This window comes from Leucopleurus acutus (genome assembly GCF_964270905.1).
Source record: "Leucopleurus acutus genome assembly, chromosome: 8".
Lineage (NCBI taxonomy): Eukaryota > Metazoa > Chordata > Mammalia > Artiodactyla > Delphinidae > Leucopleurus > Leucopleurus acutus.
This window is the reverse complement of record NC_139151.1, coordinates 25,245,341-25,389,519: the sequence shown is the minus strand read 5'-3', so window position 1 is coordinate 25,389,519 and position 144,179 is coordinate 25,245,341. Positions and strand designations below refer to the sequence as shown.

At 39.9% G+C, this 144,179-nt stretch overlaps 1 protein-coding gene and 1 pseudogene across 2 annotated transcripts; one reads left to right on the top strand and one right to left on the bottom strand.

The window, feature by feature from the left end:
- Positions 1 to 50,257: 50,257 nt before the first annotated feature.
- On the bottom strand, positions 50,258 to 98,888 carry SLC35F2 (solute carrier family 35 member F2; the record flags this gene model as incomplete). The annotated part of the gene is made up of 8 exons (XM_082844217.1): positions 98,764 to 98,888; positions 69,477 to 69,652; positions 67,178 to 67,305; positions 56,871 to 57,030; positions 55,850 to 56,006; positions 55,253 to 55,305; positions 54,050 to 54,204; positions 50,258 to 50,443 (listed from the first exon to the last, which is right to left on the bottom strand). Exons 1-8 carry the CDS (start codon positions 98,871 to 98,873, stop codon positions 50,258 to 50,260), a joined length of 1,125 nt encoding a protein of 374 aa, XP_082700343.1. The 5' UTR covers positions 98,874 to 98,888.
- Positions 98,889 to 123,587: 24,699 nt separating this feature from the next.
- LOC309964920 (PHD finger protein 20-like) lies at positions 123,588 to 125,483 on the top strand (annotated as a pseudogene). Its single transcript has 3 exons — positions 123,588 to 123,946; positions 124,023 to 124,768; positions 124,801 to 125,483. The product of its transcript is annotated as a PHD finger protein 20-like (transcript).
- The last annotated feature ends 18,696 nt before the right edge of the window (positions 125,484 to 144,179 follow it).

The window sequence follows — 144,179 nt, the reverse complement described above, 5'->3', positions numbered from 1 at the left end:
TCATTAATCATTAGAGAAATGCAAATCAAAACTACAAGATATCATCTCATACGAGTCAGAATGGCCATCATCAAAAAAATCTAGAAACAATAAATGCTGGAGAGGGTGTGGAGAAAAGGGAACCCTCTTGCTCTGTTGGTGGGAATGTAAATTGATACAGCCACCATGGAGAACAGTATGGAGGTTCCTTAAAAAACTAAAAATAGAACTACCATATGGCCCAGCAATCCTACTACTGGGCATATAACCTGAGAAAATCATAATTAAAAAAGAGTCATGTACCAAAATGTTCATTGCAGCTCTATTTACAATAGCCAGGACATGGAACCAACCTAAGTGTCCATCAACAGATGAATGGATAAAGAAGATGTGGCACATATATACAATGGAATATTACTCAGCCATAAAAAGAAACGAAATTGAGTTATTTGTAGTGAGGTGGTTAGACCTAGAGTCTGTCATACAGTGAAGTAAGTCAGAAAGAGAAAAACAAATACCATATGCTAACACATACATATGGAATCTAAAAAAAAAAAAAAAAGGTTCTGAAGAACTAGCGGCAGGACAGGAATAAAGACGCAGACGTAGAGAATGAACTTGAGGACATGGGGAGGGGGAAGGGTAAGCTGGGATGAAGTGAGAGAGTGGCATGGACTTATATATACTACCAGATGTAAAATAGATAGCTAGTGGGAAGAAGCAGCATAGCACAGGGAGATCAGCTCGATGCTTTGTGACTATCTAGAGGGGTGGGAGAGGAAGGGTGGGAGAGATGCACAAGAGGGATGGGATATGGGGATATATGTATACATATAGCTGATTCACTTTGTTTTACAGCAGAAACAAACACAACATTGTAAAGCAATTATACTCCAATAAAGATGTTGAAATAAAAAGATGCTTAAAAAAATGCTGTAATTTTTCACCAACTTACATGAGAGACCATAGTGATGTTTACAAGACGTGTAGTAACTTGAACTACTGAGGATTTCTTGATCTAAGAATAGTACATTCTAGGCTTCCTACCACTGACCAAGTCTGACGGTTGTTTATTAGGTTGGCACATGATATGCTTAAAGGGATGATTTTCTCTGCTGTTGAAGTTGAGGAAAAAACGATGTAATTTGTTGCAGATTTTTTTGGAGAAAACTTAAAAATTTAGAAATGTAAAAGTAACTTAAATGTTCCTACCACACAAAAGTAACAAATCTTAATATCTTTTGTTACTCAATTAGGTTATTTGGACCCCCAATTGGGCCCTGTTCCAGCCGAGGCCTCTGCCTTGGCAGGGAAAATTCTTTTACTGTTTGGGTTTAGGTAGCCAAAAACTGAAGCTGAGATGAAAGCAGCACAAGCTTTGTTCAATTGTCAGAGAATGGAGAAGTGGGAACTTAGTTCACAAATCAACTTCACACTCGGGGGATGATTAATGCAAGAAAGGGAGGCATATGCATTGGTTTTCTGGGAATACGTGGGGTTCTACCTGGACCTGGAGTGCCACCTCTTTTCTGCCCTTGTATGGTCTTTGGAATCTGGGTCAGAAGCCAGTCAAACCATCATGGTGTGGACAGGCTGAGATCTTAATCTGATTGGTTGGGGAGTCAACATCATCAACCTTCTAGTTACAGCTGCTCTGCGGTCTACATGCTTGTGGTCAGCATACAGTTAATTTCTTCCACCTGGTGGGGGTTTCAGTATCTGCAAAGCAGCTCAAAGGAGATAGCTCAGGATATTATCTATAGCCCTTGAGGAGGAACTAAAGGTCCTTGACTTTGTTTAATGGCTAAACTATTATTATTTTGTTTTGCTTGAATGTTTTCCTTTATTTCTGTATTTTCTCATTTTTCTGCTTAAATGTATTTTTTGTAAGTTGGAGGCCGCAAGCCACAACTACTGAAGCCCGCATGCCTAGAGCCTGTGCTCTGCAACAAAAGAAGCCACTGCAATGAGAAGCCCGCACACAACAACAAAGAGTAGGCCCCGCTCACCACAAGCAGAGAAAGCCCATGTGCAGCAATGAAGACCCAAGGCAGCCAAAAATAAATAAACAAATTTATATTAAAAAACAGCTGCTATGATTTTGATGTATAATCCTAGTTTTGTAATTAACCTTTTTAGTTTATCATCCCAATTATGCTAGCCTGAATAAGTAGGTTTCCCTTTTTCTTCTCTGAAACAGTTCGTGTAAAATAGATACCTTTCTTCTTGTTAAGTTTGCAACAACTGGTCCATTAAACTCTATGGGCCTGGTGAACTTTCTGGAGTGTCAGGTGAAATATCTGACTACTGATTTCATGATTTTTCATGGTTATAGATCCTACTTAATATGCTTTCTATTTCTTCTTAAATCAATTCTGGCAATTTATTATATTAATAGAAAATTGTCCATAATCTGTTTATAATTTTATTAGTATCACTTATCATTGTATTCTCCTAGATTTTTTCAATTTCTCTCTGATCTATTGTTATGCAACCCCCCTTTAGAACTTTTTTTAAAAAAGTAGAAGAAATAATATAACAAACCCTAAGTTTTAACAGTTATATTTTGCCAATCTTGTTATATTTATTATTATCTTCCTCACTTTCCCTTATTTTCTCTCCTTTTTCTTTCCTTATTTCTTCTAGAATATTTTAATGGAAATCCTGGAAATCGTGATCATTTCATATGCATGTTTAATTGATAACACTGGGTTTTTTTTTCACAGCCACCACATCATTATCATACCTAACAAAGTTAAAAATAATTCCAGAATTTTTTCTTGTTTCTGGTTGAATTATTGTCATTGTTTCTAGGTCTTTTTGTTCCTAGTGTTATTTAGTTTTGCTTTTTTCCCACTTCTTAATGCATCTTGCTGTTTTATTACTCTGTTTGCTATTTAATTAAATTCTCATTTAACATTTAACATCTCATGGAACATCCTCATTCCCTTAAATTTTCATCAATAATATTATAATACATAATGAAACTCTACCTGAACTTCTCAAAGAGTTAGAAGAGTCCTGATATAATATAATGATGGAATGCCAGATGAATCATTCAATGGGAGTATATATATATATATATATATATATATATTTCCTACTGACCTTCTTATAATTCCTAGAAAATAATAAAAACAAAGTAAAACTAAGATAAACAGAAAAAAACATTAGACAAGAAAGGAGATAATACAAAATATTCAATCTACCATCACTTTTCTAAAGCTGATAAATCTTCATCTGTACTAATTATTAAAAGACGTTAGAGAAATTTCTATTTTCAATGAAGCCTGCCCCTGAACTTACCACAGAAAGGAAGATCTTGCTGATAAAGGCCAGTACTTCCTTTCATGAGTATATAACATGGTTATATGGTCTGGCTGTCATATTTTTTTAACTACTTATAGAATAAATCTTCACAAGGAGTTTGGTTGCAGCAAAATATAATTACTAGCCAGAACTATTTCCACCCAAACTTTTAATGAAATGCATAGCTCTCTTCTCTCTTTAAGAATAAAACAGAGATAAAATACTTTTTATTATTCATTACAACTAGCATTATTTTATTTAAATAAAATTAACTTTTCTGATTATAAAAGTAATACATGCATATTGTGGGAAAAGAGAGAAATGATAGGAGGAAAAAATTAAGTAGAAAATAGCAACATTGGGACTTCCCTGGTAGCACAGTTGTTAAGAATCTGCCTGCCAATGCAGGGGACATGGGTTCGAGCCCTGGTCCAGGAAGATCTCACATGCTGTGGAGCAACTAGGCCTGTGCACCACAACTACTGAGCCCGCATGCCACAACTACTGAAGCCTGTGTGCCTTGAGCCCATGCTCTGCAACAAGAGAAGCCACTGTAATGAGAAGCCCGCACACTGCAAAGAAGAGTAACCCCCACTCTCTGCAACTAGAGGAAAGCCTGTGCACAGCAAAAAAGACCCAACACGGCTATAAATAAGTAAATAAATAAATAAATTTATTTTTAAAAAAGAAAATAGCAACATTAACCACTCTCAATATTTTGTTTTTCATAACTGAGAGCATAATATCACATACTCAGAACAAATGAACAGAGGCATGTTACAGGAGAAGATCTGAATAAGCAGTAGTCATCTGTGGAGTCTCTGTGGAGGGGTTGATCAGGAGGGAATTTTTTATTTCTTGCTTTAATCATTTATAAACAATTTTTATGTTTTACTAAGAAAAAAATTAAATTCAGTAATAAAACCATATTGTGAGGACTAAATGGAAAAAAGTCTATTCTCTTTATATATAACCTTATTTAAAACGTTCTTATATTCTTATATTTTCTGTCCTAAATTCACATAGAATTGTAGAAGCTATGAGTTGAGAGATTATTGTGTCTAATCTTCTTCCATAGATGAGGAAATTAAGGTAAAGAGAAGTTAAATAACTTGACAGCAAGGTCATATCTCTAATCCCTTTGACCTACATGTTACAGGTTATCATTAATTTACTTTGAATAGTTTAAATGCATGTGCATTTTACTGATCCACTTTGACACTAGTCTGGATATGGCATAAGCAGTATTCTCAGTCATTAAGAGCTTTTCCCAGCAGACTAATCCAAAGTAATTCCCCCTTGTTATTCTCTTTCATAGCATTCTGTTCTTTCCCTTTACAGCACTGACTACAAATTTTAATTCTATATTTACTTGTGCTTATTTATTGTTTTTCTCCCCTACCAGACTCTAAACTCCTCAAAGACTAGCCTTAACATTCATTCTATTTTCCATAATAAACCTAGTGCCTAACACAGAATCTGGTATGTAATGGGTGTTCAATAACATAGTCAGAAGGTCATGAAGTCATTTACTGTGGTTTCTCTTTGCTGACTGTCTTTTCATGAGCACCCAAGTTATCTTCAAGTTAATGAGTGCTTGTTAAGTTCTAGAATTTAGACAATGTAAAAAGCATATCATATATGTATATGTACTTTAATCTCATAAATTAGTTATATTATCATCTCTATCATACAGATGAAAAAGACTGAGGCTGAGAGAGGTTAGGTAAATGTCAAAAGGTCAAAAACCAAGCAAGTAACAGACACAGGTTCAATCTCATGTTTGATTCCAGGGTGTAAGTTCTGAACCCTTGTGCTACCTGCTTACTAATTTCCTGGCTTCAGTTGATGTTCAAGATACAGTAATATAAATAGCATATCTTTACCTCACTTTAAAATTTTTCTGGGCTTCTGGGTTAAGACAGAAAGATTGAACATATGCATATAATTTTGCTCCCTCTCAAAACCCTACTAAAATGAAGAGAGATTTGTTTAAGGCATAAAGCCATAAGGACCATGAGAATAAAGGAGGAGAAAGCAGCAAGTAAATTTTGGAAGCTGTACTGAAAAAGGACAGCTGTAACTGATTTAGCAAAACTAAAAAAAATGAATCCTAAACTGGTAGTAGGGAAAGCCAAGAGTCAGTCTGATTTATACTGTACAGATTGGTGGCAGTGGGGATGAAGAGAGGGGTGGTTGAAATAAAGATAACTAGTTCAGAGCTTTTCAAGAAATTGCTAGGTCCCAAGATCCCTCCCCCCCTCCAACCTTGACACAGCCAACAACTGCTCTTCCCCCACCTGAGCAGACTGCAGTTTCATTCCCTGGAGAGAGTCTCTGGACTGGGAAACCTCAGGCACAATTAAAAACAGAAGTATCCTACTGAAAGGGTGGATTTAAATAAACATATATCTGGATGGTGAACCCATCTCCCACCCCAGCCCTCTTCCCCTCCTCAGGTTCCAGAAGAGTGGAATCTTCACATGAAGCTCTGGGCAAAAGATTGGAAGAGCCTTCTCTGAGGAATCTGAGTAGCCCAAGGGGAAAGGATACTGACATTGGAATTCCCCCAGTGAAAGGTCCCTAACAGCTCACCTTACATAGAAGTGCACAGTCAACAAGCTTCAGTCATGTACTCAGAGAGTCTTAGCAGTTTTTAGTCCTACATATTTAAAGATTATCAGAAAATGTGGAAGTTAAAGTCCAATACAAACAGAAGAAATGCAATCTGAAGGAAACAGAAATTGTACTGGGAGAAGAAAATATTCAAAGAAGAAATTGGATTGGTTTCCATCTTCTCATCAGCAATATTGAAAGATAGAAGTTTTCCAATTACTTCAAAATTCTGAAGAAAAACTATATACAACTCAGAATTCTATCCCCAGTCAACTATCAATCAAGTGAAAAGGTAAAATAAAGATGTTTTCAGGGGAATTCTCTGGCAGTCCAGTCGTTAGGACTCCACGCTTTCACTGCTGAGGGCCCAGGTTCAATCCCTGGTTGGGGAACCAAGATCCCACAAGCTGCCTGGTGCTGCCAAAAAAAAGAAAGATGTTTTCAGACATGCTCGGTTTCAAGCAATTTACCTCCCATAAATTCAGCCCCAGATAATGTACTCCACCAAAATGAGGGGGTTATCCATAAAAAAAAAGACATGGGATCCAAAAAAACAGGAGAGGCTAAGGAAATACCAAGATAGTCATGAATGGACAGCTCAAAGTGACACCTGTGTACCTGGAATGAGGGACAATCAGTTCACCCTGGAGTGTGTCAGATGGCCATGAGAGATGCCTTCAGGAAAATGCAAACCACTAGGAAACTTGATGCATCTGAACATCTTGAAGGGAGTTTTAGAGAATCAAAGTTTGGGGTTTAATAAATGGTAAGTTTTAGAAAAGCAAGCAAACAAAAAAATGACAAGTTTTATCCCCAAGAAAAATTTCACTATTGTGCAGAAAATGAAAAGTAGTCAAAGTTTATTACATGACTCAACTATAAATGGCATTCTCATAACCTTAGTGTACTGAATATTAAGCTAAATAAAATTAAAATATAACTTTATTGGGACATGGGGGGAGAGTACTGAAGAGTAGTAAGTTCTTTCTACCACAGTAAGAAGTCAATATAATGCTTAAGATTTGAAAACTCAAGGAATAATACAAACACATTATTTTAAAATAAGTAAACATAAAATGAATCAGCAAAAGAGGAAGATCATTGCCTCCAGGGGAAGAACTAGGGTGCAGGACTGCTGTTGTGTGTTGTAAAGCTTTTAGTCACTCTACACTATTGCATATACAACTTAAAAAACTAAAATCAACAATGCGTTTTTTTTGTTTGTTTGTTTGTTTTTATTTTTGCTGCACGCGGGCCTCTCACTGTTGTGGCCTCTCCTGTTGCGGAGCACAGGCTCCAGACGCGCAGGCTCAGCGGCCATGGCTCACTGGCCCAGCCGCTCCGTGGCATGTGGGGTCTTCCTGGACCAGGACACAAACCCGGGTCCCCTGCATTGGCAAGCGGACTCTCAACCACTGCGCTACCAGGGAAGCCACAACAAAGTGTTTTTAAATGTAGATAAATGTTCTTAAATAGTAAAATTGATTCATGACCTACCTCCCCCACCCCCCTCTTTCCCTCTCAAATTATGAACCTTATGGCTGCCCATACAGTCAAATCACCTGGACAAGAGGGCTTGTCTATATCAAGTTGAATTACTCTGGTAAATTAGTACAACACTTTTTGACAATAAAGAAGATAATTTCCTTTCTAGCTCTCTGTATAAATAGGTCCAAACCCTGCTGCAAATGGAAATTCCAGTTTCATCATGAAACAACGTCCTTAATGGTTTATCTTTCACCCCATGTAACCCTGTATTTCTTTTTACTGATTGTTTCCATAAAAGCTCTGTGTAATGGTGTGCTTTGATTTATGAAACTTCTTCTAGGCTTTATTTCATTTACATTTTTTCTTACTTTGTTATTCTATTTGGCATATGCTTGTGTTAATATTTCACCCATGCAAGGGTGTTCAGCCAAAGATAGTCCTCAGTCAGATTGTGGCCTGAGACAGATGGTGAGGCCCAATCGGTGCCTTGGAGAACTGAGATTACATTTCCAGGGTGTTCTCATGTAACAGCTTTGATCAAAACACTGAGAAATATAAACCCTCACACCCTCCTCAGCACAAAAACAGCCAAGACCTTGTTGTCTTGGATCAAAGAAAAGCAATTTCCCTGTAAGATTTCATATGCAGTAAATACCTACATTTGCATGAGAGCTGCAGAGACACAGGATGGCATGGGTCAGACAGAAAGGAGACCTCTGCAGGGGGTGGGAAAGGGGGCATGTTTTCCGATGTGCCTGTTATACCCTCCATACCTACAAGAGTGCTTGGCACATAGTAAGGGCTCAATAAATACTTGTTGAATAAATATGCTGATGCTCTGTCTGGCATGTCCTTTGCTTTTCTCAGATTGACACATTCCTGCTCATCCTTAACATCCAGTTTACCTATCTCTTGTACAACTTTGTTTGACCCAATCAAACTCTTTTCTCTATATGCATTTGCATTTTGAACAGATTTCTGTTGCTTGTTCTTATATGCAGAACTGCAGTTATTTGATTGCCTATCTACCCCCCCACAAGACTTCTAATTCCTTGAGAGCTTAAAGCTTTGTCTTATTTATCTTTGTATCTATGCTGCCTAGCACGGTGCCTGAATATTTATTTATTCATTCATTCAACAGAATTGGAGCGCCTACTATGTTCCAGGCACTAGAATGGGTTCTGGGGATAAAGCAGTGAACAAGACATGGACCTTCCATGCCCCCAGGCTTACATTCTATTAATGGTTGAAGACAATTCGTATCAGGGTGATAAGTGCAATGATGAAGGTCATGAGTGTGTTATGGGAGAACACGGGAAGGGCATCACGCTCAAAATTTGAGAGATCAGGAAAAGCCTACAAGAGGAAGCTTCCCAGAAAAACAAAGAATACCTGAAGAATAAATAGAAGTTAGCTAGGAAGGGTGGAAATCAATGCTTCAGGAAGTATAGCAAGTTTGGGGAATGGAAGAAAGGAGAAAGGAACAGAGAAAAATAAGAAAGGAAAGAAGAGAGAAAGGAAGAAACAGATGAAAGAAATGAAGGGAGGAATGGAAGAAGTGATGAAGGGAGAAAGGGAAGGGATACCGTATTATCTCATTTGCTTTGTAATATTTTTTGTTCCAACGGTGGTCACCTGCTACCCGTCTCATTTGGGAGATCTGTCTTTATCCCCAGTCACAGAATAACAGGCTAGTTTAGACGGGAAAAGGGCTTTCAATACCTAGTTCTATCCCTCTTATTCTACAAATATGAAAACTGAGACCTATAGAAGTTAGTAATAGCAATATTCTGCTTTTATCTCTTATCTTACAAAGCATTTTCACCCCTATCCAGTTTGAGCTCAATAGCCCTGTAAAGCAGCATCATTCTTTTAACATATCAGGAAACTGAGATTCAAGTGGAATTAGTGGTACAGCTGAAAGCAAAGTCTCCTGGTGTCATATCCAGTGCTCATTCCATCACACCTCAGTTCCTCTACCAAAGTCACATGGTCAGGAACAGAGACAGCAGTAGACTTGACTCCTTATCCAAAACTCCTTCCAGAAGGCAAAAGTGTCCTGACACCTGATGTGGACTGACCGCTGCTAATTATCACAGCATATCCCAATTACAAGAACACTTGTGCTGAGTGACTCATTCCCCAGTAGCCATGCAGACACTGGAATGATGGGGGTTTATTTGCTATACTCACAGATGTATGTACAAGGATGTTCACTGAATAATTCTGTGCCCTCAAAATTTTTAAAAAGCAAATTTCAGAATATTATATACTATGCTAACATTTCTATAAATTAAAATAATTACATAATATTGAGTACATATGTATAAGCAAAAGTGTAAAAGTATGGACTGAATAAATACCAAATTCATGATAATGGTTTCCTTTAGGAAAGAAAAGGAATAAGATAAGAGAGGTAACATAGGGACTTCAGTTTTATTGTGATTTTTTTCTTCTTAAAAATTTTTTTTAAATCTGAATCCAAAACTTAAAAATATTTTATAATTCTTTGTTCATTTCTGCATCAAATGTATTTTTCAAAGCATTTTAATAAGCCTGAAATTTCACATGTAAGTTTCAAATACTTTTCCTTCCACTCCAGACAATGCTCCCAGTTTCCTCGTCTGTTAAAGGAAGAAAAGGTAGATTAGATTACTTCTAAGATCCCTTTCAGCCTTGATACTCGAGCTTCCTTCAAAATCTCAAGGCTTTGAAGAGATTACAGATGAATGACCTTTTGTCTGAGTAAATTCTGGAAAGGGGCTAGGAATATACTGTCAGCTATTTCAAGGGAAGTAAGCCCTGAAACATTTTTGTTTTAAACTATGAAAGCTTTTTTTCTTTTCACAGTAGCCTTAGCCCAGAGGCATTCCCCAGTTAGTGTCTTAGCTATTTATATTCTGGGAACCCTGTCTAAATTAAGCTTCCACACAAGGTTTATGTATGATAAGGTCTGGCTATTCTGTTTCTCTCCCGCCATCTCAAGCCAAAAGCCTTGTCATGAAACTTTATTATCACTAATTCTTGTATAAAACACTAGGCTTAAAGGTTTGGTGACCATATATTGACCACAAAAGGAGAACTTGTGATCTGACACAGGTTTGATGATGGGACAGAATATTTGCAATCAGGATGGTCCAGCAAATCCTCAGTCTCATGGGAGACTGAAGGAACCAGTTAATAGGTTGGATGGGAAGACTAGCAGAACCAAGGATTTTATACATAATCACGCTGTCCTTCAAGAGCACACAAACCCTTCCAAAGTAATACGAGGGAGAAGTTTCAACCAAGAGAGAATACATCAGCAAAAGGACTGATGATGAGTATTTAATATATTTCATTGTAGAGTTAAGAATAAAACAAGGGTTAATAAATGGATAGAAGAATAGTATGTGAACAAAATAGAAGCAAGGCAACCAAGATAATGGGAGTAGATGAGATAAAAGGGAAAATAGAAAGATTTTGACTCTGAGAAGAAAAGATACCATTTTAAATTGAAAGTATATTATTAGTTTTAAAAAGAGGAACTAAGTGTACTAGAAAATATTTTAAAACGAAGATAGGAACTTCCCTGTGTGGTCCAGTGGTTAAGAATCTGCCTTCCAATGCAGGGGATGTGGGTTCGATCCCTGGTCAGGGAGCTAGGATCCCACATGCCATGGAGCAAGAAAGCCCTCACACTTTAGAGCCCACGTGCCACAACTAGAGAAAAGCTCATGCACTGCAACGAAGAGCCCACACACCACAATGAAAAATCTCGCATGCTGCAAAAAAGATCCCACCTGCCGCAACTAAGACCTAACGTAGCCAAATAAATAAAATTTAAAAAAAAAAGGATAACCATTACATGCACACCCATGTTCACTGCAGCGTTATTTGCAACAGTCAAGACATGGAAATAACCTAAGTGTCCATCAATGGATGAATGGATAAAGAAGATATGGTATATACATGCAATGGAATACTACTTGTTCATAAAAAAGGAAGGAAATGTTGCCATTTGCAGCAACATGGATGGACCTTAATGACAATATGCTAAGTGAAACAAGTCAGACAAAGAAAGACAAATATTATCTCACTCATGTGTGGAATCTTAAAACAAACAAACTCATATTACAGAGAAAACAGACTGTTGGTTGCCAGAGGTAGGGGATGAAGGGTGGGTAAAATGGGTGAAGCAGGTCAAAATGTACAAAATTCCATTTGTAAAATAAATAAGTCATGGGGTGTAATGTACACCATGGTGACTCTAGTTAATAATACTGTATTGAATATTTGAAAGTTGCTAAAAGAGTAAATCTTAAAAGTTCTCATCAGAAGAAAAAAATTGTAACTTTGTGATGATGAATATTAACTAGACTTATTATGGTGATCATTTCATAATATTTATAAATATTGAATCCTTATGTTGTACACTTGAATCTAATATGTTATATGTCAATTTCAAAAAAGAAACAAAAATCACTATTACAACTAATAATACAAATTTTCCCAAATACCAAAAGAAATGTTTTCAAATAGTAAAGAAACATAGTAAGTATAATACATACAATAATTTTAGCATTGAATAAACGGCAGAGTTAAAAAGGAATGATTTCCAGGAAATATTATTAAGTGAAAAAAGCAAAACACTAAAGAGTATGCATATTATGCTACCTTTTGTGTTAGAAGAGGGAGATTAAAAAAAAACACAATTGTTTGCAAAAAGAAATACAGGAAAAATAACCAAAAAACAATGAAATTGATTACAGATCTTCCTTGATTTACATCACAATTATCCCATCATAAATTGCAGTTAACACACCTAACCTACCAAACAACATAGCTTAGCCTCACCTACTTTAAACATGCTCAGAACACTTACATTAGCCTACAGTTTGGCAAAATCATCTAACACAAAATGATATTCAATAAAGTTTGAATATCTCATATAATTTATTGAATACTGTACTGAAAGTGAAAAACGATAATTGTTAAGTGTATCAGTTGTTTCCCCTTGTGATCACAGGGCTGACTGTGAGCTGCAGCTCACTGTCACTGCCCAGAATCATGAGAGTTCATACTGCATATCACTACCTGGAAAAAGATCAAAATTCAAAATTTGAAGTATAGTTTCTACTGAATGCATACTGATTTCACACCATTAAAAAGTCTTAAATGGAAAGGTTGTAAGTTGGGGACATACAAAGAGTGGAGAGAAATGAGGAGGAATGGATAGGAAGGGGACTGATGCTTCTCTGATGCTAATCTTCTACATATTCAAATAATGAAATTAAATCAACAAGAACTGGGGAGACCTAAAACCAGATGTGAACAGAAACAAGTGAACTCAATTGCATTTCAAATGAATGAGAGAACATGGAAAGCAGATTTCAAACTCTATTTTTAGTAGGTTTGTTTTTCATAGGGATATGGATGCAAGAATTCTGAATCTTATATTTATTGTAGGATTGAGTAAGAGAGTAAATGTTAGTATGTTTGAGGAAGCCAGAGTTCTCACTGTGTAAGAAAAGAGGTACAATTACAGATGGGGGAAAGAGGGGAATATCCCTGTGGTGCTGAATTGTTATAAGCATGAACTCATGATTTCTAAAACATGCCTGTAACACTAAACATCCCTAATGCCCAGATCTTTGTTTATAGTAGCAGTGGTATCACCAAGTTTCAGGGAAAGGTGGATGTTGAAAATGTGGCTTGTTGCCGTCCAGAGTAGGCTGCCCCGAAATGTGCCTCAATGGCATATTGATTATTTTGAATAATACTTAAATGGTCAACACAAGAGGGACACTCTGACCCTCCTTTCTGTTTCCCTAAAAGCAGGAGATAAATCTTTCATGTAACAGGTGCACTCCCAGCTGCTGGATGTAGAAGGACACCCTAATCACCAAAGACAGGGAATTAGGGCCAAGAAGCCTATATAAACAAACTTGTTACTTCTCTAGTTTACTACTCCAAGCCCAAACTCTGTTTAGATTCTTCACTGATTGGGCACCCAAAACCTAAGTTTCTTTCCTGGCAATTCCTCACAAACTTATTGTTTCTTTGCCTATAAAGTATAAAAGCTGCCTGCTTTGGCCACTTCTTAGGTCCCATTTCTATAGCACCTCCATGTGCATCAATTAAAATGTGTTTCTTTTTCTCCTATTAATCTGTATTGTGTCAATTTTATTATTAGTCCAGCCACAAGAACTCAAGAAGGGTAGAGGGGAAAATTTCTCCCTCCCCAACAGGCTTATGATATGCAAAAAAATTTAACGGGGATCTACATTTCACATTATTAATGTAAATTCCAGAATGTGTTACATATGTGAAAGGTAAATCCGTAAAGCAAATAAGAGAAAAATTAACAAAATATTTTACAAACTTAGTGAAGGATTTTTTAAACAAGAACTAGAAATCAGGGACTTCCCTGGTGGTGCAGTGGTTAAGAATCTGCCTGCCAATGCAGGGGACACGGGTTCCATCCCTAGTCCAAAAAGATCCCACATGCCACAGAGCAACTAAGCCCGTGTGCCACAACTACTGAGTCTGAGCTCTAGAGCCTGTGAGCCACAACTACTGAGCCCACGCACCACAACTACTGAAGCCCGCGTGCCTAGAGTCCATACTCTGCAAAAGGAGAAGCCACCGCAATGAGAAGCCCGCACATTGCAACAAAGAGTAGCCCCCACTCACCACAACTAGAGAAAGTCCATGTGCAGCAACAAAGACCCAACACTGCCAAAAAAATAAAAATAAATAAAAAAAAGAGCTAGAAAGCAAAAACCATAAGGAGTAAAGTTGATGAGATTTGACTATATCAAATAAAGGATTTCTGTTCAACAAAGCATACCATACCGTGCAGTGGTATGGTGACAGATTAGAAAATGTTTGCAACATATAAAACCAATAAGGAATTAATTTCTAGGTTATACCAGGAACACCTGAAAACATATAGGAAAAGGAAAAGACATCCATTTTTTTACGGTAAGTAACATAAATAAATAATCTGATTCACAAAATGGAAAAAACAAATGACTAGCAAATATATGCCCCTCAAGACAAGGTCTTTTTCTTCCTTCAACACACAAGATTTTCTAGTTCTGGCCATTGAGTCCCTGCACCAGTCATTGCCTCAGTCTTTAATGCTTTTCTCCTAAAACTTCCTATGACTGACTCCTTCTTGCTCTTCAGATTTTAGTTTAAATGTTATCTTTTCAGAGAGGTCTTTCTGAAACCAAGAGGGGCCCTGTGAGGCTCCTGGGCATGGAGGCCTTTTTGTCCCCCATTTCTTGTAGGCAAGACTCCAGCCTCTGTGACCTTCCCTGAGTTCCAAAGGGCAGATTCAAATGGTTGCTAATGAAGGGAGGAGCAGTGAGGAAACCACCTGAGGCAAGATTAAAGGGACAAGAGAAGCTCATCAAGATTAGGAGACCCACCACCCGAGACCCTAATCTTGTCAGCAACCCTACCCTTTTGAAATTTTGCAGAAGAAAGAAGAATGCAAGACTGTCACTGCCTTGATCCTTTTCACTTACCCCTGACCACAAGTCCCAACCGTAAGACCTCTCCTTATTCCCCAGGGATGGGGTCACAGTTCTTGAGGCGCTAGCCTACTGGGTTCCCTCTTTGCCTGGCAAAGAAATAAAGCCACTCTTTCTTTCTCCTCCATAACTGCCTCCATATTTCTGTCTGACATCGGTGCACAGAGAGCCAAGATTTTGGCATCAAATTTTCAGGGCTTGTCTGGGATAGACTCATAGGCAGGCAGCCTCATAGGGCCCCTTGGCTTGATCGGACCCTCAGGGATTTCTCCCCACACCAACCTCCTCAGGAAGAGCAGAGGGTTGGAGGATTTCTCTGAGGTCAGACTGCCAGGGTTCCCCTGCCATAGGGCCGCTCCCCTATCACACCCAGCTTGCCTTCTTGGTTGTGGAACTCCAAGGCTGCAGTGGAGAATGGGGGAGAGGTTGCCCTAGCAGCTGCTGAGGCTTTCTTTGCCTTGAGGACACCTTCCTTTTCCCTTTCCCACATCAGCCCAGGCTTCTACTCCGAGAAGGCATTAACTCTTGAAGGATCAGAAAGAGGGCATTTGGTACATTGTGACACACCTGCCAGCAATTTGGTTAAGTCCCACGGAGTGCACACCGGGATTTTTTGACTTTGTCCGTTTGGGGAAATTCAGTTCCAATTTGGAGAATTATCCCTGTGAAGGGAAATTCTGTTTGTAAGGTGTCAATTTGGACAAAGGTCACAGGTCTAGTGGGACTGGGAAGTCATGTTTGGGGCATTTTTGCCATTTGGCTTTTGATTTCTGGGCCTCTCTTTGCCTTTTGTTTTGAGTGTGGCTTCCGGCTGGTGAGGTTTGGTTTGGTTTGGTTGGAGTGCACAGACATCTTTTACTAATTGCTTAAGCTAGAATGGGAAGCACTTCCTCTAAAGTTCCACCTGAGAGTCCCTTGGGAAAAATTTTGAATGACTGGTTGACCTATAGCTATGATTCAGTGACAAAAAGAAAAATGGCCTGAAAATGGGTCTCTTACAATTAGCTCCTGACATTCTAAATGATCTCCTTCTAACTTTTCCCAACTCTTAAGGGGAAAACAAGTTTCCCCTCTACTCCTGAAAGTTTCTGTACTCCTTCAGATACTTCTGATCAAACTAAGACACCATCTCCCCAGAGGGACTATCCCTGCTGGGACAACATTTTATCAGCCAGTCTGCCCCTGTTATCAGGGCCAATTTAAGCACTAGGTGGTCTACATTTTAGCTATGAAACAATGACCATGGAGAAAGAAAGGATTTTTGACAGTGTGGCCACAATATTCTTTAGACTCTGGCGAAAATTGGTTAAGATAAAAACTTTTTTTGGAAATTGCAAAATCAGTTCTTTTTGCATGTACAATTAGAGAAAAGTAGCTTGTTAAAATACTTTTTTTCAGAATTCTGACCCTGAGGGAACAAGTCCTACTTGGAGAACTTACTTTTCTCTCCCTGTGCCTTGAGACCATGGCTCTCAGGAACACTTATCTAATCTAGATGATTTCCAATTCCTGAGACTGAGAAGAAAAAGGAGGGGGGGTGCGGGGAGAAGCCTTTAAAATTTTTTTTCTTATTCCAACTGTTATTTATAAACTAGTGAGTTTTATATTGTGATATCTGATTCATGACTAAGTTTGGAAAATGAAGCTATGAGATCTCTCGTTGTGTCTGTCTCAGTGTGTGTCTTTGTCTTTGGATATTACTGCTGAGGTTAATTTGTAAAGCACTCTAATTGGCTTAAAGAAAAATAAGCACTTACAAATCAAACAATTCTAAATAGAAGAGAAATTAAGCTAAATGAATTTCAGGTTCACGTGAACTGGGAAATATTAGTATTAAATTAGTACATGGTAATAATGTTTAAGTCTGTTGATCTAATTTATATAGACATATAATACTTTCATTGCACCTAGGTTTACTGTAAGTTAAATAAGACCTTATTATATCTGTTGCAAATTTGTCAGCAAGGAAAGTAACTCCATGTGAAGAAACTTTTAAGAAAAGAAAATACAAATGAGATAAGAGCTTTTAGATAAACTCTATTAAGAATAAATATGCTTTAGGACTAAAATAGTCTCTCCAGATTCTGGTAACTTAAAATTCTAGAGCTGTGCTAAATTAAGTGATGGAAGCTTATTGAATAGCTAGCTCATTCCCAAATAAAATAAGATACTGAAACATTAATTACTGAACATTGGCTTCCTTTTACAGAGAAACAAAAGGTATTTAGGACTATTAATGATGTTTGGTGCCACGTTCTCTAAAGAAAGCAAATGTTTTTAGAAAATATCACTGGTATTTATGTTCACCAGTCTACAGAATGCTAATGTAAAGGACAGTTTATAATTGCTTACTTCATAGTTTTCACAAGAAATTACAGTTTTAAGAGCTAAGGATTCTAATTTAAACATGTAATTAAAGCTAATAGAAATAATAAAGGAAGCATTTCAGTATAGAGTAGGAAAGTAGGATGTATGTTTTCAGTAAAGAAGCCATGAGGAATGGAATTGCATTTTATTAAGGGAAAAAGAAGCAGGTCTGACTTATAGCTGGCTGTTTCTGAATGGGAAATAAAGTGATGGATACAGAAATGATAAAAAGATTTGTGGAAAGTGGACCCCAAGAAAAGAGTTTTGCGCATGGTCAGGATTGACTAAAATTAAAATAAATTTAATTGAGTAATATGAATTTTAAAAATAAGTGGGTACAGTGCTTCCCTGGTGGTGCAGTGGTTGAGAGTCCGCCTGCCGATGCGGGGGACATAGGTTCGTGTCCCGGTCTGGGAGGATCCCACATACTGCGGAGCGGCTGGGCCCGTGAGCCATGGCCGCTGAGCCTGCGCGTCCAGAGCCTGTGCTCCGCGACGGGAGAGGCCACAACAGTGAGAGGCCCGCGTACAGCAAAAATAAAAAAATAAAATAAGTGGGTACAAAAGTTGAATTTGGTTTTTCTCTCTTAAGAGGACAAGATTTCTTAATATGTTGAACTGCCTTTGATAACAGATTTCAAATTTCATTATCCCTTAAGTGATCTGTTCTGTATTTGCCTTTGAAATCTTTTGTTACTTTGGCTAAGTGAATAGCTATTGTTTCACAGTGACCTGTGATTCTATCTGGTTGAGTGTTCTAAACCCTTTTTGACTTTTTTTTTTGGACAAAACTTCCTAAATCAAAATAAAGTCCTTTGACCTCTAGCTAACTTTGGGATGCTTCAAAGGGTCCCTGAAACATCCCAAAGAGAGATATTAAACTAATTAGGTTCATTTGGTATGTTAAAAGTACAGGGGAAGTATTGTCAAATGAGTAATAAATCTTCGGGTTTATTGTATGGTAAATGTCTACTAATATATATATTTTAGAAATTATATGGAATTCCTAAAGATCTGACATGTCCTGGTAAAATATTATCAGTCATAATTCAATCTTAAAGTGTTGTATGTCACAGTAGTAACCAAGTTACTTTGTCAATTGTATTGTAATCATATTTTAAACATGCCTTCTTAAATCTTTTGTCATTATACACTTATGGTTTTATTCTGATGCCTTTGCAAAAACGCTTTCTCTTCAAGAAGATTTAGAGAAAAGACTTTTGGATAAATACAAGTTTTTGACTTTCAGACCATAATGCTGAACTGGGTAAGAAATTGAAGAATATTAATGAAAAACCTGATGGCTTCATAAAGCTGTTAACAAAAAGGATTAGTTACATAGAACTGAGTGAACTGGTGAATATGGTTATAATTTTTATAGCTTCTATCTGAAAAATTACTAGTTTGAATCTGTGTTTTCCAGGTGCAAGGAAAACCTTCCCTTCAAACTAATTATGACTTATAGTAATTTGGTAAATTTTACCTTCGTAAACAAAATTGAAACCTTTATCTTTTCTCTCTATCTGCTCCCTCCAGACATTGGAAACTCTTAGGTTCCCAACAGCTTTATCAGATAAATTAGGAAGGCTACCTCACTAACAGGTGCAGAAATCTCAAGGTATTTTGGGAACCTTGAAAAGGAAGGAATTCACCTAGATCTGTTAGGTGAAATCTGTGATAAGCCTTGGCGTGACTTTCCTAGCCCTGAGAAGTCTTTTAAAAGTCCAGTCAGAGACTCCTTATAAAAGTTCAGTAAGTAAAAAGTCTATATAATCAATTACAGTTATATAAATCATCAGGCCAAATTTATTGATACCAGACTTATTTTGCAAACAAATTAGTCTTAATTTGGTTACATTTGGTAGAAAAGAGGGTAATTTTAGAGAGAAAAAGATTATGTTTCAGTGAATATTAAATTCCACCTTTGTTAATGGAGGTCTGTACTTACTAAGTCTCCCTCCCAGATAGTTCCTTGCTGTTATGTTATATTAATGTAAAGTTTAATTATTAAAAGGACACTGTTTGTCTCTGAAGCTCTTCTTAGTAATCTGTCTTTGCATGAAGATCAGATGCCCCACAACCAGTAACCAGGGATTATGCATACTGGAAAAGATATAATTTAAACGACTATCCCCAATCCAGATGGAAGGACCCATATCAGGTACTCTTAACTAGCTCATGCATAGTAAAACTGAAGGGAATTGCCTGTAGGATTAATTTTCACTCACAAAGGGCCCCTGCACCAGACTGGCCTCTAGAGAGGGTGGCTGACCTCAAAATCATCTTAAAACAATGCTCAAACAAAGGAGAAACAACACTCATACCAGGACGAAAAGAAGACAACATCAGAAGTAGATAGCTTACCCAAGATGCTGGACCTGACTTGTATGATCATTTACAATGTTTTCTTGACTTCTTGGACCCTTGCATATGAATCAAATGTTTTCCTATCATGGGCACAATCCTATGCTAATTTTTTTTTAAAAAAACTAATCCAATTGTTGGATTTGTGACCAATTACCTGTGTCTAGTAATTCTGGGTTACCTTGGTGGATTTCTCCACTCCAAGGCTCTAATTGGTTGGCTCATAGGAAATTTATTTTAAAAGAAAAATTATAGTCATGTTCAGGCCACTATTGATATTACTAGGTGGAATCCCCTCACCTAGCAAGTTAATAATGCCTGCTCTGACTCTGGCCATAAATATGAATTTTCCTCTACTACTCAAGTTCAGAGCAACAAGCAAAATTTCAGCCAAAGAATAAACTTCCTACAATTATGGGATGGATTTATGTAGTTAACAGCTAACTATGGTAATTTAAGTTTAAAGTCACCTCTATGTTGGGAACTATTAAATCATACTAAGGATAATCAGTCTAGTAACATTAGGATATTAAGCTCGGTGCCTTATGGACAGTGCCAATACATAATTTCCCTTAGAGATAAGGATTGGTACAGAACAGACTAAGTCAGATGACCTGGGATATACTGGGCCTAATGGAAGTTCTTGGCTTAACTCTTACTTATGACTTTACTATGTTATTTGCAGTTTGTCTGTTTTACAAAATTGTTGTTTCTTACATTACCAAATGTGTGACTGAGCCTCTGATGAAATGATGTGTAGTTCCATATGAGATCAATGATTGTAATAGTGTAACTCTACATATGGGAAGAAGCAAGAAGAGGGAATATTTTCCTGGACCATAAGAGATTAGTAAGGCAGGTGGTCCAGAGACTTTTGCTGCAAGAAAGGCTTAGTCCAATAATAGCACATCGAGTGGCCTGTCAGTGAAATCTTCACCAAACCTGGAAATGAGCATTTCTAGCACTGTGGGATGAAATGGTCATGAAATGCCCCCCAAACCATGGTCAAATTTATGACCTTGAGGGGCCCTGCCAACTGAAAATTGGCACTTGCCATCTGCCTCTGCAAGGATTAAGTCAATGTCCACTGTGGTCACTGACCTTCAACACCCCCTGAAAGGAATTCAGGGTGGAGATCAGGAATGAGGCATTCTGTGCTCTGAGAAAACCTGGCATAACAGGACTTTAAATAGTTAATGTTTTCAGGAGATTTTATGATCCAAAATTCTAGTATCTTCTCATATCTAGAAAAGCAGTGAAATCATTAACAGTGACATCTGCTTTAACATTGAGGAGGGGACTGCATTTGAAAGTCAAAGTGGAGTAACTATGGTAAAACTAGATGACCACTGTGGATGTGATTTCAAATGCATTCATTCCAATTTTTTTGCAAACTTGAATTTTCTGAACTATATCAGACTCCACAAAGATTTTAAAATTCCCCCATTCTCTTCAACTGATCAAGGTTGAATAGAGGCCTTTCCAGCCAGAACTGGAAAAAGCATTGGAAGTTACAAAAACCCTTCTTAAGGACATTATTAAGAAAACTCTCACAAAGCTATGCAAAAAAACTCATCTAAAATGGGACAAGGTCTTGCCAGTTATGGCAAGCTCTTGTTCAACAGATTGGTCAATTGTTAATCGCTATGCATGAGTTTGTGTTCCACAGGTCTCCCCCTCACCTGAAAGCTCCCTTGCATGCCCTCAAAGCAGAAGACCAGGTGCTGACCAGCCAAACCTGCCTACAGCCAGCAATCAGACTCCTGGGAAGCAGACATCTCACCCTTTGGGAAACTTTAAGTATTTGTTCTGACAAGCAGAATGAAAGTTCTGTTTTCTTATCCTTTCTCATACTTTATTCATACACTGATTCTTTCAATAATTCTAACTGCTAGATATGTGGTCAACTTCCTATTTCCATGTCTTCAGGATTGCCTTGATGGATTTTCCCCATACAGGGAATGATTTGGAAACAACTGGCTTCAGACTTATTCTCCTAAATTCCTAAGAAAATGAAATCTATTCTGTCTACTAAAGTTGACACTTCTCTTACTTCTAACTGGATCTATTGCACCAAAGTGGCAGAACAAGGGATTGAAATCTTAATCATATAAGACTCGGATCCAGGACTTGGAGCTCAAATGTTTCTAATTCGGTATCTATTCCCCAAAATTTAGGCAGGACTATGCCCCATCTCAGCAGGAAGTAGTTAGAGCAGTTGTCGCCCTGTTCCCTGACAGATTTGGGGAAAGAGAAAACCGAAGTAGGGATTAAACCCCCCTAAAACCAAGTTCTTCTGCTGAGTTTATGATTAACATCTCTATCCAAAACGATTGTTCCCTTTCTCATCCAACATATGTTCTCCTCAAGATTGAGGAGTATCAAAGAAAAGGGGAGAGTGAAACTGAGCAGAGCCCTGTGGGGCTCCTGGGCATGGAGGCCTTTTTGTCCCGCATTTCTTGTAGGTAAGACTCCAGCCTTCATGACCTTCCCTGAGTTCCAAAGGGCAGATTCAAACAGTTGCTAATGAAGGGAGGAGCAGCAGGGAGGAAACCACCTGAGGCAAGATTAAAGGGACAAGAGAAGCTCATCAAGATTAGGAGACCCACCACCTGAGACCCTGCACACACCCTAATCTTGTCAGCAACCCTACCCTTTTGAAACTTTGCAGAAGAAAGAAGGATGCAAGACTGTCACTGCCTTGATCCTTTTCACTTACCCCTGACCACAAGCCCCAACTATAAAACCTCTCCCTATTCTCCAGGGAGGGGGGCAGAGTTCTTGAGGCGCTAGACTACTTGCGTTCCCTCTTTGCCTGGCAAAGAAATAAAGCCACTCTTTCTTTCTCCTCCATAACTCTGACTCCATATTTCTGTTTGGCATTGGTGCACAGAGAGCCAAGATTTGGGCATCATTTCCATTCTGCTCCACTTACCATAGCCATCCCACTACTTGCCCCATCATTCTTTATTACACCAACCTGTTTTATTTTCATCATATATTTATTATTCAGTGGCATATTCTTCTTTATCTATATGTTAATTCCTCTCTCTAACTTGATAGTAAGACCCATGGACTAGGAAATTTGTCTGTCTTGTTCAACCTTGTGCCAATGTTTAGCACATAGTTGGTGTTCAATTAATATTTGTTGAGTTAATAAATATATTAATATATGAAAAATGTAATGCAATCCCTGTTGCTGCTTAATGAGTTTTCCAGACAAGAATGTTCAGTCATAATTAAATGACTAATTAATGGAATCTTGCCAAGTAGTGTCAAGCATCAGATGGAGAACTGGACAGGATGACCATTTAATAGGATCCTTCTAAAAATAATATATTATGAGTCAAAGGAACACAGTTCCCTTGGATACCTTGTTTTGACCACAGTGGCTAGAGCTCATTATTTTAGTCCAATGGATTAAGCCAATTGAAATTCAATCTTCTTTAGGACTGTGCACATTCTAAACACCATCAGGCAGAGGGGCCCTGATGTGAATTCCATCAACAAGAGGTGGTATTTGTGTGGAATATTCCACCAGGCAGAAATACTCTACTCATGAATCTTTGTGACTCAACATCACAGACAGTTGCTTCCCACTTTAAATCCTGGGGAGTGACAGTCACCACACGATAATGGAAAACCCCTACATTTTGCTAACCAGATCCCATGTGAAAAAATCCAGTCGTTTCTTATGATCATATCTCATGAGGAAGCAAGATCTCATGGTACCACATCTGCCATTTCAGTTAAGGCACGGAGACCCTGATTTAACAAATTGTTGAATTTATCTCAACAGAGTAATTACATGCTTGGAAAATCTGTCATAGGGCTTCTCAACATGCCATGTGATTTCTAATGATCCATTTTTGTAATCTTCACTTGCCCAGTATAACATGAGCTTCATCCCTGTGGATTTGCAGGGATGTCTATTTATGAGGTTTGGTTTGGTTTGGTTTGGTTTGACCTTAGGTGAAGAGTTAAATTAAATATAATCCTAATTCTTAACACATTATCATCATCAGTCCAGGCAAAACACCTCTCTTGCTCTATTTAATCTCTTTTTTTTTTTTTTTTTTTTTTTTTTGCGGTACGCGGACCTCTCACTGCTGTGGCCTCTCCCGTTGCGGAGCACAGCCTCCAGATGCGCAGGCTCAGCGGCCATGGCTCACGGGCCTAGCCGCTCCACGGCATGTGGGATCTTCCCGGACCGGGGCACGAACCCGTGTCCCCTGCATCGGCAGGCGGACTCTCAACCACTGTGCCACCAGGGAAGACCTCTATTTAATCTCTTTACTTTTTGCCTTCATTTCTGACCCCACAAAGTCACTAACTATAATGTATTTTATATAATATTCTGAACTAGGCATATATCCTCATGAAATTTGTGGTGTTGTATGTTTATGTACTTTTAATATAATTTCAATCTGTTTCTTCTACCACTTCAACACCATGTTTAAGATATATCTATTTCTGCATGAATATCTAATTCAAAGCTTCTATTTCAGTCTGTACTCACTTATTTTAATTACCCATGCTTTTGTGCAAATGTTACTGCTATTGTCAACAGAATCTTATATTCTACATTATTTTCGAGTTTGTTATTACTGGCCTGGAGAAACAGTGTTGATTTTTTTATAAGTTGACCTTGTAACCGATAATTTTGTCAAATATTATTAGTTCTAATATATTTCCATGTTGAAGAGGCCAACCAAAAAATTAATCAGTAGTCAATCTAAGAAAGAAATGGAAAATTTTATTTGAACCAACCTGATTATAAACTGAGAGACAGTCTTTCAGAAATCTCTGAGGACTGCTCTGCCCATTAGAGGTCAAATTACAGTTATATACATATTTGCGACAAAAGGTTATACATCAAAATTATTGACAGTTTATACAATTCATATCTGCACATACAAAGTGACCCTTATAAGCTTAAGAAGAAATGTTATCTCCTAAGGAGGTCTGGTTAATGCAGATATACAATACACACTAAAGGGGAGGAAGGAGGCCCAAAAAAGCAGAGAAAAGTTTTATTTAAATTTTTCTTGTCTTGCCATAAAATATGGATTTTATTTCATCAGATAGATTGGTTTTATCTCTTTCTTTTCAGTCCTTATGTCTCTTGTGCCTTTTTCTTGTTTTAGCACTTTTATGTTAAAACACAGTAGTGAACAAGGCTATTCGTTGCAGTGAAAGCCTGGAAAGAATCCAAATATCTATCAATAAGGAACTATTTGGATAAACGATAGCACACCCACACAATTTTATACAGTATACAACTATAAAAGGAAATGAGGAAGACCTCTTATTTTGGTATGGAATAATCTCTGAGATATATTGTTGAATGAAATAATAAGGTTCAGAACAGAGTATATAGAAACACTCTGTTTCTTTTATCTAAGGAATAGAGAAGAGATAGATACAAATGAGAGAGAGAATTTGCTCCTATAAATTGTTAAAAATGATTAAAGAAGACAATTTAGGTGATAGAAACTTTGAAACTTCAGAAAGTGGGCAGTCTTCATTCCCAAAAGTCCAGAGAACTACGAAATAGAGTAGGAGGCAGGAAGATTTTATAGGATAAAGAATAAGGAGCAAGACAAATAAAAATAGAAAATGAATTAAGAACAAGGAAATAAGAATAGAGCCCAAAGATGGCTTGGCATTTGGGGATTGGCTGACTAGACTGGGCCTCTGGTCGACTGGTGCATTTACAGGGATGTGAAAGTTACGTAAGTTTCGATTTGCTGATGTGTATTCGCCACCCTGGGCAGGAACGACACTATTTTGGTCCTAGAAGTTTATTTCAACCAAACACTCCAGGATTTGGTACAACCTAGAGTAGAGCCAGAGACTTAACTCTACGCTTCTAAGAGAATTTCTTGACCTGACATCCCAGCTCAGTAATTATGTCTGTATTCATTCTGGCTAGTGCCATATCTACTGAACCCAGTTTTCAACTATTATATTTTCATACTCAATATTAAAAAGCAAAATTCAACAGAGTAAATCTGAAGATCTAATTAAGCGATTCATGAATTTAGGCAGCATCCCATCTAGCAACTAAAAGGGCACTAGCAACTAGAAGTAGTTGTACAAATGGAAGGTTTTTGTAGGAAGAAGGGTGGGGCAAGGGACCTATTAGCAAAAGAAAAGAAAGGATTATTTTTAGGCCAGGACATTTTCTTTTTTGTGGGGAGGGAATTTGGCAAGGGTTTTACCCTGCAGATGCCTCGTCTCCCTCTGGGGGATGGAGAGGACCCATGTAGCAGATTACTTCATTGGTGCTGACCAGAAAATTCCAGACTGGTTGGTTAAGATTACATTCCTGGTGAAGGTTGAAACTGCAATTAGGTCAGGTATTAAATCTAGGCTTTAAAACAAGTGGTGCCATTTGGGGCCTGTGGTTTTTCTCTTTAACACCGGGATATCTACTTGGGTCTTCTTGGTTGCTTTCTGTCCCTGCTCAATATTACCAATATCATCTTCTATTTCTTTGAAGAGATTTATTAAGCTTAAATTAAAAGCCTTACTCCAGTTCCCTGGAGGTTCAGTGGTTAGGACTAGGCGCTTTCACTACCATGGCCCAGGTTCAATTTCTTGTCAGGGAACAAAGATCCCACAAGCCGCGAGGCACTGCCAAAAATTAAATAAATAAAGCCTTAGTCCATGTTTTACATCAATTCTGTTTCCTCTAGCAAAGGTCATTTGGGTGGTATTCTTTCTCTCAAACAGACTGGACTCCCATTATCTCGATATTTTTGCCTCTGAGTTCATTTTCCCCTGGTGATATACCCAAAGTGAGGAGCTGTGGCCCAGACTCTTGTTTGTACTAACCCTGGGGAGTTGGGGGAAGAAGGTATTCCACTTTTTGTACCTTCACCAGGTGACCCTGAGCTAACCTCTAGGTTGTTGGAGAGGCTACATAAATCTCTCAAAAATCTCCCCGAAAGATCTTTTTTCTCTCTGCATTGTAATTGTCCAATCCTGGAGGTGTGATATTGTGATTTATAATAAGAAATACATATTTGGTCTTCATCCTACTTGGCACAAAGCTCTTAAAATTCTTGGAATGTCCTAAACCAGAAGAGTGATAAAAGTGAAAGGAATGTGTTTTGTTATTCATAACAAGCCCCTTTCAGCCACCTCTGAGTTTATCTTAATGTGATGACTCTTCTGGTTATCAGAAGAACCAACCAGTGATTAGAGGGATTCAGCCCCATCCCTTGACCTCTAGGGAAGGGAGATGGTATGGAGATTGAGTTCATTCACCAATGGTAAATGATTTAATCATTCATGACTACATAATGAAGCCTCCCCCAAAACTATAACCAAAGTTCAGAGAGCTTTTGGGTTGGAGAACACGTCGAAGTGCTGGGAAGGCCACCCTGAGTAGGCAATGAAATCTCCATGTCTCTTCCTACAAAACCTTGCCTCATGCACCTCTTCCATCTGACAGTTGTATCCTTGTATAACAAACCAGTAATCCAGTACATAAACTCTTTTCCTGAGTTCTGTGAGCCATTCTAACAAATTATTGAACCTGAGAAGGCTGCCACTGTTGAAGGAACCCCTAATTCATAGCTGGTCAGTCAAAAGTACAGGTGACAATCTGGGGCTTGTGATTGGCATCTGAAGGGGGATGAGGAAAGTCTTGAGGGACTAAGCCCTTTAACTTGTAGGATCTGATGTTAACTCTAGGGTAGATAGGGTCATAAGTAAAGCAGCACGAGTATAATAGTAGAGAAAAACGGTGTCGTTTGTTCTTTTAGGAGGAGATGGGAGGGAGTAGGGAACAAACAGATGCTCAATAATCTGACTGCATCATTGTCATCTGCTCCACACTACGGCCAATCACCCTGCTGACTCTTCAAGTCCTGGACTAGAGCTGCTACATTTTTGTTCTACATTACAACAGAGCCGTCAGTGATCCACTGTGGGCAATGGATAAAAGAGCATAACTCAAAATTTCCCTCCCCTGTCTTACTGGAGCCTGGTCTTCTACCCCATGTTGAGCTTTCCTTCCCATACCAGGTCATAATCACTTTGTATTCCCCCAAGTGTTTCTCATGGACTTCTCATGGATTTTGCTCCAGTACTTCAAATCCTAGTGCTTTTCTCTCATTTCTGTGATATGACTATGGTTCAGTTAGAAAAAGAGCCAACAGTCCTGTTAATTCAGTATCATGTCTAGAACCAAAAGTAGCTTTTGTTCCTTATCAGCACTAGTTGAAGTCTCATTTGACCTTTGATTTTTGAAACTTTATACCTTATAATCCTGTTTCTTCCATCTACTAGCAATTTGATCATGAGCAAATCAACTCTCTACAATCTCTGATTTCTTTGTCCCATCTCATGTAAAATAACATGCCAAATCTTCTGTAAAATGTGTTGTACAAAGTAAATAGAGAGTAATTTAGAAGCAGCATAGTGTTAGCCTTTGCTGCTTAACAAACTATCCCAAATCTTAGGGGTTTAAGACAACCTGTTAAAAAAAAATTCAACTGAATAAATTTAAAAGATCTTACTGGCTGTATTCAGTGATTCATGAATCAGGCAGCTCTGAGAAGCTGTACAAAATGAAAGACTTCTTTATTCAGAAGGAAGCAGGAACAAGGTAGTTATACTAGGCAAAAAACATATTGGTTATGGTGATGTCACTTTCCTTTAGGGGATCAGGCAATTCCTGATTAACTGGTTTAAGATTCTATTTCTGGAAGAGCTGAAAATATGTCTCAGTTGGTGACGTGAGGCTTAACATAAGTGACTCCATTTGGGGCCTGTTGTCTTGCTTTTAACAAACCACAATTTATTTAGCTCATGATTTTGTGGGTTGGCAATTTGGGCTGGGCTCAGCTGGGTGGTTCTGGGAATTGGCTAGAATAAGGAGTATGGGGAATTAAACTGCTGGGAATTAAAAAGGTACTGCCAGACCCAGCAGCTCTGTGGAACAGCATGGGCCTATCCTAGAAAACACAGACATGTTTGTCTGGGCCAGCAAGTAAGAGAGAGAGAGAGAGAGAGAGAGAGAGAGAGAGAGAGAGAGAAAACAAAACACCGGGACACATGTTTCTCATCAACCAGCAGGCTAACTCCGGCTTATTCACTTGGCGGCAAGAAAGGTTCTTATAGTGAGAGCGGAAGCATGTGTGGTCTAGGCTTGGAACTGGTACAGTGTTTCTTCTGTTGCATGTGATTGACCGAAGCAAGTCATAAAATCAGTCCAAACTCAAGGGGTAGAGAAGTAGACTCCACCTCATGATGGGAAGAACCATGAAGTCACAGTCCAAGGCCTTGGACGCAGAAAAGCAATCTGCACCCACTCCTGCAATTCACCACAACTGGTTAACACAATCTCTGGAGACTAATTGCTTGGGTTTGAATGCTGGCTCTGTCTCTTAGTGGTTGTGTGACCTTGAACATTACTCGACCTCTCTGTGCCTCAGTTCCCTCATCTGTTAGATGAGGATAATTAGAGCATGTATCTCATAGGGTTATTGTGAATTAAATGAGTCGATGCTTTTAAAGTGCTTAAAGCTGTGCCTGCCACAGGAGGCCTATATGTGCTTCCTTTTGTTTTGTTTTGAAGTTTGTCTTCCCATTGTCTCTCTCTACTTCCTTGCCTGTGCTCATCATGTTTCCTCTTAGACAAGAGATCAATCTCTATCACCCTCCTTCCCCCACATCAAAATTCCACCCATCCCTCAAAGCTCTCCTCAGATACTTCTTTCCCTCAGCTCTCTCCCTTTTTCCTTTTAATTGGCATTACCGCTTGCCCCTCTGCATTCCAACATCACTCTTTGATAGCAGTTGTCACATTCTGCCTTGCATGGATTATATGTTTATTCATCCCCCCAAAATAATGAGCTCCTCCATGTTCCAGGAATGCGATAAAGGGTGATGAACAAGATATACAAATCCCTGGGCTTACTGGACTACAGTAGAGAAGACAATTGTGTATATGTTTGTCTATTCTAGATTATACCTCCTTATGGTGGGGATGAAGTCAAATTCATTTCTTCATCTTTCACATACTCTAGCTACAGTAGGAACTCAAAAGCTGTTAATTGAATCAAAATATATTGAATTGAATTAAATTGACTCAAATGTTATCAAATTGACAATGTTTTATTTGGGTCACTAGTTAACACTCTTTTTGGTTCCTTGTGCCCAGGTAGCAAGCTAGATTGCACTTAATGCTTCAACAGTGTCCCTTCCCAAAACATCTCCTCAAGCTCTCCCTCTTCAGGCGCTGAAATTAAGACAGACATTTTCTCCAGCTAAAACCAAAAGGGTTAGCTTCCAGAGCAAGTGTCACTTGTGGCTCTTCATAGAGTCTGTGTGAAAAAACCCACTTATCTTCCCCTTGTGCTACTTCCTGTAAGATGAAATTTTGTCCATGACTCAGTGCTATAATAGACCGTGTAGTTAGGGCTCTGACTTGGAAAATACCCTTGTGCCCTGAATCACAGAGAATTTTGATGGTACTAAGCTTGTAGGAGCCTCTACTATGGAGTGGTTTGAGAAGTCAGTGTGGTGTAAGATAAAAACAAACTAAATCACAAAATAAATATAAAGAAATTCATAACGTTCTGATTTTTCCTATGACAGCTATTTTTTAATAGAAATTATCAAATTCTTTCAGAATATTTTTTCTCATTTTTTTATGGGTGGGGCTGGGAGGGCCATAAGAAAACATATGGTCTACATATTTAATAGCCCAGAGTGGAGCCAGCTGTTGTTATTACTCATATTCAACAAAACTGAGATGAACAAATAGGGTAAGGGAGGTAAGGGATTTAACAAAGACCACAAGGTCAGTTATTAGCAGAGCTGAAACTCCAGACTTGCTTCTTGCACACTTCCCAATAGAGCATTCTGCACAAATACATGTGTGTGTGTGTGTGTGTGTGTGTGTGTGTGTGTGTGTGTGTGTGTGTCTGGGTGGGGGTTATGTGTTGGGATCAGAAGTAGAAAGTATCTGCAAAAAAACAAAGAAAAAATAAAACAAAAGAAATCCAAGGAAGGCTGGAATTCTGAAGGTCTGGGTTGATCTGTTATCTCCCTGTGGACACAGTTGCTATGGGGAATAAAAATTCCCAGGAGAGTTGGATCAAGATCTCGGAGACTTGGAATCTCAAAGTGAAGCACCATCCAGAGTGCCCTGGGCCAGAGAGGGAGCCAGTTCCTGCCTAACCGTCATGGAGCAAGAATCAGGGTTGCTTTTTGGGGTGGGAGGTGGCAAGAGTGTCAATCCATCTGTCGTGTCTGGTAGCGGGGCTGGGGAGAGAGTGTGAAAGAAATAGCAAGTAGAGAAGATTTTCAGTTTCACAGATGGACGGTAAAAGAAATCAGAATGCAGTCTTACAAATCTTAGAAGCTTGATGTCTGCAGCCCAAGCTGGGGGAATATGGAGCCGCCAAAGTAATAGTCTTAATCAGATTAATGTCCTTTCACCAGTTATTCATTATCAGGATGTCAGGAACAGCATTCAGCTGAACGAAGTCCCGTACGCCTTTTGTTCCTGCTTGTTCCTGCGTACCATCAGTGTTTATTTTCCAAAATTTTCATTTCAACACAGCCACCTAGTGTCCAGTTATCTGATTTACCAGGCCTCAGGTTATCCATTGAAGGAAACACTATTCAATCCTTAGGAAGGTTAATATTCTCTGCCTTAGAAAGATGTCTATGACACCTTGCTGAATGAAAAAAAAGAAAATTTAAATTGTACTATATAGCTATGTACTATATAGTTCCATACATGTAGATTTGTGTGTATATATGTGTGCAAAGTTTAATTATATATGCATAAAAATCTAGAAAAATATTCTCCAAGTTATTGATGGTATCTCTGGTTGGTAGGCTGTGAGGAAATTTTTTGTGATCTCCTTATCTTTACTCTGTCAGTTTTCCATAACAGTAATAGATCATCTGTGTTAATAAGAGGAAAACTTGTTTTAAAAGACCAAATGAGCCTCAGGATGAAAATCCACCCAAAAAATGTTATTTTCTGGAGTTAAATAAATTCAACAGAAATTTACTGAGCATCAACTACACACATTTCATACTTTTGATCTGAAAGTATACCTCTAAAGTCAGATAACATCCTTCTACCTTTTAATAAGTGTTTACTATGTGTTAGGCACCATGCTGAGTTTTTCGCATTCTGAATCTTAATCCTGAAGGTGAAACTACTAAGGTGAGAGTGCTGAGGCTCACAGAGATTAAGTAACTTACCCAAAGTCACAAAAAATATATGAGATTCAGGGCTTCCCTGGTGGCACAGTGGTTGAGAATCTGCCTGCTAATGCAGGGGACACGGGTTCGAGCCCTGGTCTGGGAGGATCCCACATGCCATGGAGCAACTAGGCCCGTAAGCCACAACTACTGAGCCTGCGCATCTGGAGCCTGTGCTCCACAGCAAGAGAGGCCGCGATAGTGAGAGGCCCATGCACCGCGATGAAGAGTGGCCCTCACTTGCCACAACTAGAGAAAGCCCTCACACAGAAATGAAGACCCAACACAGCAATAATTAATTAATTAATTAATAAAACTCCTACCCCCAACATCTTTAAAACAAACAAAGAAAAAAAAACGCATACGCCCTTAAAAAATACATATATGAGATTCAAATCCAGGTGTTTCTCCAAAACCTGAATACTGAACCACCGCACAATTCCATTCCAAGTTTCTAAGGAATTCCCTCACATTATCCAAAAGGGAGGTTTTTTTATTTTGTTTTGTGAATGCTTACTGTCAGGCACCATTCTTTTTTTTTTTAATATTTATTTATTTATTTGGTTGCGCTGGGTCTTATTTGTGGTAGGCGGACTCCTTAGTTGCGGCACATGGGCTCCTTAGTCGTGGCAGGCAAACTCTTAGTTGCCACATGCACGTGGAATCTAGTTCCCAGACCAGGGATTGAACACAGGCCCCCTGCACTGGGAGCACAGAGTCTTAACCACTGCAACACCAGGGAAGTCCCTCAGGCACCATTCTTTAATCCTCATAGAAATCTATGAAATACATATTTTTTAGAGTACAACCACATTCTAAGTAAATAAAAGCCCTTCTTTATATGATAACTTTACCTAAGGTCGCAGAGATAATAAACACAACAAATAGTGTGCTGAGCACTTGCTATATGCCAGGACTTGTTCTAAGAGCTTAAGATGTGTTGACAGTTTAATCCCATGGGGTAATAGGCATGATTATCCTTCTCATTTTGCAGATGAAGAAAAGGCTCAAAGAGGTTAAGTAACTTGCCTACGATTTAAGCCAGTAAATAAGAGAGCTGGGATTTGAACACAGGTCTGAGTAACTACAAAACCCAGGCCCTTCCCTCAATCTGATTCTTCTCTGGGCTCAGGATACTAATCAACACATATTTCAGATAAATAATTTAAAGATGAGGCTGCCATCATCCCCATTTTACAGAAGAGGATCAGGGCCCAGAGACCTGAACAGAATAATTGTCCATGGTCACTCAGCTAGTTGATAAGAATAGAACCAGGATGCCTGACACTCAGCCCTCTTGTACCCCTATACCACTTGACCCCTGGATGCAAGTGTATATTAACCACAAATGGTTGCTGTATGTTTTCTAGTGCTGTGTAACAAACTACCACAAACCTGGGGACTTAAAACAACACAAACTTACTGTCATATGGTTCTGGAGATCAGAAAGCTGAAATGGTCCTCACTGAACTAAAATTAAGGTATGGGCAGGGCTGTGTTCCTTTGTGGAGTCTCTAGTTTTCTTGGCTTTTTCCAGTTTCTAGAATCTACCCACCTTCCTTGTTTCATGGTGCCCCACCATCTTCAAAGTCAGCAATGGCCAGTCAAGTCTTTTTCATGTTGTATCACTCTGATACTGTTTTCATTGTCATGTCTCCTTCTCTGACTCTCCTGCTTCCCTCTCTCACTTATAAGGAGGCCCTGTGATTACACTGGACCCACCCAATAAACCAGGACATTCTCTCCATCTCAAGATCCTTAACTTGATCACATCTGTAAAGTTTCTTTTACTATGTAAGGTCACATATTCACGGGTTCCAAGCATTAGGACTTGGACATCTTTGCGAGGCCATTACTGACCTTTAGGATTTTTACTTATTTAAAATTATAATTAAAAAAATTTATACCTATATCAGTTTGTCTTCATTAAGTTAAGAATGAGTCCTTGAAGGAGGCTGCTATTTGGAGTGTCAAGTTCTCCTCTCACAAAAAGCAGACAAAAATTTCCTTACTTGTTTGGCAGGAGGCTCCTAACCCTCTAGGAGAATTCTAAGATTGGAAAGTCCTATCCCACACCCACACTTCTGGACTGTATGCTGTTTACCACCATACCAGGGTCCACAGGGAACTGTCTGTGTCATCCTTGTTATGCAGCACTTCCTTCACAACCCACTACGATTTCCCCTTCTGAGAAGTACCAAGACAGGTCACAGCTGGAAGGTGGAAGGTAGAACCCAGGTGGGTCATATAGAATAGGAGCAATGCAAGATGAGATAGATTTAAATAGAAGGAATCAATGGCCATAAAAAGACTATTGGAGAGAGACCTTCGAGATGGTGGAGGAGTAAGATGTGGAGATCACCTTCCTCCCCACAAATACATCAGGAAAACATCTACATGTGGAACAACTCCTACAGAACACCTACTGAATGCTGACAGAAAACCTCAGACTTCCCAAAAAGCAAAAAACTCCCCACGTACCTGGGTAGGGCAAAAGAAAAAACAGAGACAAAAGAATAGTGTTGGGACCTGCCCCTCTGGGAGGGAGCTGTGAAGAAGGAGAAGTCTCCACACACTAGAAAACCCCTTCACTGGTGGATATGGGGGGCAGGTGGGGTGGTGGTGAGGAAGTTTCAGAGCCATGGAGGAGAGCGCAGCAACAGGGGTGCAGAGGGCAAAGTGGAGAGATTCCCGCACAGAGGATCAGTGCTGACCAGCACTCACCAGCCTGAGAGGCTTGTCTGCTCACCTGCTGGGGTGGGTGGGAGCTGAGAGCTGAGGCTCAGGCTTCGGAGTTCAGATCCCAGGGAGAGGACTGGGGTTGGCTGCGTGAACACAGCCTTCAGGGGGCTAGTGTGCCACAGCTAGCCGGGAGGGAGTCCGGGAAAATGTCTAGAACTGCCTAAGAGGTAAGAGACCATTGTTTCAGGGTGCACAAGGAGAATGGATTCAGACCACCACCTAAACAAGCTTCAGAGATGGTCACAAGCTGTGGCTATAAGCACAGACACCAGAGACGGGCATGAAACACTAAGGCTGCTGCTGCAGCCACCAAGAAGGCTGTGTGCAAGCACAGGTCACTATCCACACCTCCCCCTCCAGGAGCCTGTATAGCCTGCCACTGCCAGGGTCCCATGATCCAGGGACAACTTTCCCAGAAGAACACACAGCATGCCTCAGGCTATTGCAATATTGCATTGGTTTCTGCCCCTGCAGGCTTGCCCCACATTCCATACCCCTCCCTCTCCCCAGCCTGAGTGAGCCAGAGCCCCCTAATCAGCTTCTCCTTTAACCCCATCCTGTCTGGGTGGGAAAAGATGCCCTCAGGTGACCTACATGCAGAGGTGGGGCCAAATCCAAAGCTGAACCCCAGGAGCTGTGCGAACAAAGAAGAGAAAGGGAAATTTCTCCCAGCAGCCTCAGGAGCAACGGATTAAATCACCACAATCAACTTGATGTACCCTGCATCTGTGGCATACCAAAATAGAGAATGAATCATCCCAAAAGTGAGGCAGTGGACTTTGGGAGCAACTGTAAACTTGGGGTTTGCTTTCTGCATCTAATTTGTTTTGGTTTTAGGTTTATATTAGTTTAGTATTTAGAGTTTATTATCATTGGTAGATTTGTTTATTGATTTGGTTGTTCTCTTCCTTTTTCTTCTTTATATATATATATATATTTTTCCTTTTTCGCTATTTGTGAGTGTGTATGTATATGTTTCTTTGTGTGATTTTGACTGTATAGCTTTGCTTTTACCATTTGTCCAAGGGTTCTGTCTGTTTTTGTTTTTTTTAGTATAGTTTTTAGTGCTTGTTATCATTGGTGGATTTGTTTTTTGGTTTGGTTGCTCTTTTCTTTCTTTTCTTTTTTCATTACTTTTTAATATTTATATTTTTAATAATTTTTATTTTAATAACTTTATTTTATTTTCTTTCTTTCTCTCCCTCCCTCTCTCTCTCTTTCTTTCTTTCTTTGTTTCTTTCTTTCCTTCTTTCCTTGTTTCTTTCTTTTTTTCGGTCTTGGTGCTCCAGTTGGGTGTCAGCCCTGTGCCTCTGAGGTGGGAGAGCCAAGTTCAGGACATTGATCCACCAGAGACCTCCTGGCTCCACATAATATCAAACAGCAAAAGCTCTCCCAGAGATCTCCATCTCAATGCTAAGACCCAGCTCCACTCAACGACCAGCAAGCTACAGTGCTGGACACCCTATGCCAAACAACTAGCAAGACAGGAACACATCACCACCCATTAGCAGAGAGGCTGCCTAAAATCATAATAAGGTCACAGAGACCCCAAAACACACACCCGATGTGATCCTGCCCACCAGAAAGACAAGATCCAGCCCCACCCACCAGACCACAGGCACTAGTCCCCTCCACCAGGAAGCTAAACAACTCAATGAACAACACTTATCCACCAGGGGCAGACACCAAAAACAACAGGAACTATGAACCTGCAGACTGTGAAAAGGAGACCTCAAACACAGTGAGTTAAGCAAAATGAGAAGACAGAAAAACACAGCAGATGATGGAGCAAGGTAAAAACCCACCAGACCTAACAAAGAGGAAATAGACAGTCTACCTGAAAAAGAATTCAAAGTAATGATAGTAAAGATAATCCAAAATCTTGGAAATAGAATGCAGAAAACACAAGAAATGCTTAATAAGGACTTAGAAGAACTAAAGAGCAAACAAAAAATGATGAACAACACAGTAAATGAAATTAAAAATTCTCTAGAAGGAATCAATAGCAGAATAACTGAGGTAGAAGACCGGATAAGTGACCTGGAAGATAAAATAGTGGAAATAACTACCACAGAGCAGAATAAAGAAAAAAGAATGAAAAGAATTGAGGACAGTCTTAGAGACCTTCTGGGACAACATTAAACACACAAACATTCGAATTATCGGGTTCCCAGAAAAAGAAACGTACTGAGAAAATATATTAAGAGATTATAGTTGAAAACTTCCCTAGTATGGGAAAGGAAATAGTCAATCAAGTCCAGGTAGCACAGAGAGTCCCACACAGGATAAATCCAAGGAGAAACATGCCAAGACACATATTAATCAAACTATCAAAAATTAAATACAAAAAAAAAATTAAAAGCAGCAAGAGAAAAACAACAAATAACACACAAGGGAATCTCCAAAAGGTTAACAGCTGATCTTTCAGCAGAAACTCTGCAAGCCAGAAGGGAGTGGCAGGACATATTTAAAGTGATGTAAGGGAAAAACCTACAACCAAGATTACTCTACCCAGCGAAGATCTCATTCAGATTTGACAGAGAAATTAAAACCTTTACAGAAAAGCAAAAGCTGAGAGAATTCAGCACCACCAAACCAGCTTTACAACAAATGTTAAAGGAACTTCTGTAGGCAGGAAACACGAGAGAAGGGAAAGACCTACAATAACAAACCCAAAGCAACTAAGAAAATGGGAATAGGAACATACATATCGATAACTACCTTAAATGTAAATGGATCAAATGCTCCAACCAAAAGACATAGACTGGCTGAATAGCTACAAAAACAAGACCCGGGGCTTCCCTGGTGGCGCAGTGGTTGAGAGTCCGTCTGCCGATGGACTCAGGGGACACAGGTTCATGCCCTGGTCCGGGAAGATACCACATGCCGCAGAGTGGCTGGGCCCGTGAGCCATGGCCACTGAGCCTGCACGTCCGGAGCCTGTGCTCCACAACGGGAGAGGCCACAGCAGGGAGAGGCCCGTGTATCACAAAAAATAATAATAAAAATAAAAACAAGACCTGTATATATGGTGTCTACAAGAGACCCACTTCAGACCTAGGGACACATACAGACAAAGTGAAGGGAGGGGAAAAGATATTCCATGCAAATGGAAACCAAAAGAAAGCTGGAGTAGCAATTCTCATATCAGAAAAAATAGACTTTAAAACAAAGACTATTACAAGAGACAAAGAAGGACACTACATAATGATCAAGAGATCAATCCAAGAAGAAGATATAACAATTGTAAGTATTTATGCATGCAACATAGGAGTACCTCAATACATAAGGCAAATGCTAATAGCCATAAAAGGGGAAATGCACATAACACAATCATATTAGAGGACTTTAACACCCCACTTTCATCAAAGGACAGATCATCAAAAATGAAAATAAATAAGGAAACACAAGCTTTAAATGACACATTTGACAAGATGGACATAACTGATATTCATAGGACATTCCATCCAAAACCAACAGAATACACTTTCTTCTCTAGTGCTCATGGAACATTCTCCAGGACAGTTCATATCTTGGGTCACAAATCAAGCCTCAGTAAATTTAAGAAAAGTGAAATCATATCAAGCATCTTTTTTGACCACAACAATATGAAACTAGGTATCAACTACAAGAAAAAAACTGTAAAAGAACCAAACACATGGAGGCTAACAATACACTACTAAATTACCAAGAGATCACTGAAGAAATCAAAGAGGAAATCAAAAAATACCTAGAAACAAATGACAAAGAAAACACAGAGACCCAAAACCTGTGGGGTGCAGCAAAAGCAGTTCTAAGGGGGAAGTGTATAGCAATACAATCCTACCTCAAGAAACAAGAAAAATCTCAAATAAACAACCTAACATTACACCTTAGGCAATCAGAAGAAAAGAAGAAAACAAACCCCAAAGTTAGCAGAAGGAAAGAAATCATAAAGACCAGATCAGACATAAATGAAAAAGAAATGAAGGAAACAATAGCAAAGATCAATAAAACTAAAAGCTGGTTCTTTGAGAAGTTAAACAAAATTGATAAATCATTAGTCAGACTCATCAAGAAAAAAAGGGAGTAGACTCAAATCAATAGAATTAGAAATGAAAAAAGAGAAGTAACAACTGGCACTGCAGAAATAAAAAGGATCATGAGAGATTACTACAGGCAACTATATGCCAATAAAATGGACAACCTGGAAGAAATGGACAAATTCTTAGAAATGCACAACGTGCTGAGACTGAACCAGGAAGAAATAGAAAATATGAACAGACCAATCACAAGCGCTGAAATTGAAACTGTGATTAAAAATCTTCCAACAAACAAAAGCCCAGGACCAGATGGTTTCACAGGCGAATTCTATCAAACATTTAGAGAAGAGCTAACACCTATCCTTCTCAAACTTTTCCAAAATATAGCAGAGGGAGGAACACTCCCAAACTCATTCTACAAGGCCTCCATCACCATGATATGAAAACCAGACAAAGATGTCACAAAGAAAGAAAACTACGGGCCAATATCACTGATGAACATAGATGCAAAAATCCTCAACAAAATACTAGCAAGCAGAATCCAACAGCACATTAAAAGGATCATACACCATGATCAAGTGGGGTTTATCCCAGGAATGCAAGGATTCTTCAATATATAAGCAAATCAATCGATGTCATACACCATATTAACAAGTTGAAGGATAAAAACTATATGATAATCTCAATAGATGCAGAAAAAGCTTTTGACAAAATTCAACACCCATTTATGGTAAAAACTCTCCAGAAAGTAGTCATAGAGGGAACCTACCTTAACATGATAAAGGCTATATATGACAAACCCACAGCCAACGTTGTTCTCAATGGTGAAAAACTGAAACCATTTCCTCTAAGATCGGGAAGAAGACAAGGTTGCCCACTCTCACCACTATTATTCAACATAGTTTTGAAAGTTTAACCATGGCAATCAGAGAAGAAAAAGAAATAAAAGGAATCCAAATCAGAAAAGAAGAAGTAAAACTGTCACTGTTTGCATCCTAAAAATTTGGTAAAGTAGCAGGATGCAAAATTAGTGCACAGAAATCTCTTGCATACTTATACACTAATGATGAAAAATCTGAAAGAGAAATTAAGGAAACACTCCCATTTACCACTGCAACAAAAAGAATAAAATACATCGGAATAAACCTACCTAAGGAGACAAAAGACTTGTATGCAGAAAACTGTAAGGCACTGATGAAAGAAATTAAAGATGATACAAACAGGTGGAGAGATATACCATATTCTTGGATTGGAAGAATCAACATTGTGAAAATGACTCTACTACCCAAAGCAATTTACAGATTCAATGCAATCCCTATCAAACTACCAATGGCATTTTTCACAGAACAAGAACAAAAAATCTCACAATTTGTATGGAAACACAAAAGACCCGAAATAGCCAAAGCAATCTTGAGAAAGAAAAACAGATCTGGAGGAATCAGGCTCCTGGACTTCAGACTATACTACAAAGCTACAGTAATCAAGACAGTATGGTACTGGCACAAAACCAGAAATATAGATCAATGGAACAGGATAGAAAGAGATTAACCAACGCACATATGGTCACCTTATCTTTGACAAAGGAGGCAAGAATATACAATGGAGAAAAGACGCCTCTTCAATAAGTGTTTTTGGGAAAACTGGGCAGCTACATGTAAAGGAATGAAATTAGAAAACTCCCTAACACCATACACAAAAATAAACTCAAAATGGATTAAAGACCGAAATGTAAGGCCAGACACTATAAAACTTTTAGAGGAAAACATAGGTAGAACACTCTATGACATAAATCACAGCAAGATCCTTTTTGACCCACCTCCTAGAGAAATGAAAACAAAAATAAACAAATTGGACCTAATGAAAGTTAAAAGCTTTTGCACAGCAAAGGAAATCATAAACAAGACGAAGAGACAGCCCTCAGAATGGGAGAAAATATATACAAATGAAGCAACTGGCAAAGAATTAATCTCCAAAATTTACAAGCAGCTCATGCAGCTCAATAACAAAAAAACAAACAACCCAATCCAAAAATGGGCAGAAGACCTAAATAAACATTTCTCCAAAGAAGATATACAGATTGCCAACAAACACATGAAAGAATGCTCAACATCATTAATCATTAGAGAAATACAAATCAAAACTACAATAAGGTACCACCTCACACCAGTCAGAATGGCCATCATCAAAAAATCTAGGAACAATAAATGCTGGAGAGGATGTGGAGAAAGGGGAACCCTCTTGCACTGTTGCTGGGAATGTAAATTGGTACAGCCAATATGGAGAACAGTATGGAGGTTCCTTAAAAAACTACAAATAGAACTGCCATACGACACAGCAATCCCACTACTGGGCATATACCCTGAGAAAACCATTAATTCAAAAAGAGTCATGTACCACAATGTTCATTGCAGCTCTATTTACAATAGCCAGGACATGGAAGCAACCTAAGTGTCCATCACAGATTAATGGATAAAGAAGATGTGGCACATATATACAATGAAATATTACTCAGCCATAAAAAGAAACGAAATTGAGTTATTTGCAGTGAGGTGGATGGACCTAGAGTCTGTCATACAGAGTGAAGTAAGTCAGAAAGAGAAAAACAAATACCGTATGCTAACACATATATATGGAATCTAAAACAAAAACAATCCTTTTGACGAACCTAGGGGCAGGACAGGAATAAAGACGCAGACGTAAACAATGGACTTGAGGACTTGGGGAGGGGAAGGGAAAGCTGGGACGAAGTGAGAGAGTGGCATGGACTTATATATACTACTAAATGTAAAATATATAGCTAGGGGGAAGCAGCCACATAGCACAGGGAGATCAGCTCAGTGCTTTGTGACCACCTACAGGGTTGGGATAGGGATGGTGGGAGGGATACGCAAGAGGGAGGGGATATGGGGATGTATGTATATGTATAGCTGATTCACTTTGTTATAAAGCAGAAACTAACACACCATTGTAAAGCAATTATACTCCAGTAAAGATGTTAAAAAAAAAAAAAGACTATTAGATAACCAGGTAATCAATACTCCCTGGCAAGATGTAGAATATTTCCATTATCCTAGAAAGTTCCTTCATGCCCCTTCCAAAAACCCTTGTGCTGCCTTGAGGCAGCCACCATTCCAATTTCTATTCCCATAAATTAGCTTTTGAACTTCATATAAATGGAATCATACATTATGTACTCTTTTGTTACTGATTTCTTTCACTCATATAATATTTTGTATTCATGTTATTACATTTATCATCAGTGTGTACTTTTTTATTTCTGAGTGGTAGTACATTTGCAAATATACCAAAATGTATAAATCCTTTCTCCTTTTGATGGATCAATTGTTTCCAACATTTTGCTATTATGATTAAAGCTGTAGTAAGCATTCTTGTTAATGGAAGGCCACCGGACTGACAATCTCTGTTATCTCAAAAGGCCCCAGGTAGTAGCACCCCACATTTTAGTTAGCACAGTAGGGAAGTATGTAAGTAATGGGGGAGACCTGGTACATATGTCACTTGAACAGTTGTACCTGAGGTCAGATACTTACAAGAAAACTTCTTGAACTGGTCCTTAGCCTTCTTGAAGGTAGGGAAGTAACAGAAATACAGTAGGACATTCTGAATGGAGGAATGCAGTTGCTTGTGCTATACATTTGATAGGTGAATCATTTGCTGTATTGGTAGGAGATATAGTAATAGAAGAATACTCCCTATACCTGGCGATATTTTCCATTCGCATGTCGGTCTGGAGATCATTGAATATGGACTTGGAGGGCTTTCGACTCCTCCAAAATCAAAAAACAAACTGAGGGTCAATTGCTAAAATCATGGCATTTAGAGTAAATTATCAATGATAAACAATTTGACAAAAGAAAAGTTGGTTGATGGAGTGCATGAAGTGCCACATTGCAAAGGATCTACCATCAGGACAATCTGGAACAGAAATGCAGGATAAGCACTCCAGCCTACCTGGTACAAAAGTTGAATGAAAGCACCCCTCAACCATTTGGAATTGCTGAAGCCCCTGTGTTTTCAGGTAATTCAGGGAATGGGGAGAGCCCCTAAAAAGAGAACTTCTTACTAATAGGATTATGAGTTCTAGAATAATTCGTTAGTAAAATAAATGAGACGTAACTGTGCCCCATTTTATGGAGCAGTTTATATTTGTGACATTAATAATGACAAGTTACTTTGCACTTCCTTTATTTTTAGATCTTCCTCCTTCACTGTCAACTGCAGAAACAGCTGGGTGTCTTAAGATAACAAAGAAGGTAGCGAGATTATGAAACTTGAAATAGCGGAAGTGTATGAAGAGAGTGACTGCAAGCCCAGGTAGGCAGAACCGGCCCCCTCAGAGGACAGTGGGCCCCAAACATTGCCAGAGGGGCAGTACCTCATGTGCTCAACACTTGACGTGCATTCTCTCACCTAATCTTTACATTTTCAGATGAGAAAACAGAGACACACAAATGAAATCACTTGCCTGAGGCTCACTCAGCAACAGGAAGAGCCAGGATTGTACCCAGCTGTGCTCACAATCACTATGCCAGCTGCTTTGTGATCCCAAGGCTGATGGTTTCCTCCAGAAGAGCTCTCTGGTCAGGTTTGCCAATCTATTTGTGAACTCCAATTCACCCAGGAGTTTTTTGGTTTGGTTGCTTTTTGGTTAATGTTTTTTTTAAGCTGTAGATGAAGAACTCCATCTCTCTCAGGGTTTAATATAGCAGCACATTATTCTGGCTGGCATTTCTAATAGTTCCCTGGGTAGCAGGCCTGTGTCTGGGAAGCAGCCAAACACTGAAGCTCAGAACTTATTTTCAAATTCCTAAGGTCTAAAAACGCTCTCTGGCAGGCTTGAATGCTACCAAATCAAGTACTGTCAAATGGTTGTTCTTGAGTGTCAATGCTTAAAGCTCATAATTCTCCATGCACCTAAATAATAATTATTTAATTATATTAGGGGCAAGTCCTTCTTCTACTTCTTCTTTTTGTACTTAACACTTTGTCCAAGCTTCAGCTCAAGTCCATCTCCTCCTCCTAGTAGATGGAGTCCACAGGGTTCTCTCCCTTCTCGGAGCGCTCGTAGCCCTTCCTCTCTTGTCCCACTCAGTTGAAAACACATGAATTATTCCCAACTGCATTATCTATCACTGTTGAAACAGCAAAATTAGTAACGAGGGAAGAAAATTAAGAGGATAACCAAATGGAAAGGTATTGTTTTTAATTGTTATAAATTGGTCCCCAAATAGGCCTGTGGCCTTAGAATGTTCTTTAACCTTCTAAAAGGGACATTTCTCCACCTGCTATGTTAAAAGGTGAGGCAGATGATGAAGTGAAGGGGATAGAAACCATGATGTGCTTCAGTTCAATTTACTGAGCTTAATGGTAGGATAGTCAACTGGAGAAATGTACATGTTAGAAGGTTAAAGAACATTCTAAGGCCACAGGCCTATTTGAGGGCCAAATTGAGTTGTCTGTCTTTGATGCCCCCAGTTACTTTTCTTGAACTCATCCTAGTACCAGGGACCTAGGACTCACACCTTCCCCAGTTTCTTCTCCCTGCCCCCTGCCTCCCTGTTTGGGAGATCTATGTGAGTGTCCTCCCATAATCTAGCCAGCCTTCCTCTAAAGGATTAGCATGTGGTCACTGAACTCCAGGCAATTTGAGAGTTCCCTGCTGTCTGCAAATAGATCTCCCAGACAGTGTCCTTTGGCCTAGCCTAGATTCCTTCTGCACTGCTCTCCACAAGGAGATGTGGACTTGAACCATGTTTCTACATCATGACCAAAGAGTTCTCAGGACTGTGCTTACCTGCCAAATTTAGCTCTCAACTAAGCCAAGTCCCCCTGCTCTGGCATGTCTCACACTTTAGTTATCAGATCAGATATTAAGACTTGACCATCTCCCTCCTATTGAATGCTCTAAATTGATGGGAGACCAAATAAATTTTGTATACCAACTGTATCCAAGTAGTCACTATATACAGGCATATCTTGGAGATATTACGGATTTGATTCCAGTCCTCTGCAATAGAGCAAATATCACAATAAAGCGAGTCACACAATTTTTTCTGGTTTCCCAGTGCATATAAAAGTTACTTGTAGTCAGTTAAGTGTGCAATAGTATCGTGTCTAAGAAAACAATGTATATAGCTTAAATTTAAAATACTTTATTGCTAAAAAGTGCTAAGCATCATCAGAGGCTTCAGCAAGTCTTAATCTGTTTGCTGGTGGAGGGTCTTGCCTCAATGTTAATGGCTGCCAACTGATCAGGGTGGTGCTAAAGTTTGGGGCGGCCATGGCAATTTCTTAATATAAGGCAACAATGAAGTTTGCTGCATCACTTTACTCTTACTTTCATGAATGATTTCTCTGTAGCATGCAATGCTGTTTGATAGCATTTTACCCACAGTAGAACTTGTTTCAAAAAGACCCCTAATAAGAGAGTCAGCCTGTCCTTTGAAGCTTTGAAGCCAGGCAATGATTTCTCTTCTCTAGCTATTGAAAGTCCTAGATGGCATCTTCTTCCAGCAGAAGGCTCTTTCATCTACATTGAAAATCTGTTGTTTAGAGGAGCCACATTCATGAATTATCTTAGCTAATCTTTTGGATAACTTGCTGCAGCTTCTACATCAGCACTTACTGAGTCACCTTGCACTTTCATGTTATGTAGCTGGCTTCTTGTCTTAAACCTCGTGAACCAACCTCTGTCAACTGCAAGCTTTTCTGCTGCAGCTTCCTAACCTGTATCAGCCTTCACAGAATTGAAGAGAGTTAGGGCCTTGCTCTGGATTGGTCTTTGGTTTAGGGGAATGTTGTGACTGGTTTGATCTTCTATCCAGGCCATCAAAATCTTCAGCATATCAGCAATAAGGCTGTTACGCTTTTTTATCATTCATGTGTTCACTGGAGTAGCACATAATTTCCTTCAAGAACTTTTCCTCTGCAGTCACGACTTGGCTGTTTGGCTCAAGAAGCCTAGTTTTTTCAGCTTTCAACATGCCTTCCTCACTAAGCTTAATCATTTCTAGCTTTTGATTTAAAGTGAGAGACATGTGACTCTTCCTTTCACTTGAACACTTAGAGGCCACTGTAGGGTTATTAATAGACCAAATTTCAATATTATTGTGTCTCAGGTAATAGTGAGGCTGAGGGAGAGAGACAGAAGAATGGCTGGTTGGTGGAATAGTCAGAATACTCACAACATTTATCAATTAAATTCACTATCTTATATGGGCACAGTTCATGGCGCCTGAAACAATTACAACAGTAATACCAAAGATCACTGATCACAGATCACCATGACAAATATATAATAACAAAAAATTTGAAATATTGTGAGAATTACCAAAATGTGACACAGAAACATGAAGTAAGCAATTGCTGTTGGAAAAAATGGTGCTAATATACTTGCTCAATACAGGGTTGCCACAAACCTTCAATTTGTAAAAAACCGTGATATCAGCAAAACACAATAAAGCAAAGTACAATAAAATGGGGTATGCCTGTCCACTTAATCCAACAGCTGGACCAGGAAACTGAAGTTCTATAGAAATGCCTCTGGATGTGTGTCAGGGGTGAGGGCAGATTCCCTGAAACTGCTGCAACCAATCTTATCAACAACTGCAATTTCTGGAAAAATAAGATGTCGGGGGGAGTGGTCTACATAGGAGTTGGTGATGGTGGTGATGGTGGTGTGTGTGTCTGTGTGTGTCCCATCATGTAAAGGTACCTGCACTGGACTTTTTATGAAGACCAAGGTGGATAAGGTCCCACATGGGACCACAAGACCAAAGTCAGAATATGAATCTGAAAGAATGTGAAACACTCAGGGAAAAGTGGAAAAGCACTGTCACCAAGCAGAAAGAAGGCAACATCTGAGGTCAAGGAAAGTGGGACTCCAAGCTCCGGCTACTAGCACTGCAAGTCCTCTACATCTCACCTGGTATATAGAGTCTGGCCTCCCCACTGGGCAGGCTGTGAAGAATAGCTCATTGAGTGATGATTATATGGCACCATCTGAATGCTTGTTATGGTAAGTTGGAGCCAATAATTGTTCAAATGGCCCATGTTTTTTATTCATATCATTTCTCTCCCCTTTCCAATTTTCTTCTCCAGAAGTGTCTGCACTTTAAGATTGCTAAAGAGGGCAATATTTAAACCAGGAACAAAGTGTATGAAGAAAGCATTGGGGGAAGAAACTTTGGGACATTAAATCCTACAGGTAAAATTTTGCTATCCTAAAGAGGCTTTACTCCTCTCGATATTCCACATATACATAGACAGACTTCTCAAAACACTCTTTATAAAAATACTATTAAAGAACTGCATGTTCAGCATTACCTAATTTCCTCATAAATCTCTTGCCTTTTAATAAGCTAAGTGGCTATTTGCTGAATTTCCCTGATTTATTGGTATCTTTTGAGGGCTGAGGATATATCCAGATACTAAGTGATTAAATGTGGATGAAAATGGTACATCACCATAATAACGACAGAAAAGAGAATCGTGACTAGGCATACAGAAGACCTCACAGAGATGCATGTCTACAGCTTCTTAAAAGGGCAGGCTCCAGAGCCGCAGAGAAAACTGCACCATCAAGCTAGTTTTTATGGAAAATCTTCCCAGTTCCACTCACTGGAGGTACATTCCACAGGGACTACGGCCCCCTCAGAACTCAGTTTCATGAAGCAGTGGGAACTTCAGGCTGCCAACTAAACTGAAGGGAATCCTGGATCCTGTATTCACTTTAGCCACCAAACGATGTGACCTGCAAAGGATATTTCAACTTTTCTGACACCTGCATTCTTCAACTGTTAATCAAAGGCAATCGCTGCTGAGGACAGTTTTTAAAACAAAACACTTTGATTTAACAGAACGTTATGGAGGCACTACAAAATGAAAGATTATGTCACAGGTCTTTTTTATAATTGTTAAAGCGCCACCTGCTGGAAATACTGATCTTACATACCAATTCTCTGTGAGACATTGGTATCAGAAAGGTGAGAAATGTTAACTACTCATCCACAAAAGAGAACCTAGATTCAAAACGCAAATAACGAAAATGGCGCCAGCAAAGCCCTCTCTTCTTACAGTGTTACCACAGTCCAATTGCACAAGTTATTACCCCTATACAACACTAGGGAATGACCTAGCAACTCTATTATATTATTCAGCAGGATATTTTTTTTAATGGCACGAATATGTACAAAAAATATAGAAAAATCGATATTGCTCTAATAGGCTGAGAAAGAATTTATAGGAGGTTTTCAACTTAAGAACGTGTTGTGTTTCAAAAGCTTGTGTGTCGGGCTTCCCTGGTGGTCACTGGTTAAGGATCCATCTGCCAATGCAGGGGGCACGGGTTCAAGCCCTGGTCTGGGAACCCACATTCCACGGAGCAACTGAGCCTGTGCGCCACAACTACTGAGCCTGCGCTCTAGAGCCCGCGAGCCACAACTACTGAGCCCGTGCATCACAACTACCGAAGCCCACGCACCTAGAGCCCATGCTCCTCAACAAGAGAAGCCACCGCAGTGAGAAGCCTGCGCACCGCAAAGAAGAGTGGCCCCCGCTCGCTGCAACTAGAGGAAAGCCCGCGCGCAGCAACAAAGACCCAATGCAGCCATAAATAAATAAATAAATAAGAAGCTCGTGTGTAAGCCAGATTTTTGAAGACACATCTTCCATGAAAGTGGTATTATGCAGGCTGGTTAAACTGACAGTCTTCACAACTTCCTTAAACCTTGCACAGCCTTGCAGTACTATTACTCAGTTGCTGAATGTCATTCATAGAATTGCTTCTTTGGAACACTATTCTGAGTTTTAATTTGGGATGCCCAGATTGGAACTCCTCTGCCCCTTTCCAAAGGGAGCAAGCAAGGGGAAACACCAGGATTAAGGGTAATGGGTAGAAAGAGAGTAGGGTGGGATAACTTACTCCCTACAGACATGTATCTGCATAAAAGGCCTTACTTTAGATCAATCTCCCCTTAAATGTTCCGAACTGAGACCAAAGACAAAGTTCATTTAATAATCACTCAAGAAGTAAGATGACCAAAGGACTAGAAAGATGATAAAAGGCTGTTGACCTGGAAGAGCTCAACCCGTGGTGAGGAGAGGCAGGTAAACAGCAACACCTCAATTCAATAAGTGCTACGAGGAAGATGTGAACAAGCAAGGGCCCTGGGAACCTAGAGGAGGCGGGGGACCCAGCCCAGATGGCCTAAAAAAGGCTTCATAGTAGAGATGACATTTGAGCTTAGCCTCGACAGACATGTGGGATATTGTCACCTGAGATTCTCTACTTCACCACTATCCCTATATATACCGGTTTATTATTAAGCAAGATATTTTAAGAAATAATCAGTGTATTAATCAAACTGGAAGTCTTCCCCAAAAGGCCAAACATTTTAACATAATCTTTTTCCACTCACTGACAGTTGTTAATGGTAAGGAGTGAAAACCAAATATCAGTTTTAATTGGCTGCAGGAAATGAAAGGTTATTTCACTCAAAAAGGTTTTTTTAAAAACCCATTAAACATTTTTAAATGTTTATTCCAGAAAATGATCTGGGAGCTTACTCTGATTTCCCCTCCATTCTGGCAGAGCCCCAAATAGATAGGTTTGCTTCGCCTTAAGAAGACATGATTCTGAAAAGTTGGATATGAGGAAAGCTTGAATATATTAAGTCATTTAAAATCCACAAGGGGAATTAGGTAATCAAAAAAACCACACAGTAAATATATTTCCATGAAATCAAAATCTTTTAATAATATGAACACTTACCCTCAATTTCTTTATTATATTTTTACCTAAAAAAGTTTACATACAGAGTTTTTGTAAAGTGGCATACTAGTAGTTGATATCATAATGATGCTACATATTAACACTCTGTATTGAAGAAGTATCATAAAAATCTCATGGCACATTATTTGCTAAGAAGTAGCATAATAACAATTGGGAGAAGGTTCCTAGGTTTACTGTACTCTACGGCTTCTATGGTACTCACAGTTGTATCTCAGGATTTCTCAAGTACTGCCCACCCATGTTCCCAACATGTGCAATCAGTCACCAGACCTCATCTAGTGGCCTAAAGGCCACGAGGCTTGTACAAGGACAATAACTGCCTCAGCAGGACAAAACTCAGATGCCTCCAAATGAGGAAACCTACTCCAAAACCAACCTGGGCTGCCCCTCCTCCTGACTACCTAGCCCAGCCTGGACAGCCTGCTTTCAGGCTGTGTCCTGAGGCTGGCTCACACCCAGGTATCTATCCAATCCTGCTTTCCTACTTGTACCTCTAAGACCCCAGTGTGGGCTCCACTCCTTGTCTCCCTGACACTAATAGGTATTGGCCCTCAAACACACAGAAACACAATTCTGGCCTTGGCTTCTGCCCTATTTTGGAATTTCTACTTTTGATACATTATTTTGTATTCCTTTGTAAAATCTAACCACTGGATCCAACCCAACGCTACAGAGTATTCACTCTGAGTCTGATAATTTTCCAAGTATCCCAAGGCAGTAGGCTCTGCTTTATCCAGGTGACAGCTTCCAGCTTCCCAGGAAACCCCAGGTGTACGTGTGTGCCTTCTTCTCCAACTACAAGACTGCAGAGTGGGCCTCCTGGAGGTTCTCCTCAAGCTTCAGTCCCAGGTTGTCGATTCCAATGCTGGTAACTGGTGGCATGCTGCTTTCAAATGGCTCTGCAGTGCGTGTTGGAGTGGAGCAGTACAGAATGAACCCCACCATGATGACGGTGAAAGACAGGATGTAGAGTCCTGAAAACTAGGAGGAAATAATAGGCTATGTGGACAGTGCTCCCTCACATACACATCTTTGCTGCTGCCTTTTGTCAACAGAGCTTTGAGGGTTACCTTCTCATAATTTTTTTTTCTGAAAGTTGCCCAAGGAGATGCTAATGACCAAAACCGTTCTGTGTGTGTGTACTGGTGAATGTGTGAGCTCTGCCCATATCACCCACCACGTCAGCCAACTGGATTCTTGGATCTTTAGGAAATGGACTTTTGCCTTTCTCTGTGATAACCCAGCTGCATCCCACCTCACAACTAGTCCCACTTACTTAGTGGAGAGACTAAAAATTTAGCATGGTACCATGAGAGACCCAGATTCAGACCCTAGGCACAGCTTACAACACTGGTGTGAAACAATAAGAAAACAGAATGGTTTGGAGAAGGAGAAGAGAAAGAAGATGAGAGAGAAGAAAAAGTAAGACACACTCCCAGGCTTCCCTGGTGGTGCAGTGGTTGGGAATCCGCCTGCCAAGGCAGGGGACATGGGTTCGAGCCCTGGTCCAGGAGGATCCCACATGCCACAGAGCAACTACACCCATGTGCCACAACTACTGAGCCTGCACTGTAGAGCCCGTGAGCCACAACTACTGAGCTCGCATACTACAACTACTGAAGCCCACGCTCCTAGAGCCTGTGCTTCGCAACAAGAGAAGCCACTGCAATGAGAAGCCCACACACCGCAATGAAGAGTAGCCCCCACTGGCCGCAACTAGAGAACAGCCTGCACGCAGCAACGAAGATCCAATGCAGCCAAAAATAAATGAATAAAATAAATTAATTTTTTTAAAAAAAGACATACTCCCAAAGGTAGAAGGAAAAAATGAAATGGGTTTTGAAATGAGTATTAAGTAGATTATAGTCATCTCCAGGTGTGGGCTTCTATGGGTCACCATTGGCTTCAACATGTTAATGTTTCATAGATGCTCAATTAGTTCTTAACCTTAAACCGTTAGAACTTTTTAAGGAATGGAATACCTACAGCCCTCCCCAAAGCTGGAAGGCCTCCACTGGATTCAGTGATGATGCAAAGCCAGTGATAATGTCAACCGGAGCAGCAGCCAAACTAATTTCCTCCACAGGTTTCATTCTTGGATCCAATCTCAGCACAGCACCCAGCACATAGCTGGTATTGAATAAATGTTTTTTTGGGGGAAAAATTATTCAGAAAAGATTAAAGGGAGTTAAAGCTATTTAGAGTACCCTAAACTTTTAAAGTCAGTATCATGAAGGTCAATCATGCTCTCCAATAGAATGTTCACTGTTACCTGTGGGAAAACCTAAGTAACTTATTCAAAACATGTCCTGTTTGGTTTGGTGGTTTTAAATGTTTATAAGAAAAAAGTATCTTGTTCCTCTTAAGAAGGCACATGATTAAATGGAGGCACCTTTATTAGAAGAGAGAGACTCTGAGGGAGTGAGATAATAAGTCTCCTGAATCAGAGGCTGTTTTTAAAATTTTACCCTTTGTGTCTGGATCTATACAGGAAATTTCTTGTGGCTAATCTGTTCAGTGAGTATTTACTCAAGATCAATCCAGAGGAGGCAGAGTCTGACACCAATGAATACAGAAATTGTTTAATGTCTTTTTCAACTGTGTTTTAAAATATCAGAGCCTAAGTTATTTTAGATACTATAATTTTTTTTAATTAGTGACATATTGAACTTATGATGCTGTCTTTAAAAATTTCTTCTAAGATCCTAGATATCGTCTTTATGCTCTGAATGATTTCCCACCTCTGTAATTTACTCTGAAGATAACAGCAGACCTCCTCTTTGCTCTACAAGTCTTGAAACAGCCTTTGACCAAAAAGAATAAAATCTGATATGAGTTATGAGTGAGCTGCTAGACATGCAGGGACAAAGAAACATAAAGCAAAAGAACTGCAAGGAACTTATAGTTTGCATGTTCCACTTTTGAGAATAATAGTGTAAGTCATGTGGCCAAAAAAATGACAACACAGGAAGGCTTTTTCTCATTAAAGTTAATACAGTTAAAAAGCAAATATGTACATTAAGGGAGCTTATAATAGGTAGCGACAAGTGTACTTTCACTTTGAAGCTTTTATTTCTTTAACCTTACTTCCTCCTTGGACATTATTTTACTAATGAGGGAAAAGTAAAAGTTAAACTACTAAAGCTACCTCAATATGTTTAGTTAAAAAAAAAAAAAGCACAGGTAAGCAGGGCCACATGTTATACTGCAGAGCTCTCAAGCTTTCTCTGGGTATGGGTAGCCATCAACTGGCCTTGAACTGCAGAATAAAAACACCATGGTCCCCTAGTGGTGGCCATGTGAAATGCAAGAACAGCACCACAGAACAGCTAACTCACTTTTTTTTTTTTAACTCACTTTTAAGGCCCACTTTGTACCCCTTAATGATTGCTATCATAGAAAAAAAAAATCTAGGGCTGTCAGGATCACTTCCCTGATTCACTTTGACATTTGTTACTTTTTAATGATGCCACCAAAAAGCTATAAATACTTCTTCAGTCTTAGTTCAGGAATACCTTAACCAGCAAGTTTGTGAAGATAACAGCTGGTTCCTGTGACATGTAAAAGCAAAAATGGTTTATGCTTCTTAAGCAGAAATTTCTGAGAACACACTGAACTAGGCATTGTGAGTTCCTGGACAATTCCTGGGAACAGTGTAAATCAGTGCCAAGCAATTTCCACCCAGATACAAAATTTTACACGGATAAAGAAATATAGTCGCTATCCCCAGCTAAAACCAAAATTATCAAGCAACAGCCGACATTCTAACTATTTGTTCAAATGACTGTAATAGCAGCCAAGTCAACAAGCTTTATACTATGGAAAGATGGATTTCTTTCTTTTTTTAAAAAATAAATTTATTGGGCTTCCCTGGTGGCGCAGTGGTTGGGAGTCCGCCTGCCGATGCAGGGGATACGGGTTTGTGCCCCGGTCTGGGAGGATCCCACATGCCGCGGAGCGGCTGGGCCCGTGGGCCATGGCCGCTGGGCCTGCGCGTCCGGAGCCTGTGCTCCGCAGCGGGAGAGGCCACAGCGGTGAGAGGCCCGCGTACCGCAAAAAGAAAAATAAATAAATAAATTTATTTATTTATTCTTGGCTGTTTTGGGTTTTCGTTGCTGCACGCGGGCTTTCTCTAGGTGCAGCAAGCGGGGGTTACTCTTCATTGTGGCGCGCAGGCTTCTCATTGCAGTGGCTTCTCTTGTTGCGGAGCACAGGCTCTAGGTGCACGGGCTTCAGTAGTTGTGGCTCACGGGCTCAGTAGTTGTGGCACATGGGCTTAGTTGCTCCGCGGCATATGAGATCTTCCTGGACCAGGGCTCAAACCCGTGTCCCCCGCATTGGCAGGCGGATTCTTAACCACTGCGCCACCAGGGAAGTCCCGGAAAGATGGATTTCTAAGGTAGTAGTTCTCAAAGCAAGACTCTTATAATAACACTAACATGCTATTTGCCTGGAGTGAGAGTGTCCAAAGAAATTCTTGCCAAGAAGGTGAGAAGGTTTCATTTTGGGATCTAAAATCTTAAAGAAACCCATTACTTCTTTTAAACCAAAAAAGTGTTCTGATTTGAACAAGATCTATTTGCTCACCTTATAGCCAAACAGAAAGAGTCCAAAGAAAAGACTGTAGAGGTCAGCTGTCAGGATGCCCAGGTTGACAGAAGTGGCACTAGTGACTTTAATCACCAGTGGCATGAAGCTGTACAGGCAAAACATACATAGGGCAAATGCTACAAACAGCAGGGCTGTGAAAAAAATGGAATATCTAATGTTATAGGAAGAAACCAAAAGTTAAAGGTGCTGTGCTTTTAAAGCTTGACTGATATATAAAACTCCCTGATCCTTTAACATACTATCCACAAAGCCCCTTGTTAACAGCAAGTATTGCAAATGAGACATACAAAGCTCTCAGGAAAAAAATAACAACAAGATATGATGAAGAACTTAAAAAATTCAACAGAGTGTTAGATGATCGAGGCCATAGAATCTTGCTTATGGTGTAAGTCAACAGCTCTTATCACCCCATGTTATCCACCTGCCCAGGGCAGAGAGATGCCAATGATAAAAGGCATCATGGTTGGACATGATTTGTGTGGTTGAATCAAAATAAAGTATTTTTAGGGTATCAAAGATAGTCGTTAGGCCCATTATCTTTTGTTCATCTCATAAGAGCTAGTCATGTGGGTCAGCAACTACTTATAGCAGTTATCTCTGCTTCACAACCACTTCTCCCACCTCACTCAACACACACACACACACACACACACACACACACACAGGCAATCTAAGTTATTTACTTGAATGAAATCATCCAAGCATGGTAAATGAATTTCAATGACACTTCATGTAGTACTTAATTTCTTTCCACGCATCATTAAATAAGGTTCAAATCTTTCCTATCAGATGAGAGTAGCAATGGAACGTGGTGGTGATTACACACCATCAGATTATTCAGGTTAATACTTCACAAATTACATCAAGCAGACAACCTTTACAAGAAGTCTGAGGACTCGAGATACAGATCTAGTTGAAAGTTAGTGTGACCAAAGGTCAGTCTTGTTCAGAATTCCTAGTAAAGAAAGGCTATTCCTGAAGGTAAAGATTAAGGATTAACTTTTATGGGGGGGTACAAGTTCTCAGAGAAAACTCAATGTAAACTACTATAGTTCTCTGTGTACTAAATTACTCTGTGATTTTATATAAAAATGTTTAATAGTATTACTAAAATGAAGTATTTATTTCTTGATGTGTGTCAGGGGAAAGACTAACAAGAATTATTATGTATGTACATACCAATTTTCCAGTCCCAGTGAATGCTGGCAATATCCTTATATTCCACAATCAATCTGTGATTAAAACAAGAGGTCACAGAGAGATCTTTATACTAATTTTTACTATTTTATAAGCAATTAAATTGCTTCAAGCTTTAAGTACTTCACCAAGGTGATTAATTATGTTGACTTTTGAATTTTTCTTAGAGTATAAAAATAACTATCTTTAATTAAAATGACAAAGAATAAAACCCAGAGGAGTCCATAAACACGTTTGACTCCCTTAGAAGCACTCTACAGTAGTCAACTACAGGAGGAAAACATGACACTATGTGTTCCCTTTGAACAGGAAGTTAATATTTTCTAGGAATAATTGAAAAAGAGTCTTCACTGGTAATATAAAGTCTACCACATTATAAGCAGGAATCAAGCATCACACATGTATAAGAAAATGAGGCATAATTCTTGATGTTTCAAAAATCTTCTAATAGATATTTAGCAAGTTACTGATTTCAAATTTGAATTTGGGTCAAATAAACAATGAATATTAGTAGCTGGAAAGTAATCATCTATGACATATTTGCTTATATTGTTTTTAAGGATAAGTTTAGAATCTTACAGCTGTATGCCACTGATAATTGTTCCAAACAAGCCCACCATTCCTAAAAACTCCTGTCTGCTCAGCTTCTTCACGATGTATTCTTCACACACATTAGAAACAGCATAGAGGGAAGCCCCAAGAAGGACCAAGATGTCACCAATCAGTACATCACTACCTATAAGGAGATAAGCCACAAAAAGGAATACATTTGTCACTAGGGAAAACTACAGCTTGCTTCCAGGAAATTATCTGGCTCATATTTATTTAAGTAAGATTTTACAGAAGAAGAAACCCTGATTTTTAGAAGTTTAAAGACTCTTGCTCGTCTCACTTTCTGGCACAATTCTGCTTTCATTTTTCTTATTTTGGATCCTCAGGAGACTAACAGATTGGAAGATGGTGGTGTATACCATAATGTAAGGCCTCAGAAAATGATTCTATGACATGAGAAATTAATGGAAATTATTGATGGGAATTCATTGAAAACTATAGGGAAGGAAGCTAGGTAAGCAAGGTAATTTTCTCAATCAAAGGAGACACTGAAGTCACTTGTATATTGAGTGAAATCATAGACCTTATTTAGATTTTACAGTATCAACTATCTGAACCTTGACATAAAGAATATCAAAATGTTCTCATCCACAGAGTAACTGAAAAAAGAGGTCATTCAGTGAACACAAAGTCTCCTTTTTGATGAAAACAAAACCCAAGAATCTACAGTAGGATTTCCAGTAACTAATCCAAATGCATGGGCCAAAAAAAGATTATTGCAAATATATAAAGAAACTTCTCTCTCATGACACAAAACAAACCATTTAGTGTGACAAAACACAGCAAGGGCTCAGGGCAGGTAGAAACATAAAGACTGCTTTGTGGAAATGGTTATAGTACCAGAAGCAAGCAAATCTAAAAGTAAAATTTTAAAGATAGTTAATCAGGACACGTTCTCTGCCTTTTACTTTATCTTTGCACAATAAAAGTGAGGACATAAGCAAAACTTTTTCTGTGACTAAACCAGAAACAAGTAACACAGTCTCACCTGAATTGTCTTCCCTCCCTGCTACTATGTCTGCACCAACCATAGTTCCTACGCCCAACAGACAGACAGCCACAGCGATGAAGTGGATCACTCTGTATCTTGCATAAAGAATAAACCACGAGAGAGCCATCAACACAGGAATCCCAAAGCAATCCAAAAGCTGCATGGAAGGAGAAACAGATGGCTTAAAACATCTCTCATTAGCTACAAGATGATTAAGTAATAACAGGAGTCAGTGTTTATTGAGCATTTATTATTGCCAGCCCTGTACTAAATGCCTTACCTGGATTAACTCATTTAATCCTCACAACAATTCTATGAGATTATAACTGCAATCTCCGTTTTACACAGGAGGAAAACAAAGGCACAGAAAGGTTAAATGAGTTGCCCAAATTCACATAGTTAAAAGTGGTGGAGGACTTTCCTGGTGGCACAGTGGTTAAGAATCCGCCTGCCAATGCAGGGGACACGGGTTTGAGCCCTGGTCCGGGAAGATCCCAATGCCGTGGAGCAACTAAGCCTGTCCACCACAACTACTGAGCCCGCGTGCCTAGAGCCCGTGCTCTGCAACAAGAGAAGCAACCGCAATGAGAAGCACATGCACCGCAACGAAGAGTAGCCCCCACTCACTGCAACTAGAGAAAGCCCGCGTGTAGCAACAAAGACCCAACACAGCCATAAATAAATAAAAGTGTTGGAGCCAGTTGATGAACCCAGGAATTCTGCCCAACAGCCTATGCAGTTTACCCCTACACTCCCACCTGTGTTTATCTTTAAGTCCAGTAGACATGTGCCCATTCACTCAGTCAACAAATATTTAAGTATGTGATATGTGGGAGACACTGTGAGAGGAGCTGGAATATAGAGGAGAACAAGAGAGACACAGAGAGGAGTATACAGAAGGCTAGACAGACACAGAAGAATCACACAACCAATATATAAATGCAATTGGGCTAAGAGCTACAAAAAAGTACAGGTTATTATGAGAGAGCAAACAGACACCATCTCCTTGACAAAGTGTCCAACCCCACCATATAAGACAGATGCTTGCTCACAGCAAATACTCTTGCTCATCTTCATCATATACTCCTCCAACACCTGTTGGTCCTGCATCCAGAAAATACTTGCTACACCCTTGATATTGCCAGTCTGAAAGGCAGGGGGATTAAGAGTGCCAAAATTATAGTAAATCCAAAATCTTTGTAAGATAAAAGAAAAAGAGATTCCATTCACTGGATTCTTAAAGTCACAAATTTGGTAAAGTGCATTCAAGGATAAAATATATTCCTTTTACTAATAATGTTCCTGATGATGTTTTTTGATTGCTCATCCTGTTCTTTTTTTAAACGTGTCCCTGATTTGCTCTGTATCTGTTTAGTCTTGGAGAAGGCAGGCCCCTAAATCTCCAACAGCCCGTTTGATCCTGTCCACAGTTGTTTACTGATTGCCTTTCACTGCAATGTTAAGTATAGGAATGGGCACCTTGCCTTGTGTTATTTATTCCAGCTGCAGAGCTCCAATCTCTCTCTCTCTCTTTTTTTTTTTTTAGAACTCCAATCTCTTAAGTGCTTTATTGAGCCTGCCTGAATAACAAACCATTAAACGATGCAAATGATAATAGCTTGTCCTGGAAGACACCAACAGAATCCAGCCATAATGAAGTAACAAAGTCTAAACTACATTCCTTTGGAATGTACACATTCCACAAAAAAAGTGGAAAATGTTCCACATTCCTGTGGAAACTACACATTTCCACAAAAAAAGTGGAAAAAGTCACTCTAAAAACTATTACAGGAGACTCCCTATCCTCAAATTGTGTCTTAAAGTCAAACTTAAATCTGCTCTATTTTAAACAATTTTTGGTGGGCAATGAGTAGCCATATAAGGGAGGCACCTACATTTGGTAAGAGCTCCCAAGGCCTCAGGCCCCAGACCTACCATTGACCAGCTGTGTGATCTCTAGCTAGTCACCCTTTGAGTCAAAATCTGAAATCAAGAGGTCAGACTAAATGATCTCACAGGTACCTTCCCACTCTAAAATTCCATGACTTCTAATCTGATATCTATCACATTCAGTCATTTATCTACATTGGATCTTTTCAAAATGTGTTCTTGGTGACAGATGTCTTCTGTTTGATGCTTGTAGCTCTAAGAGCCTCCCTATTTAATTTAATCTTTAAAAATTATTGTACAGTCACAGTAAGCAAGGAACTAAGTAAGAACCTGGAATGAGGAGAAGGCATGGATATAAACATGAATTAGACTTTATTAGAGATACAGTGGAGTATAGAGGAGAAAGTGAAATTGAATTAGGCCTTAGAGAAGGGGCTTTAAAAAGGATTCATTCTAGAAAGAATAGAGCAACATAAGAGAGAGAAGCCGCCTGTGGGTACGGAATGTGTAGATGTGGCAGTGAAGTGAGAAGAGACATGAGTAGAAACCTAGGCCAGCAATGTCAATGGCCACATCAAGAACTACTACATTACTATTTGCAATTACAGAATCTTTGAAGGAATCCTTAAGAAGGAGTTTCAAAGACCATCCAATCTAAACTTCCACCTTTTCAAGGGGAATTCCCTGGTGGTCCAGTGGTTAGGACTCCAAGCTTCCACTGCAGGGGACACAGGTTCGATCCCTGGTCAGGGAACTAAGATCCCACATGTCACGCATGGTGATCAATCAATCAATCAGTAAATAACTTCCACCCTTTCAGATTAACCAGGCCAGAGATTTACTCAAGGAGAGAATCCGCTTGAAGAATTCCAATGAGAGGCACTTTCTACTGCTGCAAGCACCTCTAGTTGTTAGATGTGCTTTTTATAATAGGGCTTGCTAGGACCATAAATACATAACTTTTGACAACCAAATGTTTAGGTTTTTCTAAGAGGCTAAGACGAAAGAAATTGTTTGAGATTAGTTTAAGGCATGACCTTTAGTCACAATAACCCAGCTGTGTTTTGTTTAGCTGTGTTTAGACCTTGTACCAATTCATAACTTCTAATTGTCATTAGTCAGAGATCAAAGTTTCTGCAAATTGTAATCAAGTAATTAAACGGTGTGTGAGATTATGAGGATAGATGTGACTAGAAAAATGCCATTTTCTATATACTTATACTCATTATTCATTACTAAAAGTACACTTAATACTATTTGTGATGAACTGCATCTTCTAGGTAACTCCTGGTTTTAATTTTTGTGAAATTCTGGGTTTTTCACGTGCCTCCTATTATGTCTGTCTTAACAAATATTTCCTATCTTGGCTTTTTAACCCATGCCAGTCGAAACCCAAGAGATTTGCTGAGGAAAATGCTTAGCACAATATTAAAAGGCATTCTGGAAATTTGAGAAGATGGCAGAAGAGTAAGACGCAGAGATCACCTTCCTCCCCACAGATACATCAGAAATACATCTACACGTGGAACTGCTCCTATAGCACACCGACTGAAGGCTGGCAGAAGACCTCAGACCTCCCAAAAGGCAAGAAACTCCCCACGTACCTGGGTAGGGCAAAAGAAAAAAGTAAAAACAGAGACAAAAGAATAGGGACGGGACCTGCACCAGAGGGAGGGAGCTGTGATGGAGGAAAGGTTTCCACGCACTAGAAGCCCCTTCGTGGGTGGAGACTGCGGGTGGCGGAGGGGGAAGCTTCAGAGCCACGGAGGAGAGTGCAGCAACAGGGCTGCAGAGGGCAAAGCGCAGAGACTACCGCACAGAGGATCGGTGCCGACCAACACTCACCAGCCCGAGAGGCTTGTCTGCTCACCCACCGGGGCGGGCGGGGGCTGGGAGCTGAGGCTTGGGCTTCGGTTGGATTGCAGGGAGAGGACTGGGGTTGTCAGCGTGAACACAGCCTGAAGGAGACTACTGCGCCACAGTTAGCCAGGAGGGAGTCCGGGAAAAAGTCTGGAGCTGCCGAAGAGGCAAGAGACTTTTTCTTGCCTCTTTGCTTCCTGGTGCGCAAGGAGAGGGGATTAAGAGGGCTGCTTAAAGGAGCTCCAGAGATGGGCGCGAGCCGCGTCTATCAGCGCGGACCCCAGAGTCGGGCATAAGAAGCTAAGGCTGCTGCTGCCGCCACCAAGAAGCCTGTGTGCGAGCACAGGTCACTATCCACACCTCCCTTCCGGGTAGCCTGCGTAGCCCGCCACTGCCAGGGTCCCGTGATCCAGGGACAACTTCCCCGGGAGAACACACGGCGCGCCTCAGACTGGTGCAACGTTATGCTGGCCTGTGCTGCCGCAGGCTCGCCCCGCATCTGTACCCCTCCCTCTGCCCGGCCCGAGTGAGCCAGAGCCCCCAAATCAGCGGCTCCTTTAACCCCGTCCTGTCTAAGTGAAAAAACAGATGCCCTGAGGCGACCTACATGCAGAGGAGGGGCCAAATCCAAAGCTGAACCCCGGGAGCTGTGCGAACAAAGAAGAGAAAGGGAAATTTCACCCAGCAGCCTCAGAAGCAGCGGATTAAAGCTCCACAATCAACTTGATGAACCCTGCATCTGTGGAATATCTGAATAGACAACGAATCATCCCAAATTGAGGAGGTGGACTTTGGGAGCAAGATATATTATTTTTTCCCCTTTTCCTCTTTTGGTGAGTGTGTATGTGTATGCTTCTGTGTGAGATTTTGTCTGTATAGCTTTGCTTTCACCATTTGTCCTAGGGTTCTGTCCGTCCGTTTTTGTTTTTTTTCTTTTTTTTTTTTTTACTTAAAAATTTTTTTCTTAATTATTTTTTATTTTAGTAACTTTATTTTATTTTATCTTACTTTCTTTTATCCTCTTTCTTTCTTTCTATTTTTTCTCCCTTTTATTCTGAGCTGTGTGGAGGACAGGCTCTTGGTGCTCCAGCCAGGCATCAGGGCTGTGCCTCTGAGGTGGGAGAGCCAAGTTCAGGACACTGGTCCACAAGAGATCTCCCAGCTCCACGTAATATCAAACAGCGAAAATCTCCCAGAGATCTCCATCTCAACACCAACACCCAGCTTCACTCAATGACCAGCAAGCTACAGTGCTGGACACCCTATGCCAAACAACTAGCAAGACAGGAACAGAGCCCCATCCATTAGCAGAGAGGCTGCCTAAAATCATAATAAGCCCACAGACACCCCAAAATACACCACCAGACGTGGACCTGCCCACCAGAAAGACAAGATCCAACCTCATCCACCAGAACACAGGCACTGGTCCCCTCCACCAGGAAACCTACGCAACCCACTGAACCAAACTTAGCCACTGGGGACAGACACCAAAAACAACGGGAACTACGAACCTGCAGCCTGCAAAAAGGAGACCCCAAACACAGTAAGATAAGCAAAATGAAAAGACAGAAAAACACACAGCAGATGAAGGAGCAAGGTAAAAACCCACCAGACCTAACAAATGAAGAGGAAATAGGCAGTCCACCTGAAAAAGAATTCAGAATAATGATAGTAAAGATGATCCTAAAATCTAGGAAATAGACTAGAGAAAATGCAAGAAACATTTAACAAGGGCCTAGAAGAACTAAAGAGGAAACAAGCAATGATGAACAACACAATAAATGAAATTAAAAATACTCTAGAAGGGATCAATAGCAGAATAACTGAGGCAGAACGGATAAGTGAACTGGAAGATAAAATAGTGGAAATAACTACTGCAGAGCAGAATAAAGAAAAAAGAATGAAAAGAACTGCAGACAGTCTCAGAGACCTCTGGGACAACATTAAATGAACCAACATTCGAATTATAGGGGTCCCAGAAGAAGAAGAGTAAAAGAAACGGACTGAGAAAATATTTGAAGAGATTATAGTTGAAAATTTCCCTAATATGGGAAAGGAAATAATCAAGTCCAGGAAGCACAGAGAGTCCCATACAGGATAAATCCAAGGAAGAACATGCCAAGACACATATTAATCAAACTATCAAAAATTAAATACAAAGAAAACATATTAAAAGCAGCAAGAGAAAAGCAACAAATAACACACAAGGGAATCCCCATAAGGTTAACAGCTGATATTTCAGCAGAAACTCTGTGAGCCAGAAGGGAGTGGCAGGACATATTTAAAGTGATAAAGGAGAAAAAGCTACAACCAAGATTACTCTACCCAGCAAGGATCTCATTCAGATTTGATGGAGAAATTAAAACCTTTACAGACAAGCAAAAGCTGAGAGAGTTCAGCACCACCAAACCAGCTTTACAACAACTGCTAAAGGAACGTCTATAGGGAAGAAACACAGGAGAACGAAAAGACCTACAATAACCAACCCAAAAGAATTAAGAAAATGGGAATAGGAACATACATATTGGTAATTACCTTAAATGTAAATGGATTAAATGCTCCCACCAAAAGACACAGATTGGCTGAATGGATACAAAAACAAGACCCTTATATATGCTGTCTACAAGAGACCCACTTCAGACCTAGGGACACATACAGACTGAAAGTGAGGGGATGGAAAAAGATATTCCATGCAAATGGAAACCAAAAGAAAGCTGGAGTAGCAATTCTCATATCAGACAAAATAGACTTTAAAATAAGGACTATTAGAAGAGACAAAGAAGAACACTACATAATGATCAAGGGATCGATCCAAGAAGAAGATATAACAATTGTAAATATTTATGCACCCAATATAGGAGCACCTCAATACATAAGGCAAATACTAGCAGCCATAAAAGGGGAAATCGACAGTAACAGAATCATAGTAGGGGACTTTAACACCCCACTTTCACCAATGGACAGATCATCCAAAATGAAAATAAATACGGAAACACAAGCTATAAATGATACATTAAACAAGATGGACTTAATTAATATTTATAGGACATTCCATCCAAAAACAACAGAATACACCTTTTTCTCAAGTGCTCATGGAACATTCTCCAGGATAGATTATATCTTGGGTCACAAATCTTGCCTTGGTAAATTTAGGAAAATCGAAATCGTATCAAGTATCTTTTCCAACCACAACACTATGAGACTAGATATCAATTACAGGAAAAGATCTGTAAAAAATACAAACACATGGAGGCTAAACAATACACTACTTAATAACGAAGTGATCACTGAAGAAATCAAAGAAGAAATCGAAAAATACCTAGAAACAAATGACAATGAAAACACAACGACCCAAAACCTATGGGATGCAGCAAAAGCAGTTCTAAGAGGGAAGTTTATAGCAATACAATCCTACCTTAAGAAAAAGGAAACATCTCAAATAAACAACCTAACCTTGCACCTAAAGGAATTAGAGAAAGAAGAACAAAAAATCCCCAAAGTTAGAAGAAGGAAAGAAATCATAAAGATCAGATCAGAAATAAATGAAAAAGAAATGAAGGAAACAATAGCAAAGATCAATAAAACTAAAAGCTGGTTCTTTGAGAAGTTAAACAAAATTGATAAACCATTAGCCAGACTCATCAAGAAAAAAAGGGAGAAGACTCAAATCAATAGAATTGGAAATGAAAAAGGAGAAGTAACAAATGACACCGCAGAAATACAAAGGATCATGAGAGATTACTACAAGCAACTCTATGCCAATAAAATGGACAACCTGGAAGAAATGGACAAATTCATAGAAATGCACAACCTGCCGAGACTGAACCAGGAAGAAATAGAAAATATGAACAGACCAATCACAAGCACTGAAATTGAAACTGTGATTAAAAATCGTCCAACAAAAAAAAGTCCAGGACCAGATGGCTTCACAGGCAAATTCTATCAAACATTTAGAGAAGAGCTAACACCTATCCTTCTCAAACTCTTCCAAAATATAGCAGAGGGAGGAACACTCTCAAACTCATTCTACGAGGCCACCATCACCCTGATACCAAAACCAGACAAAGATGTCACAAAGAAAGAAAACTACAGGCCAATATCACTGATGAACATAGATGCAAAAATCCTCAACAAAATACTAGCAAACAGAATCCAACAGCACATTAAAAGGATCATACACCATGATCAAGTGGGGTTTATTCCAGGAATGCAAGGATTCTTCAATATACGCAAATCAATCAACGTGATACACCATATTAACAAATTGAAGGAGAAAAACCATATCATCTCAATAAATGCAGAGAAAGCTTTCGACAAAATTCAACACCCATTTATGATAAAAACCCTGCAGAAAGTAGGCATAGAGGGAACTTTCCTCAACATAATAAAGGTCATATATGACAAACCCACAGCCAACATCGTCCTCAATGGTGAAAAACTGAAAGCATTTCCGCTAAGATCAGGAACAAGACAAGGTTGCCCACTCTCACCACTCTTATTCAACATAGTTTTGGAAGTTTTAGCCACAGCAATCAGAGAAGAAAAAGAAATAAAAGGAATCCAAATCAGAAAAGAAGAAGTGAAGCTGTCACTGTTTGCAGACGACAGGATACTATACACAGAGAATTTTAAAGATGCTACCTGAAAACTACTAGAGCTAATCAATGAATTTGGTAAAGTAGCAGGATACAAAGTTAATGCACAGAAATCTCTGGCATTCTTATACACTAATGATGAAAAATCTGAAAGTGAAATTAAGAAAACACTCCCATTTACCATTGCAACAAAAAGAATAAAATATCTAGGAATAAACCTACCTAAGGAGACAAAAGAGCTGTATGCAGAAAATTATAAGACACTGATGAAAGAAATTAAAGATGATACAAATAGATGGAGAGATATACCATGTTCTTGGATTGGAAGAATCAACATTGTGAAAATGACTCTACTACCCAAAGCAATCTACAGATTCAATGCAATCCCTATCAAACTACCAATGGCATTTTTCATAGAACTAGAACAAAAAATTTCACAATTTGTATGGAAATACAAAAGACTCAAAATAGCCAAAGCAATCTTGAGAACGAAAAACAGATCTGGAGGAATCAGGCTCCTGGACTTCAGACTATACTACAAAGCTACAGTAATCAAGACAGTATGGTACTGGCACAAAACCAGAAATATAGATCAATAGAACAGGATAGAAAGCCTAGAGATTAACCAACGCACATATGGTCACCTTATCTTTGATAAAGGAGGCAAGAATATACAATGGAGAAAAGACAGCCTCTTCAATAAGTGGTGCTGGGAAAACTGGACAGCTAAATTTTTCCATGTTCCTAATATTTGAAGATAAGACCATATCTGTTTTATATAAAAAAGTGATGCATCAGGAATTCCTTGGTAGTCCAGTGGTTAAGACTCCATGCTTACACTGCTGAGGGTGCAGGTTCAATCTCTCCCTGGTCGGGGAACTAAGGTACTGCAAGTCATGCTGTGCAGCCAAAACAAAAAAAAAGTGATGCATCAAAAGTCTTAAATTCAGGAGTTTCCCTGGTGGCACAGTGGTGGAGAGTTCGCCTGCCGATGCAGGGGACATGGGTTCGTGCCCCGGTCCAGGAGGATCCCACATGCCGCAGAGCGGCTGGACCGTGAGCCATGGCCGCTGAGCCTGCATGTCCGGAGCCTGTGCTCCGCAGGGGGAGAGGCCACAGCAATGAGAGGCCCGCGTACCGCAAAAACCTGGTATTGGAATCTATCTTACTTTCATCTCCATTTATAAGATATTTTGTTGTTGGCAATGGGGAGTCAGTGTTATGATACATCACACAGTTTGCCAACATTAAGACAACTCTTTTCTTTTTTTTTGGCTGCATGACACGGCTTGTGGGATCTCAGTTCCTCAACCAGGGATGGAACCAGGCTACAGCAGCGAAAGCCCATAATCCTAACCACTAGGCCACCAGTAAACTCCCTAACATTAAGATAACTTAAACAATCTTCCTCAGCTCCACCAGGTTGAAAAGTACTGCTATGTAGAAACATTTTTCTTTCAATCCAGTGAGAATAAACCTAGAAAAGAAATAGAGATATAAGTTTTACTTTTGGCTACCATCTCTAACCAAGATGTCTAATGGGTTCCTTCTAATTGTTCCTTTGTCTTGAATATCCACTTTACTTGCAAACCTCCAACTTTTCTGTAGCACAATGGTAATATCCACTTTATATGCCATGTTTAAGCAACACATAAAACAGAACTCTTGCCAACATCACAGCATCCATTGCCAACTAAATATTTATGTTTATTTTCATAGCAACTGTTCTATTCTGCTGTAGCATTAGCAGTTTGGGAACTGATTAACTTGTACGCGTTTTCAGTAATTCCAGGAAGCCTTACTCATTAGCATATATGCTCCACTGGAAAACAGATAGCATCCACCTGTGTTTAGGTTTTCTTCAAGTGAACAGGTTCTTAATAAAATTAGGTGAGCACATATGAGCTCAGATTCTTCTCTTAAAGCTATAAAACCCAAACTGGTAAGAGGACTCCTTACCTGGACACTGGTTAGAGTTGTGTACTGGTATGCTCTGACAATCAGGTAATTAGCTTCTACATCTGCTAGTCCAAGCAGGATGTACTTCCACCATTTCTTTTTCAAGATGTTTAAAAGGTTATCACTACCTGGTTGAAAGAAATCTAGATTAGTACATGTACTTAAAATGATTCCTTGCATGTTAATTTAGAGATAAAGAGTCAAAGCAAGGGTTTACTATGTATTTTGAATGTGGACCCTCCTAATTTCCATTACTCATAACCCAAACTCCTGCAACAGCTCAGCAGTCAGATTTTTTTCTAGTATGAGGCCCAAGCTAAGGTGTCATCATAGACCAAGTGTTCAATGAAAACACCAAAGAGAAAGGAAATAAGAAAAAAGTGGTTAAATTCCCTTTCCTACTGCAACAGAAATATAACATCCAGATCCCTAGGAAATGAAATGTTTGCTTATGAATTCATTGGTTATTTAACCTCTGTTCATGAGCTTCTTCAAAGAAAACTCTGCATGTGGTCATTCTTTTGGAAAAGATGTGCTTTCAAGAGAAAATTAAGCCAGTGGTAAGTATGGAAAAAAGATTTAGTGGCCCCACTGAAGAAACACCTTTTATCCCCTAAATTCTATTTATTCAAGTTAACTGTGATTCATTTCTTTGTAGAATCTAGCATCACAGGAGATATAGAGTTGGCACATATACAAGAAGGTTTTATGGGTAAGATAACCTGCAAGGAAATAAAGGTAGTGAGACTCGTAGCCAAATAATTATCATGAAATCCCAATCAGCAGGAACATCCTGAAAACAGTTTGTCTTCCCCAAGATGAGATGGCATGGAACGCACCTAATAACCATCCCTTAGAAGGACTACACTGATATACTTATGAATCACACTGACTTCCTAAAGGCCAATGCTTACATAGAGGAGAAAAGTCTGGGGCTATTAACCATGTACCAGTTCTATTTCCAACTCCTAAAGTTCTTGCCAAATTTGAAGATTTCCCCTTAAGATATCTCTTTACCCCTTCCCACAGCTGGTTTCCATTTTCTTTCAAAATAAGTTATTTATCCTGACACATAGAAATACCATTATGTATTAAGGTTCATATTAAAAGACGATTAGCAAATAGCACACTGGTGATTTTATTATTTGCCTTAAATGTGATGAAAATGGGAGTATTGCACCCAACCTATCAGTCTGGGTTACCCATTGTCTTTACACTCTTGAATTCAATCTTATTTAATTTATTTTATAGTACCATGTTCTTCTTTTGTGGGAAGGATGGCTCTTATCATGACAAGAAGCCCCTAATACAGCATGGTGGTGAGTGCATGGGCTCTGGGGCAGGCTGCCTAGGTTGAAATCTGCCTCCACCTGCATGATTTACAGCAAGTTATCTAAGTACTACATGCCTCAGATTACTCATCTATAAAGTGGAGATAATAATAATACTCACTTGATTTGTTAGGAGGCTTCAATGAGTTAAGCAATTAAAATGATACCTGGCGCAATAATGTTAGCCTAGTTTTTCCCATTTATAAATAGTTAGCTAGAAATGATAATTCTACAATGATTCTAAAACAACTTAACCAGCCAGTGATAAGATGTTAATTCCTTGCCAATTCCTTGTTTTGTTTCTCTCACAACATAGACTTGATCTATCAATACATGCAATTGGTGGTCCATTTAGCATTCTCCACTTAGCTGGAAATACATATTTTGGACAGTGAGGTTCTTGACTTTTTAAGTGTTTCTAATACTGTCGTTTAAATTTATCAACCATGGGGGGAAAAATAGAAGACCTAATTTGTAATGACATTTACACTTTTTTTTTTTTTTTTTTTTTTTTTTGCGGTACGCAGACCTCTCACTGTTGTGGCCTCTCCCGTTGCGGAGCACAGGCTCCGGACATGCAGGCTCAGCGGCCATGGCTCACGGGCCCAGCCGCTCCGCGTTATGTGGGATCTTCCCGGACCGGGGCACGAACCCGTGTCCCCTGCATCGGCAGGCGGACTCTCAACCACTGCGCCACCAGGGAAGCCCTACACTTTTTTTTTTAGACAACTCCTACGTTACAGTTTGGTGCTACTTATTTTAATCAACAATTTCAGAGAATTATACACAAATCTCTAGTCACCAATTTCATAGAATTCAAAGGTGTCATACTTTTCTAATAACTTTAATAAAAACAGCAGTAGTTTCCTGTTCTTGATTTTGCCCCATATTTTATTTTTTGAATGTCAAGAGCCAAAAATTTTTATGAAGATAATTTGTTGAAAAGGTAATTCCAACATTTGACATACCTGATTGAAATGCCAGCATCACTGTATAAATTAGAAACAGCAAGCAATAGTTGATAAAGCTCTGAAGCATGGGGGTATTCACTTTGTATCTTTCCGCCAAATACTGGCTGGTGATGGCTGTCCCACATATACACAAGGACAACATCTGACCCAGGGCAATTGTTTTCAAAATATTCCTAGAAAACAAAGGAGGAAATCAGAGGAACTGGCAAGTAAGTTATATCTTTCACACACACACACACACACACACACACACACACACACACACACACACACACACTTTAGGGCTAAACCAAAAGGAAAATGCTAATAATTCCAGGTGGTTCTTTATTTCATTTTATCGCTTACTTCATATGCACAAAAATTAAAGCGTTGGATTTTGAGAGACTACAGTTTTATTCCTTTTACATTTCTAATTTTCCCCTCATTACCACAAAAATACATATTCCTCCAGTTCACTGATGATTTATTTAGAGATCATTTTGATTACTTTGCTATGTCATATTTTATTTGAATTATGTGTGTATGATTTTTTTTTTTTTTTTTTTTTTTTGCAGTACGCGGGCCTCTCACTGTTGTGGCCTCTCCCGTTGCGAAGCACAGGCTCCGGACGCGCAGGCTCAGCGGCCATGGCTCACGGGCCTAGCCACTCCGCGGCATGTGGGATCTTCCCGGACCGGGGCACGAACCCGTGTCCCCTGCATCGGCAGGCGGACTCTCAACCACTGCGCCACCAGGGAAGCCCTGTGTGTATGATTTTTTAAAGCTCAACTTTAACTCTAGTTTTAAAGTCTTCCTATTCATTGTTTAACATTTTCTCATCCTCTCATTCTCCCAGAGACTTGGTTCCTTCAACTAGAAGCAGAGGCTTTCAATGTTACCTACATGTTAGAATCATGGAGCTTTTAAAAATGCTAATATCCCGGGCTGCACCTGAGACCAATCATATCGTCGCCTCGGGGGGTGGGTCCAGACCTCGGTGGAGTTCAAAGGTCCCCAAGTAATTCCAAATGCAGCCAAGATTGTGAATCACTGTTCCAGAGGCTGGCACTTTGGATCCAGAGAAGAATAAGATCTAGACCCTACCCTTTGGCATTTTAAAAGAGAAGTACCTTAACAGCCAACTACGAAACTGCAGAAAGCAAACTACACAACAATAGTGTACACTGTTACAACAGTAACAGTGGTGTGATTAAGGGGCTGAGAGAGCACACAGGTACTATTGGTTAATTCTGAGTGAGGGAGTTAGCAGGCAGGGAGAAAACTGAGAAAAGTTTTATGAAAGAAGTGATTTTTCAGTTAGGTTTGGAAGTATGTATATAAGAGATATCTAGAGGAAGAAGTAGGGAGAAGGGAACCCAGGAAGAAGTAACTGTAGGACCAAATGTAGAGGCACAAACATGCAATGGTGGGTTCAGGAAATATCGAGTGGCCTATGCCTAAGGCATAAGGTCAATTGCAAAGAGTGGAGGGCAAGAAGCCTGGAAAAGTAAGTAGAGACCAGACTGTAAAAAGGTAGCTCTGGGGCTTCCCTGGTGGCGCAGTGGTTGGGAGTCCGCCTGCCGATGCAGGGGACATGGGTTCATGCCCCGGTCCGGGAGGATCCCACATGCCGCGGAGCGGCTGGGCCCGTGAGCCATGGCCGCTGAGCCTGCGCATCCGGAGCCTGTGCTCCACAATGGGAGAGGCCACAAAAGTGAGAGGCCCGTGTACCGCAAAAAAAAAAAAAAAAAGGTAACTCTGGTTACTATGAGAAGGACTACTGAAGGTTAGAAGGTTAATATAATGATCCATGACTGAACTAAAGCCACATAAATGTGAATGTTAAGTAGAGAATGATGTGAAAGACTCACAGAGCCTAGTGATCCATTAAATCTCAGAAGGAGGTATTGAAAATGATCTCTGGGTTTCTGGACTAGATGACTGGATAGATACAAGGCTGCTGACCAAGACACAGAATACAGGATGAGAAACAGGTTTGGGCAAGGGGAGAGTACTGAGCTTAATTTGAGAACACTAGAAATTGAGGTGGCTGGAAGGTCTAAGAGAAAAACATTAAGAGGTTTGTGACAGGCAGACTCTAAGATCTGCCTGAATCTCTGTTTCTGGGTAGTTTTACTCTGTGTAATCTCTTCCACTTTAACATGGGTTGGATCTTTTACTTGATTCTAACCAATAGAATACAAGAAAATTAATGGGATACCATACTATACAACACAGGGAATATAGCCAATACTTTATAATAACTATAAATAGAGTATAATCTTTAAAAATTGTGAATCACTATATTGTACACCTGTAACTTATATAATATTGTACATCAACTATACTTCAATTAAAAAAAAAAAAACCAGGATACCACTTCCATGGATACACTACCTGAGGTTATAACTTCCATCTTGCTACCCAACTCTATTGATTCTCTTCCTTGCTGGCTCTGATCAAACAAGCTGCTATATATAGACAGGCCCACATGGAAAGGAACTAAGGGTGGCCTCTGGTCAACAACCAGCAAGGAACTGAGACCCTGAGTCCAACAGTCTCCAAGGAAATAAATCTTGCCAAAATCAACATGAGCTTGGAAGCAGATTCCCTCCCCAGTCATGACTTCAGATGAGACTCTAGCCCTGGCCGACACCATGACTGCAGCCTTATGAGAGACTCTGAAGCAGAGGGCAGAGCTAAGCCATGCCCAGATGCCTAATCCATAAAAACTATGATAACAGATGTGTATTGTTTTAAGCCACTAAATTTGAGGTAATTTGTTACACAGTAGCAACAGATAACAAATACAAGGTTGAAACTCTGGACTTCAGAAAGACCATATCTGTTTTACTCTCCACTACATATCCAGTGCTGGCACTTTGTTGTCACTTAATAAATAAATATTTGTCAAGTGAATGTAAATGGATAAAGAAATTACCACATATGCCCAAATATATGGTTACCTCAAATATAAGACACTTCCACACTTATCCAATGAAGTTCAATAGTCAGAGAAAGACAAGAAATTATGAGTGCCATGATACAGAAACTAAGAGTAGAAAAACATTTCAAGAAGGATGAGCTCATCAATACTACAGTGTCAAAAACTGCAGAGAGAAAAGATGTCATCATGGCTAAATAGACACAATTGGACTGGCAAGCTGGATGCTGCTAGATGGCTTGGAAGGAAAGTATTTTGTTAGTGGTAATGACTAAAGTCAGATTCTAGTGGGCTGAGTGAGTAGAATATGAGCAAATTAATGCACCAAACATAAATAGCTCTTTTTTTCTTTTTAATGATGAAAAGGAGAACAGCGATGGGGAAAGAGTTTGAAGTATTCTGCTTATTAGCAGCAGTGTTGAGGACAGGGTTTTTGCTTGTTTGTTTGTTTGTTTAATTATTATCTTGTTAAAGAAGCAGGGAAACTTAAACAAGTTTGGGAGATGAGCAGAAGGCAATATGGGTGAAAACTTGAAAGAAACTTAAAAGAAATTAAAAGAGATGATGAAGACATATAGTTCCTGGAAGGTTCAGGGACCAGGATTGAGAATACTGCAACTTTTATTTAAATGTTCTCTACATAAATACTTCCTTCCAGAGTTGCTCTAAGCAAAATAGAAAATACCCAAATTGCAGAAGACAGAGAATATCTGTTCTAAGAGTTTACAATGTATTTTTTCTTTGGAATATTTGCTTCAGTAATTTGCAACTAATCTCAAACAATCCTAACACAGGCAAAAAGAAAAAGGGGAAATTTGCTGGGTAAGTCAACCCTAAATATATACTTATAGAGCATCTACCATGTGCCAGGCCATGAAGATACAAAACTGGATAGGCACTCTCTGTGCCTCAGAGGCTCAGAGACCATTGGGGATAAGTAGGCATATAAACTAGTAATTAGGGCACAGACAGACAAGTACAAAAATGGGCTACTTACAAGAACCTCAGGGATTCACTAGACAGGCACAGTAAGGAAAGGTATCTCAAGCAGAAGGAATAGCAGGTACAAAGGCACAGAGTTCTAAAACAATATGGCACATTCAGGGATTTCAAGTGGGTTGGTGTAGCTATAACCCAGAGTGTAAGAGAAAAACAAGAGCAGCTGATGATGGAAAAGTCAATAGAATCGAGATCAAGAAGAGATCTAAAATAGGTTCTAAAGTTGGTATCTTATTTTGCTGGTGGTAAGCTCATTGAAATCTTCTGAATAGGAGAGAGTAAAGAGATTAGCAAGGTAGGAATTGAGCATTCCTGGGTCCCTAAATATGTCATAGCACATTATGTCATAACACAGAACACCAAAACCTAACCCTTAATTCCTGCCATGGAAGCCAATTAAAGAGGAAAATTGACAGAGACAATCTACCTAATATAATACCCAGTTTTCTGGATCAGACACCTGTGTAGATAACAATGTAATTAATCAAGATCCCAAAGACAAAAGGAAAAGGCACATTTGGAAAAGAGATTAACTCCATTTTGGACATGCTGGATTTTGTTTAATTATGAGACAGTCAAGAAGAAATGTCCAGTAGACAGTTTGGAGCTGGGAAAAAGGACTGGATTGGAGAAATAAATTTGGGAATCATGATCATAAAAGTGGTAATCGAAGTTGGGATATAAATGAAGTCACTAAAACATATACCTAAAAATTGAAAAGAAAAGAGGGTAAAAAAGAAACTTCCTGGGGGACTTCCCTGGTGGCTCAGTGGTTAAGAATCCTCCTGCCAATGCAGGGGACACTGGTTCAAGTCCTGGTCCGGGAAGATCCCACATGCTGCAGAGCAACTACTGAGCTCGTGTGCCACAACTACTGAAGCCCATGTGCCTAGAGCCCGTGCTCCACAGCAAGAGAAGCCACTGCAGTGAGAAGCCCCACTGCAATGATGAGTAGCCCCCGCTCACCACAACTAGAGAAAGCCCACGTGCAGCAACGAAGACCCAATGCAGCCAATAAATTTAAAAATAAATATATAAAATTATTTTAAAAAATCAATCTGGGAAACAGCAACATTTAAGGGGCAGAGGAGGAAGAGGAATTAGAGATGGGGATGAAGGGGCATGGCCAGAGAGACGCAGGGAGAAAACAAGGAAAAACACTCTGGAAGCAAGAGTAAGTGGCATTTCAAGGAGGAAGCGCTCTACAGTTTGAACTGCAGCAAATTTCTCCTAACTGCTCTTCCTGCTCTACTCTCTCTCTCCACAAATATTGCCAAAATCAACATATCCCCCTTGTGTTCTCCCCAATCTCTTAGCCCTCCTGAGATAAGTACTTTCTAGAACTTGGTATTTAACATTCAATGCATTTCCATATATTTTCATATTTACAGAAGTATCCTTATGCAATGTATACAATTGTTTTGTCTGTTTTAATTTTTTATATAAACAGCATCATACTAAATGTATACTTTTGCAACTTGCTTTTTTGATAAACATTGTTCAAGAGAGTCCTCTATATTGATGTTAGTTCTAGTTAATTCCTTTCCACTACTGTATAGTACTCCACTATGTGATTATATCACACTTTATTTATCCATTCCCTTATTGATTATTAGGTTGTATTCCAATTTATTTTTGCACTTATAAACAATGCCTCTACAAACATTCATATGTGTGTCCCCTGACATACATATCTAAGACTTTTTCTAGGTTTTAGCAAACTATGTGCTAACATATAATCTCCTCCACACTCAGGATGGCCTGATGGGTACCATCTAGACATCTGCTGGAAGCAGTGAACTCAGAGTACTCTACAAATATAATGAGTTTCTATTTGTGTCATGAAGTTTCTATTTGCACTTACAAACAATGCCTCTACAAACATTCATATGTATGTCCCCTGACATACATATCTAAGACTTTTTCTGGGTTTTAGCAAACTATGTGCTAACATATAATCTCCTCCACACTCAGGATGGCCTGATGGGTACCATCTAGACATCTGCTGGAAGCAGTGAACTCAGAGTACTCTACAACTATAATGAGTTTTTATTTGTGTCATGAGTTTCTATTTGTGTCATGAGTTTCTATTTGTGTCATGAAGTTTCTATTTGTGTCATGAAGTTTAAAGAAATCATTTGCTCTGGAGATATATTTAAGAGTAGAATCATTGGTTTTAGGGCATGTCTTCAACTTTACTTGTTTTGCTAAAATGCTCTTCAAAGGGTTATATCACTCCAGTTTACTCTGTTACTTTCAAAAGGAAGGAAATGAAGCAACTTCACCCTTCAACAGGCAAAAATTATATCAGGAAATGGCCAGACCCAAAGACATTTTATTAGGCTACTGAAGGAAATTTTCACCCAGGTGAGCAAGAGGTTAAGGACTTGCTCCCACAGAGTAGTATTCTTGTTTTAAAAATTTATTTATATATGTATTTATTTTTGGCTGCGTTGCGTCTTCATTGCAGTGCGCGAGCTTCTCATTGCTGTGGCTTCTCTTGTTGTGGAGCATGGACTCTAGGCATGCAGGCTTCAGTAGTTGTGGCTTGCAGGCTCTAGAGCACAAGCTCAGTAGTTGTGGCGCACGGGCTTAGTTGCCCCGCGGCATGTGGGATCTTCCCCAACCAGGGCTCCAGCCCGTGTCCCCTGCACTGGCAGGTGGATTCTTAACCACTGCACCACCAGAGAAGCCCCAGAGCAGTGTTCTTTCTAGGGATGTTCTACCTGTCACAGGCTGATGAGGCAAACTGGATCTGTGGGTTGCTACCTCTTTCTCTTATGCTCATTTCTTCCTGAAGGAGGCATAGTTTGCATCAATTCTGGATGTTATGCTGCCCTATCTAGGCATAAGAAATTCACCACTGGGTCCTGTATAGTGTACTGGGAACCTACAGAAGTATAGGCCAAAGCCAAAGAGTGAAAAAGTGCATTCATTTTGTGTCATTGTCCCCAGCCACATACTTCCCTCTGGAATCATGTGTGGAAGGGTACCTGGCCAAGGAAATGTTTCCAATTTTCTGGTATTTCATTGTTTAATGACCTCATTTCTTTAAACTTCTCCTCCTCTCTTCCATGGAACAAAGTCTCAGAATTGCTAGATTTTGTTGCTAATGCCCACTTTTTTAAGTTGAGGAAACTGTGGCCCAGAAGAGGGGTGTGTCTTCCCTAAGATCATCTCAGGAGCAGAGTCTGTGCACAAATTGTCTGACCACTGAACATCTGCTGTGCCCGCTATACAACATGGTCTTAGGATAGTAAGTGAGGTCATCTCTCACGGCTGATATCTTCTTACCTCCTGTACCTCTTTGTCCTCACTCACCTTTCCCCACATTCATCTCTTTACCCTCCTTCACTTCTCCAAGATTTTATAACAGAGCTTATATTAGGAAACACCTTCTTCAAAGGATCCCTGCACCTCACCTTGCAGTCAGGAAATAAAGGGTCTAGCCTAATTTCCCTGCTACCAGTATTAACACTGTTTCTCCGTATGTCAGGAGGGCATTGGATGTCCAAAGTACAGGACACTAAAAAGCTAATCAAGGGGCTGATAACTTTATCAAATTCAGAACATTCTTTGCAGAACATAATGGGCTCAAAAGCAATAATAAATGTGAAATATGTGAGAATAAGAAATGTGGAAGCACTAAGCCCTGTTCACAAATTGAGAAAATTCCTCTAATAAGCTCACATTTACATTAAAAAATAGCACAATTAAGCAAGCTGTCCTCCAACTATAAAGTATAACCATCTTCTAAAAAAAAAAGTCATAAATTGAGTATGGAGATTTAAAGTTACAGGAATGCACTTCTCTTGGCTCCAAATCATAATGACCTCATCTATAATGGAAGAGGAAGAGAGCAAGAATGAGAGCAAGTTAGAAAGACAGAAAGAAAGAGAAACTGAAGGGGGTGGAGGCTGAACAAGGGCGAAAGAAGAGAAAACCACTCAGACTCGTAGAGATACCATAGGCCTCAAAACAATTTTTGTTACTTATGGCTTCCTATTTAAGCATTTGGATTTCACAAGGTCCTAATGCATATGAATTCTGAATTAAACAAAGGGACTCTCTCTACACCTTAATAAAACCTGTTACTCTCTAAAGGAAGCTGACAGAAGCAACATGCATCTAACCATAGGACATATCCTGCCACTGTTTTTCAAACGGAACCTCCACTGAAGTGAACTTCAATGGCAGGATATGATCCAACTCCAAGACATATTTTCCAAGGCAGCTTCATGCTGTGGGAGCCGGGACACCAGAAAGCAGGGCAAACAAGTCATGGATCATCAGGGGTAGGGGTGGGAAAACACGTAGAAAATAAACTAAATAACATCACTTCTGACCACATTACTATCTGGATATATTGTATGAATTTAAGGAATAAAAGAAGAAAAGACTTTAAGGCATTTTATTTCCCCCCTTCTTTCTTCCAGAAAAGCTAAAGTACGTATTTTAACATCCCTTCCATTTCAAAACACATACTCATGCACATGCTTTCCAATGAAACTATAACTTCTTTTATTCATTTAATCAGTCAGTAAACTCTTCAGTCATGTACTTACTAAAGTTTCTTGGGTGCCTAATATGTGCTAATAAGCACAGGGAATTTAGAAGGCCCATGTATTTCATGGTCCCAGGCCCACTTCTCTCCAGAACAGGTCAGCAGGCTCTTGCTGTGTGCCCTGAAAAAATACCATATCCCTCTATCCTAGCACCTACCATGCTGCTTGTGGTTCTTCTTCCTCCAGGACTCTAAGCTCCAGGAGGACAGGGACATTATATTCTCCATGAGTAACACAGTGCCTGGCACAGAATAAGTGCTTCAAGGATATTTGCCATTGTTGAACGTGCTAAGGAGCTTTCTGTCTAGTCGAGGAAACAGACCTCACAACACAGAACCACAATAAAATGGGAAAGTGTCAAAACAGAGTTGTATGCGTGGCCAGGGTAAGGAAAAGTCAAGACTGCCTGGAAAACGTTCACAAAGAATGAGACACTTGATCATAGACCAGAAATGTGAACAATTTCCAGGAAGATTCAGGAATGAAGGATTTTTGCCTAATTCAAACACTAGCTTTACATAAAATATACACAAGACACAATGACAGGACTGATTCATTTATTCAGCTCTTATTCATTTGGAATGTCAGGTTAGATTGATAGTCCTTTACCTGGGGGTACATTTAAAAATAATTGGGAGCTTTAAAACAACACCAGAACTAAGACATCAGCCCAAACGAGTTGAATCACATTCTTAGGAGGTGGCATCCAAATATCAGTCTACTTTAAAAGTCCCCTAGATGCATCTCATACACAATGAAGATGAGAAACCACTGAATTATTTGAAGAAAAAAAAAGTGTCAAATGACTGATACAATGCATTGTTTGAATGCAAATCACACATTTTTGTTCACTTTATGTCTCAAATCCGTGCTGCTAGGTTGTACATTATCATCTAAAGGCAAGATTTAGTATCAAAGCTAAAAGACATCTATGGAGCCATCTCCTTGGGGAGATTTTTAAATCTATCATACCGCCATCTGTAAATACCCGGGATAGAATAATAACTTGAGCACTTCTATAAAAATCCTATTACAGGGGCTTCCCTGGTGGCGCAGTGGTTGAGAATCTGCCTGCTAATGCAGGGGACATGGGTTCAAGCCCTGGTCTGGGAGGATCCCACATGCCGCGGAGCAACTAGGCCCGTGAGCCACAACTACTGAGCCTGCGAGTCTGGAGCCTGTGCTACTCAACAAGAGAGGCCGCGATAGTGAGAGGCCAGCGCACCACGATGAAGAGTGGCCCCCGCTTGCCACAACTGGAGATAGCCCTTGCACAGAAACGAAGACCCAACACAGCAAAAATAAATTAATTAATTAATAAACTCCTACCCCCCAACATAAAAAAAATAAAATCCTATTACAAATCTGGAAAGAATAAATCATCACATTTAGCACATAGATTATCCAGTGTCTATTAGTAGAGTATTTTAAATTAGACTGGAAGGAAGCTAAAATATGATAGTTTTTCTTTATATAGTGAGTAGCAGCCTAGATGACCTGTTATATTCTTTCCTTATCTACATTTCTATGATTCAAAAATTTAGCCATTAGTGTATCATCTAATGCTAATAAGCATAAGTAGCTAGCAGTTTTGAAGAACACACATTCTGATGTAATAAAGGCATATTCAAAACTCAAAGTGGCCAAGCAAGCCAAATTTCAAAGAATAGAAAGAGCAGTAGTATATATTATTACCTCAAAAGGAAGGCAAGTAGGGAAAGGTAATTTTCTTTTTCCCCCGTTGGATTATGCCTTACTCATTGTAGATGCTCAGTAAATATATACAGACTATTCACTGCAGCACTATTTATAATAGTGAAAATCTAAAGAAAAAAACCTGTATGTCTAAAAATATTGTTGCAGGAAAGAAAGTGAGCACAAGAGGATGGTCATGTCCCTGGTCTCAGGCGAGTTCTTGGGACAGCTGCCAAGTGTGGGTTCTTAGCTTCACACAGGAAAGAATTCAAGAGTGAGCCATAGTAAAGTGACAGAAAGTTTATTCAGGGAGATACACCCTCCATAGACAGAGTGTGGACCACCTCAGAAGATGACAGGCACTAGGGTATGCAGTTGTCAGTTTTTATAGGGGTGGATAATTTCATAGGCTAATGAGTGGGAGGATTATTCCAACTATTTTGGGGAAGAGGTGGGGATTTCCATGAATTGGGCCACTGCCCACTTTTTTGCCTTTTATGGTCGGCCTCGGAACTGTCATGGCGCCTGTGGGTGTGTCATTTAGCTTGCTGATGTATTGCAATGAACATATACTGAGGTTCAAGGTCTAGTGGAAGTCAATCACCCACCATCTTGGACCCAGTTCGTTCTAAACGGTTTACGTCGTGTCCTCAATGGCTGTCATCCTTTTAAAGGTTGTGCCCTGCCGCCTTCCTGTCTCAGGGGACTAGCTTAATAAACACAAAGGAATACCGTGCAGCTATAAAAAGCAAAGTAAATATCTCTATACACTCTATAAAATGACGGCCAGGATATACTAAAAAAAGAACCAAATGAGGAGGAAAATGGGTATGGAATGCAAACATTTACCTATATTTGTTAGTATTTTTAAATGAAAACAGGTAACTTTTTACAGTTACCTATAGGTCAGGAGAGAGAGAAAGTAAGAGGTACATTATGTCTGAATATGCCTTGTTTTATAGATTTGTCTTAGGAGCCATGTATTTTACATAATTATAAAACAAAAATTAAATTTTTTTAAAAGCTACATATAAAATTAAAAACAAAATTTTAAATGAACTTAAGGATGTTTTAAGTTGGTGGCAAAACCAAATAGAAAGGAATTATTTCAAGCGACTTTAAAACACACTAATTTGACAGTACATTCCTAATAGAATATACCATAGAAACAATAAGAACTGTAAAATATCTTAAACTTTTTAGAGGTAGTGTTGATATTATTTTGAGACTGTGTGCATACTGTGGAATAAAGCAAACAAGAAATGATATTAATGTATTGATTTTGGGTACAGGAAAAAGGAGATGAAGATGTAAGACTGAAGAGGTTATATTAAAAACCCTATGGTTCTGAACTTTATTAAAAGTTAGAATTAACTCAAAGGGCAATCCCTCCCTTCCTATACAAATTATACCTCAGGGTAATGAGTTAATGACAGGGAGTTTGTAGAAATACTTATATAATAAATAAAAATGGAATGACAGAAATAGAATATCATTTTACAACCCCTAATAAAATAATAATCTAGGCAATAAAACTTGATAGCTCCTAATATAACAACAACAACAATAAAGACAAGCAAACGTTATGCATCTCCTGAAGATAATACACACTATCTATGAAATAGTCTTGCCAAAAATGTAGGACCACAGGGTTTTTAACAGGGGTCCACTGATCAGGTCCATGAAAATATTCTGGGAAATACATGAACTTGGATGGGAAAAAAATACATCACAATACGTTCCCTTCGATTGTGAACGTGGGTAACAAACTGTAGAAGTATTAGCAGTACCTATGACTTTGCTGCCAAAGAATTCACAGATATTTTCATATCATATGACAACTGTTGCTGAAATTTCAAAATATCATCACTACTCCAAAATCATGGTAAAGATCCATTGTGAGGTCTTGTTATTTAACGTGTTTTTTTTTAAAGAAAAGAAGCACATATATTAACATCATAATATGTTTTTAATAGTTTAATACCTAAACAGATGTAATGTGTTTCCACTATAATCCTACATATTTTATTTTCTGCATTTAAAAACAGTATTCTGAGAAGGAAATACTGTACATCCACCAGAAAGATACAATCAGCAAAACTGAGAGTGTGGAAAACTCTCCATGACAAATGAACTGTTTCTTCAAAAATAAACTGCAAGAAAAAAAAGAGCCAAGAAAAGAAAAAGACAACAACAACAAAAAAGAGCCAAGAGGAAGAGGAAACGTATAGAAGAAAAAGATGTAGATATAAAAACCTGTTGAAATGCATGGGTCTTATGTGCATCTTGGTTTAAAAACACTATTTTTAAAATTAAGCTATAATTGGGGAAATCTGAACATGGACAAGATATATGATAGTAAGGAACTATTGTTAATTTTTAGGGGGAATAATGGTACTATGACTACGTTTCTTAAGCCCTTATCTTGCAGAGATCAATACTGAAATATTTATGCATGATATTATATGATGCTTGAGATCTACTTTAGTATAATCCAGAAGGGGTGAAGTGGAGCAGTGCAAATGAAATGAGTTGATAATTATTGGGTGATGAGTGCATCACAGCAGGTAATAGTCTCTATTTTTATTTAAACGTTTCCATATTTTTTAAGCCTAACAGAACCCCCACATTTACCCATGATAAACCCAAACATCACATTTACTTACTTTCAGTTACCAACTAAGCATGGTAACACTCATTTTCTCTTGCTTATCAGAAGTTTTAGTGTCTGATTAGTTAAAAGAGAGAGAAGGAAAAATAAATTCATTATTACTTAACAAATGCAATTTACAGGAGTTTCAATATACATTAATTCCTGGCAGAGAAGTAATGAAAAGGGGTTTATAATGGAGGAAAACCCTAAAGATTGCTGATCTAATAAAATGTCTCACATTATACACTACTTAGTATGTGTTTAGCTCCCCAGGTAGGTTGTAGGCTACTAAAAGGCAGAAACAATGTCCTATTCATCTTTGTTTATCCAGTATGTGAATCAATACGGGCAGGCTGAATTGCTGTAAAGGTAAAAAATGCCAGGAGAGAGGGGCTTCCCTGGTGGTGCAGTGGTTGAGAGTCCGTCTGCCCATGCCGGGGACACGGGTTCATGCCCCGGTCCGCGAGCGTCCCACATGCCGCGGAGCCGCTGAGCCTGCGCGCCCGGAGCCTGTGCCGCAACGGGAGAGGCTACAACAATGAGAGGCCCACGTACCGCAAAAAAAAAAAAAAAAAATCCTTTCTTTCTATGAAAACCTGTAAAGTGAAGGGACCAGAAGAGAACATAACATTAGAAGACTTTTTTGACTCCTCATTTTGAATCCTTGTGCTAATGTTGATTCACAGCTCACCTTTGCTTCTCCCCCAACCTCATTACCTGCGATTCTCAGCTGACAATTCAAGGTTTCCAAACTGCTGACTTAAAGCTCCCTGGACTCGCCAATGGGGCATCCGTCATCATCAAATATTATTTATTTATTACATTCACATAAATGGACCCCATCAGAATACCTAACTTTATGTTTTTTATAGTGCCTCACAATTTACAAAAACTTCTCTCTACTCTCTTTGATTTTTGATCCATTTGACAGTGCTGTGGAGTTACAGACGAAGAAACCAAGACTGAGAGAGGTGAAATGGGTCACCTAACCGATGTTGTTCAAAAGTGGCAGAATTAGGTACAAAATACAAAACCCCAACACTAAGTAGAGTGCTTCTGCTAGCCCACCATGTTCCCTCCTACATGATTCTGTTAAAATAACTTCAAAGTAGAGGATTAATCTCTTCTTTTTTTCCTATAACCAAATGTTTGATGACAATGGATGAGGCTGCAAAAATACAGGTTGGTGCCATCTCTCTATATAAATGCCTGACTTCTTATGTGATCATTGAATATGTCTTCAATATTATATTTCCCCATATTTTTATAATAGATAAAATATTCCATAATAACTGCAGACTGGGTTTGCATAGAATTAAATCAGTTATCATAGAATTATGATTATTTTACATTTTACTTGGAATTTTGTATATAAATATATCCTAACACACACCAAGCAATTTAATAAATACTATGCACACTACTGAAGTATATAACCTTCTGCAATACCTGGCAACTTTCATCATCACAGTATCATCCCACAGCCAATAAAAGAGAAGGCTACCAATATCAAGCCCTCTAGAAAATCAGAGTTAAGCAGAAACACACACACACACACTCATCCTCACATAAATAGAGAAGTGTGGAGAGAGAAAAGCATTTGAGGTATTTGAAGGTAACTGCACCTGTGGAGTAGAAAGCTGCAGCTTGTTCAAGGGAGATGATCTCAGGGATGATCAAATCAAGTTAATAACTGTGTCTTTTTTCAGAAGAGGGGTAGCCTTTGCAGTAGTACACCACTCCTACCTAGAAACTGCTTAGTGGAAATAGTCCACAAGGCAGGCAATTGCAATAACCCATGGTGACCTTTATTACCATCTTCTTAATGGTATCCTTTTCAATTCAGCAAATATTTTTTTAGTTCCTGACAGTATGTCAGGCTCTGGGAATATAGAAAAATAATAGAGAGCCTGCCTTCATGAAATTCACAACACAGCAGTGAAGAAAAACAGTAAAGAAACAATTGGGATGGGACCTAACCTAATTTGAGATTTCATGCAAGGCTTTCCTCATGAAGTAATATTTCATCTGACACAAAGAATGAAGTCAAGTTGCTCAGGTTAACAGAAAGGGAATAGGAACTGCTGTTCTGTTACCTGAAAACTGGGTTCACTTCTTAGTGGGTTTTGAGCTAAAAGACACTGCCAAGCCAAAGAGTGGGAGAAGGAAGGATTTATTACTTGCAGCAAGTAAGAACAACAGGTATCTTTCCCAAAGCAGTGTCTCCCCAACAGCAAAATTGGGGAAGTCTGAAGCTGAGGGTATATGCATATTCATGAAGGGGCTTGAGCAGAGAAGAATTCAGCATAGAATTGGGACAAAGATTGACAGAGTCCAAGCTTTAGTTGACCGAAATCTCGTGGGTCAGAAAAGCTCAACATCATCATTCCTTAGGTTCCAGCTGCACTAGGCAGGGGGTGGGGTTGGGGGGCTCAATTCTGTAAAACAGCCCAAGAATGTGCTTCAGGCTATCTTTACCATTGAAACAGAACTGAGAGCCTTTATAACTGATTTATTCTTTGCCACTGTTACTTCTCTTGCCTAAGAACTCATTTGTTTTTTTGTTCCCTTAAGATCACTAATTACTGAGACCTGTTCAAGGGCATTGTGTCCAGGCTTAGATCACAAAATGGCTTAGGTCTTTCTCTAATGTCAAGAAAGCCATGCCTGGTTCTCTTTCTCCAGGGACCCCCTACCCTATCCGCTTATAGGGTCTCAGCAGAGAGAATGGTATTGTGAATTCTCCTGCATGCCTGGAGCCTAGAGATGCAGCTCATCCAAAGAAATTAGCAGCTACCAAATCTCTTTCAAACCTGTGGTACAACCTGAAAAGAGTACCAATTCTTGGTTGGTTATTTCAAACACTGACCATGTGCAGAAGGTGTGGGTTAGATGAGCTGAGAAAAGGTTTAAAAAAGGTTTCCTTGACATTTTATGAATTATTGCTTACATTTTTACCAGCATCCAGGTGGTATTTGTGCTCTAAAGCTGTTTTTTTTTTATTGGAACTAATTTTAGACTCTATCACCAAATGTAGTAGGCAGAATGATGTCTCCCCAAAACTGTCCATGTCCTAGTACCCTGGAACCTGTGAATAGTTCACCTTACATAGTGTGATATTATGATATAAGAAATACATATTTTAGTCTTGTTTTCTGGCCAGATCTTAAAACCCTTGTAATTTTCTAAATGATAAGAGTGAAAAGCACCTTTTTTTGTTTGTTTGTTTGTCCCCAATTCCTGAAATAGCTGCAGAGTGATAAAGGTGAAACAATCATCTTTTGTTATTCATAACAGGCCTCTTCAACCACACCAGAGTTTATGTTAATAATATGACTTTAAGAAAGCCCCTAAGGATGGAGGACTGGCTGCCAAGGGAACCAGCCAGTGATTAGAGGGCTGGAACTTTCAGCTCCACCCCCAGGGAGGGGAGAGGGGCTGGAGGCTGAGTTAATCACTAATGATCAATGAGTTAATCACTCGTGCCTACATAACGAAGCATTCATAAAAACCCTAACCAAGGTTTTCAGAGATCTTCCAGGTCGGTGAACACACTGGGGTGCTGGGAGGGTGATGTACCTGGAGGGGGCATGGAAGCTCCATGCCCCCTCCTCCATAGCTTGCCCTATGCATTTCTTCTATCTTACTGTTCCTGAGTTGTATCTTTTTATAATAAACTGGTAATCTAACAAGTAAACTTTTCTTGAGTCCTGTGAACCACTCTAGCAAATTATCAAACCCGAGAAGGAGGTTATGGGAACCTCTGATTTATAGCTGGTTGATCAGAAGTACAAGGTGACAACCTGGGACTTGTGAGTGGTGTCTGAAATGGGAGGTTGGGGGACAGGGGCAATCTTTTGGGACTGAGCCCTTAACCTGCGTCATCTGCACTAGCTCCAAATAGTGTCAAACTAAATTGTAGGACACCCAATTTGTGTCTGGAGAGTTGAAGAATCGGTTGATGTGAGAAAACCACGCACCCCCACCCTGACATTTGTTGTCAGAAGTTTTTTTCCTTTTACATGGCAAAAGGGACTTTGCAGATGTGATTATGGTTAAGTACATTGAGATGAGTCCTTAAAAGGAAGAATCTTTCCCATCTGTGGTTGAGGAAGGTATGACTACAGAAGAAAAGTCAGAGAGATGCAAAGTGGCTGGCTTTGAAGATGGGGAAGGGGCCAAAGGCCAAGGAATGCAGGTATCCTCTAGAAACTGAAAAAGGAAAAGAAATCCACTCTCCCTAGAGCCTCCAGAAAAGAACAAAACCCTGCTGACACCTTGCGTTTAGCCCAGTGAGACCTGTGTCAGATTTCTGCCCTAAGGAACTGTAAGATAATAAATCTGTGTTGTTTTCAGTTACTAAATTTGTGGTAATTTGTTATGACAGCACTAGAAAACTAATACACCAAGTCAACTTAGTTGCATATGACACTTAAAATCATACTTGAATCATAATATTATTTAACTATTTACATTAATCTCAATGAATGGCCTTAGTAACAAGATAATCACATCAAGTAAAAAGCCTATTAAGTAACTTCAGACAAAGTTGATCAGGAGCCATCCTGGATTAAAACACTTTCATCATTTGCTGGGAAAACAATGAAACCATGCCATCAAGACAGAAACTACCAAACTAGATTTATTCAAACCAAAAAAAGTAAAAATTGGAAATCCAGTGATTTCCTTACATATTATGTCCTGCATGATTCCTAGGTAGTCAAGAATACAAGGGAAACATTAATACTCACTGTCTATACAATAAAAGGGAGACAAGTGTCAGTCACTGTATTGAGCTTTTACATATATTATCTTACTGGATTTTCATACAAACCTAAAATGTAGGCAAAATTTTGCAAAAGTTCAAAGTTTTTTAACCAAGTTGATATGACAAACAGATAGTAACACTAGATTAAAATCCAAACAAGATTCTAAAGCCTGTGTTCTTTCCATTCCTCTATGCTAAGAAAATCAAATAATTGTGGGAAGAAAGATAGTAAGAAGGGTGCCCAGTTCCAGAATCATGTCCTCTCAACTCCTACGGCATTTGCATTATAACCTTCCTTCCCATTTTCTACATCCTGTCTGTAGTGTTTTATATGCCTGTTGTATTTGTTTTACTAGATTATAAATGCAGAAACTGTCACGGATATTTTTGTGCCTCCCCCTTATATACATATCCACACAATATCTAGTACTGTTATTATTGTTGTTGTTACTATTGTTACCATTACTATTATTACTGTTACCACTGTTATTGTTTACAGTAGTAATAACAATATCTGACACTTGTTGAGTGCACATTATGTACAAAGCACTGTTCTAACAATTTCACAATTTCATAATCCTAATGCATTTAATCCTCCCAATAATCCTAAAGGTAGGTACTATTTTTTTTTTTTCTGTCCACGCCATGCAGCATGTGGGATCTTAGTTGCCCAACCAGGGATCCAACCCGTGCCCCCTGCAGTGGAAGCATGGAGTCTTAACCACTGGACCACCAGGGAAGTCCCAGGTAGGTACTACTTTTATAGCTCTTTATAGATAAAGAAACTGAGGCACAAGACATTAAGCAACTTGCCCAATATCACACAGCTAGTAAGTGGTAGAACCTGGAGAGCAACCCAAGCAGTGTGGCTCATAATCATTGTTATATTGGAAGTACAGTAGCCCCCTCCCCTTTATCCATGAGGGATACATTCCAAGAACCCCAGTGGAAGCCCAAAAACGTGGATAGTACTAAACCCTATATATGCTATGTTTTCTCCTATACCTACATACCTACGATAAAGTTTAATTTATAAATGAAGTTAACAACAGTAACTAATAGAATAGAGCAATCACAACAATATACTGTTATAAAAGTTATGTGAATGTGATCCTTCTCAGAATATCTTATGGTACAAATTTAATGCCTTTAATGCCTTTTCCATCTTAACTGAGCATTTATTACACACTGCGGCGGTAGCTTTTGCAGTTTAAGGTACTGCAGCAACACTAGCACACATTTCTTTTTCCTTCTTCACAACTTCACATCTAGAAGATTTGTTCTTACCATATATCTTAGCAACCTCAGCTGACAATTTTTTTCCTTATTAAGTAGAGAACTTTCACCTTTTCAATTAAAGAAAACACTTTATGGCTTCTCTGTGGTATATCCAAATTGCCAACATCACTACTCTTTCATTTGGGGGTCATTTTTAAGTAAAGTAATGGTGACTTGAACACAAGAACAGTCAATCTGATAACCAAGATGCTACAAGTGACTAATGGGCAGGACACGCAGGACAAAGGGATGATTCAAGTCCCAGGTGGGATGGAGCAGACGGCACAGGATTTCATCATGCTACTCAGAGCAGCACGAAATTTAGAACTTATGAATTGTCTATTTCTGGAATTTCCATTTAATATTTTCAGACCTCAGTTGACCACGTGTAACTGAAACTGAGGACAGTTGGGATACTACTTGCATTTATTATGAACTCAAAAATCCTTTATTATTATCCTAACAAAAGTGAGGTGGCTTAATAAAAATAACTGTGTGTCAGGTGCCATACTAAGTGCTTATATATGTTGTTTCATTTAAATCTCACAAAAACTTTTGTAAGAAAGGGATTACAAGTACAATTGAATAGGTGAGAAACTGAGTTTTAGCTGTTCAGTTTGTATTTTCTCATGCTACACACTGCCTCCCTGATAAGAACAAAAATAAAATATACAATATTGAGGATTATAATACCATACAGGGAGACCAACTGATACAAATTACCTTGCATCTCTAACAATGGGCATTAACACACTCATTTGATTATATGTTCTACAATTAATTATTTTAATAAGGGGTGTTCTAATGAAAATAAGATGACATAAAATCTATTTATGATATCCTCCCTCTGTCCTCCAATTTTTGATTGGCTGAAATAAGAAAGTCTGAAACACATATTCAACTCACCTATTCTCTTTGGACACAGGTCAGAGAAACTTGAGTCCTACAGCCTACAAGAGGGGAGGGGGCAGCACTAAACTGTGGGCAACATGTAGAGGATATGGCCTCTACCTCCAGGATTCTCCCTCTCCCCAGTCTCCTGTGTGAGAATTCTAAGAGGGGCACCAATGTGAATACCCTCCAAAGGCTAGGAACAGGAGCTCCAGGAGGGCTGACAATTTGGGCTCAGGGATGGGGGAAGGGTAGATTCAGAAGGATGGGATTAGTATTGGGTAATGAGTGTGCTGCTGTTTCAAGAGTCTAGATGACTAGAGTTTATGACCCTGTGACAGATGTACAGCCCTTTCTCTACCCAGCCCAGTCTGGCAAATGTATGGAAGAAAACAGACTAACCCTGTTCTCAATGGGCAGCCAAGAAGCCACGACCCATAAAATTTTTAATTGCTAATACTGCCTGCCCATTGAGGCTGAGGCTGAATAGGAAGTTTGAAGAAGTTTTTTTTTTTTTTAACCATTGGAAAATCTAAATGTACATCCCTTGTGGATTATCAAACAAAAATACAGACTTGAAAACTTGAGGGTTTGGGTTTTTTTTCTGTTTTGTGTGGTTTAAACTGTAAAATGTAATTCTCAAATGAAGATAATCATCTGGTCTGCAGTTAGAAGAATGAAATCAACAGTGAAAGCAAAGCACAAATAAAGAGACAGGCAGAGAATCCCACTGTGGTTTGGGTTCCTGCCTCCAGCTGCTTCTCTGCTCTCTGTGGTTTGGCACTTTTACCCTCCTTGAACTCTGTGAAGTCATAAACCCTCTATTTTACCTACAACAGTGGTGAGCTGGATTTCTCTGCTAACAATCAAACTAATACACTATTTAAACACCAGCCAGGCACCAAAAGAAAACAGGAGTCTAAACCTGAATTAGAAAGTTCCTGAGGACTGGGCCTGGGAGGCAAATGGAGGTGTAAGGGAGATTTCCTGTGAGTCATGTGAGTCTTTCAACACTCCACAGGCCTCAAACCAGAAAAACTCATTCCCCTCCTTAATCTGACTCATTTGCTCCTAATTTACACCTCCCAACTCTCAACTACTCTCAGCCTTTTCAACTGAACCCCCACTATCAGGCAAGGAGAAGTAAATGAGCATTAGTGGGGAACCTGATACAAGCCCCAATGTTTTCAGCTCTCTGGTGGTATCTTTAAAATCTATATAAATTGCATTGTGTATAGAGACACTATTTAATATAAAAGTAATAGCAAAATATGGGTATTTCACAGGTAATATGAGTATTTCTCAAAAGTGGAAACAAATAAGGCCAATAAACATACACAGATACCCAGCTTCATTAGTGATCAGGGATATGCAAATTAAGAGATACTCTTTTACATTCATCTGAATGTCAAAAATTTTAAAGTCTGATAATATCAAGTGTTAGAAAGGTTATTTGTTTCACAGGACCTCTCATACTCAGCTAGTGGGAGTGTAAATTGATACAACCACTTTGGAAAAAGTTTGGCATTATTTTATAAAGTTGAACAATCACATACCCTATAATCCAGTAATTCCCCTCCTAGAGGTATGTATATGTGCATGTGTGTGTATAAAAGAAGCTCTTACAAGTGATCAATAGGAGCCATGTAGAAGAATGCTCACTGTTCACTATTGCAAAAAACAGAAAAAAGCCCAAATGCCCATCAACAGAATGAGTAAATAAAGTGTGGTATACTCACAGGAAAGAACATTATATGAAGCAAAAGGGAGTGTGTTGCAGCATAAGGTAACAATATGGATGAAAGTTAGCAATGGGTAAAAAAAATCCCAACAGATTATATATAGAAATACATAGAGGTACCAAACTATATCAAAATGAGAGCAAGGAAATGGTGAAAGGAGGATTCAGGATGGTGATTATCTTTGGTTGGGGAAGAAGGGATATGAAGGAGGAGATGACTAATAGGTAGATTAAAATTACCTTTAAGGCTGGTTGTAGGTATACAGGAACTTACTGCACACAAAAAAATTAACTTATTCATGGGCCAACAACGAAAGGGTGTCATGAGCCAGGGATTATGATTAATCCACTTCTGTGCAACTGAAATCTAAAAAATAAATTAAATGATGCCCCAGAAAGAGCATTATATTTATCATGTGACTTTATATACTCTCTGGCACCCCAAGGCGATACAAATAACCCAGAGCAAAAACCCTAGGGGGTAAATTTTACAAGTCCTTTTTTTTCTGTTTATTGCCCAGCTCATAGGAGGCAGGGTCACCACACAGGTTAGTAGCACAGGCTCTGTGGCCAGACTGACTTGATGGAGGAGATGAAACCTGGTTGCTTTCCTTACTACTGTGTGACTAATCCTGTTAGGGAATACGATTTAACCTCTCAGTGCCTCAGCTTCCAAATGTGTCCAGTAGGCTGGCAATGATAGTATAATACTTACTGCAGAGTATTATTGTAAGGATTACATGAGTTAATCCACATGAGGTGCTGGAATAGTGAAGTTGCTCTAGGTATACTAAGTAAACTTTACTCAACAAAGATTGGCTTTTATTATTTTTTTTATCTCTGGCTTGATACCACAGTAAAAAGCTTAAGAAATATTCTCCTAAACTCTTTTGTTCAGTACTGCTCCGGGAAGCTCTAAGCTTCAAGCTCTCAATAATACTAGCCTCAAGCTCTCAGTAGGATTTGTTGGACTGAAAAAACTGAGTTAAAACGTTCCTTAAATACTCTGGTTTCCAAGAAATGACTAGAAAGAAGTTTGGGACTCAAAGGTGGTTTCTCATGGAATCTTTCTCTGCATCATTAGCATAAATAACCAAGTTTTTGTGACATATTACTTATCTGATGACTTTAATTAACATAGACTCCTGTAACCATCCAAAAAAATGTCCCAAAATTTGTGGACTTAAAGTTTTTATAATTTATTAAAATAAAAACCATTTAAATCTTTATACAGGGCCTATTTATACTTTCACTACGAGCAATTCTAAGAAACTGGGTTACCTGGTTTCTACAGCGTTAACAGGTTAGAAGTCATAATTTAGTAAGAATGCAGACTTTCAGAGATATGCTCAGTAATACAGAAAAAAATCATGTGTGAAAACTGTCAGAAAGAAGTCAGAAAAAAATAAGACAAAAAATTAACCTCTGATCATATTACAACCACTCAGAATAATAATTTTAATCATCATAATCATCATAATGGGGCTTCCCTGGTGGCGCAGTGGTTGCAAGTCCGCCTGCCGATGCAGGGGACACAGGTTCATGCCCCGGTTTGGGAAGATCCCACGTGCAGCGGAGCGGCTGGGCCCGTGAGCTATGGCCGCTGAGCCTGCGCGTCCGGAGCCTGTGCTCCGCAACGGGAGAGGCCACAACAGCGAGAGGCCCGCGTTCCGCAAAAAAAAAATCATCATAATGATGATCCTGAATCATGAAGAAAAGGTGATATGTTGAATGCACTTGTTTATTAAAAGGCAAGTAGTCTCATATATCTGTTTTAAATATACCATGAAGACTTCTAAATAATGGGCTTTTTTCCCTTGGTAAAATCTCCAGGATTAGTTGCAAATGGACCCACTAAGTAATTCAATGGGTTGGCCTACCCTAGAAAGTTGTTTGATACAAACCAATTAAATGTTGAAGAACTGCTGCCCAAAATTATGAATAAATTAATTAACAGAAGTGAGTAATCCATTACATAAACAGTGTCATTTTAATTGGGTTTAAAAGTAAATTTTAATACTTTAAAAGAGTGGGTCATAAGTTTTCTGTAAAATTCACCTGCATGAAATGATTCATTTTCTCTGATGTTCCTCAGTAAATAATAATATAAGGAAGCTTTATAACTTTTTAACAAACTTACCAAAACTTAGATACACAAGCAGTTACCTTGAGAGCCAGTTCGCTTCTTCCACAGCTATGGCTAGTGAAAATTACCTTTTTTGTCATAATATGGTAAATGTAACGAGTTAGGAAACAGGTAACTGAAGGGCATAGAGGAAGGGCATCCAACAGAGTACAGCAAGGAGCCAGGGAAGAAGACTGCCTGACTTGATTCTGTCTACAAAGAGTCTTTAAGCAGCCATGAGGTCAGATAGGAAGGCATTCAAGGAGGGAGGTACAGGTGTAAAGATGCAGACAGCAAGGGACTCAGAGGCATGCCGTTATTGCTGGGCCGCCACATGAGAGATGGATGTTCTGGGAGATAAACTTGGAGAGGGAAGTGGGCCAGTGATAGGGGGCCTTACAGTTCACGTCAAGAACCTTGAGTTCTCACAAAAGGACAAATATTGCATGATTCCACTTATATAAGAGATCTAGAATAGTCAAATTTGTAGAGACAGAAAGTAGAATGGTGGTTACCAGGGGCTGAGGGGAGAGGGGGATGCAGAGTTAGTGTTTACACAGGTTCAGAGTTTCTGTTTGGAATAATAAACAAATTCTGGAAATGGAGAGCGGTGATGGTTGCACAACATTGTGAACATACTTAATGTCACTTAAAATGCTTAAAATGGTAAATTTTATGTTATATATATTTTACCATAATAAAAACCACTAAAAATATAATAATTGTGTTCAGGTAAAGAAGAAAATGAAGGAGGGAGGAGGGGAACAACAGCCAGAAGCAGTAGCAACAGCCACAGCTTGAGCTCCATCCAGTAACCAGTGGCTCTCAGTCTTGTTTTAGCTGCAGAATCCTTTCTTCAAACATCTTGCACAGAAGCCCAACTATAAACCAGGCAAAGCAACAGACTGGTGGGGACCAGAGGCCAGCCCAGGAGCCACCAGCTTCTGTTTCCTAACTTGCCCCCATAATGGACCCAGAGGAGTCTCCAGGGAACCCCAAGAGCTCCCTCAATTTGCAAACCACTGATGCAGGTGATGGGAGGAAGCCAAAAGGTTTCAGCCTGAACATGATGCAGTGAGATTTCTGAGACAGTACTGTAAAACAGTCTGGTTTGGAATCAAATGAAACTATTTCAACTCTGCCTCTCACTAACCATGTGCCCTCAGGCAAGTTACTTCTATGCTATAAAGGGACTAAAAAAACTTTTTATATAAGGACTGATGAAATGTTAGTAGGATACCTTGATAGGTGGTAAATTCTCATTTGATGGCAGCTATTGGTACCCTTTAATTTTATTTGACATTACTCTGGTTCCTGTGAAATAAGATGATTTAGGGTAGGTGGAGGCATGGATGGAAGCTACGACAAAAGTCCAAGTAATGATAAAGGCCTAAACTGAAGTAGTGATAATAAGGATTGGAGGGGAAGGTGGACTCCAGAAATATTCTGGAAATGCTGTCAAGATGGGAAATAAGCACTGGCAGCCATCTCATATTCCTCCAAATCAACCTGAAGAAAGAAGCAGAGATAAGCAGGAATAACACAAAGGTTATTCCTAGAACTGGTCTGGGGGAGGGACAGGACTATACCCGGGGCACAGAACAGCCAGAGGCCAAGTGGAAGGCTTTTAATGTCAACCCTTACCTCTCCCCTACATTGCATTACTGCCTATCCCTTTAACAACTTCCTGCAGTGTTGAGAAGTTAAAAAGGTTCAGGCTTTCTAGCCAGGAGCCATTCCTCCACCCACCTCCCTCCAAGCTCCTAGGGCTAATGGGTTACAACCTAGAGAGACTGCCTCCTCCTTCTTCCAGAGCAGCTGGTGATAAAGCCATAGTCACAGAACAGCCTGATGGAGGGGTGCCAAACAAAAGCAATCAACAGTGGTTTTGTAATGCCCAAGGATTCTCCATTCTGGGATTCATCCCCTCCCTTCTACGTAAAGCCACCTGGAGGGACTTGGCCAGGCCTGGCCATTGACTCTTCCCCAGTACACAAGGGGACATGTATGAGAATGCTCATCAGTGTTGTTCGTGGCTGGAAGTTGGAAACTATCTGAGTGTCCATCACTGAAGGACCATGGAACCACAGATAGTTAGAAACAACAGGCTAGATCAGTGATTCTCAACCAGGGTCATTTTGTCCCCCAGGAAACATCTGACAATGTCTGGAAAGATTTTTGATTATCACAACTCAGAGGTAAGGAGGTGGAGAGAGTGCTATACTAGCATCTAGAGGGTAGAGGCCAGGGATACTGCTACATCCCACAAAGTACAGGCCAGCCCCCAGAGCAAAGAATTATTTGACCCAAAATGTCAATAAGGCTGAGATTGAAAAACGATGGAGTAGAGGAACAAAACATGACTGGGTCATAAACATATAGTGCTGAATAGAAAAAAAAATTTTTTAAGAGATGTGATCTATTATAAAATTCCTATTTGGAATTAAGGATTCATATAGTCACATCTGGTATTCATTGTGTATGTATTTGCAAGGTAAGCGCTACACTTGGCAGAGAATACAATAGTGACCAAAACTAGATTGGATTCCTTACCTCCTGAAGTCTAGTAGAAGAGGCAGATATTAATTAATCTTGCAAATTTAAAGGGGAAGGGAGAAGATATTTTGGAGACCGGTAGGATCTAGAGCTCCCTAATCCCTCACTTGCAAAGGTCACAGAAAGTTCTTCAATTTACAGTACCTTTCAGGAGGGCTACATACCGGCTTAGGATTGTGTTGTGCACACAGTGAGTGCTCAATAGATGTTTGTTGAGTGAATAGATGAAGGCTGTACAGTTAAACACCACTAAATGACTCCTTCCAAATTTCTGCGCCTTAACCTTTGAAATGAGGAAACCAAACAGAAAAGAAGAACCAAAGGGCCAGGCCCTTTACTAGACAGTAACAAGGAGTACACGTGTAGACTGACCAAATACTATTGTTCATTCCTCCTCAAGACTGTGCCCCCCTCAAACCAAGCTATTTGCAGTTCCTTGAGCAAAATACTCTTTGGCATCTCTAAGCCTGGACAGTCCTTCCTCACCTAGTCCACCTGGAAAACTCATTCATGCGTCAAATTCCCAATCACCTTCTCTGTCGAGCTCCCTCATGCTGGTGGACATGATCTCTGGCCTACTTTGTGCCATCTGTACTTTGTGCTCACCTCTACAGTACTTATCATAACTTCTTTTTTTTATGATGTTTTTATCATAACTTCTTACCATAATTTGATCATGAGTTCTCTGGGAACAGGAACTATATCCTATTCATCTTAATAGCACAGAGACTAGTCTAGAACCTAGAACATCATAGATGCTCAAGGTTTATCGAATGAAAGACTGAATGAATGAATACATGTCCTGCACTGTACTACGAAAAGAATGGGATAAAACCTATGCCCTCAAAAAGCTTACCATCTATTTGATGGGAAAAGGACAAATATGTGAAATAATAATTAACAATTTTTGCTAGAGATATAAATTTGATAGTCATTATAATAAACATGCATTTTTTCATATTTGAATTAGAGTATACATTAGGATATAATCTGCTAGATAGTATCCATACGATTAAATAAATATCCTCAGGTATTCCTGGAAATCCATATCCTCCTATTGTAGTCCTGGATATCAGGTAAACTGCATTTTTCTGATTGCTGGGTTAGACAAGGAGAAACTGCAAACAAGAATTCATGTTTGGATGGTTGCCAGAGGTAGGACTGAAAATCTTAATGAACAAAACAGCTCAGCCAACCAAAAAAAAAAAAAAAGCTCCAGCCCAAGACCCTCAGAATAAAGATCAATAAAGGGAAGACTGTAGAGAGTATGGCAGAATGGAAAGGAAGCCTCAAGAACCTTAGTCATCCCTCATTCATTCATTTATGGGGTTGTGGGAAATACAAAAATTTAAAAGACTTGATTTCTGCTGTTAAGGACTTCGTCCATCAGGAATGCAAGATACACATAAATAGCTATCACACAGGGAAGAAAATAAAAATCCATAAGGGAGGCACAAAGAAAGTCTGTTCAGAGACAGAAGAAATCTTCTATCTAGGAAGCTATCAGATGTTCCTGGTAAAACATACCAGATTTTGAAAATATTAGAGCATTAGGAAAAAAACAATTATTGCTAATCCTTGTTATGTCTTGCTCAACTAATCCATCATATTGTCTGTCTCCTCATCAGGGCTGCTTGTCATCTCCTGAAGCAACACCACATCTTCCTATCACCCAGGAATGGAGGGCTGATGGTGGGTGTAAACTAACCCATGCATAGTACCATGAACAAGGCTGTCTGCCACTCCTGCGTAATCAGCCACTTAATCTCCACAATAACCCAACAAGGTAGGTACTGTTATTATCCCCATTCTACAAGTAAGAAAAGTGGGGCACAGAGAAGTTAAGTGACTTGCCCAAGGTCACCTAGCTGGTAAGTGGCACAAAAACAGGATTTGAGTCCAGAATCTGTACCCTTAGACATTACACTACACTGCCTCCCAGCTGAGAACTTATGGCTAAATTTATCAGACATACTGTATATAGCTGGATAATACAAGGTGATTTTTGGCCCTTTAAACACACACAGCTATTTAAAACTTATTTACATGAAAAAATACATACACCATTATTGATCTAGTTTTGAATATAGTATGACTTTTTAAGACCGTTTTCACAACCTTTAAAGGAAAATTCACTTTGTTAACCTTAAAAAAAAAAAAAAAAAGGGTGCCAGCGGCCAGGAGTAGTTAAGCCCAGTTTAGACTGGGGCTGGCAGGCGCCACCCCTTACAGGTCATCGCATGGCCTTGGGGAAATTGCTTAGCCTTCTTTGTTTCTCCATCAGCAAAGCAGGGATAACAACAGTGCCATCTCATAAAATGGTATGGATTAAATGATAGTATCCATATAAATCGCTAAGCACAGTACGTGACATAGTGAATGCTCAGTGAACGTTCGCTTTCATTATTTAGATCCTGAGTTATCTGTATTTCCAGGATGCGAGTCGTCCAGTAACCACAGAAATGCTTTCCCTGTCCCAGAGTCTCTGCCGATCCCTTGAGCACATTTCTCTCTATTTTCCATGTAACACAGTGACAAGAGAAGCAGGCTTCCCTGGACCTCAGACCCGAAGGTGGCTACGTCGCCTCGCTCAGCCCGGGAAAGAGGCAGGCTCTGGATTTCCTCGGGGCGGCACCACAAAACTCAACACAGACTTCTCACTTGGGTGAACTCAACTGTTAGTGAGGGATCACCCGCCCACTCTGCCGGGCTCCGCAGCAGGGAATGTGGGCACCGGCGGCAGGAAGAGGAGCTCACCCACCTACCAAGCCCGAGACTGGGCACCCCTCCTTCACAGCATCCCTGGGGACTTCGTCCCCTCCCCGCTGGGAGGCCACTGGGGATTGACCTAACAATGCCAAGACAGTGAATTTCCCCTCAAATCCTCTGAAATACATCCCCACGATTTCTAAGAGGGAGTCAAGGGAGGGACGCCAAGAGCTTCATAAAGCCAGTAAACAGCTACATCCCTGCAGCACATGTTCAGCCGCCTGAACCAGCACCCCAGCGCTTGCCGCCGCCACTTGCGAACCCGGGAGCTCCCAGCAGCGCCGGCCGCCCAGCCGGTCGCCGTGCGCGGCCTCCACTCACCAGGTGAAGAGTTTGCCCTTGATCCAGAGCAGCAGGCTGGCGGACTCGCCCGCTGCTCCCTGCGCGTGCGGCTGCGGGCGGGCGGATCCCGCCGGCGAGGTGGCCTCCATGGGAGCCCCGCGGTCTCCGGCGCCCGGAACCCCTAGACGTGCCGGGTCCCGGAAGACGGGAGGCGGTGCCTGTGCTGCCGGTGGCGGCTCGGCTCGGCTAGTGAGTCCGCGCTGCCGGGTTCGCTCGCGTCCTTCTCGCACCGCGGCCGGCGGGCTCCTTCTGCGGCAAATCATTAACTGTCAAGCCCCTAGGGCCAGACAATACATTTGCAGATTGCAACCTGGCACCTCGGGGGGCCAGGAGCAGGAGGAGAAAGGGCGCTTTTTTTTTTCCACCTTGGCAGTCGAGCTTCACTGTTGGTTGACACCCAATATGCATTTCAAGTTCTTATGGTCCCTTATTTAAAATCAGCAAATGAGGTGAATCGAGGTTATGCCAGCGTGTACTAACTTAAGAAGCAGTGATTTAGCTACTGCCTGACCTTTGCTAACTGGGAAGGTCTGGCTGACCCCTCTCTTGACCTAGTCTCCCTCCCTCTGACTAACTTATAAAAGATATTTCCCATCTAATAGAACTGAAGACGCCTTAGTTCTGTGTTTCTTGTTTTCGCAAAACATAGGTAAAATTCTATGTTTCCTATCCGTAAAGGGATGCCGGAAACATGTCTTCTTGGTCCTTGTGGTGTGTCTCCTTCCTTACGGGTGTGTTTGGTTTGTCTTTCAATATTCAGAATTGTCTCTGTGGTGCTAGAGAAGAGTGTCAACCCCTGGCGCTCAGCTAGGGTGTCCTGGGCCTGGGTCACGCCTTCCGATGCTTCTGCGGGCCAAGGAGGGACTAGGAACTGGGGTCCAAAAGTTCCTGACTCACTGACAAAAAGGACGTTGGTGGGTCTGGTAGACTGCTACTTCCGGAAAGGAGATCAGGAAGACAAAAGGAAAGGTGTTGAGACCGTTTTTTTCCTGACCACCTCCTTCCCGGGCAAGGTCCGGGCGGCAGGAGTGGGGAGCAGGCTGTGAGAAGATTCTAAGAAAGAAAATAGATTTTGAAAAATGAAATGTAGCTTTAGGAACCCCAAGTTTAGCAACTACAGAAACTCCAAAATTTAAATGAAATGATTTTTTTTTAATTGTTTAAGAAGAGAGAAGGTGATACGATAATGGAAGCAGAGCTTGGAGGGATAGCTTTGAAGATGGAGGGGTCTCCACAAGCCAAGGAATAAAGTCAGCCAGTAGAAGTTTAGAGTCTTGAGAAGGAAGTAGCCCTGCCGACTTAAGCCTTAACTGTAGCCCAGTAAAACTGATTTCGGACTTCTGGCTTCCAGAACTGTAGGAGAATAGACTTGTGTTGTTTTAAGCTACTAAATTGGTGGTGACTTGTTGCAACAACCATAAGAAACAATTGCAGATGTAGTATATACACTAACTTGTAAGTGGTCATGAGGTACTGTCAAGTGAAAAAAGTAAGTTGCAGAGTTGCAGAATAATTGTATAATATGATTCCTTTTTAGTAAAAAACACCAAGTAACTTAATATCTTTATATAAACATATACATCTATATGCATATCTTTATGCTCAATTCTGTTTATATGAGCAAAAGAAGGGTGTGAAAGAATACACACCAGGCTTTTTTTTTTTTTTTTTTTTTTTTTTGCGGTACACGGACCTCTCACTGTTGTGGCCTCTCCCGTTGCGGAGCACAGGCTCCGGACGCGCAGGCTCAGTGGCCATGGCTCACGGGCCCAGACGCTCCTCGGCATGTAGGATCTTCCCGGACCGGGGCACAAACCCGTGTCCCCTGCATCGGCAGGCGGACTCTCAACCGCTGCGCCACCAGGGAAGCCCCACACCAGGATATTGATACAGGTTTAAGTTGTGAGGGTGGTGGGAATGGGGGGGAGTTGAGGAGGGGAATAAGGGAGAATTGTTTTATACATCTTTGTTTTGTGTTTTTACTATGGGCATATACTACTTTTGCAATTTGAAAAGTATTCAATTTAGATATTTTTCAGTAAGTCATGTTTGGCTCAACATATTACCCCCACAGGAAAATGGGGCCAGGAAACGTAGTCGACCACTAATGTGGATTCTAAAGTTATGCGCAAAGTTATATGTATTTTCTAAACAGAAAATGCTTCTCAAAAAGCATTGGCAGGCGAACTCTTAACCACTGCGCCACCAGGAGAGATTCCATGCGGAATCTTTTGTTGTGGCGCATGGGCTTTTTGTTGCAGTGTGCGGGCTTCTCTCTACTTGTGGTGCGGGGGCTCTACAGTGCGCGGGATTGGTTGCCCTGTGGCATGTGGGATCTTACTTCCCCAACCAGGGATCGAACCGGCATCCCCTGCGTTGGAAGGCAGATCCTTAGCCACTGGACCACCAGGGAAGTCCCTGAGAGGCATATTTGAATACTAAAAATACCATAATAGTAATGAACTTCAACATTTTTATTGAAAAGGATCAAAAAGAAGAAAAATTCTAAAGCAGATATCAATATTTAAGACTCCCTTAAACTGGAACCAACGTTTAAGATAAACTGAAGTCATTTATAAAAATTTGAAATATAGTGGATTTACAATATTGTGTTAGTTTCAGGTGTACAGCAAAGCAACTCGGTTATATATTTTTTCAGATTATATTCCAATACAGGTTATAACAAGATATCAAATATCGTTCCCTGTGCTCTACAATAAATCCTTGATGCTTATCTATTTTATGTATAGTAGTTTGTATCTGTTAATCCTGTACTCCTCATTTGTCCTTCTCTCCCTCCGTCTCCCCTTTGGTAACCATAAATTTGTTTTCTATGTCTATGAGTCTGTTTCTGTTTTGTATACATATTCTTTTTTTTTTTTTTTTTTTTTTTTGGCTGCACCACGAGGCTTGCAGGATCTTAGTTCCCCAACTAGGGATCAAACCTGTGCCCCCTGCAGTGGGAGCATGGAGTCCTAACCACTGGACCGCCAGGGAATTCCCTAGATTCATTTGTATTATTTTTTAGATTCCACATATAACTGTTATCTTGTAGTATTTGTATTTCTCTGTTTGGCTTACTTCACTGAGTATATCAGTCCATCCATCCATGTTGCTGCACATGGCAATATTTCATTCTTTTTTACAGCTGAGTAATATTCCAGTGTGTGTGTGTGTGTGTGTGTGTGTGTGTACCACATCTTCTTAAAGTAATCAACTGTTGATGGGCACTTGGGTTGTTTCCATGTCTTGGCTATTGTAAATAGTGCTGCTATGAACATTGGGGTGCATGTATCTTTTTGAGTTAGACTTTTCATTTTTTCCAGATATATACCCAGGAGTGGAATTGCTGGATCATATGGTAGCTCTATTTTTAGTTTTTTAAGGACACTCCATATTGTTTTCCATAGTGGCTGCACCAATTTACACTCCCACCAACAGTGTAGGAGTATTCCCTTTTCTCCAAATCTTCTCCAGCATTTATTATTTGTAGACTTAGTGATGATAGACATTCTAACCAGTGTGAGGTGATACCTCATTGTGGTTTTGATTTGCATTTCTCTAATAATTAGTGACAATGAGCATCTTTTCATGTCCCTGTTGGCCATCTGTATGTCTTTGGAAATTTTTCTATTTAGGTCTCCTGCTCATTTTTTAATTGGGTTGTTTGGGGTTTTTTGATATTGAGTTATGTATGAGCTGTTTGCATATTTTTGGATATTAACCCCTTATCATTTGCATCATTTGCAAATATTTTCTCCCATTCTGTAGGTTGTTTTGTCTTGTTGATTTCCTTTGCTATGAAAAGCTTTTAAGTTTGATTAGGTCCCATTTATTTTTGCTTTTATTTGTTTTGCCTTAGGAGACTGATCTAAGAAAATATTGCTACAATTATGTCAGAGAAAGTTTTGCCTATGTTCTCTTCCAGAAGTTTTATGGTGTCATGTCTTATATTTAAGTCTTTAAACCATTTTGAGTTTATTTTTGTATATGGTGTGAGGGAGAGTTCTAATTTCATTGATTTACATGTAGCTGTCCAGCTTTCCCAACACGATTTGTTGGAGAGGCTATCTTTTCTCTATTGTATATTCTTGCCTCCTTTGTCATAGATTAATTGACCACAGATGCATGGGTTTATTTCTGGGCTCTATATTCTGTTCTATTGATCTATATGTCTATTTTTGTGCCAATACCATGCTGTTTTTTAAAAAAATTAATTAATTTATTTATATATTTATTTTTTTGGCAGTGTTGAGTCTTCATTGCTGTGCATGGGCTTTCTCTAGTTGATGTGAGCGGGGCCTACTCTTCATTAAGGTGTGCAGACTTCTCATTGTAGTGGCTTCTCTTGTTGCAGAGCACAGCTCTAGGCACACTGGCTCCAGTAGTTGTGGCATGCGGGCTCAGTTGCTCTATGGCATGTGGAACCTTCTTGGACCAGGGCTTGAACCCATGTCCCCTGCATTAGCAGGTGGATTCTTAACCACTGTGCCACCAGAGAAGTCCCAACATCATGCTGTTTTGATTACTGGAGCTTTGTAATATAGTCTGAAGTCTGAACCTGTTATGCCTCCAACTTTGTTGTTTTTCCTCAGGATTGCTTTGGCAATTCTGGCCCTTTTGTGATTCCATATAAATTTTAGGATTATTTGTTCCAGTTCTGTGAAAATTGTCCTGGGTATTTTGATAGGGATTGCATTAAATATGCAGATTGCTTTGAGTAGTATAGCCATTTTAACAATGTAAATTCTTCCAATCCAAGAGCATGGGATATCTTTCCATTCCTCTGAATCATCTTCAATTTCCATGATCAATGTTTTATAGTTTTCAGTGTATAGATCTTTCATCTCCTTGGTTAAGTTTATTCCTTGGTTTTGTTTTGTTTTGTTTTTGTTTTTGGACACAATTCTAAAAAGGATTGTTTTCTTTTACTTTCTCTTTCTGATATTTTGTTATTAGTTGTAAAGAACTGCAGCAGAGTTCTGTATATTAATCTAGTATCCCACTATCTTGCTGAATTTATTTATTAGTTCTAACAGTTTTTGTGTGGAGACTTTAGGGTTCTCTATATGAAGTATCATGTCATCTTCAAATAGTGACATTTATACCTCTTCCCTTCCAATCTGTATACTATTTATTTGTTTTTCTTGTCTGGCTGCTGTGGCTAGGACTTCTAATACTATGTTGAATAGAGGTAGTTAGTTGGGCATCCTTGTCTTGTTCCTGAATTTAGCAGGAAGGCTTTCAGCTTTTCACCATTGAGGATTATGTTGGCTGTGCGTTTGCCATAAATGGCTTTTATTATGTTGAGATACGTTCCCTCTATGCCCATTTTGGTGAGAGTTTTTATCATGAATGGATGTTGAATTTTGTCCAATGCTTTTTTTTTTTTTGCATCTATTGAGATAATCTTGTGGTTTATGTCTTTCCTTTTGCTAATGTGGTGTATCACATTGATTGATTTGCTTATGCCAAACCATTCTTGCATCCCTGGAGTGAATCCAAATTGATCATGGTGTATGATCTTTTTAAGTATTGTTGGATTTGATTTGCTACTATTTTGTTAAGGATTCTGTATTCATCAAGGATATTGACCTGTAATTTATATTTTTTTGTAGTGTCTTTGTGTGGTTTTGGTATCAAGGTGATAGTGGTTTCACAGAATAAATTTGGGAGCGTTCCCTCCTCTTCAATTTTTTGGAATTGTTGAAGAAGGATAGGTATAAGTTTTTCTTTTTACGTTTGGTACAATTCCCCAGTGAAGCTGTCCCGTCCTGGGCTTTTGTTTGCAGGGAGTTTTTTATTACAGACTCTATTTCACTGCTAGTGATCAGTCTGTTCAAACTATCTGTTTCTTCTTGACTCAATTTTGGCAGGCCGTATGTTTCTAGAAATTTGTCTATTTCTTGTAGGTAGTCCTATTTGTTGGCATATAACTGTTCATAGTATTCTCTCATTATTTTTTGTATTTCTGTGGCATCAGTTATTATTTCTCCTCTTTCATTTCTTATTTTGTTTTTATTTTTTGTGGGGGTCACCTCTCTTTTCTTCTTGGTGAGCTTAGCTAGAGGTTTGTTGAATTCATTTACCTTTTCAAATAACCAGTTCTTGTTTTTACTGATATTTTCTATTGCTTTTTAATTTCTATTTTATTTATTTTCTCTCTGATCTTTATTATTTCCTTCTTTCTGATGACTATGGGCTTTTGGGTTTTGTTTTTTCTTTTTCTAATTCTTTTAGGTGGTAAGTTAGGTTGTTTATTTGAGATTTTCCTTGTTTCTTCAGGAAGGCCTGTATCACTATGAACTTCTCTCTTAGAATTGCTTTTGTTGCCTCCCATAAATTTTATAAGGTTGTGTTTTCATTTTCATTTGTCTCAAGGTATTTTCTGATTTCTTCTTTGATTTCATCATTGACCCATTTGTAGTAGCATGTTGTTCACTATCCATGTGTTTATTCTATTCCCAGTTTTCTTTCTGTGTTAATTTCTAGTTTCATACAGTTATGTTCAGAGAAAATGCTTGAAATAATTTCTATCCTTTTAAATTTGTTGATATTTGTTTTGTGACCTAGTATGTGCTCTATCCTAGAGAAGGTTCCATGCATACTTGAAAAGAATCTGTACTTTGGTTTTGTTTTCGTTTTTGTTTTTTTGGATGTAGGATCTTGTAGATATAAATTAAGTCCAACTGGTCATTTGTGCCATTTAGGATCTCTGCTGCCTTATGATCTCTCCATTGATGTCAGTAAGGTGTTAATGTCTCTTACTATTATTGTGTTATGGTCAATTTCTTCCTGTATGTCTGTTAGTATTTGCTTTGTATAGTTAGGTGCTCCTATATTGGGTGCATATATGTTAATGAGTGTAATATCCTCTTCTTGTATTGATCTCTTTATCGTTAAATAATGCTCTTCTTTGTCTTTTTTATGGCCTTGGTTTTAAAGTCTATTTTGTCTGATATGTTTATTGCTACCCTCACTCTCTTGCCATTTCTATTTGCATGAAATATCTTTTTCCATCCCCTTACTTTTAGTTTGTGTCTTTCACCCTGAAGTGAGTCTCTTGTAGTCAGCATATCATAGTTTCTTGTTTTATTATCTAATCTGCCACTCTGTGTCTTTTGATTGGAGCATTTAGTCCATTGACATTTAAAGTAATTATTGATAGGTATGTACTTATTGCCATTTTAATCCTTGTTTTCCAGTTGTCTTTGTAGTTCTCTTTTGTTGTTCTTCTTGTTGTTTTCCTTTTGTGGTTTGATGATTTTCTTTTGTAGTATGCTTGAGTTCTTTCCTTTTTGTTTTTTGTGAATGTATTGTATGTTTTCTATTTGTGCTTACCATGGAGTTCAAGTATGTTGACCCATAACTATATCTATTTTCTTTAAACTGATAGTCATTCAAGTTAAAACACAGTCTAAATGATCTACATTTTTATCCTCCTTTCTCCCACATTTTGTGACTTTGATGTCCTATTTTAAACCTTCATGCTTATGTTTTTACTATTAATTGTAGTTAAAAGTCATTTTACAATTTTTAAAGTTGTTTTTTAATCTATGTTCTGGCTTATTTAAGTGATTTTCAACCTTTTATATGTTTGCCTTTCCTATTGTGATTTCCCCTTTCCCGTAGACTCTTGCTTCTTTTCTATTTAGAGAAGACCCTTCAATATTTCTTTTGGGGTAGGTTAAGTATTGCTGAATTCTTTTAGTTTTTGCTTCTCTGAGAAATTATTTCTTTCTCCTTCTATTCTAAATGATAATCTTGCTGGGTAGAGTACCGTAGGTTGCAGGTTTTTCTCTTTCAGGACTTTAAATATATAATGCCACTCCCTCCTGGCCTATAAAGTTCCTGCAGAGGAATCAGCTGATAGCCTTATGGGGGTTCCCTTTTAACTGACTCTTTGTTTTTCTCTTGCTGCCTTTATAATCCTCTCTATCTTTAACTTTTGACATTTTAATCATGATATGTCTTAGTGTGAGTCTGTTTAGGTACATCTGTTTTGGGGCCCTCTGTGCTTCCTATACCTAGATATCTGTTTCCTTCTTCTTTAAGTTTGGGAAGTTTTCAGCTATAATTTCTTCAAATACATTTTCAATCCCCTTCTCTCTCTCTTTTCCTTCTGAAACCCCTATTATGTGTAGGTTGGAATGCTTTATATTATCCCATAGATCTTGTATGTACTTTCTTCTTTTTTTTTTTTAATTTGTCTTTCTGTGTACTGTTTGGATTGGGTGATTTCCATTATTCTGTCTTCCAGATCACTTGTTAGTTCTCCAGTGTCATTTAGTCTGCTACTTATTGCTTCTCTATTGGTTTTTATCATGACAATTGAATTGTCTGTTTTTGATTGGTTCATTTTTTTGGTTTCTAATTCCTTGTTAAAGTGATCTGCATTTCCATTGAAAATCTTTTAAATTCATTTAGAATTTTTATTACCTCATTTTTGAACTCAGGGTCTAGTAGACTGGTGAGGTCTGTTTCATTCATTGTTTTTTCAGGAGATTTCTCTTATTCTTTTAATTGGGAGTAGTTCCTCTGCCTTTTCATTTTACTTAACTTTTTCTGTCTCTGAATTTAAGAGAACCAGTTATCTACTCTGGTCTTGAAGGGGTGTTTTTATGTGGGGCCATTCCTATGTAGACTGTGTGTGTCCAGTATTTTTTGTGTGAGGGCTGGTTTTGTTATGGATGCCGTGCAGAATGGGTGTGGTTGGTGTTAGGGGATTTAAACCTTGTGCAGGAATGAGGCAGGGCTTCCTCTGTGCTCTGTTGCTATCACAGCCCTGTCAGGGGCAAGTTCTGCTCCCCAGTTTTTGGAGTAGAAGCCCTGAGGCTCAGGTTCTATCAGGCTCCATTGCCCTTGAGTGCAAGGCCTGCCACAAAGGATGTGATTGCTGAAGGAAGTGAAGCCCATATGATCACAGAGGACCTATGTGCCACCTGTGTAGCATCTGTGGTTCCACTCAGAAGCAGCCCAATGTTGCATCTCTTTTTCTCTTGTGTTCATCCCAGATCTAGTGCAAGGCTGTGGTTTGGAGTAGCATTGTGACTACACAGGGCACAGGGGGTCAGGGCATTGTGACTGCAGGAATTAAGGTGGCTGTGCTGCCCCGAGATCTGGGCTGCCTCTGTGGCAGACTTCTCCCAGGACTTGTCTGCTCCAGATCTAGTGTAAGCTGTGGTATGGAGTGGGCAGGGCCTAAGTGCCCTCACTGGAAAACAAACCATTGAGTACTCCTGCCCATGGCTTGTCTGCCCAAGATGCAGAGCTTAGCCACTGTGCCCTCTTGTGGTACTGTCCTGTGCATACACTGAAGATGTTCAGGGCAGCCCCTCCCCACCTTGTGCACATGCTGACAATGGGCTCCAAGGTTCACCTGGATCACACCTCAGGTGCCCTAGTATGTCTCCACATAGCTAGACAAAATCTTTGCCCAGATCTTTTGCCAGGCTGTGGTGTGGAGTGAGCAGGGCCAGAGTGTTGTGCCTTGGAATTGATAAGTGCAGCGAAGCAGCAGCTTCCAGTGCAATGCTCTTTCTGCCTTGATTGTTAACAAGCCAGCATGTGTGCACTCCTCACAAATAAAAACCAGGCTTCTCCAGCCCTTCTGTCTGTCTCAGCAGATTTCCCAGCAGGCAAGAGGCCTTGCAGGCAAGACCCTAGGACTGGGATGCTCAGATTGTGGGTTGACCTGCCCACTTCCCAGAATGAGGGTCCCCCTGTGTGGACCTTCTCTTCCTTACAGATCCCTCCCAGGGGCTCAGGTCCAACCTGATGCCTTTTTTTCATCCTATCCAATTATGTGGCAATCTTTCCTGCAGCTTTTGTTGTATAGGAGTTCTCTCAGTTTTTCCAGTTAGTTTTCCATGAGAATTGTTACACATGTAGATGTATTTTTGCTGTGTTTGTAGGGGGGAGGTGAGCTCCATGACCTCCTACTATGCCATCTTGATCCCCCTAATTCCTGAAGTCATTTTTATGAAAAGTAAATGGGAACTTTCCAAGTGTAATCTGTATTTAAGTTCATCTCAAAGCCCATATTTTAAAAGCCTTATTTTAATACAATGGAATATTATTCAGCCATAAAAAGAAATACTGCCATTTGCAACAACATGAATGAAATTCAAGGGCATTATGATAACTGAAGTAAGTCAGACAGAGAAAGACAAACTTTTCATGGTCTTAAAATAATTCCACTATGTGGAATCTAAAAATGTTGAACTAACTCATAGAAACAGAGTAGAATGGTTGTTACCAGGTGCTGGGGGAAATGGGGAGACGTTGGTCAAAGAGTACAAACTTTCAGTTATAAGATGAATAAGTTCTGGGGATATAATGTACAGCAAGGTGACAAGTTACCAATACTTTATTGTAAACTTAAAATCTGCTAAGAGAGTAGATCTTAAATGTTCTCACCACACACAAAAAATGGTAACTATGTGAGGTGATGGATGTGTTAACTAACCTTAATGTGGCAGTCGTTTCAGAATATATACATATATCAAATCATCGCATTGTATGCTTTACTCATACAAACTTCTTTGTCAATTATATCTCTGTAAAGCTGGGAGAAAACCCTTATTTTAAAAGATCTTGGGACTTCCCTGGTGGTCCAGTGGTTAAGATTCCATGCTTCCAATGCAGGGGGCCCAGGTTCGATCCCTGGTCAGGGAACTAAGATCCCACAGGCCACACAGCAAGGCCAAAATATTAAAAAAAAAAATTTTAAGTAAAAGATCTTGTTTGTAGGGTCTACTAAATATATACTATTGCCACTACTATTGTCTGAATCTTTTTTCCTGAGATAGTCCAACCTCTGAAATAATTAGTTAAGCATCGGTGAAAAGGAAACAGATGTGGGGTTGAACAAAAAAAAATTTTTTTTAAATAAGGGAACCAAAAAATCATCTGAAGAAATTTAAAGTATGTAATTAACCATAACTATACCTTATTGTTTAGTTACATGGTTTTAAATACCATCCGTAGGCTGACAACTCCCAAATTTTTAACTCCAATACTGGTGTCCCCAGAGCTCCAGATTCATATATCTAACTGCTTACTTGACATTTCCATGAGGAAATCTTAAAGGCATCTCAAAAGTGGCCCAAACAAAACTCTTTGTTTCCCCATTTCCTACTCTTTTCCCATTCACTCCCATCCCAGTATAGAGAACCTCAATCAGTTCTCAAGCTAAGAATCCTCCTTTTCTCTTATCCTCCCCATTCAATCCAATAGCCAGTCTTTTTCCATTTCCAAAATATATCTTAAACTCACTAACTTTTCTCTATGTCCACCACTGAAGGCCAAACCACTAAAATCTCTAGTCTAGACCACTGCAGTAGACTCCCATATCTTCTTACATATTCTATTCTTGCTTCTGTACAGTAAATGCCAAAATGCCTATGAAATAAGGCCACTCTCCTGCTTACAAGCCTCCAATGCTGCCTGTTATATTTAGAATAAAGTTTAGGCTCCTCACTCTGGTTTACAATACTCCTGCCTGTCTCTTCAAATTGCACATGGTACTCTTATTTCTATTTCTCAAATTCCAAGCCTGTCTTATTTCCTCTGCCTGGAAAAATCTGCCTCCAGATTATTGGAGCATAATCTCAGCATAGTCTCAGGTCCAATGTCACATATTCAGACAAGACTTCCCTGACATAAATTAATCCATTGTCTCCCAGTCTCTCTCTATCAAATTGATTGATTATATTTTTACCATAGAAATTTTTTATGGGCTGAATTGTGTTCCCTCCAAATTTATATGTTAAAGTCAAACAGGACCAAGAAGGCAGGGCCATCACCCTGGTAAACCAGGAAGGCAGGGCCACCCTGGCTGGCCTAAAAAAAAAAGCATCAAGCCAAAGAGGATTATTCTCAAGCCTTAAAGTATAATGAAATTTTCCCCTGCTAGTTTTTGATTTGCTGGGACTTACTTGTGATGCCTTTTTTCTCTCCAGTTTATTCCTTTTGGAATGGAGAATGTCTGTCCTATGCCTGCCCACCACTTGTTCAGTTTGGTTTTTTTTTTTTTAACATCTTTATTGGAGTATAATTGCTTTGCAATGGTGTGTTAGCTTCTGCTGTAAAACAAAGTGAATCAGCTATACATATACATACATCCCCATATCTCCTCCCTCTTGCGTCTCCCTCCCACCCTCTCTACACTTGTTCAGTTTTACAGGTTCACAACTAGAGAGGAATTTTGCCTCAGGATGAGTCATACCCCAAATCTCACCCATACATTATTAAGATAATATCTAGATGAGATTTTTGGACTTAGAGTTGATGCTGGAATGGGTTAAGACTTTTGAAGCTGTTGGGATAGGGCAAATATATTTTGCATGTGAGGACATGAATTTGGGGGTGAGCAGAGTGGAGAGTGTTTGGGGCTGAATTGTGTCCCACCAAAATTCATATGGTGGAAGTCCTAATGCTTAGTACCTCAGAATGTGACTATATTTGGAGATAAGATCTTTCAAAGATAATAAAACAAAGTAATTAGGGTAGGCCCTAATCCAATATGACTGGTGACCTTTTAAGAAGGAAGACAATGTGAGGATACAGGGAGAAGATGGCCATCTGCAAGCCAAGGAGAAGGCCTCAGAAGAAACCAACCCTGCTGACACCTTGAATTTGTACTTCCAGCCTCCAGAACTGTGAAAAAATAAATTTCTGTTGTTTAAGCCACCTAGTGTGGTACCTTGTTATGGCAAACCAAGCAAACTAATTCAGAAATTAGCTAAAATTGTCTTGTTTATTTAACTTAGTGTTCCCCTGCCCACAAAGCGAGTCTTGCCCTTCTAGTAGGAACAGCCCCATAAGTGCCTTGATAATCATGTTAGAGCTCAACAAAGAGGTTAAACCATAGAGCATTCAGGTACGCCCCTCCAGAAAGTTTTTTAAATCTCTTCATACATATCTTCTACAAATTTTAATGTATTAATCTCAATTCCCCTCTCACAACCTTTTTCTTTCTTCACTCTCCTGCACTGATTCTCAGCACCCATTCCTTTAGCCATACCAGGTTACTTGAAGTTCATGAAACATGCCATGCCGTTTTGCATGGCTATGCCTTTGCACATGCTTTCCCTTTGTCTAGAATAACCCTCGATATCTGCTTAGGCTAGCTAGTGCCTTCTTATACTTCAAAACTCAGCTCAGGGGTTCCTTCCTCAGGGAAATGTTTTTAAAGCCTCCCTGTTTTATATTTATTTTCTATTTCATTAACTTTTGTTCCAATCTATATTGTTTTTTCCTCCTACATTTTTTGGGTTTATTCTTCTGTATCCATGACTCCTTAAGTTGTATGCTAAGCCCATTAATTTTGAGCTGAATCTCACAAATTGATGATATTTTTGCTATCGTTCAATTCTAAGTGTTTTCCAGCTTCCATTATGATTTCTTCTATTTCTTCTATGAGTTAAAACATTCCTTGATTTCCAAGCATAATAAGCTATTTTTAAGTTATTTTTCTGTAATTGAGTCTTAATTTAATTGCTTAATTAATGATTATGTAGCCTATAGGTTACCAAAACTTTGAAATTTGCCAAGACTAGCTTTAAGACCTACTACATAGTCAGTTTTCATAAATGTTTCACGTGTGTTTAAAATAATGTGTATTCTCTAATATTCTAATGTCTATTAGACCAAACATTAATGGTGCTCTTCAAATATTGCATCTCCTACTGATTTTTTGTCTGTTTGATCTATCAATTATTGAAACATTTGTTAAACCAGTGACTTTCAAAATGTGGTTCCTAAACCAGAAACATCAGCAGCACTTGATAACTTTTTAGAAGTGAAAATTCTCAAACTTTACCCTCAGCCTACTGAATCAGGAACTCTAGAGGTGGGCCCAGCAATCTGTGTTCTAACAAGGCTTCCATGGTTTCTGATGTATGTATACTAAAATTTGAACCAGTGCGTTAAACAATCCCTCTATAATGGGAGCTTTATCAGTTTCTCCTTGTAGATTTGCCAATCTTTACTTTGGATGTTTTTAATTTTTGTTACCAGGTACGTAGTAATTTTAAATTGTTATATATCTCTAGTGAGTTAAATATTTTATCATTATGACATGGTACTCTTTATCTATAGTAATAACTTTTTATATTAAAGTCAGTTTTTCCTGATACTAATATAGTCTCTCCAGCTTCCTTTTGGTTAGTATTGGCCTGGCATTTTTTTTCCATTTTTTGCTTTTCAATATGTCTGCATAATAATGACATTTATACATCTCTTGAAATAACATATAGCTGGATTTTGTTTTGTCTTTCAATCTGACAATCTTTGTCATTTCATTGGAATTTAGTCTATTTACATATAGAGTGATTACCAGAATATTTGGATTTATTCAGACCAATTTATTATGTGGTTTCAACTTGTCTCATAGTGTCATGAGACACTTTTTTTTCCTCTTTCTTGCCTTCTTTTGGATTGGCTATGTTTTTTCTCCTTTACTTATTTGGAAGTTATATACTCTACACTTATTCTTTTATGGTTGTCCTAGCTATTCTAACATGCAAAGTTAACAAAGTTTAAAATTATTCAGTTTTTATCCTCTTCCCAAACAATACAAGAAAATTAGAGTACTCTAATAACTCCTCCAATTTTTATGATATTGTCTAGTAATTTAATTCTAGCTTGCTTTTTCTCCCTCACAAGTAGATAAATTTATTATTGTTTCACAGACTTATTGATTAGCATCATATTTATGGGTCTGTGACATGTGCAGTCACATAGGGCCCACTGCTCAGAAGGGCCCCATGCTTGATTTCATGTTCTGCTGTTACCATCTTGAAATCCTTAATTTTTTAACAAGGAGCTCTGCATTTTCAGAATCCTTCACTGAGACACCAAAATTATGTGGCCAGATCTTCCATCAAGAATTTATTTTCTTGGGCTTTCCTGGTGGCACAGTGGTTGAGAGTCCGCCTGCCGATGCGGGGGATGCAGGCTCGTGTCCTGGTCTGGGAGGATTCCACATGCCGCGGAGCGGCTGGGCCCATGGGCCATGGCCGCTGAGCCTGCGCGTCCAGAGCCTGTGCTCCGCAGCGGGAGAGGCCACAACAGTGAGAGGCCCGCGTACCGCAAAAAAAAAAAAAAAAAAAAAAAAAGAATTTATTTTCTTTCTACTTGAGTTATATCTTTAGAACTTCCTTTAGAGGGTGGCTTTGATGGTAAAATCTCTCTATTATTGCTTGTCTGAAAATAACTTTATTTTACCCTCTTTGTTTTGAAGATAGTTTTGATGGGTATGGAAGTTTAAATTGACTAATATTTTCTCTCACCACTTTGAATATATTTTCCTCTCTTCACTGTTGCAATTGAGAGCCAGCCAACCATCTAATTTACCTTTTCTTTGTAGGTGATCTGATTTTTTTCTTGTTACTTTTTACTACCTTTTCTTTTTCCCTGGGGTTGTGCATTTCATTATGATGTATCTAGATGTAGATTATTTTGCTTGGGATTTGTTTGGCTTTGTTGGGCTTCCTGGACCTGAAAATACTTTTTAATAATTAATTTTTTTCTGCATTATCTCTTTGGATATTGCCCTTTCCCTATTTATTATCTTCTTCAGAAACTCCTTCTAAATGTAGATCAGACTTTCTTATTCTCTCCTCCAAATCTCTTCATTTCTTTCATATTTTCCATATCCTTGTCTCTGAAGTTATTCTGGATAATTACTTCAAATCTATCCTCAAGAATGTTAATTCTCTTTTTAATTGCATGTGATTGTGGTTTAAACCAATTTTGAGATTTTCATATCAATTATTTCTAGAGGTTATTATGCAAATCGATTTGTTTCCTCCTCATATATTCAACCTTCCCTCATTTTTTAAAAACACATTAAATAAAGTTATTTTACATTCTGCCTTAAAATCCCCAAAGCTGGAATTTTATAGGTGAATGCCTGCTGTTCATTGCTTCTATTATTTCTCATTAATGGTGCCTGATTTCTTTTAAACTGTTCTAGTCTTCAGAATATTATCTGTGAATTTTTAAAAATATTTATTTATTTGGTTGCACTGGCTCTTAGTTGCAGCAGGTGGGCTCCTTAGTTGTGACTAGCCGGCTCCTTAGTTGTGACATGTGAACTCTTAGTTGCGGCATGCATGTGAGATCTAGTTCCCTGACCAGATATCAAACCCAGGCTCCCTGCATTGGGAGCACGGAGTCTTATCCACTGCACCACCAGGGAAGTCCCTATCTGTGAATATTTTGATATCTAGATTAGAGCTGAATTCCCTCGAAGATGAGTTACTTTTACCTGGGGGAGCTATCAGACTAGGACCATTTTAAATTAAATTCCACACTGGAGGTTTTTTGAGTCACACACAGGTAGCATGAATTCAAATTGCAAAACTCATATTGGCTAGCTTGTGTTATGAATCTTTGAATGCTATTTTTCATCTCCACCAAGTTTCAAACAGGCAACTCTCTTTGCTGATCTCTTCTGCATAATGAGATTTATTTTTTTATTCACATTTACACTTCAAATATAGATCTCTGAGCCTCCAGCTTTACTCAGAAGGTTTATGACTGGGTCCTGTCAACAAAAATAAGAAGAGTTTAGTGACTTCCCTGGCGGTCCAGTGGTTAAGACTTTGCCTACCAATGCAAGGGGTGTGGTTTTGATCCCTGGTCAGAGAGCTAAGATCCCACATGCCTTGTGGCCAAAAAAACTAAAACATAAACAATATTGTAACAAATTCAATAAAGACTTTAAAAATGGTCCACATCAAAAAAATCTTTTAAAAAAAAGAGTTATTTGGGGTCTTAAGAATTGCAATTTGCATGGAAAAGACTCTGACAAGTACAGATTTCTGGTAACTGACTATACTGCTGAACTGAATGAGTAACCATTTTCAGAACTCTAATGGAAAACTGATGAATTCATAAAAGTGCTAACAAAAGATCAAGATGAAAAAAAATGAATTACATGGGACCGAGTGAACTGATGAGGATGATTATAATTTTTGTGACTTTCTGTTGAATAAAAAAAAATCCCCAGAATAAAACCAAACAAACAAAAAAAAGAATTGCAATTTGAAGGACTCCCCAGGTGGTGCAGTAGTTAAGACATTGTGCTCCCAATGCAGGGGTCCCAGGTTCAATCTCTGGGCAGGGAACTAGATCCGCCCAGATGCATGCCACAACTAAGAGTTCACATGTCACAGCTAAGGAGCCCATGTGCCACAACTAAGACCCAGAGCAACCAAATAAATAAATAAATATTTTAAAATAAAGAAGAATTGCAATTTGAGAGACACAAATTCAGGTAACCCTGAATTACTGCTCCAAGGAAGAGAAAGAGAAGCTTAAAAAGATAAAAAGCCATGGGAATTCCCTGGTGGTCCAGTGGTTAGGGCTCTGAGCTTCCACTGCAGGGGGCATGTGATCGAACCCTGGTCGGGAAATGGAAATCCCACAAACCCGCATAGTCAAAAAAAAAAAAAAAAAAGATAAAAAGCAACAGCGTTGTTAAAAGTTGCCTGACAAGAACTGTGATTGACTCTGATGCAAGCTAGAAAATATTTGTCCTTAAGAAATCAGGAGCTGTTTTAGAGTAGGGGTCTGATAAATAGGTAAACTATTACAAGTTATATTAGTGTAAGGGTCCAATAAGTATCTTGAGTTTCTGGCAGGTGCTCTGGATGACTTCATCAGGTCAAAATGTCAGATTCCATCCAAACTGAGATGAGCAGTGCATAACTCCACTTCCTTAATGGCTTCCTGGTTCCATTTCAGAGACACTCTTAGCAATACTGACTCCATTTTGATTTTCCTTTCAGAGACCCTCACCTTAAGCATGCCCTGAACTTTAACTTTTACACTTAAAGAAGTAGCACAAAGAAGTCTTCAAAGCAGAGGCTCACATTCTTTAAGAGTTAGCAGAAACCTTCAGGGCAAAAACTGGCTTTAGCACATTATTAGTTCACAGGATATCTGAGTTCACTTCATTTGGAGTTCTCTGCAGAGTTGCTACTTTCCTACTAGCTCAGCAATGGATTTTTAAAAAATTTAATTGAAGTATAGTTGATTTACAGTGTTGTGTCAATCTCTGCTTTGCAGCAACGTGACTCAGTTATATACCTATAGGCATTCTTTTTTTAATATTCTTTTCCATTATGGTTTATCACAGGATATTGAATATAGTTCCCTGTGCTATACAGTAGGACCTTGTTGTTTATCTATCCTATATAAATTTTCATGTGCTAATCCCAAACTCCCAGTATTTCCCTCCCCCACCCCTCTCCCCCTTGGCAACCACAAGTCTGTTCTCTATGTCTGTGAGTCTGTTTCTCTTTTGTAGATAGGTTTATTTGTGCCATAATTTAGATTCTACATATAAGTGATATCATATGGTATTTGTCTTTCTCTTTCTCACTTACTTCCCTTAGTATGATAATCTCTAGGCACATCCATGTTGCTGCAAATGGCATTATTTCATTCTTTTTTATGACTGAGTAGTATTCCATTGTATATATATATACATCTTCATTATCCATTCATCTGTCGGTGGACATTTAGGTTGTTTCCACATTTTGGCTATTGTGAATAGTGCTTTAAGTAGCAAGAGTTTTATTAAGCAAAGCAAAAGTACACTCCCAAGAAAGAAATGAGAGTGAGCTGTCTGGAAACCAGAAGCAGCCCCGCAATGGGTGTAGGGTTGGGTTGTTTAGAGTGGTGGTCCCTCACTGTGTCCTGTGTCATTTGACTGAGAAGTTGATTGACAGCTTTAGGTTATATAAGTTTTCTCCTAGTGTGCAGGCACATATCCATAAGCACCCAAGAAAAACCCATGGGGGAGAGGGGGAGGCAAAAAATGCAATGCCAATTTACTCCAAATACAGCATAATGAACCCCGGGTTACTTTGAGTCACGTTTTAGGTCTTGGTGCACCTGTGCCAACCTGTGGGGGTGGTTTTATTTTGCTTGGTCCTGATAAGACTGGAAACTTAGTGGTGGTCCTTGACTAGAAGAGGGAAGATCTCTGGGCATTCTCTAATTACCTGTATAATTAGGTGGGGGAGGGAAAGATGACCCCATCCAGGAGGGGGTGGAGACCCATTCATGTCTGACTAGCTACCTAACAAATCAGTTAGCAATGGATTTTAAATGACTTCGTATTCTTTATGTTTTATTTGTTTAGTTTGGAGGGTCATTCACAGTATCTAATTGACAACATGCCTGAAATGTAATTCTGCATTTATTTAATCTATAATATAAAAGTTTTGAATCATTAAAATAATTTAAGAAAAAAAAGTAACGACAGACTGGGAGAAGATATTTATAATACATATATATCTGACAAAAGACTCAAATCCACAATACATAAAAAAAATTCCTACAAATCAAGAAGAAAAAGACAAACCAAATAAAAAGTGGGCAAAATATTTTTACAGGCACTTCACAAAATAGGATATCCAAATGGCCAATAACTATAAGATACTCACCATTACTAGTCATCAAGGAAATGCAATGACATTCCAATGACACAGAAAGGAAGGGGGCAGGGCACAACCTTTAAAAGAATGACATAGCCATAGGACATGACAAAAACTGGTTAGAACCAACTAGGTCCAAGATGGCAAAGATTTGACTTTCAGTGGACCTTGAGCTTAATTATATGCTTCATTGTAATATATTAGCATAAGCTAAGAAGTGTCACACCCACCAGTGCCATGACAGTTCCAAAGCCGACCATCAAAGATCAAAAAGTGGGCTGTGACTCAATTCCTGGAAATCTCACCCTTTCCCCAAAATACTTGGAATAATCCTCATGCTCATTAGCCTATGAAATTACCCAGCCAATAAAAATTAACCACCCCATATTTCAGAACCTCTTGCCTTCTGAGATGGCCCACATTCTGTCTGTGGAGAGTGTTTCTCTCTAAATAAATCCACTTCTTACTTACCACTCTGTCTCTCACTGAATTCTTTCTGCAATGAGACATCAAGAACCTGAGCTTCATTATGTTCTGAGACCAGGTGTGTGATCTCAATTAAAAGACCGTGGGTTCATGTACCAATCTGGGTTTTGGCTGGGTTCGAGTCCAAGTGCGTGCATTCAAGTCCCAATCTGAGTTGCACAGTTTCACCACTATACACCCAACAGAACTTCTAAATTCTTAAAATGACAATGCCAAATATTGATGAGGCTATATAACTACTAGAACTCTCATACACTCCTGGTGGTAATATAAATAAGTACGACCACTTTAGAAAACTGTATACCAGCTAAAGCTGAACATATGCATACCACATGACCCTAATATCCCACTGACAAGTGTATACCCATGAGAAAATTAATACATATTTCCATCAATGACATATACAAAAATGTTCATAGCATCTTAATATTACCTCTGTGTTATTGTGATATAATAAGAAATACATATTTGTTCTTCATCCCCAGTTCCTGTCACAGAGTTCCTAAAAGGCTTGGAATTTCCTGAGTGATAGGGGTAAGAGGAACATTTTTGTCATTCATAATAAGCCCCTTTCAACCATATCTGAGTTTATGCTAATGTGATGACTCTCAGAAGATACAGTCTTGTTGCCAGAGAAACCTGCCATGTGGCTAGACAGTTGGAACTTTAAGCCCCACCCCTGACCTCTGGGGAGGAGAAAGAAGCTGGAAGTTTAGTTAATCATGAATGGCCAGTGAATGAATCAACCATGCCTACATAATGGAACCTTCATAAAAACACTAAACAGTGAGGTTCACAGAGTTTCCAGTTTGGTGAAAACAAGGAGTGCTGGGAGGGTGGTGCACCCAGACAGAGAATGGAAGCTCTGTGCCCACCCACCCACCTCCCACATCTTGCCCTATGCATCTCCTCCACTTGGCTGTTGTTGATAATCCTTTATCCTTTTCTAATAAATTTTATTTATTATATCCTTTATAATACATATAATATATACTTTATAATAAATTGATAATAGTAAATAAACTATTTTCCTGAGTCCTGTGAGCCCTTCTGGTAAACTATCACACCTAAGGAGGGGTCATGGGAATCCCCTGACTTTGTAGCTGACTATGCAGAAGTATGCGAGGCCCAGACTTGCAACTGGCATCTGAAGTGGAAAGTTTTTTGTGGGACTGATCCCTTAACCTGTGAAGTCTGTGCTCACTCCATATAGTTAGTGTCAGTGTTGAATTGAGCTACAGAACACCCAGATGGTGTCTGGAGAGTGGGAGAATTGATTGTTAATGTGGAAAATCCACATATTTGGAGTCAAAAATGTTCTGTGGGTAAAAACAGATTCTAGTAATTTGTGTTGACAAAAATTAATCAATAGTCACTCTAAGAAAGAAATGGGAAATTTTATTCAAGCCAATTAGAGGATTATAATCCAGGAGACAGTCTTTCAGAAAGCTCTGAGGACTGTTCTACCCTTAGAGGTCAAAGCACAGTTACATATGTTTTTGAGACAAACAGTTATATGTCAAATGACATACTGACAGTTTACACAATCCAGATCAGCACATACAAGGTGAATAGTGGGTCATCATGACCCTCTTACAAGATTGAAAATGAAGGTTATATCCTAAGGAGTTATCAAATAGTGGATCATCATGACCTTTTACAAGATTAAGAAGGCATATTATCTCCTAAGGAGGTCTAGTTAATGCAGATGCACAATACACACTAAAGGGGAGGGCAGAGGCCCAAATGACCAGAGAAAATATTATGTTTAAATTTTTCTTGTCTTGCCATAAAATATGGATTTTATTTCATCAATTTCCCCCTTTTGATCATTAATCTTTTGAAAGAAAGCAGTAAGAGACCAAATATTTGGTCCCTTGATGCCACGATGGTTGCTTACCTGCCCTGCACCCATCATGTTCCTCACTGTCAGGTCTTAATAGCCCAGTGCTTTCTTTTCTTTCAGGGGACTGTACCAATAAGATGTTTGGCAAGGACTAGCAGTCAATTCCAAGTTGTCCAATAGGACTTATGCTAATTTTACCTTGCATGTGCATTGTGCATGTTCACTGATGTATAGAGTACTACAGATGTGATCAATAGTTTCAAGTTGTTTAGATATTGTCTTGGTAGGAGTAGGTGATATACAGTGTGTAAGTCAAGAATCTATAACTTTATAAGTTACACAAACAATAATCAAAATTGCCAATAAGAGTAACAATGTCACTAATAAAGGTTTAAGCCAAGATCCTCCTAAACTAAACCAATTTTCTAGTATTTCACCTAAACTGGGAAGAGGATCATTTAGAGTGGAAATTGATTCTTCATATGTGGCATAAGATGAGTTACATCAGAAGATATATCAGGTATAAAACCCAACATTCAGCATGGATTATAGCACAAGTTTCCCCTTGGGAAATAGAATATCAAGGGCCATGTGATTCTGTAGGATCACTTTTTCATCATGGAAACTTCCAAACTGAGCAAGCTGATAACTTGATTACTATCATTCAAAGCTGGCTGAGTACATTTTGTTAAAGCTTCTATGTGAGTAATAATATCTTCTCTTCCAAGTGAAGGAAAAATATATCATGGCCAAATGATCATAGCATTGGAAAACTGATCAAACCCAGTGCACTTGCATTAAAGTCAGATTGGAGGCCTACCCCTAGGTGACCTTGAGACCAAGGGGAACCAATTGTTCATCTTCCTAACCAACCTGGGGAGAGCCAAGGCCAAAATTTGTTCCATAAGTCCTGGGTCCTGTTAAGAGCCATCCAATATTTAACATCTAGTGAAAAGGAGTATTTATGGCCAGGTTCAGAACATGTGCCATTAACTGGCCAGGTGAGGGTCTCACTTAGTGATACTGGTGGCAGCAGTATCTTACAGAGTACTAGAGTTTCTTTCTTCTAAAATAAAATCTGTAAGGGCAATCCAATTAGAGCCTTGAAGAAGAGAAATCCACAAGTAACCAGTAACCCAGGAGTACTGTATGTGGCCCATCTCATCTGATCTTGGAGGCCAAACAGAATCGTGCCTGATTAGTACCTGTATGGGAGACTACCTGGGAACACAGGGTGCTGGATGTAGGCAATTGGCCACAAACCCAGCAACTGGATTGATTTTTGAAACTCACCTATGATTTCTTCCAAGGAAGAAATACATTTGGTTCATAAGCAAAAGTGTGAGCAATTATCAAAGTAATTAGTGTACAGGCCTGATCTGGGATCTTGTGTCAGCTGTCTATTTCAGACGTCCTGGTCTAGTAGTGTTGGTCTTAGTTAGTGGAAGTTGGGTGTCAGAAAAAGGAGCTGCAGTTCAGGAAAGGAGACCTGATATGGCTCCTTCCAATGTCTGTACAGAGTTCTTTATCTGATATGTTTTCCAGTTTGCATAATCTCCTATCTGCAGGTCATGAGGCATCTGATATTCATCCAAAGACAGATTGCTGTGATAAGCTTTAGAAACAAACTTAGACTATCCTTTTAATAATTCAATTAAACTTTACAACAATGTAATGTAGTAACAAGGAGCCAACTGGGAAGTGAGTCTTAGGCAGTAAATACAAGAAACCTCAAAGACAGCAACAGTAGAACTTAATGTCCACTGAAACGTTCACTTTTTTATCTCTAAAATACCCTAATTTCTACCAAATATGGCCAAATTAAGACTAATTTGTGGACTTCCCTGATGGCACAGTGGTTAAGAATCCACCTGCCAATGCAGAGGACGTAGGTTCAAGCCCTGGTCTGGGAAGATCCCATGTACCGCAGAGCAACTAAGCCCGTGCACCACAACTACTGAGCCTATGATCTCTAGAGCCCACGAGCCACAACTACTGAGCCCATGCGCCACAACTACTGAAGCCCCCATGCCTAGAGCCCATGCTCTGCAACAACAGAAGCCACCACTATGAGAAGCTCGTGCACTACAAAGAGTAGCCCTCGCTCGCCGCAAATAGGGAAAGCACGCGTGCAGCAACGAAGACCCAACACAGCCATAAATAAATAAATAAGTAAATGAAAGTACATTTGTTAAAATCTTTAGGGGTTTCCCTGGTGGCGCAGTGGTTGGGATGCGGGGGACGCGGGTTCGTGCCCCGGTCCGGGAAGATCCCGCGTGCCGTGGAGCAGCTGGGCCCGTGGGCTATGGCCGCTGGGCCTGTGCGTCCGGAGCCTGTGCTCCTCAATGGGAGAGGCCGCGGCGGTGGGAGGCCCGCATATCGCAAAAAAAAAAAAAAAAAGACTAATTTGTTTGAAAAATATTCCTGACTTCAATAAACTTGGTCTGATTATTTACATAAGTTGATCCTACAGGCTCTTTTATATTGGCTGCACTGCATGAAAAGACACTCACCATCACTAATTATTAGAGAAATGTAAATCAAAGCAACAATGAGGTACCACCTCACACCAGTCAGAATGGCCATCATTAAAAAGTCTACAAATAAGAAATGCAGGAGAGAGTGTGGAGAAAAGGGAACCTTCTTACACTGTTGGTGGCAATGTAAATTGGTGCAGCCACTATGGAAATTAGTATAGAGGTTCCTCAAGTAACTAAAAATAAAGTTGCCATACGATCCAGCAATTCCACTCCTGGGCATATACCCAGACAAAACTATAATTCAAAAAGATACATGCGCGGGTGGGGCGGGGCCGAGGGCGGGGCAACTGAGGCGCTGCGTCACTTGGTGCAGTCGTTGGTGCATGTGGGGGGTGGGGCGGGGGATTGGCTGGGCGCGTCCCCAGGGTCACGTGGTGTGCAGCACGCAGAGTCCTTCAGTCGGTTGGACCCAGAGCGGAGCAGCTGGAGCGGGGCTGTGAGTAGAATAAAGGCAGCCTCCATTGATGACCGAAAATGACAAAGCATCCACCTAACAGACGAGGAATCAGCTTTGAAGTGGGAGGCCAGTTGGAAGCCTGGGACCAATTAAAAAACTGGTATCCAGCTCACATAGAAGATATTGATTACGAAGAAGGAAAAGTACTCATCCATTTCAAGCGTTGGAACCATCATTCTGATGAATGGTTCTGCTGGGAAAGTACTTATTTACGCCCTTTAGAGAAAATACAGCTGAGGAAAGCAGGCTTACATGAAGAGGAAAGATCATCTGAATTTCAAATAAATGAGCAGGTCCTTGCTTGCTGGTCTGATTGTCGTTTTTACCCAGCCAAAATCACTGCTGTTAACAAGGATGGACAATTTTTATTAAAATGGTGACTGATCTCACTTAATATGGGGAAAATCAAGTCAAACTCATAGATGAAAAAGCTACAAGGATATACTGTACAGCACAGGTACCTACACTGTGAAATTTTATGATGGAGTAGTTCAGACTGTCAAACATATTCATGTCAAAGCTTTTTCGAAAGATCAGAATATTGTGGGTAAGGCTAGGCCTAAAGAAACAGAACATAAAAAGTCTTTCATCATCTCCTGATAAAAGACAGAAGTTTAAAGAGCAGAGAAAAGCCACAGCCAATGTGAAGAAAGACAAAGAGGACAAAGCCTTAAAGACAGAAAAGAGACCCAAACAACCTGATAAAGAAGGAAAGTTAATCTGTTCTGAAAAGGGGAAGGTGTCAGAGGAGCCTTCCCAAGAACAAGAAGGAAGATAAGGAGAACATTTCAGAAAATGACAGAGAGTATTCTGGAGATGCTCAAGTGGATAAGAAACCTGAAAATGACATTGTGAAGAGTCCACAAGAAAACTTGAGGGAGCCAAAAAGAAAGCGAGGCAGACTCCCTTCCATAGCTCCTACTGCTGTGGATTCAAACTCTCAAACTTTGCAACCAATAACATTGGAATTGAGAAGATGGAAGATATCAAAAAGAAGTGAAGTCCCATTAAAACGTCCTCAGCTTGACAAAAATTCATCCCAGGAAAAGTAAAAAAACTACTCGGAAAACACTGACAAAGACCTATCAAGGAGACGGTCCTCCAGGCTGTCCACTAATGGGACCCACGAGATCCTAGATCCTGACTTGGTTGTATCAGATTTGGTTAATACGGTTACTACTGATCCTTTGCAAAACACATCATCCGGTACCAAGGAGTTTGAAGAAGAAGCCGGGAACATCCTGATCTGCAGCTGTGGTGTCAGCCTTGGAAACAGCATCTGGCGGAGGGGAGATCTCATTCCAAACACATCCATGTCACTGAAGCCAAGAGCAGGGAGGAAGCCCCAAGCTATAGAACTTTAACGAGGCGGTGGAGAAGACTCTGCCCCTGCCCTTGCAGAAGCCCTGCACCTACTAACCTGCTGTGGAACAGAAGCTGGTGGTGGAGACCCGGTGCTCTGCCCTTGACGATGCAGTCAACCCCCTCCACGAGAATGGTGACGATTCCCACTCTCCGCGCCTGGGCTTCCTATAGAACAAGACAGGAGCAGAGGGGACAGTGACCCCAAACCCAGCTCCCCAAAGGTGAGGGAATATGTCTCCAGAAAGGTCCTACCTGAGGAAGACCCCGCTCGGAAGCTGCTGGACAGAGGCGGAGAGGGGTTGCTGAGCTCCCAGCACCAGTGGCAGTTTAACCTGCTGACGCATGTGGAGTCTCTTCAGGACGAAGTTACGTATAGGATGGACTCCATTGAGAAGGAGCTGGACGTGTTGGAGAGCTGGCTGGACTACACTGGGGAGCTGGAGCCCCCGGAGCCTCTGGCCAGGCTTCCGCAGCTCAAGCATTGCATCAAGCAGCTGCTGATGGACCTGGGCAAGGTGCAACAGATCGCACTCTGTTGCTCAACATGAAACTGGGCACCCCCACACTAATGGGGGAACAATACTGGGGCACCTGCAGGAGGAGCTTCACGTATTTAAATAAATAAACCTAGCATGCCAAATGCACGTGACACTGACTGACTTCAGGGATCTGGGCAGGGGTGTGATGGACTTGGACAAAGAGGCCGTTTTGGCTGCTGGAAGGGAGGGCACTCTGATCTTGAAGCCTACCAAGAAGGTAGCAAATAGACTCTTGGAATTCCCTTCTTCTATGCACATTGTTGAATGGAGAGTGAGTCTTTTTGCACAAACTTCACTTGAAATCGTGCCACTGATGATAAATGGAATGAGAGCCAAAAATGTTTAGTCAGAAACAGTTGTAAATTCAACTTGCGGCTTATTTAATTGACTTTTCTGTCAGGTTGGGGCACATGCCAAGCCTTCTGGTTTTCTGCCTGGCATGGATTTAGGCAGCAGGCATCATTTTCATTTTTCCAGCTTCGTGGGAAAGTCGTGACTTCACCATTCTGTGGAGGTTGGGAAGGAGCAGAGGCCTTGGCCACCCTGCCTTCTTAGAACTCTTCACTTTCTCACCACCTCTGTTGCATGACTTCATGGTACCGGGGACAAGTTTTGTATGCTTTCACCCCAGAATTGGCTGGGTTGTGTCTTTTGTAGCAGAACCCATACAGCCCGTGGAAGAAATAGAATCTCACTGTAATAAGAATCTAGGAGGAATTCCAAACTGAAGCAGGCAGGGTCTGGAACCCAAAGGACAGCACTTTCTACCCACTTCTTGACAGCTTACCAGTTCTATTTAATGTCCAACAAATGGTTCCCCCAAATTTGAACTCTCACTGTAAATATTTGTTACAAAGAATGTGGTTTGGGGAATTACCTTACTTTGTATTGTTGTAAACAAACCAGATTCTACATCTGCTGCCACTTTTCTCCTTCCCCGAAGGGTATATGTTCAGTAGTTGGCATTTTCAGAATTGTTTTAATATACTTTAACACTTTAAATTTCCTGTTCGTATTATTTTGTGAGATCAAGGTGATTATGCTGCTTAAGGTCCAGGTACAGTTTGTACCTTTTGAGACAATATTTGTTATTCTTCCAGATTACGGTTCCACATGTAATTGTTTTGTTTTTCCTTACTAGGCAAAGTTAAAGAAAATGTTCCATGCTTTGAGGAGTGACCCGTTTTACCATTTAGTTTTCCTATCACTAAAGGCAAAAATCAAAGCACATCTATCCATTAACACTCACAAGTTAATTATGGGTTTATGAATCTGTAATGTTATATGCTGCAAATATTTACTATGTAAATGTGAAGTAGCCAATATCTCAATAAGCAATGAGAGTATCTCCGGTGACCTTTGGGATGGTTAGGGTTTAAGGTACAGGTCATTGCGGTCACAAAGCCCTCTGTACCAAGATCTGTTTCAGGGTATGCTTTGTCTAGTAATTTAACTCACCATTTGATATAAAATGAATTTAGGACAAGTTAACCTGCTGTAGCTCATCCATCAGAGGGAATACATGTGGCTATGACATCTGTAATAAAGCTGACACAATTCCTCTGTAAGAGGTTGTTTCCCATTGCTAATATTGGTGTTTCTGGTGTGGGAAGAAACGCTCAAGGAGTATGCATGGCATCTATGTTTAGCATAATTTATCAGATGACCACATTATAAGAACTGTGTGAAGCTTGTCTGAAAGGGGAAGAAACAGGATGATTTTCTGTAGCCACAACTGTGAGGTACGGTGACTTATTAGATTACTGATTTTTCTTTCCTGAAAACACATTTGAGCATAACTTCTGGGGAAGCTGTAACTTTAAGGGAGTCAATCTCATGTCTTTTTCAAGATGAAAGAAGAAACTGAGTTACCCTAATTTTGCCAAGTGGCCATTATTGAGTTTACTGTATGCTTTTTGTAAAGGAAATAATCCCATTTCACTCATTGTGACCTTTGTCCTTAGGGAAGCAGGGGGTGACTCCAAGTTCTGATAACCCCCGTGTGCTTCCCTAATTTAAAGCTATGTTGAGGGGCTCCATCCCCAATTCCTGGGTCAAGTTGAATTAACCCCAGGCTGGAGCACTGGAAACTGTTATTTGCAAATATTACTGTTAATTAATGTTACCATTTAGAAATATGTACACTACCTAAGTTTTCTTTTGAGAAAAACTATCCACCTATTAAAAAAATTGCCTTGGGCTTCCCTGGTGGCACAGTGGTTGAGAGTTTGCCTGCCGATGCAGGGGACACAGGTTCGTGCCCCGGTCCAGGAAGATCCCACATGCCGCAGAGCGGCTGGGCCCGTGAGCCATGACCGCTGAGCCTGCGCATCCGGAGCCTGTGCTCTGCAACGGAAGAGGCCACAACAGTGAGAGGCCTGCGTACCGCAAAAAAAAAAAATTACCTTGACAAAAGAAAGAAAAAAAAAGATACATGCACCCCTATGTTCACAGCAGCACTATTCACAATAGCCAAGACATGGAAACAACCTAAATGTCCATCGACAGATTAATGGATAAAGAAAATGTGGTATGTATGTATATATATATATACACACACAATGGAATATTACTCAGCCATAAAAAAGAATGAAATAATGCCATTTGCAGCAACATAGATGGACCTAGAGATTATCATACTAAGCGAAGTAAGTCAGAAAGAGAAAGACAAATAATGCATGATATCATTTATATGTGGAATCTAAAATATGACACAAATGAACATATGTACAAAACAAAACAAACAAAAAGAAGATTCACAGATATAGAGAACAGACCTGTGGTTGCCAAGGGGAAGAGGAGAGAAAGGATTGGGAGTTTGGGATTAGCAGCTGTAAACTATTATATATAGGATGGATAAACAACAAGGTCCTGCTGTATAGCACAGGGAACTATATTCAATATCCTGTGATAAACCAAAAAGGAAAAGAATATGAAAATAAATATATGTGTGTGTGCGTGTGTGTGTGTGTGTGTGTGTGTGTGTGTGTGTGTATAACTGAGTCACTTTGCTATATGGCAGAAATTAAACATGCCACTGTAAATCAACTATACTTCAATAAAATAAAAAAAAAATTGGCTGTGCTGGACCTTTTTATAAGGAATCTCAAATTGCAGTTTTAAAGAAAGAGAGAGACAAATACTGTATGCTAACACATATATGGAATTTAATTTTTAAAAATGTCATGAAGAACCTAGGGGTAAAACAGGAATAAAGACACAGACCTACTAGAGAATGGACTTGAAGATATGGGGAGGGGGAAGGGTAAGCTGTGACAAAGCGAGAGAGAGGCATGGACATATATACACTACAAAACGTAAGGTAGATAGCTAGTGGGAAGCAGCCGCATAGCACGGGAGATCAGCTTGGTGCTTTGTGACCGCCTGGAGGGGTGGGATAGGGAGGGTGGGAGGGAGAGAGACGCAAGAGGGAAGACATATGGGAACATATGTATATATATAACTGATTCATTTTGTTGTAAAGCAGAAACTAACACACCATTGTAAAGCAATTATACTCCAATAAAGGTGTTTAAAAAAAAAAAAAAGTCTCTCAAGACCAGGAAAGCCACACCAAGGGCTTGCCATCAGATTCCACCTGTGAAATCTATAGATTTGGGTGGATTCCTCTGCTTGAGGTCCCCAAAATATCTTAAGATTCCTGCAGCTGCTAGGAGGTAGCATTTTTTATTCATCTGATAAGGCTGCTGTTCCCAGAAACCTAAGAGTTTCCAATTTCTGAAGGAATCAGGTAGAAAGAAAAGATAAATGTTTCAGTTCTACTTACAAAGATATAATTTACCAAATTGCTGTAAGTCATAATAGCTTGAGGGGAATGGTTTCCTTATATCTGGAAAACACATATTAAAATGTCATATTTCAGACAAAACGAAAAAATTATAACCATATTTATCAGTTCACTCAGTTTTATGTGACTAGTCCTTGATTTTTATCCTTTGTTAACAGCTTCATGAATCCATCAGATTTTCTACTAGAATTCTTTAATTTCTTACCCAGTTCAGTGGTATGATCTGAAAGTTATCAGAAACCTGTACTTGTCAAAAAGTCCTTTCTATGAATCTTCTTGAAGATGAAACATTTTTTGCAAAAGCATCAAAGTAAAGCAGTAACTGTTTGTGAATGACAAAAGACTTTCTGATTACAATGCAGTTGACAAAGAAACTTGGTAATTGCTGTGGCATACAATATTTTAAGATAATAACTAGAATCAGTAGCATTTTACCAGGACTTATTCAACTTTTAGAAATTTTATATAATTTCTAGAACATCTATATTAATGACATTTACCCATATCTTAAGAAGGTTTATCACCACACACTTGACAATGCTTACCATGTAATTTAATGTACCAAATAAGGTTTATCTTTCTTTGATAAGAAGAAAAAACCCAATTCTCTTGAGGTGTTCCAGGAGTCTTTGGAAAAACCTCGAAGTTAGCTAGAGGTCAAATGAACTTCAGTTAGAATTTGATTTGGGGGAAGTTTGTCAAAAATATCAAAAAAGTTTCAGAACACTTGGTTGAATAAGATGATAGATAACTGTGGAACAATATTCACTTAACCAAAGTGACAATAAAAGATTTCAAAACAAATACAGAAAGTTAAAACAGATTACTTAAAAGCTAAAGAAATTTTACAATCTGTTATCAAAAGCAGATTAATACTCTAAGAAAACTTTGTCCTCTTAACAGAGAGAAAACCAAATTCAGGCTTTATACCACTTTACCTTTAATATTAAATTTTATTTACTCAATTAAATTTATTCTAATCTTAGTCCTGACCACACATAGGATTCCTTTTTAAAGTTTCTTTTTTTTTTTCTCATAAACCTAGAACTTTGTAGAACAACTTTGTATATCCATATAAATTTGGCCCTTATTTTCTTTCCCATTTAGAAATAACCAGATTTAGGAAAAAATTACTTTATTTTCCCTTGAAAAAATGCATTTCTCTTCCTTATACCTTCTTTTTCCTTGCATACAAAGATGTTTTACTTATTAATTTTAATAGTTTTAATTACATATTTTAATTAGAATTCTTAACCTTAAAACTGAGGTTTTGGGCTTCCCTGGTGGCGCAGTGGTTGAGAGTCCGCCTGCCAATGCAAGGGACACGGGTTCGTGCCCCGGTCCGGGAAGATCCCACATGCCACAGAGTGGCTAGGCCCGTGAGCCATGGCCGCTGAGCCTGCACGTCCAGAGCCAGTGCTCCACAACGGGAGAGGCCACAACAGTGAGAGGCCCGCATACAGCAAAAAACAAAAAACAACAACAAAAAAAACCAACTGAGGTTTTAAGTTTAATTTTCTAGTGAAAACTGAGAAGCAAATAATTATAAACTGTCATACCAGCATTTCTTGACTGGCAAACCTATGAACATATTCTGTAACATAATTTCTTTCTTCAGTGGGGTACAAGACGTGTCCAATGAACACAAACATCTTTAGTTTTTCTCTAGTAAGCAAAAGCAGGTCAACTTAGTCTTGCTTAGCAATTAATGTTCCAGTATCCTATTTGGAAATGATCTGGATATCCAATGAATTCTCATCATTTAACTTAATTTAGCAGTTTCAACTTACCAAAAATCTGGAGAAACTATTTTAAGTAGACAGTCCTAAAACATAATTATTCCCAAAGTGTTCACCTAAAATGTCTTATCTCATTTACATTTAATTTACTTAAAAGTTTCATCATATCAAGTTATTTTTCTTAATGACAAATTTTGTGCCAGGAATAATAAGATCTTATTTCACTTCTAGTAAAACTAGGTACAATAAAATATTATAATTTATTATATTATTATATATTATACTGTATAATATTATACAAATATTATACTTTTGATGACTCTAAAGACATGTCTGTATTAATTAAACCAACAAACTTAAAGTTGTTTTCATTCAATAAAACTTAATCTTAGATCATATGATCCTGAAATTCATTTGGGTTAATTTCTTTTGTATTTCTGACTATTTATATAAATGCTTAATTTCCTTTAAGATCAATTAAATAGAGTTCTTTTACAAATTAATTTTGACAATACTACACACACACACACACACACACACACTGACACCATAGTTCCCATTGCAAAACTTCAGCCATGAATCAGGTACAATAATACAAAATCCATTAGTTACAAGTAGGTTGAGTTCAAATTGGGTTTCTGGCAGATGGAACAAATCAAAGTCACCTGTTTAGATGGCTAAACCATTTTTTACTAATGGTTTAGTAAAGACACTTAAGATTTGTCCTAGTCCAAATTACCTTCCCCCCACCTTTTTTTGTTGTTTTTTTTTTTGTGTGTTTTTTTTTTTTTTGCGTTGGGTCTTCGTTGCTGCGCGCAGGCTTTTCTCTAGCTGTGGCAAGCGGGGGCCACTCTTCGTTGAAGTGCTCGGGCTTCTCATTACGGTGGCTTCTCTTGTTGCAGAGCACAGGCTCTAGGGGTGCGGGCTTCAGTAGTTGCAGCACACAGGCTCAGTAGTTGTGGCCCGCAGGCTCTAGAGCATAGGCTCAGTAGTTGTGGTGCACGGGCTTAGTTGCTCCGCAGAAGGTGGGATCTTCCCAGACCAGGGATCAAGCCTGTGTCCCCTGCATTGGCAGGTGGATTCTTAACAACTGCACATGCCAGGAAGTCCCACATTTTCTCCCTTTTATTTTTTCTTTTGATAAGAGTTACTTTCCTGAAATTTGCATTTTAAAAAGATGACCTAGATGAGAGTTCCTGGAGAAGACCAGGTAGAACATTTGCATTTCAAAGGCATAGGGAGAGAAATGCAAGTTCCTCCTAGGAAGAACTTTTGTTCTCTTAAGGCCAGATTTATTTTTCAATACTTATAAGCCTCTTAAGATAAATAGGGGAGGTTTGGGGAGTGGTAAAAGGATTGTTGGGCTTTGGATTGTTTCTGGAGCCACCCCTCTTGTCCTGTAAAGACTAGATTTGTAGAACCAAGGCAACTGTTTTTAATTCCTCAAAGAATCAGGTGGCCACCTCAGTGACATCAAAGGACCAACATACCCATCCACCTACACTGAAATTTTTTTCCCCCACTCATTTAGCCTAGGGGAGGCCAAAAAAAAAAAAAAATCCTATCAGGCTCTGAATTTCAGGTGTGGTTAGGAGTTAAGTCAGACCAGTATCTTCCTATCTTGGTAATCCAATTACAAAAATTTTTGAGGATCCTCCCTGGGTTTAAGAAATACTTTAACTATTCTTTACCTATGGCCTTTGATCTGAAGAAGCTAGCTTACAGCTTCAGGTGGTCTCATTTCTAAAGGTAACTGTTTGAAAGTCTCTTCAGAGTGGAAGGGCAACTCAGAGAGGATCACTAGAATGAGTACTCAAGTAAAGGAGGATAGAGTGGAGCAGGAGTTATGTCAGTCTTAAAGCTTTTTGTTTGTTTTAGGTATCTTTTATATTATTAATCCTTCATTAGCCTGCTACAATAAATCCTTCAATGAAGCTATTTTGGAATTTTGAAGCCTTTGGGGGCTTCTGCATACAAATTAAAATAGGTACAATAGTTTAACTTGAGAGCTCTCTAAAATTTTAACAATTTAGATGTCTTTCCAAGTCAAAGGGTTCAAGAAGCTAACCTTACAAATATTTTTTCCTGTTAATCTAATTTTAGAAAAGAGAAAAAGAACTCTTACCACTCTTGTTTCCAGTAGACAATGCAGGCAGAGATCCAGGAGATTGACTGACATGGTAAGAACTTAACCTTCTGCTTTAATTGTGCACACAAAAATCAGTTTGGGAATGCCAAAAAAAGCCCCACCTTGACTATTTCAAGGCAGGATTACCTTTAATTCCCAATTAAGTAGGCACTTGCAAGCATACATAAACAGCTGGTATCCCCATAGGTGTCTGTCCATCAGTGGACTGTTTGGCTTTTTTTTTTTTTTAATTTATTTTTATATTTCTTTTTTTCTTTTTTTTTTTTTTTTTTTTTTGGCTGTGTTGGGTCTTCGTTTCTGTGCGAGGGCTTTCTCTAGTTGCAGCAAGAAGGGGCCACTCTTCATCGCAGTGAGCGGGCCTCTTCACTATCTCGGCCTCTCTTGTTGCGGAGCACAGGCTCCAGACGCGCAGGCTCAGTAGTTGTGGCTCACGGGCCTAGTTGCTCCGCGGCATGTGGGATTTTCCCAGACCAGGGCTCGAACCTGTGTCCCCTGCACTATCAGGCAGATTCTCAACCACTGCGCCACCAGGGAAGCCCAGACTGTTTGGCTTTGAGGCACAATTTCCCATTATTTGTAGTCTAATTCAGATATGAAATATGATCTGAACAACTTTCTGAGATCAGGGTAGTGTGCTGCTTCTGATTCTAGCTCCCCAAGGAGTTAGCCTTAAGTCAGTTTTGATTCTTTTATGTGTCTCAGTTTCTCCCTCTCATAGTCTGAAACCGCTGTGGGTGCCCAGAGGACTGGATGATCAGTCCTTATCTCAGGCATCCTCAGAAAAGCAGTATTTGGGACTTCCCTGGCGGTCCAGTGGTTAAGACACCACACTTCCACTGCAGGTGGTGTTAGACCTGCGCGGTCTCCTAGGAGTTTCGACTCACCCAGGAAACAACAAGAGTCGGAAGCCGATGCAAAACGCAAGAGGTTTATTGAAGGCCGGTGCACCGGGGTTCCTTGGTCCTCACGTAGGAGGTCGAAGAAGGAACCCTTTTGGGCGCGAATATGTCAGTTTTATAGGTTCCCACTTCCCCGTATGTAAATTATAGATTTGGTTGTGTTCTCCTGCTGATTGGTCCCGGCTTAGGCTCGGACCAGAGAGGGAACTTGTCCCCAGCTGCCTGATTGGTCTTTGACAGACACCTTTTTTACATTTTGTTATCTCCCTCCTTCTCGGAAGGGGGCCGGACATCCTGGAAATTCACCCATTGTCTAAGAAGCTCCTATTGTCTGGAGAGTTCTTAATCATTAGCTGGAACAATGTCCCTCGAGTCCCACATTCCCCCCTTTTTCTTGTGACTATTGATTCCAATCATGGAATCTCAACCTTCTGTTCGTAAACTTTGGTACTGTTGTCTTAACATTAGAACTTGTACAGTACTGATACGTTCTCTAATAAATGCTATCAAGCGATTTAGAACACATGGTCCAAAAGTTAAAATCAACAATAAAACAATAAGAGGTCCCAACAGAGTAGAGATTAAGGTGGTAAACCAGGGGGACTTATCAAACCATGATTGAAACCATCCTTTTTCGTTTTCTCTCTCCCTTTGCCTTTTATCTAAGCGTTCCCTTAGTTTATCCATGGTTTTGGTAATGGTTCCTGAATGATCAATATAAAAGCAACATTCTTCTTTTAGAGCGGCGCATAATCCCCCTTCTTTAAGAAACAGCAAATCTAGGCCTCTTCTATTCTGCAACACCATTTCTGAAAGTGAGGTGAGTGATTTAGTTGAGTTATGGAACTTTCTAATGCTCGAAGGTTGATGTCTACAGCCTGTCTTAAACTTGCATAATACTGGGGTTGTTGTATGAGGGCTGTGGTTCCTGTTCCTATCCTGGCAGATATTCCTAGTCCTAGAAGGACAGCCAATGTGAGGGTTACAGGTTCTCTTTTGTTTTTTCTACATATTTATCTAAAAAGGATGAGTCTGAATGGTAGATAAGTCTAGGGACTAATTGCACTAACACACAAAAGTCAGCTGAAGTATTAAGAACCTCTAAAGAGACACAAGGGGTGAGCCCCGTGTTACATGCCCACCATCCATCTTGAGGAGGTACAAGATATCCTGAGCCTGAAGGGAGGCTAAAATCATGACAAAGGTTTCTATGGGACTGGGGAGGTGTTCCTATACAAGTACCATTTCCAGAAACTGAGGACAGGGTTAATTTACTGGTCCCTTCTTGCTTCCATCGACATTGGTCTGAGGAGGTAGAATTAGTATAGTTGGAGCTATATCCTATAGCATCATAATAAGGGGGAGGGGCAGCATAGCAAAGCCAACATGATTTTGTAGCCTCTGGGTTTGTAGCATTGAGAACCGTAAAGGCTGCCTGCACCAAAGAAAGCATCCTATCCTGAGGAGTCCCAGGCTTAACTGTGGGTTCTTTGGATCCAGAGGTTTCATTAGTCTCATTCTTTGTTGACGTAGCTGAAGGGGCCGGGGGAAGCAAAGGGGGGCCAAGTACGGGATTTGGGCCTATTGATATAGGAGCAGGAGTCTCAATCTTTAGCTTAAGGGTCATTAATATTCCTAAATCATATCCCCTCATGTAAAATCTAACACCCCAAGAATGACCATCTATCCATTTTTTATCTCTTTTTCCGGGATTACTAAAGGAAATTTTAAGGGGATGACACCATCCTGAACATTTACTCCGGTGTCCGGTATCCTCATTATGAGAATAATTAGCCGTTACAGTAATAAAATCCCAAGTTGAGGTGGGTTTCCAATTAGTATCCCCGGTAGTTTCACATCCCCAGCTTTTGCAATAAAAGTTTTCAGTTCCACCACAGTTATAATTCAGAGATCGAGGGCGGTGGAACCCGGGGCATACGTAGAAAGTGAGGATACCAAGCATCATTCTTTTGCCTGCATTTTTGCAACCCGGCCCAAACCAATCAGTTTCCGAAACTTTGGAAGGGGCAGTGTTCATATCATGAGAATCTTCTGTACCCCAATAAGGTGCTCCTATTGCCAATTTACAAACATCAGGAAAAAGATCTGGCCACCAGGTCCAGGGGGGTGCAGTATGACTAATGGACCAGGTTACATCTCCAGTCTGAGAAATTACCTGCCAAGTTAAACGTTGGGGGAGGTGAGGGCTAAAATCACTTACAGTCAGTAAAGGTAGTAAAACCAAAATTATAAGTCTTAGGTTCGTAGAAGCTTGAGTTTGAGCGGGTTGTCAGTCCTTTGGGCCCGCCATCCTGATGATGTCGTCGTTGGTGCAGCCTTCACATGTGAAGCATGGATCCAGGCAGCGATGCCGTCCACTTTTATGGCCGTTGGGGTGGTGAGGAGGACGGTGTATGGTCCTTTCCATCGAGGTTCCAACGTCTGGGTTCGATGCCGACGGACGTATACGGAGTCTCCGACTTGGAAAGGATGAGTTTCTCCCGGTGTTCCCGGTTGGTAGGCCTCGGCGAGTTGGGACCATATTTCTTTCTGGACCAATTGGAGTCCCAGTAGCCTAGCATATAAGTCAGTGTTATTTTGACAATCAGGTTTTATTTCTTTTCCTAAAGTGAGGAGGGGAGGCGGGGCACCATATAATATTTCAAAAGGAGTAAGATGGTATCGGGAAGGTGTATTTCTAACCCGGAATAGGGCCAAAGGAAGGAGCACCGTCCAATCGGTACCGCCAGTCTCCAAGGACAATTTAGTTAGGGTCTCTTTTAGAGTCCTATTCATTCTTTCTACCTGACCTGAACTTTGGGGTCTATAGGCACAATGTAATTTCCAATCAGTCCCCAAATATCTGGCCACATCCTGACTTACCTGGGCAACGAAGGCTGGACCATTATCAGACCCTATTACCTTTGGTGCTCCAAATCGAGGAAAAATTTCTTCTAAAATCTTCTTGGCTACTACAGCAGCTGTTTCTTTCTTTGTTGGGAAAGCCTCTATCCATCCTGAAAAAGTGTCTACAAAAACTAAAAGGTATTTATTACCGTACCTTCCAGGACGCACTTCGGTAAAGTCCACCTCCCAGTAAGTTCCTGGGCGGTCCCCCCTGAGTCTCTTTCCAGTTTCAAGTTTCCCTTTGTGAGTATTTACCTGTTGACATGGGATGCATTCCTGCACAATTTGTCCAGCTAATTTTGTCATTCCAGGGGTTTCGTACCCGGCTTTTTGTAACAAGGCTACCATCTTTTTAGTCCCCAAATGTGTCCATCTGTGCATCTGTTGTAACATGGATTCTGCTTGCTGAGGGGATAAAGTTCCTTTTGTTGTGGCCGGGATGATTTCTTCATCGCGGCCTGGTTTTTCAGGAACTTTATCTGACAGTCCTAGAATGACTTCTCCCGATGCTATTTCTCGGGCCACTTGGTCAGCCATATTATTTCCCCTAATTATTGGGGTATTGCCTTTTTGATGTCCAGGGCAGTGGATGATACTGACTTTAGTAGGAAGCATGAGAGCAGTCAACAAAGCCATGATTTCGTCTTTGTTTTTAATTTCTTTGCCACCTGAAGTTAGTAGCCCTCTCTGTTGGTAAATGGCACCGTGGATATGAGCGGTAGCAAACGCATATCTACTGTCTGTGTAGATGTTTACTTTTTTATTCTCTGCCATCTCTAATGCCCTCGTCAGGGCAATTAATTCAGCTCGTTGGGCTGAGGTCCCTTGTGGTAGCGCCGCTGCCCATATGACTTGTTTTCCGTCTACCACGGCTGCCCCAGTTCGACGCTTACCTTCCTCCAGGAAACTGCTCCCATCCGTGAACCAGGTGAAATCAGCATCAGGGAGGGGCAGGTCCATCAGATCTGGCCTACTGCCGTGTGCTGCGGCCAGTACTTCCTGACAATCATGTATGATGGTGGAGCCTTCCAAGTCAGGATCAGGTAGCAAGGTGGCTGGATTGAGTCCTGTGGCTGGAGCAAACTTGATGCGATCTGAGTTTAGCAACAGGGTTTGGTAATGGGTCATCCTGGCATTAGTTAGCCACCTATCCGGTGGTTGACGGACTACATTTTCCAGGGCATGAGGAGCTGTTATCGTTAGATTTTGTCCTAAAGTTAGTTTGTCAGCATCTTTGACTAGAACGGCCACTGCAGCGATTATCTTTAAACAGGTGGGCCATCCTGATGCCACAGGGTCCAATTTTTTTGACAAATAAGCAACTGGGCGATTCCAGGGACCCAATTTCTGAGTCAATACTCCTTTTGCAATGCCCTTATTTTCGGCCACATATAAATGAAAAGGTTTGGTTACATCTGGCAGTCCTAGGGCTGGAGCTGAAAGTAAAGCTCGTTTGATTTGGTCAAAAGCCCGTTGTTCCTTATCACCCCAAACGAAAGGAGTGCTGTTTTTGGTTAGGGGGTACAATGGGGCCGCCAGCTCAGCAAACCCTGGAATCCATAGTCTACAGAATCTGGCCGTCCCCAAAAATTCTCTAACCTGCCTGGCGCTTTTGGGAGCCGGAATTTGGGCCACCGTATCCTTTCTGCTCTCCGTGAGCCATCTTTGTCCCCCTTTTAATAGATACCCCAGGTAACTGACCTGTTGTTGGCATATTTGTGCTTTCTTGGCTGAGGCTCTATATCCCAGGGTTCCAAGTTCCGTTAACAGTTTTTCAGTACCCTTGATACAATCTTCTTGGGTCTCAGCAGCTAATAAAATATCATCAACGTATTGGAGTAATGTTACCTGGGGATTTGATTCTCTATATAATGCCAAATCCTGATGGAGGGCTTCATCAAAGATGGTCGGGGAGTTCTTAAATCCCTGAGGTAGCCGTGTCCATGTCAGCTGACCAGACATTCCCGATGTTGGATCTTTCCATTCGAAGGCAAAGTAGGGTTGGCTCAGGGGAGAGAGTCTTAAACAGAAAAAAGCATCTTTAAGGTCCAAAACAGTATACCACATATATTGAGGTGGAAGAGTGCTCAGGAGGTTGTAAGGGTTTGGAACTGTGGGGTGGAGGTCTGCCACCCGTTTGTTTACCTCTCGTAGATCCTGCACCGGCCGATAATCATTTGTTCCTGGTTTCTTTACCGGCAGGAGAGGGGTGTTCCATGCTGATTGACATCTTATTAAGATGCCCAAGTCTAGTAGCCTCTGTATATGGGGACGGATACCGTCTTTGGCTTCTCTACTCATGGGGTATTGACGGACCGTTATTGGGGTGGCAGTTGCCTTGAGTTCCACTAGCACCAGGGGCCGATTTTTGGCCATCCCCATACCGGCAGTTTCTGCCCAGGCTTGAGGGAACCGAGTTACCCAATCTGTAACATTAACTCGTGGGGATGAAGGCTGCTCGTATAATTTATATTCATCTCCTAATTTCATAGTCAATATTTGAAGTAACCTTCCTTTATTATCAGTTATGGTGGGACCTTCTGGCTGAAAGTGGATTTGAGCCCCTACTTTGGAGAGTAAATCTCTTCCCAGCAAAGGATAGGGGCATTCCGGAATAATAAAAAATGAATGGGTTACTCGTCCAATCCCAAGATCTACTGTCCTTCGTGTGGTCCATGAATATTGTTTATTCCCAGTGGCTCCTTGTACCCATGACCTTTTAGCTGAGATAGGGCCTTTTGAGTGGAGAAGGACGGAGTGCTGGGCTCCGGTATCCACCAAAAATTGAACAGGTTCCCCCTCCACTTTAAGAGTTACCCGGGGCTCGGGGAGAGGGTTCGAGCCCTGACTTTCCTAGTCTTCTTCTTCCAATGTTAAGATTTTGTTTCTGGTTGGCCTTCCTCCACTCTTTTTCTTAGGGTATTCTCTCGCCCAATGTCCTTTTTCTTTACAGTAGGCACATTGGTCCTTGTCTAATGGCCGCCTTCTGTCTGCCGTTCGCCCTTTCTGCCTATTCCTATCCCCTATATTTCTTCCTCCAACCACAGTGGCCAGTATCTTATTTAAATTCCTCTCCTGTCTCTTATCCCGTCTTATTTCACGGGCTTCCTGCTCTTTCTGCTTTCTTTCTTCCTTCTCTTCCTCTGTTTCTCTTTTGTTATATACTTTATCTGCCTCTTTTACTAACTCCTGAAGCGAAAATCCCTGCAAGCCATCTAGCCTCTGTAATTTCTTCTTAATATCAGGGGCCGCTTGATCTATGAAAGCCATTGCTATAGTAGCCCTATGTTCCTCCGAAGTTGGATCATAAGGGGTAAAGCGTCTAAAGGCTTCCATTAAACGTTCCAGGAACACAGTTGGAGATTCCTGGGGCCCCTGAGTGACTTCCCTTACCTTAGCCAAATTAGTGGGCCGTCTGGCCGCTCCATGGAGACCCGCCACCAGAGCCTGGCGATACATTTTCAGGCGCTCCCTACCTTCCGGGGCATTGAAATCCCAGTTTGGCCTGACGAGTGGGAAACCAGCATCAATCTCGTTAGGCAGCTGGGTAGGTTGCCCATTGGCGCCTAATACATTTTTTTTCTGGCTTCTAAAAGAACCCGTTGCCTCTCCTCAGTCGTTAGGAGAGTCTGAAGCAGCTGCTGACAATCATCCCATGTGGGCTGGTGGGAGAAAACAAGAGATTCTATTAAAGCGGTAAGGGCCTGTGGATTTTCGGGAAAAGTTGGGTTATGCATTTTCCAATTATAAAGATCTGCAGAGGAAAAGGGCCAATATTGGAGAGGTCTATTCCCTTGGCCGTCGGGGGGGCCATATTCTCTAAGAGGTAGGGCAGTGGAGTCCGGGGAGATAGCCCTCCGGCTCCTAGTGCCTGCTGAGGGACCCCTTTCTTCTTCCATCATGGATGGTTCCCTTGGTGCCGAGGGCAGTGGAGCTGGGGTTCCTCTAGGTGGTAGGGGATTTGGGGCCGGAGGATAAGGGGGTGGGGAATCCAAAAGAAGCAAATCTGACTGCGGGTCAGGATAAATCGCCTTCGGTGGATCCGGGGCGTCGGGTAGCTTCTCCGTGTTGGGGTTTTTCTTTAAGGCTAATATCTCCGACGCTGCTGATGTGTGCGCGGACGTACCTGTTGAGGAAACAAAGGGCCGGACCCACGGAGGTGGGGAGAGAATTAAATCTTCCCAGACCAAGACATATGGTACTTGGTCTGGATGTCCGTGGGGATCTATATTAAATATCTTAGACTTCAGCAGCTTAATCTTGTCTAATAAAAAGGATCCTTCGGGGGGCCATCCTATCTGAAATGTTGGCCATTCAGAGGCACACAAAGTCTGCCACTTTCCTTTCTTTACCTCTACCGAAAAATTATGGGCTCTGGCCCGAACTTCGGTCCAATGGCTTAGGGTAAGGGAAAGAAGAGTCGTCATAGTTTGTCCCATTGTCGTCCGTCAGAGAAGAAGAATAGACCACAATACAGAAACAGTTAAAAACTCCACGAAACACATATACGCATGGGCCACCGCGAGCTCGCTTCAAAACCGAAACCTCTTCAGATGGCAGTTATCACCAAGGGAACTGCCGAAACCGAGTGAAGGGGAGACAGAGTTTGCCTCTCCTTCCAGATGAGCCACCAGGGCGTCCCCTAGGGCTCATGGACGCCGGCTATTAGCACGTCTGCCTAGCCAGAGGTCTGATACAGATTCCATAATAAGCCGATTCTTACGGCTTTCCTCCGATAATGGCCCACAAAGAACAAGGGACAAACAGACAATCAAGCTCGAGCTTACCTGGTACCTCCAACTCCCGATGTTCTTGTGGTCCGGGGCGAGTGGAATCCCGGACGAGCCCCCAAATGTTAGACCTGCGCGGTCTCCTAGGAGTTTCGACTCGCCCAGGAAACAACAAGAGTCGGAAGCCGATGCAAAACGCAAAAGGTTTATTGAAGGCCGGTGCACCGGGGTTCCTTGGTCCTCACGTAGGAGGTCGAAGAAGGAACCCTTTTGGGCGCGAATATGTCAGTTTTATAGGTTCCCACTTCCCCGTATGTAAATTATAGATTTGGTTGTGTTCTCCTGCTGATTGGTCCCGGCTTAGGCTCGGACCAGAGAGGGAACTTGTCCCCAGCTGCCTGATTGGTCTTTGACAGACACCTTTTTTACATTTTGTTATCTCCCTCCTTCTCCCCAGCTGCCTGATTGGTCTTTGACAGACACCTTTTTTACATTTTGTTATCTCCCTCCTTCTCGGAAGGGGGCCGGACATCCTGGAAATTCACCCATTGTCTAAGAAGCTCCTATTGTCTGGAGAGTTCTTAATCATTAGCTGGAACAATGTCCCTCGAGTCCCACAGTGGCACAGGTTTGATCCCTGGTCAGGGAACTAAGATCCCACTTGCCACACAGCACGGCCAAAAAATATGAAAAAAAGAAAAAAGAAGAAGAAGAAAAAGAAAATCAGTATTTACTTAATGGTTGTAGTGGGGTTCTTCTGTAGGACAGCTACACATCACAAGGAATAATCATCAGAAAATCCACTAGGTCCTTAGTTGCCTAAGGGCATCCTGTAGCTAGAAGGAGCAAATGTCCCTTGTTGATCAGAGCTGAATATTCAGTCTCTCACTTCACTAGCAAAAGTTCTATTCAAACCACATGTCAACTTAGTTATTTTTTTCAATTTAAACCAAATTTCACAAAAAATCTGCCACCTATATTTCCCTGTGCCTCCTGCCCAGATCCCCCTAAGTCCCTGCTTAGGAAATGCACCTGTGCCCCTTAAGACTCCAAGTCTTAAGTGAAAACGGCTCTAATAAAAATTTTTTGGATCATCACTTAAAAGTAATGATTCCAGATATCAGGAGAATTCATCAGAACACCTGATGTGTACCAAGAAACCATTGGATTTCAATGGGCCTGTGCTGGTACTGAGTGCTAGTTTGGGGAAGACTCCAGGTATCCTCTGGTGGGTATCTCTGATATTCTGCCAGCTACACAATGCTAATGGTGGCAAAAATTAATCAACAGCCAAACTAAGAAACAAATGGAAAATTTTATTCAAGCCAACCTGACAATTATAACCCCAGAGACAGTCTTTCAGAAAGCTCTGAGGACTGTCCGTCCTCAGAGGTCAAAGCACAGTTATATAAGTTTTTGAGAAAAAAGGTTATACAATAAATCATGTATTGACAGTTTACATGATCCAGATCTCAAGTATTGGGTCATCATGACCCCTTACAAGATTAAGAAGGAGGGTATCAATCTTGAGAAAGAACAGAGCTGGAGGAATCACACTCCCTGACTTTAGACTATACAGACTACAAAGATTCAGTAATCAAAACAGTATGGTATTGGCACAAAAGCAGACACATAGATCAATCAAACAGAACAGAAAGCCAGAAACAAACACAAATACTTATAGTCAATTAATCTATGACAAAGGAAGTAAGAATATACAATGGAGAAAAGACTGTCTCTTCAATAAATGGTGCTGGGAAAATTGGACAGCTACATGTAAAAGAATAAAATTAGAACATTCTCTAACACTATATACAAAAATAAACTCAAAATGGATTAAAGACCTAAATGTAAGACCTGATACTATAAAACTACTAGAGGAAAACATAGGCAGGACACTCTTTGATATAAATCATAGCAATATTTTTTTTGGATCTGTTCCCTAAAACAAAGGAAATAAAAGCAAAAATAAACAAAAGGGACCTAATTAAACTTAAAAGCTTTTTGCACAGCAAAGGAAACTGCTGACAAAACAAAAGGACAACATACTGAATGGGAGAAAACATTTGCAAATGATGTGACCAATAAGGAGTTAATATCCAAAATATATAAACAGCTCATACAACTCAACATCAAAAAAAAAACCCAAACAGCCCAATTTAAAAATGAGCAGAAGACCTGATAGACTTTTTTCCAAAGAAGATGTACAGATGGCCAGCAGGCACATGAAAATATGTTCAACCTCATTAACTGAGAAATGCAAATTAAAACCACCTCAGATATCACCTCACATCTGTTAGAATGGCTATCATCGAAAAGAACACAAATAAGAAATGCTGGCAAGAAAATGGAACCCTAGTACAGTGTTGGTGGGAAAGTAAATTGGTGCAGCCACTAGGGAAAACAATATGGAGGTTTCTCAAAAAACTTAAAATCAAACTATCATATGACCCACCAATTCCACTACAGGGTA